General features: G+C 34.2%; 8 protein-coding genes and 2 long non-coding RNA genes across 22 annotated transcripts; 6 read left to right on the top strand and 4 right to left on the bottom strand.

The window, feature by feature from the left end:
* Positions 1-8,514: 8,514 nt before the first annotated feature.
* LOC108209964 (DNA repair protein RAD5A) lies at positions 8,515-21,674 on the top strand. 4 transcript variants are annotated; one of them, XM_064087386.1, is made up of 20 exons: positions 8,515-9,265; positions 9,960-10,093; positions 10,189-10,324; positions 10,465-10,518; positions 10,595-10,741; positions 10,842-10,993; positions 11,070-11,154; positions 11,249-11,506; positions 11,618-11,764; positions 11,897-11,926; positions 12,003-12,052; positions 16,580-16,702; positions 16,828-16,927; positions 17,025-17,137; positions 17,904-18,182; positions 18,260-18,460; positions 19,731-19,824; positions 19,929-20,000; positions 20,495-20,593; positions 20,972-21,674. In XM_064087386.1, exons 1-20 carry the CDS (start codon positions 8,741-8,743, stop codon positions 21,092-21,094), a joined length of 2,922 nt encoding a protein of 973 aa, XP_063943456.1. In that variant the 5' UTR covers positions 8,515-8,740; the 3' UTR covers positions 21,095-21,674. The 4 variants fall into 4 exon arrangements, 2 of the variants coding, with proteins under 2 accessions (XP_063943456.1, XP_017236672.1); XM_017381183.2 differs by adding an exon at positions 14,492-14,559 and having other exon boundaries at positions 8,516-9,265; positions 11,897-12,052; XR_001804765.2 differs by lacking the exons at positions 20,495-20,593; positions 20,972-21,674 and adding an exon at positions 14,492-14,559 and having other exon boundaries at positions 11,897-12,052; positions 18,260-18,582; positions 19,929-19,948.
* A 19,661-nt stretch (positions 21,675-41,335) lies between these two features.
* Positions 41,336-45,927, top strand: LOC108206149 (putative phospholipid:diacylglycerol acyltransferase 2). Of its 4 annotated transcripts, none has more exons than XM_017376350.2 (7): positions 41,336-41,358; positions 41,875-42,432; positions 42,543-42,765; positions 43,242-43,525; positions 44,007-44,343; positions 44,808-45,073; positions 45,234-45,927. In XM_017376350.2, the coding sequence occupies exons 1-7, from the start codon at positions 41,351-41,353 to the stop codon at positions 45,715-45,717; spliced, it is 2,160 nt and encodes a 719-aa protein (XP_017231839.1). In that variant the 5' UTR covers positions 41,336-41,350; the 3' UTR covers positions 45,718-45,927. The 4 variants fall into 4 exon arrangements, with proteins under 4 accessions (XP_017231839.1, XP_017231842.1, XP_017231841.1 ...); XM_017376353.2 differs by lacking the exon at positions 41,336-41,358 and adding an exon at positions 41,416-41,556; XM_017376352.2 differs by lacking the exon at positions 41,336-41,358 and adding an exon at positions 41,563-41,658.
* Positions 45,928-50,508: 4,581 nt separating this feature from the next.
* Positions 50,509-52,283, top strand: LOC108206988 (GDSL esterase/lipase At5g22810). Its single transcript, XM_017377445.2, has 5 exons — positions 50,509-50,895; positions 50,990-51,120; positions 51,234-51,467; positions 51,559-51,814; positions 51,893-52,283. The coding sequence occupies exons 1-5, from the start codon at positions 50,637-50,639 to the stop codon at positions 52,084-52,086; spliced, it is 1,074 nt and encodes a 357-aa protein (XP_017232934.1). The 5' UTR covers positions 50,509-50,636; the 3' UTR covers positions 52,087-52,283.
* A 1,191-nt stretch (positions 52,284-53,474) lies between these two features.
* On the bottom strand, positions 53,475-75,877 carry LOC108209597 (vacuolar protein sorting-associated protein 41 homolog). 2 transcript variants are annotated; one of them, XR_001804671.2, is made up of 20 exons: positions 75,532-75,877; positions 70,191-70,460; positions 69,928-70,107; positions 69,399-69,656; positions 67,701-67,833; positions 67,531-67,621; positions 60,932-61,034; positions 59,707-59,810; positions 59,520-59,613; positions 58,936-59,091; positions 58,789-58,851; positions 58,546-58,611; positions 58,148-58,348; positions 56,276-56,353; positions 56,070-56,189; positions 55,919-55,999; positions 55,726-55,811; positions 54,628-54,779; positions 54,355-54,436; positions 54,184-54,242 (listed from the first exon to the last, which is right to left on the bottom strand). XR_001804671.2 is itself a non-coding variant. In XM_017380584.2 (19 exons), exons 1-19 carry the CDS (start codon positions 75,724-75,726, stop codon positions 53,805-53,807), a joined length of 2,799 nt encoding a protein of 932 aa, XP_017236073.1. In that variant the 5' UTR covers positions 75,727-75,875; the 3' UTR covers positions 53,475-53,804. The 2 variants fall into 2 exon arrangements, 1 of the variants encoding a protein (XP_017236073.1); XM_017380584.2 differs by lacking the exon at positions 54,628-54,779 and having other exon boundaries at positions 53,475-54,242; positions 75,532-75,875.
* A 1,091-nt stretch (positions 75,878-76,968) lies between these two features.
* On the bottom strand, positions 76,969-85,081 carry LOC108210283 (mitochondrial aspartate-glutamate transporter AGC1). 4 transcript variants are annotated; one of them, XM_017381602.2, is made up of 6 exons: positions 84,793-85,081; positions 84,093-84,319; positions 82,451-82,546; positions 81,712-82,228; positions 79,933-80,068; positions 76,969-77,418 (listed from the first exon to the last, which is right to left on the bottom strand). In XM_017381602.2, exons 2-6 carry the CDS (start codon positions 84,292-84,294, stop codon positions 77,227-77,229), a joined length of 1,143 nt encoding a protein of 380 aa, XP_017237091.1. In that variant the 5' UTR covers positions 84,295-84,319; positions 84,793-85,081; the 3' UTR covers positions 76,969-77,226. The 4 variants fall into 4 exon arrangements, with proteins under 4 accessions (XP_017237091.1, XP_017237089.1, XP_017237090.1 ...); XM_017381600.2 differs by having other exon boundaries at positions 84,798-85,081; XM_017381601.2 differs by lacking the exon at positions 84,793-85,081 and adding an exon at positions 84,415-84,769.
* Positions 85,082-86,548: 1,467 nt separating this feature from the next.
* LOC108206565 (uncharacterized) lies at positions 86,549-90,426 on the bottom strand. 2 transcript variants are annotated; one of them, XR_001804150.2, is made up of 6 exons: positions 90,076-90,426; positions 89,628-89,752; positions 89,043-89,110; positions 88,506-88,592; positions 87,240-87,398; positions 86,549-87,065 (listed from the first exon to the last, which is right to left on the bottom strand). It is a non-coding gene; the product is annotated as an uncharacterized LOC108206565 (long non-coding RNA). The 2 variants fall into 2 exon arrangements; XR_010288881.1 differs by lacking the exon at positions 88,506-88,592.
* A 1,260-nt stretch (positions 90,427-91,686) lies between these two features.
* On the top strand, positions 91,687-93,581 carry LOC108208728 (disease resistance protein RLM3). Its single transcript, XM_017379249.2, has 2 exons — positions 91,687-92,460; positions 92,563-93,581. The coding sequence occupies exons 1-2, from the start codon at positions 92,012-92,014 to the stop codon at positions 93,215-93,217; spliced, it is 1,104 nt and encodes a 367-aa protein (XP_017234738.1). The 5' UTR covers positions 91,687-92,011; the 3' UTR covers positions 93,218-93,581.
* Positions 93,582-95,717: 2,136 nt separating this feature from the next.
* Positions 95,718-97,913, top strand: LOC108207505 (protein PHLOEM PROTEIN 2-LIKE A5-like). The gene is made up of 2 exons (XM_064087381.1): positions 95,718-96,429; positions 96,541-97,913. The coding sequence occupies exons 1-2, from the start codon at positions 95,981-95,983 to the stop codon at positions 97,133-97,135; spliced, it is 1,044 nt and encodes a 347-aa protein (XP_063943451.1). The 5' UTR covers positions 95,718-95,980; the 3' UTR covers positions 97,136-97,913.
* A 1,220-nt stretch (positions 97,914-99,133) lies between these two features.
* On the top strand, positions 99,134-103,075 carry LOC108208686 (serine carboxypeptidase-like 51). The gene is made up of 13 exons (XM_017379210.2): positions 99,134-99,658; positions 99,759-99,853; positions 99,976-100,083; positions 100,194-100,434; positions 100,510-100,553; positions 100,628-100,695; positions 100,810-100,915; positions 101,010-101,209; positions 101,305-101,374; positions 101,557-101,607; positions 101,762-101,814; positions 101,919-102,051; positions 102,898-103,075. The coding sequence occupies exons 1-13, from the start codon at positions 99,532-99,534 to the stop codon at positions 102,955-102,957; spliced, it is 1,356 nt and encodes a 451-aa protein (XP_017234699.2). The 5' UTR covers positions 99,134-99,531; the 3' UTR covers positions 102,958-103,075.
* A 1,015-nt stretch (positions 103,076-104,090) lies between these two features.
* Positions 104,091-107,816, bottom strand: LOC135150656 (uncharacterized). Of its 2 annotated transcripts, XR_010288879.1 has the most exons (3): positions 107,297-107,816; positions 105,301-105,495; positions 104,091-104,427 (listed from the first exon to the last, which is right to left on the bottom strand). It is a non-coding gene; the product is annotated as an uncharacterized LOC135150656 (long non-coding RNA). The 2 variants fall into 2 exon arrangements; XR_010288878.1 differs by lacking the exon at positions 105,301-105,495.
* Positions 107,817-108,885: the final 1,069 nt, after the last annotated feature.

Below are 108,885 nucleotides of genomic sequence, written 5' to 3'. Positions count from 1 at the left end.
GGCGGGATTAAGCGTTTATTAAACTGATAAATGATTTGCAGTCATGTAACAGCGGAACAAAATTGCATGGATGATATCTGTTTTATTACATTGTTCGCGCGCGAAATGTAAAATTACTAGATTTGTGTTTTTTCTTACAAAAATTTGTAGGGTTGATTTATCGGTCAAGGCAGATTGACGGCGGGATTAAGCGGTTATTAAACTGATAAATGATTTCAGTCATGTAACAGCGGAACAAATTGCATGCACGATATCTGTTTTATTACATTGTTCGCCGCGCGAAATGTAAAATTACTATATATGTGTATATCGGAAAAATATGAAATCGGGAAAAGAATTATCACTAAATATGACGAAGATATCATATGCAGAAAAAATTTATCGGCGCTAAATACTAGGTTTGCAGAATGTTTTATATAATATAAAGGTTGAAATTTTTGTCCATAATTTAAATTAACTTTCATCTTAATTTTATATATTCACACATATCTTTAATTTACTCATTTGGAAGAGCATGATACTACTTTATAATTCACACATATGTGAACATAATTTGTATTTTGTGGTCCCCTAGTGCGGAGCTAGCAGAAGCCATAGGAATACGGGAAGTTTTAAGTTGGGTGAAGAACGAAGATCCCGGCAATGTGGTAACTTGAATCTGAGTGCTTGCAGATAGCACAAGCAATTCGCAACTCTTTTATATGCTTCTCGCTTTTAGGAAGAGTAGTTAAAGAATTTCGTGTTCTTCTTGCAAGCTGGAAAAACGAAAAACATTAAGTTTAGATTTGTTAAACGGTATACGAATAGGGTTGCTCACTTTTTTAGCGAGAAACACTTGTTCTGTAGCAGATCGTGTATGAAGAGTGGGAGATGTCCATTCCGGTTAGGGCTGTAATTCGAGTCGGGCGGCTCGCGAGCTCGCCCGGCTCGAACTCGTTTAAGTGGGCTCGGCTCGGCTCGACTCGTTAAACGAGCCGAGTTCGGGTAAAGGTTTCGGCTCGTTTAATTAAACGAGCCGGCTCGACTCGACTCGTGAAATTAAACGAGCCGAGTTCGGGTAGAGGTTTGGGCTCGATTAAGTGTAAAATTATACGAGCTGGCTCGCTCGGCTCGTTAAAACCGGCTCGTTTAGCTAAACGAGCCGGCTCGACTCGACTCGTGAAATTAACCGAGTCGAGTTCGGGCAAAGATTTAGGCTCGATTAGTTAATTGAGCCGGCTCGGCTCGGCTCGATTAAAGTTGGCTCGAATTAGGCTCGGCTCGAAACTCGCCCGGCTCGGCTCGAATTACAGCCCTAATTCCGGTTTCCATTATATTTTGTCGAATGATTTAAATCATTAATAAAATCGACCTTTATGACAAAAAAAAAGAAATTAATAATGATTGAAATTTATGTGTGTTCAACAATATTTGTTGTAACTTGATCTTTTGTCGCAAAATTTGTCATACCCATTTTAGAAGATATAAGCCCGTGTAAGGCACATGTCTTATAATTTGACACATTATTTTACAAATGTTTATATGTTCATAAGCATGCTCAGAAAACGAGTTCATATATGTATAATGTTGAAATTTAAACTGAATATATTTATATAAAAGACACCAATTTTATGTATTGATAATAAAAGTAATTTAATGAAATCACATGTGATCGCATACAAAATCATCAAAGCTACAACTACAAGTTTCTTATAAAAAAACCTATCAATATACATCGCCGAAAACAAGATTATAAGATTCCACAAAATAAATGCATGCATGACCTATGTTAGTAATAAACACGAAGGAGAATTATACGCAGTTTAGTCGAATCTGATTCTCTTTTCTTCGACCTACTTTATAAAAAGAGAAAATAACTAAACTAAGATTAAGGGATTCCTAAAATAATCAAGCTATCGTTAAAATCTTCACAACAAGCTTAATGGTCATGGTGCACATGATTATCCTTGAAATAAAGATGTGTAAAAGAATTAATATATAAGATGATATAGTAACATGTGAAACAAAATGTATCAACGTAGTTATATATTGAAAATTTGAAATCTTACCGAAACTCCTATAAAACAACATACGGGGTTTTAGATTATTGGTTAGTGATCAAATACAAACTAGCCCTTAAATAAAAACTAAAAACCAGTTTAGTTTAGTGATATTTACAATACAATTTAGTTATATTCTTTTTAGAATTTAGAGATTTGTGTTGCAAAATTGGTAAAAACTTCCTGAAATTGTTGAAAATTTACGGATATGTTCTTGTACTCGATTCTGATGGTGGTGACGTTGGTGGAGATTGTGGAGGTGGGGTGGAGATGAAGGTGTTGGACATGGAAGGAGCTAATGGAGCAACAGTTTCAGTAGATTCAGCAGGAGGTTAGTTCATGTTGATAAATAGATATAATCGATCTTTTAAAATTGGCAGTAAATAGGAAAAATCGCGAATGTGAGGACGACGGATCGAGGTGGATGAGGTGATGCAAGTGGATGAGGAAAAGGTGGATGGTGGCAGTGAAGGTGGGATGAATTTGTTGGTGGTAGAGACGAACACGGAAGAGCGGCGGACGTGGAGGGGGTGGGGGGTTGAAGTTGCCGGAAGTGGGGGTGGGGGCAGTGGCAGAAAGGCTGGGCTGGAGAAAGAGGTGGGGTTGTTGTAGAGGTAGAGAGGCTGGGCTGGAGAAGGCAAAAGTGGGATTGTTGGAGAATTTAATGATACTCTCTTTAGAATTTAGTGATAGTTTTTAGTTTGTAGAATAAGTAGGTTTGTAGTTGAATAAAACCCTTAAAATATATATATGTACACATACTGTAATTGGAATATAGAATGTATATACATGACTTCATTTTTTTTTATGAAGGATCTTTCTAGTGTGTGTCACACTAACTACTTTTTACTTAGATGGATGATTTGTATCGGTGAAGATTTTTGTGTATGCAATGAGGCCATCATTATTAATAAGATTGGAACCAATAGAAATCGATCACCTAACTAAAAAGTGGTTATTAGCGTACCATGGCTACATACTAGAAAATCCGTTTTACGGAATTTGGTTAATAAGATAACATATGCAATTCTTGAAAATCTATAACATGGTATTTACCACCGAAACCATGTTGACTTCATTAATTTGGCAAAGTCATTAAGTTACATTATTAAAATTCCTCCAAAAATTTATAACACATCTAGGTGTTCCCTGGTTCAAACTGCATAACAATTTCACCTGAATAATATGTACCATACTACTCCCTCCGTCCCCTTTTACATGTCCATTTTGAATTTTGACCGGTCAAATTGACTATATTTTGACTGAACTTTACATGTATCAAATAATTGAGAAAAATAATAAAAAGTATATCATTAGAAAGTATATTTAGTCTATTTTAATACGTAACTTTCAGATTTTCGAAATAATGAGTAGATAATTTGTAATGTTTAGTCAAAAATTGGTCAATTTGACTCCTCGAAAAGCAAAATGGACATGTAAAAGGGGACGGAGGGAGTATATTATAAGTTTAGGCTACATGAATTCATTAGATTACGTGCTTAAATGAAACTGAATTGAGTCTTCCTTTGGAACACTAAAATTAGTATGCAGGCGCTTATAGATGATTGTAATTTGTAATAGATGATAAACTTCTAACTCAGGACTTTAGTTCTACTTACTTATAAATGATTGTAATAGAAGATACTAAGTATTCTATAGGAAAAGTTGACGTTGGCAATGTCTACAAAGCCTTACATTCATTAACAGATAAAGAAACAGATAAACAGAATCAGCTGGTGAATGATTGTATGATGAAAGCTCGAGTTCATGCTTGTTCCACTTGATCTTCTTTTATAAGTTAGATTTTAATATTTTAATTTAATTTGAGTCTTGGAATCTGACAACATCACAGTCATTTATGTAGCTAGCTATATTCAGAGTTCGAAATCTGTATCGATCCATTTTCAACCAAATCAGTTACTATAGAATTATCCAAACCAACAGAGGAATAGTAATGAAGCGATGAATTTTTTTAAAATAAGGCTCTTTAAAAGTGTTATTTAATTACATAGTCTGCCAACTCAAGCAATATGTTTAGCCTTGTTGATAACTTCTCGCAGAAACTTGATCTTAGTATATATAGTAAATATTGCAAGATATTTCTAATTCCCACCCACCCCCCCAAATATCTCTAATTGGCATATTAGGTCTTTAGAATAAAAATCTCACCAGCCCTTCCAAAACAGATTACACAATACTTTACATACATTCCCCTCTTATGAAACATTTCTTGTGAAAGATGTAAGAAACTTATCTTTTACACCTGTCAAAGAAATCTAGAGAGCAATCTGTAGAGTTTCTACATAGTTAGCTTTTAAGATCATTTAAAAGTGTATAAGATATATTAGAAACTGTAGGGAGCTCGCTCCATTCCGTTTCTTTAGTACAATCTCTTTTGGTTTTCAGACAAACTGGTTCCGGAAACTTTTTTATTGTATGCTAGTGCTCCTAGTCACAAATCATATCACATCTAATATATTATTCATTCAATGTCCAATATCTCTTCAAGTCCATTTGATATTTTCTAAAATCGCATAATATATCATTTCAATTGCACAATACTTAAGGGTCTAAATGAAAAAAAAAATAACAGAAGACGCTTTAACTTACCATCTCAAGACTTCATTCAGTTTCCTTCGTAAGCTCGATATTCATCCTATTAGCAATTTCTGTAATTTTTTCGTGCGGTGTGAGACTTGCTTCTTTTGTAGCCTGAATTCTAGCTTTGTTGAGAAGTTCTATCATCTCCTCAAGATTTGTTGAATTGATTGTTCCCTAATTTTCACATTAAATTTAAAGTCAGTTAGGTGAAATCTAAAATCGATGAGTTTTAAGAGTAAAATAAAATCTTACCAGCTCAGTCAGGTAAGTTACAACATGGTTTAGGCAGAGTTGGATCCTGATAGGGGCGCCCCCTTAAATTTTTAAGCTTAGTTTTACATAATTACATAATGTCGTGAAACGGTAAAAAACTCACATAATATGAATATTAAAATTTTGTTTTCTATGTTATCATTTTGGTATCCACCAATCTAATCAAGGTGGACATGACTTATTTATGTTATGAAACGGTAAAGAATTAGATAATATTAATATTTTTTTTATGTTCATCCGATTAATTATCGTTACAAAATATTATATACGACCTCCATTACTTTCGGAGCTGGATCCGTCACTGGATTTAGGTGTTTAGTATGAGTTAGACGAAAGTCCTCATTGAAGGAGTGTGTTTCTTCCTCCAATTCTTAAATTGAGTTTTAGCCTCCTTCGCTTATCCTGTTGCGAAAAGCGGCTTCAATTCGGTGTTTCTGAATTCAAGGTTTCTACAGAAATAACGTGTGAAAATAGAGTAGATATAACAATTGCATTATAAATAAATCTGTCGATATGAATCACAAAGAACATATATCAAGTTCAATCATCCTTTCAGTGCTTGTTGTCGGCTATCATCTCTGTTAAAGATCCACAATCGTTTCATCAAGATGTTATAACCAACATTGGATAGACGCTATAAATTTTGAATTAGAAGCTCTAGAAGCCAACGACACTTGGGACATTATTGAATTGCCTCCTCACAAAAAGGCAATTGGATACAAATGGTTGTATAAAACAAAATTTAAAGCAGATGGAAGCATAGAAAGATTCAAGGCACGATTAGTTGTTTTGGGATGCAAACAAGTGTATGGAGTGGATTATGAAAACACATCTGCTCCAGTTGCCAAAATGGCAACCGCTCAAGCACTTTTGGTTGTAAGTGCTATAAATGATTGGATGGTGGTGCAAATGGACGTTACAAACGCCTTCTTACGTGGAGACTTGGCAGAAATTGTATACATGAAACTTCTGCTGGGATATACTCGCTTGGAATGTCGAATTTCAAAGACAAAGGGGGAGTTTGCAACTCACAGAACACCCATGTTAGTGTGTAGACTTAAAAAGTCATTATACGGTTTGAAACAGGCGCCAAGAAACTTTAGCCAATTTTTCAGAAGCATCAACATATCATAGGGTCAATAATCTGAAATAGAAACATTACATGATCAATGCTAGATCCTAGTACAAAATTATAGGAAAATAGACAAATTAAGAATAAAAAATGAATTAGTACTAGAAAATATATAAACAAATAGCATGTACCAGTTCTTAATTATAGTAAATGATAGTACAGTTTGATTTAATGGTTTGCCATCATGTTATGTTACTAATAATAATAAATCTTTTTAGCAAAATTTCTACATCTTAAGGTGAGTTCGAAGCTAAGCCTTTTATAGAATTTTATTAAAATTCAGTTAAATCCTCTACATTATGAAAAACATATTTCACAAAAATGTATCGGCACAACTATACTTTCCTATGAAGTTTTAAATCAAAATATGTTGTGGCACAAATTCTTTTGATTTATCACAGAGTGAGACTTAATTTGGTAGATTTGAAATTTATTATAGATCCTTACCCCGCTACCTTGTAAGGTTAATTTACCTACATGTTTAATCACAAGAAGATGCACCAATCATAATGGATGCTATATTAAAATCTACACATGTTCCATCTGTTCTTAATTTACTAAATCTTCCTTTACGTGACATCTTAATATCTTTGTGGATCTTTTCAAAATTATGATCTAGGTTGCATGATTCTAGAATTAAATTATAATAGTTTGTTGCAAGCATCGAATGTTGAGATTCACAATTTTTTGCATATATGTTTGTGTTTTTGCACATGACAATTAAATAACACTCCAATGCACCATGTACCCGCACATAAGAGTGTTCTCCTCACTTAAAAGTTTACAATATTAATTTCCTAAAATGCTTAGTTATTAATGACAGTTAATCTACATTGTAAAATATTGTTTAGAGCAAAAAATTAGAACATGTTATGATTTGTGGATAGCCTAGTATCAATTGTTTTGCAATTTCCTCCACCTTGACGACCATGACTTTTGATTCCTTAGATTTTCCATGTATTTACGTAATAAAGAATTATGCTACGTTCAGACTCTAATTAATTAGCTAATTTAATCAAAGAGAAATGTTAATTATTAATAATACTTTCGAAACTATGTTGGCTTATACTTGAGGATAAAAATTGTTATTTCTCACACCTTCTTAGTACATTAATCTAGGTACTATTGTTATTAGTTTGGCACTCAAACTCTCAACTGGTACATCGTGTCTTACATCATATTTGTGTACAACCTTTCTTAGCTTTGTCATGGTAGTCTTTTCAATCTCTTGTTCATTCATTTCAGCAAACATATACAAAATTCGACAACAAACCCCCATCAAATAAAAAAACTTATATAATTACGACATTCCGCTTAATTTATTCAAATCCAAATATTGTGTACTTCAAATAGTATGCTATAAATCACTATACACCTAGCAAATTTGAGAGAAACTAACCTAACAAAATTATATAAAGGTAGTGTATTCAAGTATTATATAAAAGGTTTGACAATAGCTCTATCGCAACATCAAAAATGTAGAAGGCAAATACAAAATCATACAAAATATTAATAAATGATTGTATGTTTTCAACTAATCACACACATATAACTCCATTATTATCGTCTTCTCTCAATATTAAAATTCTTCAACCTTAACCACCATCGAATTCAGAATTGATTCCAAATTTTAAGGACAACTATGTTCGAATCACCTCATATTCATCCTCTCTTTCCCCCTTTTTTATAATCGAATAGACAATTTTTTTATCAAGTTACATCATATATGGTGACAATTTTGTGATTCGCAACCAGATAGGATTATAGTGGTGATTTTATGTGTCTTTTAAGTCTCAATTTACTTCTAGTTAGGCTATAATATATGTTATCTAACATTGTCATTAATATATGGCAGTTCCATCTAAGCCAACTTAGAAACATAAGTTTCATAAATAAATTAAGATAAATTCAATGCATATATGTTCCTGGGAGTACCCTAAAAAACGATATCAAAATCAAGCCTATAATTTTCTATGATTTTTAATTTTATCATTTATGAGATAGCTGTAAAATTAGCATACGACTAAGTTACACGAAACACCAAAATATACAACACAAAAGTAAACAACATGTACAATTTACCAAGTTTGTATTTTTTGATATAATAATATTAAAAATAATCATAACTTATAATAACTTATTATGTATTTTAAATTAATATCAAAACACAATCATCCATTCAAATTCGTGTTTTTTATAATATAAATAGAAAATAGTAACAAAAATACGCTATGATTTAGTAAAATATACTAAAAATGTAATCATTATTTTCTTTTAATACCAATTAATTTATTACGACATAAATAAATATTAAATAATTGATATTAAAAGATATCAATATTAATATTTATACTTTCTTTCCCTTTGAAAAAATAATAAAAGTTCTCGTGCGCCCCCGCCCCCTCCATTTTAAAATTTTAAAACAACCAAAAATTTTAAATTAAAATTACATTTTTCAAGTTGATTCAGGACAAATTCCCAAATTCAATTTGTGCATAAAAATTCAGCGGGAAGATTGACGTTTCCGATACATTTCCCGCACTCAAGACTCACCGAGAATTCACATCTATACTTACATATACGTACATCTCATCTTCACTCAAATTTCAGATTACCAGTATTACATATTTAAATTGCTTTAGTGTTTTGATTTATTACTGGGGTTTATCAATCACAAGTTCACAACAGTATTCAAATGGGCAACAAAGTTACCGACGAATTATTACCCATGATTAGGTCAATTGTTGGCCAGGATTACTCCGACATGGACATCATTCGAGCTCTTCATATGTCAAACAATGATTGTACTGCTGCAATTAACATCATTTTAGACACACCCAAGTTGAGAAAACCTGAAATTACGGCTCGTAAATCCAAGGCATTTGATCAAACATGTGGTGGGCATTTGAAGGAAGAGGGGAATTGTGTGGTGAAAGAGAGTGCACTGGTGTCGAATGGTGGGAGTAAAGGTGTGGAGGTGATGAGTAAGTGTTCGAGTTCGATGAGTAGTGATGAGTGGTGGTTTGTGGGGTGTAGTGATGTTTCGGGCTTGTCTACGTGTAAAGGGAGGACCTTGAAATGCGGGGAGGAAGTGAATTTCACCTTTGCTCCAGAGAGGAAGGGGAGTTTGGTTACGCCAAGAAAGTTTGGCGGGGGAAGAGGGCGTGGGGGTAATGCTTCGTCGGAAATTGTGAGGTTTTCTAGTAAAGCTTGTGGGGAGGTATATCAATTTTACATTTTATTTATGCTTCTAATGCTCTTTCAATATCTATATTGAAATGACTAATAGTCCTTGGAGATCGATTGTTTGAAACTGAAGTAATGAAAGGTCACGATGCATCAATATCATGATAAAGAGCCCACATATCTGCATTCTTGATTTAACCAGGCATGATTAGTTTAAAAGCAAAGCATTCGTTTCATGTCTTGTATAGTTTCACGGTATCTAGACCTATTATATTATCAAACTATCCTTTATCCAGTAAGACTTATTTGGAGGAGTGCTATGTTATTTTTAGGAATGTAATGTCATGTTTAAATTGGATATCTAAATCTGTATTTTAAGATGAGTTGCTTTAATAATTGGTTGATGAAAGGATCACTATTTTGTATGTGTTTTTTTCGCAACTCAATAATTTTTTATCCACATCTACTCTATATTTAAATACTTCACTTTTTCTGGGTCAGTGTCTGCACATGCACAATAGCAGATTCTTTTGTACATCATTCCTGCTCTATTTAGAGGTGGATGTATTATGTATCACATTTAAGGAATATTTTTGACACCAATGCAATTCCTTTGTTAGTAGGAGAAAAGAATGGTTATTTTTAATTATGCTTGTGAAGCTGGTAACAGTTATGATGTATGCTTATATCTGTTAATGATTTACTGCGCTATGGTGCAACTTGGGCAGATTGGTCGCATTCCGAATGAGTGGGCTAGATGTCTTTTGCCACTGGTCAGAGATAAGAAGATACGGATAGAGGGTTCTTGCAAATCTGCACCTGCCGTGATGAGCTTAATGGATACTGTTATCCTGTCTGTAAGGTATGCTCATATGAAGTTAAATAAGTTTAAAAATTGGCGTCTGTCAGGTATGCATGAGCATAAACTGTTTGGTTAACAGGATATGTTTTGTGCAGTGTATACATAAATAGTTCCATGTTTCACCAAAGCCACCAAACTTCACTCAAGGCAACAGGGAGTGCGACTGACGACTCAGTTATCCACCCTTTACCAACTTTGCTCAGATTACTAGGATTAACTCCCTTTAAGAAGGTTTTGAATTGCTCTTAGTTACCAGGACTTTTATGTATGCATCACAGTGTTAAATTATCTTCCGAAAATATATACCATATATTAACGTCTTAATTCAAGGTTCTAACAATTTCATTTTGGCTTTTAATTAATGTAAATAGGCGGAATTTACTCCAGGTGATTTGTGTACTAAGAGCGATCCTCTGCACTCAAAGGTGACATACCTTTTTGCCACTAATGCTTTTTATATGTAGTATTGTAGTGTATTATCTTATAATCTGTATCTTACAGGAAAAGTCTGACATTCCTGCCACACTCTTGCATCTCAATAAGTTTAAGAACCCATCTCCTGATGGAGAGACAGTTGAAAATGAGGAGTCTATTTCAGATGCAGATCTGGATAATATTGTCGGGGTCGGTGACAGCTCTGAATTGGAGGTATGGCTATTTGTAGTTTGCCCTGCATTAAGGTATATTTGTGAGTGTAAGATGAATGTAAAGAATATCATTCCTGATTTTGAAGTCTTGGTACATTTAGGAAATGGATCCTCCTAGTACCCTTCAATGCGAACTTCGGCCGTATCAGAAGCAGGCTCTTTATTGGATGCTTCAGCTAGAGAAGGGACAATATCTGGACGATGCAGCAACAACACTTCATCCATGTTGGGATGCATATTGGCTTGCAGACAAGTAAGTGGATTTTTACTATATCATGTATGGCATCCTTCAATCTTTTTGGTATTCAAACAGCCATTGGTGTGTCTAGGAGGGATTTGATTGTCTACGTGAATTCCTTTTCCGGCGATGCTACAGTAGAATTGCCGAGCACCCTTCAGATGGCTAGAGGAGGAGTATGTGTTTTGTCCTGCTATATGGCTTTTTTGCTGCAAATTATATATAAAAAGGCTTGGCTTTTCAAATCTTTGAATTTTGAATGCCTTGAAGATTTTGGCAGATGCTATGGGGCTTGGTAAGACCATCATGACAATATCCCTTCTTCTTGCTCACTCAGAAAAAGGTGGACGACTGGGTAATGAGTCCACAAGTCGTTCCTTAACTGATAATATCGAAGCCGATCGATCTCCACCAGTTAAGAGAGCAAAGAAGTTTCCTGGATTTGATAAGCTTGGGAACAAACAGTCGGCTCTCATAGGTGGAGGAAATCTCATTGTATGTCCTATGACTCTTCTGGGACAATGGAAGGTGCGAATAGTAGTAGAGATTAATTTGGTATCGATGCTGTTAACAAGTAAATGTATTATTTAATTTGTTTCGGAGTAACACAATTTGTAATTAATTATTTCTTATTGGCAGGGAGAAATTGAAAGTCACTCACAACCTGGGTCTGTGTCTATATATCTTCATTATGGACAGACTAGATCAAAGGATGCAAAGCTTTTGGCACGGAATGATGTTGTACTTACTACTTATGGAGTATTAGCATCAGAGTTTACAGCAGAGGTAGTTTGAGGATCTCTCAGTTTTTTTTCCCTCTAAATAGGGGCATGGGCTCATTCTGCCCCATAACACAAATTTAGATAAGCTTGTATATGTTTACATATCATTATCTCATTATATGGCTCTATTATGTAGAATGCTGAAGATAATGGGGGACTTTACTCGGTGAGATGGTTTAGAGTTGTGCTTGATGAAGCTCATACTATTAAAAATTCTAAGAGCCAAATTTCTACTGCTGCAGCTGCCCTTATTGCTGATCGTCGTTGGTGTCTTACCGGTACTCCAATACAGGTATATCTATGCTTTTGCTTCCTCATCAAGATGTTTAATTTTTAACAATTTTTATGTGCTTTTTATTTGCATGTGAAAGCACCTTGCTCCTTTAATGCCAAACTCGCTTAAATCCCTTATAATATATATCTATAAATTTAGGTGTCTAGCACATAATATTTCTAATTACTCCATACATAATCATGATATAATTATAAGAGTAATTATTATGACCAACATTAATCTATTATGGCTATGTGATTCCATTAAAAGATTTGCATGAGTAAAAATCAACAGAGGGACTAAAAGTTTTAGGAAATTGTAAGCGTTGTTCAGACCCTTACAGTTCCATCATTTGTAGGATTTTCATCTTCAGCTTGGCCCATTTGTGATGTTTTCATGCCAGACAGCTATAAGATTAATGTAGTTATAAAATATCCAGGCTACTTATAGTTCTTCTAAGTCTATTAAGGGGTTTGTTAACCATAATGATACAATTACGTCAAAGCAGAAAATTGACGATAGTAATTTTCGACCTACTATAAATGTTAGGATTAAATATCTGATACTTTTAGGCTGTGTTCACTTGGATGGAATAGAATGAGGGGAGAATGGAATGGAAAATTATATAGAAGTTTTAGGGCGAAAGAAGAAAGTATGAGATAATAGTAACTAAAAATGAATGTGTTAAAATTTTTGTGATAAAGATTGTTAGGAAACATGATGTAGAAATGGAATGAGCATTCCTTCCAAAACATGTGGGTTGGAATTCTAATTAAAATAGTAGGAATGGAATGATTGAAGGAATGAAAATTATAGACATTTTTTTAGATCAACATCATTTTAGAGTACAAAATTCATTCCATTCCACCTTCATTCCCCCTTCATTCCATTCCATCCAAGTGAACACAACCTCATTCTTAATAGAGTTGCTGGAATTTTAAGATTTGAAATTGCAATCCTTTATAGGCTCTATTACGTTTCATACTATATATTTACTTATTCTGTGAAGTTTACACTTTCTTCTATCATTTCGTTTTGGACTGTTATACATTGTTCTCACAACCTATTCTTTTACGCTTGAATTTTTACAATGTCTAACCCATGTTGCAGATTCCATCTGTCCCAAATATATGTCTCTTTGTGTCCAAAAGTTGCAACACATGATAGTGCACTTGCATGTTCTTAAAATATGAGTAAATAATGTTATTATGATTTTGTCTTTCATTTGAGTATTTATTTTCTAGGGGTTGAATGGCTGTATCATAATCAAACTCGTCCTCACCTTGCAACCAGATCACTGAACTCAAGAACTTTGCAGTCAACTCACTAAACTAATAAAAACTTGCATTCAGATAACATCAGTTAACTTTTTTTAGCAGAATGGATGGAACTTCAATGGGTTATGCTGATGTGTTATGTCTATCCCTAATTTGAATAACCTGACTGTATCCAACTATCCATTGTAATAATTTGCTACCCGACCCGTATAGCTATACTAAAATCACATATTGAACTATATCCTATTCCTCTTTGTTCAAATTAAAATTGATGGTCAATCCCTTACAAATACATACTATATTCCCTGGGAATCAACTCAAAATTGTGATGCTATTATACTATCAAGTTGGATTCATCAATATCATAAAATATTTGAAAAATGAAACTCTGATATTTCGAGAGGTTGGCGACGGTATTCTTGGGCACTATGGCTATTCATGTTAAGGGTGAGGTTTTGAATGTGGGATGTATGGCGATACTTTACTTGTTTCTTTTCTTGAGATATTTGAAGAGAAACTTAGTTGATTATAACTGGATGAAGAAAAAAGGAGCTTAATTCATTTTTTAAATTGGAACTAATTGTGATGCAAGAAGAGAGTTCGGTGCAGAATTAAATTGTTTGAGATATTAATTGTGCTTAGGGATTACATACGTTCGTGTGTATGTACTTGTATCTGGAAACACCATTGATGAATTTACATATGAACTGGGTTTTTCTTTTTGAAGATGGAGAATGAAAAGTTTGGAGACTGAATATATGAAATTGGGTCTTTGTATGGGTTGGGTTGGTTTGATTTTAATTCATCAATTAAATTCTTAGGTGGCAGTTGAATTTCTTACCTGTGGCTGACGTGTTGGAGGCTACATGTTAAAAGTTAACAGAACTCTTTTAGAAGTCAAACTTAATTTAATAGGCGTGTAACTTTTTTTGAGTATTCTTACCAGATTGCAAGTTTTAATTAGTCTAGTTAGTTGACTGCAAGTTTTTGAGTTCAGTGACCCAGTTGCAAGGTGAGTGCAAGTGTAATTACGATTAAACCATTCAACCCCTATTTTTAGAGACCAGTGTGCACAACCTAATTGGGCTTAGTATCTTCTTTATGATGTACAAATGTCGCGAGTGTTGCATATGTTATTTAATATTGTATCATATTTTCTGATTAAGTTGTTTCTTTGTAGAACAACTTAGAGGATATCTACAGTCTTCTTCGCTTTTTGAGAGTCGAACCTTGGGGAAGCTGGGCCTGGTAATTTTTTCCCCCACAAATCTTCAATTTTGGAAATTGATAAGTTTTCCTGGACATGTTATGAAATCAGTGGACAATATGGATGTACATGCTGTGGAACATTGCAACCTTGTATGTATCTGTATTTGCACTGAATAAAGTTGTGCTTGCATCTGTCACTGCAAAAGCTTGCTTTTATTTGATACGCCCCGGCAAAATGTCCAGTGGGAACACTTTCTATACAGCACACCTTTCCCTTCTTTGCAACTTTAAGGGTGACCATGTACCAGTGGTTCATGGGTCAGCCTATGGAACCGCGATCGAGTTTCCTCATTCTGAAACACAATTCCTCTTCGACCCGGATCACCAGGGATCACGCTCCAATTCGCTGACTTCAGCGGTCCACCTAAAACTTAGGTGATATAAGAAAGGAAGATAACTTGACACTATCTTGATTAAAATTATTTTTGAAAACGTACTTTAGTAAAAGAAATAAGAAAAGGAAGGAGTTGAGAAGATGATGATAAAAAGACACACAGACATGCCTTGGTTAAAAAATAGATTTAAATATAAATATGTATTGAAGGTCCTCAGTAATGAATTTTCATTTTCTGATTAACTTACTTCTGTATTTTCAGGTAAAATAAATACTTTAATTATAAAAACCACACCAAGACTATATATTGTTTATTAAAAATCACTAAATAGGGATCCTCATATTGACCCGTGAATCGGATTCACGGGTCATCGTACCGGATTCATAAAAACTAACATTTTAAGTACCCGATCCCGTACCACGTACACAAACGACATGTGAACCATGCAACAGTGACATGTACACCATTCCAAATTTTTTCTGATAAACAGTATTAGTATTATTGTTAACTAATACTGAGATACAGAAAAGATCGAACAGAAGCATATGCTGTACAACTTTGAAATATACTCCTGGTTACAGATATCCCTGATCCAAGTCGAGCCAGGCTTCTCAAAGAAGATTAGACTCAGATAGGTATTTTCATACCTCCAACTAACGTATCTTAATTTATTTATACCCCTGCCCAGCTGTCCCGCATACTCCTGCCTACCAATCATTCTTTTACCCTCTCCAGCTAGTTCTCACTCATTTACTTTCATGTTGACTGTCCTCTGCAACTCCTTTTTTTTTACCTTACGTCCTATGGTAGGTCAAAACTACTTCTGGACTGGTTAAATTTCTTGCAGACACATAGTGATATGTATAGACAATGTTTATAACATTAGACCATTGTTATACTGTCTCAGTTCTCACATATAATTGATGCATTTTCTTTTCCTTCTAAAATGGTTGTTCAACTTTGTAACCAAATATTGCTTTGGTAAAAATGTGAAATGTCGTTGTGGAGTGATCTTTGAAGGGAACCCTTTAGTGTATGGTGATACGGTCTAGAACTTGAATTGCTGAAGTACCAAGTGGCAAGCTTACTGATGGAAGATTACCAAGCAAAAGGAAAAAAAAAAAACTTGAATAGAAGAACAATTATAGGCTTTGTGAATATATAGGAAGTTATCATTGGAGTTTGATTTTTATCAGGCAAGGTTGTTAAGCTATACTATAAAGAGGGAAGGAGTAGTCTCTTTACTGCCAGGGGTATGGGTAAGGCCTGCGTGCATTTTACAGTTCTAGATATTCTGGATGTCCTTGGTTTTCTTTTAAGGAGGAAACTTTGTTTAGTCATTTATTCAGATTATTATTACTGGTATTAATATATGGAAGATGTCTCGATTTTTTTTTACACGCCCTTGCTGATGCCTGCCATATTGGAACCTTTATTGTTAGTATTGAAATTGAGTATGTCAATAGTTCGAAATGTGAAAGAAAAATTGAGACGCTATCAGGACACTGGACACATATGAGTAGAAATTAGGCCAAAAGTACCTGTTTGCATTAGTATGTAAATGTATTATGTAGTAATATTTTTTGCATAGTTTATTGAATTTGTCTTGATTTTGTTATTATGGTTTGTATGATATCATTTATCTATCTTTTTGTATAACCAAGGTGGAATAAGCTTGTTCAGAAACCTTTTGAAGGAGGTGATGAAAGAGGGTTAAAATTGGTCCAATCTATCTTACGCCCAATTATGTTGAGAAGAACAAAATTTAGCACTGACCGAGAAGGCAGGTGAGAAATAGGTCAGCTAATGTAATAGCGAATTTCATTTAATCTCCTTCATTTTCATTAGAAAACTTTCAATTTTAGTAATTTGCAACCGGTACGTATATAAATATATGTAATTTGGGTTGCAGGCCAATTTTAATCCTTCCGCCGGCAGATATGAAGGTTATCTATTGTGAATTAACAGAAGCTGAAAAGGACTTCTACGAAGCTTTGTTCAAACGGTCAAAGGTAATATTGTAATAATTACATTGTTTGTTCTTTATAAGGTTATATGTGCTGTTTTCAAAATTGCATTTGAATTATAATCTGGTTAAAATTTCTTCAGGTGAAGTTTGATCAATTTGTTGAGCAAGGGCGGGTTCTTCATAACTATGCTTCAATTTTGGAGCTACTCTTGCGTCTACGTCAATGCTGCGACCATCCATTTCTTGTAATGAGGTAGGACATACAATTAAGATTTTTTTTTTGTGGCTTATATTTCTATTAGGACTTTTTCTTATGTATAGGCGTTGGACTGTATCTTATTTTAATTCAATGTGCAACAGTGTATTCTGCCTGCATCTTCTAATAACTCTTTACTTATAAAAGTTTACCAACATCATTTTACATTTCACATTATCTATGTGTTCGTAAAAAAGTAATTAGTAAAAGATAAATGGCAAACTTCGGCAGATATACATTAGAAAAGTAGACAGTAGCTCAATGGCTGAGTATCTCATAGCTTCCATTTAATTCGGTAGATATTGCATATTCTTCTGTGGACATGCACCATAGCCATATAAAACAATTATAAAGCTCTTCTATTTATTTAATTCAAAATTACTGCATTTTCTTGTACAACTCAATTGTTATTTCAAGCAGACACCTTCTTCATTGATTTTAGCCAACCTGATCAAATTTGAATTGTGGTACATGATTATTTTCTTAAAAATCGACAATTTAGTATATTGGACTTTTATGTGTGATTAATGCTGATTATTTACCCACCTGTAACTTTATGGGAAGTAGATATTGATCAGCATTTCTTCAAGTGATAACCACAATTGGTATTCAGTCAGTGCAAAGTACTTGTTCAAGGATACAGTACACATAATTTTGTTGGTTAGCATCTGTAGTGTGTGTTTTTTAAGAAACATGTATTTATGCATTGTGTAAATGTGTTTATATAATATGGTTGATTTGAGATAATTTTTGATGTATTCAGCCGAGGTGATACTCAAGAATATTCTGACCTGAATAAGCTTGCGAAACGCTTCCTTAAGGGTGGTTCAAGCCTGATGGAAGGGGAAGCAAAAGACATGCCTTCACGGGCTTATGTTCAGGAAGTTGTAGAAGAGATACGCAAGGGGGAAGAGGGAGAATGTCCTATATGCCTTGAAGTTTTTGAGGATGCAGTGTTGACACCCTGTGCTCATCGTTTATGCCGAGAATGTTTGTTGGCGAGTTGGCAATCTCATACATCTGGTCTTTGTCCTGTTTGTAGGTATATTTTTATTTTATCTCGAGCATATAAGAGAAGTCACTATTCATTATTATAATTCCATCTTCTCAACTTCACAGAAAGACTGTCAGCAAGCATGATCTTATAACGGCACCAACTACGAGCCGGTTCCAGATTGATATTGAGAAAAATTGGGTGGAGTCTTCGAAAGTTTCTATTCTGTTAAGTGAACTAGAAAATCTCCGCTCATCAGGCTCTAAAAGCATTATTTTCAGTCAGTGGACAGCCTTTCTAGATCTTTTGCAGATTCCTCTTTCTCGGTAAACACCCCCCTGGTTTCTTAGAGATTACAAATCTTTCGTTGAGTTTTGATGTCAAAGCATGCTGCTTTTCATCACTATAGAAGGCTTATTGGAGTATCAGCAGGTTTTATATTCTTCATGTCCGTATCTTATTCTTCAGTCTCAATTGCTCAGTAACAACTTAAATGAGATTATTAGGTTTTTGTGCATATATGTATTGTTAATATTATTTTTTCCTCTGTCCTGATCTCCTGATATCAGTAATTTAATGCGAATCATTTTTGTTTTCCACGTCTAAAATCTCATGCTCAATCCTGTCCTTGCCTCTTATTCCACACTAGGTAAAAGAGTCATATTATGGAATTAGTTAATGATTTATTTAAGTTATTAGCATTCAGCTCGAGGCTTGGTAGGAAACAAGAAAGTTGTTGCTTGCAGCTTTCTTATGCAATATTCTTAGTTGTTTATAGATGTTGCTTGCTTCTGCTTTTTCTTCCTGTTTAGGTGTTTACTGTGTACTGTGTAGCATTTAGTTCCTATACAGCTGGCGATAAAATCTTTATTGTGATTTTAGCTTAGATGATTTGAGAAGTCCTATTGCATTTCAGTTTTCGTTCTTCATCGTCTTTTTGTTCCCTTTTCCTTGGGATTCCTTTCCCTTATGTGTTTTGTTTTCCAGATTTGTAGTTTCATTTTCAGTCATATATTTACCTCTCATTCCACGCTGTTCAGATACGTAGTCATTACATGAAATCTGTTTATAAATTTGGTCGAGGCTTTTGAGTAAAAAAGAAGGCTGTCATCATTGCATACAGCTTTCCTATGCAATATATTTGGTTATTTCGACTTACACTGATTCCAAGTTTAATAGATTTTGCCTGCCTCTGCTTTTTCTTTCTGTGTGGTGTTTACTATGCATATGTAGTTCCTTTGCAGCCGGTACTTTCATAGAATCTCTAGTGTGGTTTTGTAGCTTAGATGATTTGAAGTCTGTTGCTTTTCATTCGTCAGCATCTTTTTGTTTCTTTCTCCATGGGATTTCTTGCCCCCACATATTTGCCTACTTAGTCAATCTGATCAGCACCTGGAAAATTTTATAAATGTTTAGATGGTTTTTTAATTTTATAAATCAAGAATGTTTTTGTAATTGATATTTTTCTGGGTTTCTTCTTTTGTCAAATGTTTTTGGCTACGCTGTTGCAAATTATGCTATGCATTTTGATCAAACATTAATGTGATTCCAGCAGTTGGAATAATATTATTATTTTGTGCTTTATTCAATGCCCAGGAGCAAATTTGCATTTCTTCGTTTGGATGGGACGCTTAACCAGCATCAGCGAGAGAAAGTCTTGAAGCAGTTTTCAGAAGATAGCAATATTCTGGTTTGTTATACTAATTTGGATGCCAGTTAAATGAATAGGAGTTGTACTTGGTATGGCACATTATATTATATGACAACCCAGTTAATATTTTGGTTAATATGTAGGTGCTTCTTATGTCATTGAAGGCTGGCGGAGTTGGAATAAACCTGACAGCAGCATCTAATGCATTTGTCATGGTATGTTCTATGTGTTGGTCTAGGTTCCAGATATGTTCTGCTATAGCCATACTCATTTTGTACTTTGTTCAACCTAGAGCTTAAAGATGCATAGTTTCAAATTGTTGATCTTCTGTACCGCTGATTAATATATGTTGTATACAATATTAAAAGTTTGACCTGAATATTTTGATGATACTCTTAGTTTGTATGTGAATTTTAGTTGAATAGAAGGCCATATTTTGATCTGTTACATGGTGCACATGGTTTGAAGTATAGAATTAGATGTAGCAAATAGAAAATAAACATCATAAGAAGATATCCTAATTTACTAAATAAATCTTTGACTGTCAAATTTCCCTAGGAAATATTAATCCTGATACTTGATAAGCGGTAATATAGCATTGGCAAGGGTTGGAAACCATGTTTGAGATCTGATTTTAATGTAGTGCGTAAATCTACCTAGTATCTTTGTTAACAGTTATCTTCCACATACCATTTTTTATTTCCTGTAGGATCCATGGTGGAATCCAGCCGTGGAAGAACAAGCTGTGATGCGAATTCATCGGATTGGACAAACAAATAGTGTTAATATCAGACGATTCATAGTTAAGGTATCCATATATTCTTTTTAAATTTGTATATCTTGTTGAGTGATTTAACAGTATTTTTTTTCTTCTAATTTTCTTAAATTTTGATATTGTTTTTTGTGTTTTATATACTTCCGAGTTCCGATATTCGTCTTTGATTGCCAAGTGGTTTGGTTTGGTTGCCATCAAATTTTTACTTTTTTTTTGTTAACGAGTGTTGGTCTATTCAATTTTTGGTGTTCTGTTTGGTTTTTTTTTGCATGGTGCTTCAGTATTTTGTTTGACATAATCTTCAAATATAGTCTCGTGAGTGTACAGGGTTGCGTGTATAGATCCAGGCCTACAAAATTTATATATATTTGAAGTATGCAAAGACTTGAAGTTGAATTTTTGAGATGGCAGGGAACAGTTGAGGAAAGAATGGAAGCAGTGCAAGCGCGTAAGCAGCGAATGATATCCGGAGCCTTAACTGATCAGGAAGTTCGATCTGCACGCTTAGAAGAGCTCAAAATGCTTTTCACTTAGACCAGCAAGATGGTAACTATTATTCCACTTGAGGCACAAAGCAACTGGTTCCAGCTTTTACTATTGTTTGGTTCATTGCTATGAGACTCCAAAACAGTGACATGACCGCCAACAAGTTATCTAGACACAACCAATCGATCTCAGTGACATCATTCACTCTTATCGAGTAACCCAAGCATATGAAGTTGAAGGGTTGGTAAAAGTTGCACATAGAAGCCATCTTCCTTTTCTGATAACCAAATATTTGGAGGAGTGAAGTCGCAAGTGTATCAATATCAAAACAAAGCCTACATGAAGGTCAGTTCTGGCACAATACCAATTTATTCGCAAGGGATTTGGTTTTCACCTTTATAAGGATGGGAAGCCATGTCTATAATTTTGTATTCAAACTGTAATATTTATGTACAGACTAAAGAATTTTCTTTATCAATACAAATAGCACAACTATGCTTCATATCAAGAAGTTCGAGTTTAGGATATTATATTTTCATAGAAGACATAAATGTAAATGATTTAATATTTCAGCTACCAAATGATGCTGACATGATTTTTAATGTCACCGTCAACACGAATTGTATTATTTTCTTTTCTACAATGAGTCTTTGCTTAAGATCGAGTCATGAAGTCTTATCTTATGAGTGTGCTCTGCATCTTTTGGTGCTTCAGAGTACAATCACATATTCATATCTCAATCATGAAGTACTTGGTGAAAGTGAAGTAACTAAATGCAACTCTTTGGGGAGTATAGGTTTAAGCGGAACAAGTAACTTATAATAGAGTTGAAAAGTTAAAGCGGTTTAGAGCAACTCTAGCAGCTTCCATATTTCATGTCCTAAGTCCAATTATAAGGAATGTGATATAAATTAATGCTCCTCTTAGAGGTGCCTTAAATCACTAGGATCCTCCTTCCATGCCCTATTAATAAAGCACCACTAGCCATGCCTTATTTGATTTCTATAATAAAAAAATCATTTCTCTCTCTTATTGTAACTTATTTTCTCTCTCTTCCTTCCATCTTTTATCAATTTCTTTCCAAATTTATTATTATAATAATAATAAGGAATGAATTATAAGGATCATTGTTGGAGTTGAAATACAAAGTCTTGTCCTAAATCACTAGTATTCAATATTTTATAATATTTATAAGGAAGACACTAATACACTGCTGGAGATGCTCTCAGTGAAGCTCTTTATCATGTCTCCAAATGTAATTGTTCTTTCGACCTACTTGCGTCCTTGTCTTCTTTATTTGGTGCTTTTGGTAGTCATTGGCTCTTCAAAATAATGATCATTTGCACTATACGAGCACAATCATTGCATTTCAACGTCGCAACTCACTGGTAGGATTCATAATTCAAGTCTTTTGTAGAAACCTTTATGTCAATTGTCACACGTCTTTCCTTTAGCACAACCATTATTTACAAAACTGATGTCATGTATATTTCCGGTCTATCACAAGTAGAGCCGGCCAGTTGGACAGTTTGGGCTAATATTTAGTTATTTCTTTCTAAAAGTACATTTGAAATAGTTAACAAAAACCAAGTCAAATAGCTAATGAATGAAGTGGAGCTGTCGTCCAGAAATTTAGACCATGTTCTCCCCTGATTATTTCACAGTATGTGCAGAAGTTTGAATAGATAAATCAAAAGAATTTGTAAGCACCGTTCCGACCGTTGATTCCAACTCCCATTCAGTGGCACTGCTTGTCAGCTACTCAGCTGCTGCTACCTCAGTCCTGTACTATTCATATCGACAATTTACAAAGTAGTCTATATTAAAGAATGTCACTGTGCCATTCATCACCCACTGCTTTCTAATAAGTGTGACTAAGACTAAAATATCGATCATGAATATTCCTGATTAAATATTAATGTTATTAAAATACCCATGTAGATGACAGTTTCAACTGAACTTTTCAAAGGAATCTCAACTCCATTTTAAAGGGGTGATCCTTTTTTCTTTCTATTTCCCGTGTTTTGGAGATCAACGGAATTTTACTTCTGGGTTTATGAAACCTTAAAAAAAGTACAGGTGAGTGAGTATAGCTATGTGTACTGATCAGCGTTCTTATGTTTTTGGTTTTTCTTGATTTTGCATTGAGATTCTGGTCCACCTCTCCACTAGTTCACTTGGGTTTCTGTGTTTTTCGTAGTGTGTGCTAGTTTCTCCCAGAATTATTGACATGCTGAGTGTAGAATGTAAGTTTACACATTTGTGGAATGACCCATGTGGGCAATTTGAACATTAACTCCATAATTCTCTGTAACATTTTCAGAAAAAAAAATCCAGATAGTGAAAGGTCCCAAAAAAAAAAAAAGAACGTATAAGAAATTGACCTCTCTCTGCCTTACGCCAGAGATATCCATTTTTTAAGCCTTGCTCCCGAGTTTTTTTAGGAGAGAAAGCAAGTGAATGCAAGTGAAAGTAAGTGTGCTTTCACTTTCATCCCACTTTTGGAATGAAAGTTTTGGAGTGAAAGTATGTTATATTTTCACTCACTTTCACTCGCTTTCCTCTCTTTAAAAAACTCGGGAGCACGAGTAGGAGTGAAAGTTGGATAACTTTACTTCCTTTTCACTTGCTTTCCTCCCTTTTTAAAACTCGGGAGCAGGGTGTTAATCTATACAGGGAGTTGTTAGGTCCAGATATGATTGTAGAAGGGGGGGGGGGTGAATACAATCAGTACCAAATCGTCGCGGAAGTGAATCTGATTGAATATGATTTGTTAATCAGATTATAATTAATTAATATAACAATGTTTGACGTCGTTATATAATTAAAATGGTTCAGTTTTAATGTCCACTAAAGTTCGTAGAATAAATTTGACAGGGTATATTCTAGATTTAGTGATTAAAACAACCGGGTTATCAAAGCACAGAAAACTGTGGATATAACGATCAAGCAAGTTACGAACAACTTGAAAGCTTTACAAATGCTTTGATTTACAAAGTGAATGAACACTAAAAATGAAGGATGCAATGCCATATTTATAGGCAAAGCATTTGTACTTGTAAGACAATTGAAAGACAAGACAATTGTAAGTAGCAAAGACAAAGTGGAAGGGGCAAGACAATTTCAGATTGCCTTGCAAGCACAAGACACAGCAGAAAGACAATTTTAGAGCTCGTAAGACAATCTTCATTCGGTCAGACAATCAAGAACTTCGGTAAGACAATTGCAATTGTCTTGCAGAAGCCATTCGGCCAGACAATCTTGGATTGTCTTGGCAGAATGCATTCGGCCAGACAAATTAAGATTGTCTTGCAAGCATTCAGTCGGTCAGACAATCTAATTGTCTTGGCAGATCTTCATTCGGTCAGACAATCAACAATTGTCTTGCTGCCACTAGAATCTTCGGTAGGACAATCTCTTTGAGATTGTCTTGCTGCTATACTCATGCATTTGGTAAGACAACCGAGTTGTCTTGGCAGAAAATGATGCACTCGGCAAGACAATTTTAATTGTCTTGCTGCCACTCATTTCCTTTAGCAGGAAATCGGTAAGACAATACAGATTGTCTTGCTGAGCTTGAGTAGGTGATTGAATGTAATATGTAGATTATATTTAAATAGAAAATTATCCACTTAATTAATTTAATCATATAAATTCATAAATTAAATTAATTCGAAAGTGAATTAATTTAACAAATAAATTACATAATTAATTTAATTATTTGAGAAGTGAAATAATAATCTATTAAATATTAAATCACCCTTTCTTCAGAAGAATAGCTTCCCGTCTTCTTTAAACATAAATAACTCCTTCTTGATCAGTCGAACGAACGAACCACCAACTCTGCTTGACTTCAAATATCTAATTTGAATAACTGATACACAGATGTACTGTCTGGTTCATCTGTATCTAGTTAAATCAAATATTCTTTGTCAAATAAACATTAGGAAATTGATTTGTTCGTCGAGTCTTCGTCTTGTAAGTACTTCTTCATTAAATGGAATCTTCTGATAAAATAAAGTATAGAAACTTTATATCTTCTGAACTCCTGGACGTGCCACAAAAGATTATTTGTGCACTGAGGCTTGAACATATTAATGAACTTCTTTCAGTGGTGTGTAGCAGCATCCTGGAATTTATCTGACATATAATTCCCATAAATCATTTGACGTTCTTCGTACGGATTCCGTTGACTTGCTATTTACTGAGCTTTCTTATCTGAGTTGAGTTGTATCTCTTTAAATACAAATAGGCTGAACATATGCCTTTCAATCTCCCCCTATTTGTTTGTTAACATAACATGCAAATTTCCTAGAGGATAACTCAACTAACAGATAAGACAAAGATTTAAACAATGGAATGTAAATAGCAAAAGTTTATGGCTTGCATTAAACATTAAACCATGATCATAAATAGATTACAAAAGGATGTTCCTTGAACATATCTAACAAAATATCCTAATCAATCTATTCACTCAGAACGAGTGACTTCTCCTTCTTCAGCATCAGAATAGTGAATAATTGGAGTAGAAGGCTCATTCTGAGAAGGCTCTTCAGCTGCAGTGGATTCTCCACGCTTCTTTCTTTCACGAGCCAGAGCTAGCTGGTGAAGAACTTCCAGATCCACAGGGTCTTCATGAAAGTCAGATGGCTGAGATTTTGTTACACCCTTCATCCTCCGAAAGTATTGAGAAATGTTTCTTCGAGTGCAGTAGGATGAGATTACATCATCAGCATCAGACTTGGCTTTAGATGCGAAGCCCTTGGTCCTTAGTAATGTGGATGCTAGAGCCAGACGTTTGGCTGGGTACTTTGGCAAAGCCTCTTCATTTAGATAGACAGTGCAGAGGATTTCCAAGTGAACAAACTTGACACAGTATGGGTTCTTAACAACCTGAGGACTGTTGAAAACAGCACAATCCAGCAGTTTGTCACGAAGAAGTTCATTCAAGTTTGAGCAACGCTTGACTTTGTTGCGAAGTACCCAGAGCTCAGATACAGAGAATGATTTGAGAAATTCGACAGATAGTCTGAATGAACCATTCCTCTGTGTGTAGACAATCAGCTCCCATTCTTCTAGCAGTCCCCTAACAGCAACAGTTACATATTCCAGTTCTAAGGCAAAGGCATGCATAAAAACATCCTCATCAGGGTTCACCTCTCGAAGATCATAGATCAAAGATAAGAACTTCTTATTATCGAAAGTTTCCCTTTGAGGTCCATTGAATATTCTCCTAGCAATGTCCCAGCCTTTTCCTTCTTTTCTTTTAATCTCAAGATTTTTCTGCTTGATCGCAGCATCATAGATTTTCTGCTTTTCAATCTTGATTTGTTGCTCTGTGATCAACTTGTCTTCCAGAAGTTTCTGATAATCACGAAGCTTACGCTTCCTCGCTTCATTTTCTGCTTTGAACTTCCGGACATTCTCCTCGTGTTCAGGATCAACAGGTTCTTCCTGAAACAAATAGCTTTCATCAAATTTACCTTCTTCTTCAGCCTGACGATAGGTAGCATCGAATACGTCATCATCATCCATGTCTTTGGGATAATCATCATAATTGTCAGTGTTGAAGACATTTTCAGATTGATGTAGTGGTTCTTTGCCTTTAGACCTTTTATAGCTTTTATCAGCTTCAGAAGATTCTTTGCCACTTGCTCTTTCTCCACCCTTGTCACTCCTGTCAGCATCATCCTTATTACTCCTATCACCAGCATCAACATTGCTGTGATCATCTTTGTCCTTATCTCCCTTATCCTTCTCCCCCTTAGTTGAGGGATCCTCCGGAGTAGACTGAGCTGTTGACGGATTAAGCTTAAAGTGATGAATAACTTGAGCCAGAGTGTGCTCCAAGTTTCCAAGCTTTGTCAGACAGAGCTCCTGAGATTGATCAAACTTGTCCATCCTGGAGTGAATACCCTGGACATGAACATCTAATTCCTGTTTGAGAGAAGAATATGAAGGATCAACAACCTTTTCCTGTAGAGACACCAACTCTCCACTTTTGAATCTGGCATTCTCAGCATTCAACCTTTCTATCTCAGCTTTCAGAGCAGCCATTTGTTCCTGTAACAGATCTGTGTTGGTGTGTGCACTCATCTCACGAACACTCAAAGATTTTTCACTATCCTCTCGTGCATGTGTTTCGCTCGGTGTTTGCCTGAGTTCACTCGTGTTTGTCACACCGTCACCAGTACCTGTATAGACAACCATAGTTCCCTGAGATGGAACTGTAGGTTGTGAAGGAACAAATTGTCCTTCAGATGCCTGTGAAGGCTGATGTACTTGCAGGTTGCCAAGTAGATCCTGATCCAAAAAGAAAGAGTGATCAGAAAGTTTTTCATATGACAATTTTTGAATATCTGTGCTCTCTCTAAGTGAAGAATTAAAAGACAAAGGTTCAACTAGCGTGAGTGCTAGTTGTGTGCTTGACTCTTTACAGGATACCGCGGTCGGACGGCCAATTTCAATAAATGCATTCTGTGAAGAGAATGAATCTAGAGACTGTATATTTACCATGTCAGAGTCCAAATCCTTTTGGGAGGAAATGGATGTGGCTGCAGTTGTCTCCGGTCCTGCCACCCTTTGCTTCTTATGAGACAGAGCTGCGGGTTCTCTCAGAATTGCACTCCCACTCCGTTTCCGGGCTACCTTTCTAACAACTGGTGTATGAGTAGTGTCGGTTGATGTGTTTGACGAAGAATCAGTTGTTGAAACGGAAACATCAGCTTGGATATGAACCTGGGTGTTTACAGGTTCAATGCTGGGAGTCTGGAAATCAAATCCAATATCACAATCAAAATCTGCAATATCAATATTAAAGGTATCAGTAAGATTAGAAAGTACCTGAGCTACCTGTAAATCTGTCCTGAAGTCCTGTAGCTCAGGATTGATAGCAGAATCAGCAGGCAGTGGCTGAGAGGTTGATTGTGGTTGAGGAATGGTATGTGTATGTGTAGGTGAAGGTGTTGGTTCAGATTGAGAGGGAAGAATGGAGGCTTGTTGGTCTGGGAAGAAGTTGTATTGTGGAGGGGATTGGTGTTGAGATTGGTGAGGAGAATTGTATGATGATTGATGAGGTGATTGTTGTGGTGAATTGTAAGGAGGGTTGTAAGGAGAGTAATGTGAGGATTGGCTGGATGATTGGTAGTCTTGGAGTAGTTGAAGTGGTTGATAGTTTTGAGGAGGTGATGGTTGTTGCGGTTGGTCTTGTTGTTGAGCTTGTTGTTGTTGTTGTGGTTGATATTGTTGCTGTTGTAGTGGCTCTGGAACTTGTACTGGCTGAAAAGGAACACTGAATTGCTCGAGCATGAATGGAGTCACCACAAGTGGTACATTGTCATGCTTTTTCTTGTTAACCAGCCTAGTTTGGATCTTGGCACAAGTCCTCTGAATAGGAACAACAGGAGAGTCGACGTACATATGCCTATCATCAGCATTCATCTTATCATTCATAAACAACATCAGGAATCTGGGGTAGAAGCATTCAACTTTGTCATTCTTTTGAATTGATCTCTGTGCAACAGACCCCATCTTCCTGATAATCTCCCTCAGCAATATCTTCCCAAAATTGATTCGACGGTTGTAAGCTATGCTGAATCCAAAGATCTGCAGCATTGAAGATATATTGCCAAAATTCTTTCTATTTGTGGGAGCAAACACCTTGGCAAGGGTGTCAAAGAACACATCCCATTCAGCTTTCAGATTTCCCTTTGACATTTTCGGGAGAAAAATCTGACCCTGATAGTGAATATCCTGAAAGAACTGTCTCAATTCATCCTCTGAGGGATCTGGCTCAAAATTGTCCCTAGGAAGTCCTAAGATCCGGTTCACATCATCGACAGTGATTACAATACGTTTCCTATTAGGCAGATCCCCTATAATCTTGTAATTCTCCAGAGTTGTAGAATTGACAGCATTTGAGTAGAAGTCAAAAAGAGGTTGCAGCTTAATCGGAATATCTGCAGTCATTGCCGTACTGACTAAACTCTGTCGCGAAAGAAATCTAACCCAAGTGCGGAATCTATCAGAACAGTCATCGGGGTTAAGACTGGCACAGTAGTTAGTCTCAGCAACCACGAATTCTCCGGCCATTTTTAATAATTAAAAATTGAATTAAGCGAGAATTTTTCAAATTAAATGTGAATTCTCAAATGTCTCGCAAATTTCAACTATTAATTAAAGCTTAATTAATTAATTAATAATTCGAAATATTTGGATAATATCGAATTAAAAGTTAATTAACTTAAATGGCACTAATCAATTAAACTCCACAAACTAGACTTCCAAACACGACCTTAAGTTGAAAATCCCCAATTAATCAAAACAATTCAATCCAAACAGCCCCTTAAATCACAAACCCTCGATTCTCCAATATTAACAACAAAGGCAGCACACGACTAATTCCAGATGAAAACCGATCGATTCGAGTAAGAAAACGGCAACGAGCAAATCCAGTTCGAAAATCGGGCAGAGGTTCGAGAGGAGTGGATCAAATGATTCAAACCAGCAAGCAATCAGAGCTTGAAAAACGAAACCGAGCAAGTTTGAGAAACTTGAAAACGATGGTGAAGTGAATCGGTGTGTGTATACAATCGAGTGTGTGTATAAGTCGATGGAGAAGATGAAGCTTTGGGCAAGACAATCTAAATTGTCTTGCTCAATTGTCTAAGAGGGAAATATATACAAGCACAGCAAGACACAAACGAGTATAGTCTCGGTAAGACAATTCAAAATTGTCTTGCCGAGATTGAATAATGCAGACAAATGATGTGTCAGTAAGACAATTAGATTGTCTTACTGATACATAAAGCGGCAAAAGGCATACTCGGTAAGACAATGTAATTGTCTTGCCGAGTTGTTTGAGGAACAGCGAAAAACCAGTTCAGCAAGACAATTAGATTGTCTTGCCGAGGCAACCGGTAGACAATTTAATTGTCCAGCAGAAAATCAATAAAAATAATATGATTTTTGATTAATTTAAAAGATAAAACATTTTGCAATTAAAATCAAAAATCTATAATAAAAACCATACTATATATTAAACAAATATTTTGTAAATTTCAACTTTAATTAAATATAAATACTTAGATTTTAACTTTAATTCAAAAAGATGAATTAACTTAGAATCAAATATTTATGCTTAATTAATTTTGAAAAATACAAAATAATTACAAATAATTATCTAAATGCTTAGGGAATAGTACAGGGGAGTGTATGAGCACTTAGAAAATTACAGACTAATATACAAACATGCATAATTACTCAGAATATTATCAGACAACATACAGAAAATCATATAAATTCTAATAAAATAGATATAATTATACAGAAAATTCACAAAAAATATATAAAAACATATAATGCATATGAAAATTATATACCAGAGAACTATGTCATATTTAACATCCCTAACTCACAAACCAGCTTAGAGAAAGTGGATTCATCCAGTGGTTTAGTGAAGATGTCAGCAATTTGCTCAGTCGTGGGTACAAAATGTAACACCACTGTACCATTCATGACATGTTCTCGTATGAAATGATACCTGATATCAATGTGCTTGGTTCTTGAATGTTGAACCGGATTGTTGGAAATGGCTATGGCACTTGTATTATCACAAAATATGGGAATTTTGTTTACTACAACACCATAATCATTCAGTTGGTTCTTGATCCACAAGATCTGAGCACAGCAGCTACCAGCAGCTATATACTCAGCTTCAGCAGTAGAAGTAGACACGGAGTGCTGCTTCTTGCTATACCAGGAAACCAACCGACGTCCTAGAAATTGACAGCTTCCAGACGTACTCTTCCTATCAATCCTGCATCCTGCATAATCAGAATCTGTATAGCCGGTTAAGTCAAAACCAGTATTCTTAGGGTACCAAATACCTAAACCAGGTGTACCCTTAAGATATCTAAAGATTCTTTTGACGGCTATAAGATGTGATTCCTTAGGATCAGCTTGGAACCTAGCACACAAACATGTTGCAAACATGATATCTGGTCTACTTGCAGTAAGATAAAGTAGAGAGCCAATCATACCTCGATAGCTTGTGATATCAACTTTCTTACCAGATTTATCCTGGTCAAGCTTTGTGGCAGTGGCCATGGGTGTCTTTGCCGGTGAAGAGTCTTCTAGATTGAACTTTCGAAGGAGATCTCTGACATACTTGGATTGGCAAATGAATATTCCATCTTCCTTTTGGCTTACTTGAAGACCAAGGAAGTAGGACAGCTCACCCATCATACTCATCTCATAATTACTCTGCATTAACTTAGCAAATCTTTTGCACAAGTTATCGTTAGTAGAACCAAATATAATATCATCAACATAAATTTGTACAAATATCATATCCTTATCATGCAATTTGTAAAAGAGAGTTTTGTCTATGACACCTCTGGTAAAGTTGTTTTCTATTAAAAACTCAGAGAGAGTGTCATACCATGTCCTTGGTGACTGCTTGAGTCCATAGACAGCTTTGAATAGAAAGTATACAAAATCAGCAAACTCTGGATTTTCAAAGCCAGGGGGCTGTTCCAGATATACTTCTTCTTCTAGCTTTCCATTCAGAAATGCACTTTTCACATCCATTTGATATACTTTGAAGTTGGAGTGTGCAGCAAATGCAAGAAATATTCTGATGGCTTCAAGACGAGCAACTGGAGCATAGGTTTCATCGTAATCAATTCCTTCTTCCTGAGAATAACCTTTTGCAACCAGTCTGGCTTTGTTTCTTACAACAATGCCATCACCATCTAACTTGTTACGGAAGACCCATCTAGCTCCAATTGTAGATTTTCCTTTTGGTCTTGGAACCAGGGCCCAGACTTCTTGTCTCTCAAATTGATTGAGTTCTTCTTGCATGGCAAGAACCCAATCAGGATCAGCAAGTGCTTCTTCTATTTTCTTTGGTTCTAGTTGAGATAGAAACCCAGAGAATAGACATTCATTTGTCGTAGCACTTCTAGTCCTTACACCAACATCAGGATCACCAATAATCAAATCAAAGGGATGATCTCTGCTCCAAATCCTTTCCCTTGGAAGTTGTGTCCTTGATGATTCAGCAGTATTATCATTAAGCTGAAATGTGTGACTAGTTGATCCATCAGCTCCCCCTGAGTTGTTGCCAGGTTGACTTGATGATCCACCACTGGCATTAGTGGAATCTCCAGCATTATTGCCATTTCCTCCACCATTGCCTGGATCATCATCATTGTTGTCATCTCCTGTTGCAACCTCAGGTGGAACATCATCATCTGAATCAGAATCTGAATAGTTGTCTAACTTCAGAGATTCAGATGGATCAGTAGATTGTATACTTGGAAGTTTAGTGTCATCAAATGTAACATTGACACTAACTTTTACTGACAGAGTATCAATTATAAAAACTCTATAAGCATTATTTGTATAACCAACAAAAATTGCTTCAGAAGCCTTTGGCTCAAACTTGTTCAAGTTCTCTTCACCATCCTTGAGAACATAACACTTGGCTCCAAAGACATGAAGATGTTTGACATAAGGTTTCTTGTTGTTATACAGATGAAATGGAGTTTTCATATGATCCTTGTTGATCAAAGTTCTATTCTGGGTATAGCAGGCAGTAGACACAGCTTCAGCCCAAAAGTACAGAGGAAGCTTTGCTTCAGCAATCATAGTCCTTGCAGCTTCGATCAGTGTACGATTCTTTCTTTCGACGACTCCATTCTGCTGAGGAGTTCTTGGTGCTGAATACTGCCTTCTAATACCCTTTTCAGAGTAAAAGTTGATTAGAGTTTGATTTTTAAACTCAGTTCCATTGTCTGATCTTACAGCTTTTACAGGAACACCTTTTTCCAACTCAACCAACTTGATATGATCAATTACTGTCAGGGGAGTTTCATCCTTAGAAGCCAGGAAGTAAACCCAAGTAAATTTTGAGAAGTCATCCACAATAACCAAGGCATATCTTCCTCCATCAATGGATGCAACATTCACAGGGCCAAACAAATCCATATGCAACAAATGAAGTGGATCTGTAATGGTATTGATGGTTTTGCCTTTGTGAGATGCTCTCTTCGCTTTTCCTTTCTGACAAGCTTCACAGAGATCATCAGATGAGAATTCCAGGGAAGGCAACCCTCTCACTAGATCTCTCTTGACTAGAGAGTTCATGGTTTTGAAGTTGAGGTGTGAGAGCTTCTTATGCCATAACCAACTATCTTCAGCTGACGCTTTGGCGTAGAAACAGTGAACTTCGTTTCCTGGGCCTGAAGACAAATCAGCTACGAATATATTGCCTTTCCTTATGCCACATAGTGAAGGACGCTTATCCTTGATATGTTTAATGATACATATCTCTTTTTCAAAATGAACATAATAACCTTTGTCACAGAATTGACTGACACTCAGGAGATTATGTTGAAGTCCTTCCACTATTGCAATATCTTCTATGATGATCCTTCCAATTTTGTACTTGCCATATCCCACAGTACGACCTTTGCTATTATCAGCAAAACTGACTGTAGGGCCAGCTCCTTCTCTTATGTCCTCTAGCAGGGATTTATTGCCAGTCATGTGCATTGACGCTCCACTGTCAAGCACCCAGGTAACACGAACAACTCCACTGGCACCCTGCAAAAGACAACTTGATTAGACAGTCTTTGGGACCCACACTTGATTGGGTCCGGCAGTCTTAAAGAACTGATTTCTATTAGGTAATACAACAGAGCCTCTTGGACTGATACTTGGTTCAGACTTGACTGAACTTACTTCCTTAACAACAGCCTTATAAACCTTAGTTTTAGACTTTGGAACATAAGTCTCCTTCCTAACATGAGTAGGACTAGCAGTCTTTGATCTAGCATGCTTGTTGTTTGTGTGTTGTCTAGGTGATGTGTTTTCATTTTTGGCATGCAAATTTTTAAAATAAGCAGACATCAAATTGAAAGCACAAGTCATACAATTATCAACACTACAAGATTTATGACATGCATCAAAAGCAGGAACATCAGAAGTATCAGTCATAGTAGTAGGAACATCAATAGATTCTACTCTAACCTTGTTATCAGATTTAAAGTTCTCAGTAGAATGACACCTATTGTTCTTGTTCTTACTAATAACAAAATTATTGGGCTTGTTGAATTTAGTTCTCTCAGAGTTGACACCCAAACCAGCTTTAGGCAACCTAACATTGCCTTTCACTTTAATTGGTTTCAGGTTTGTCAGAATCTCATCTCTCATCTCATTACTCTCTTTCCTTTTAAGGTCTTCCTGTTTTAGTTCATATCTAATGACAACAGGAGTCTCTAAAAGAGGTTCAGCTTCTGAGGTTTTAAACAAAGGTTTAAGGGAATCTTTCAAAACAAAAGGAATCCCTCTCTCTTCAGCACTCTTCTTAAAAGGAGTAATGTTGCTAGCCTTACCTACAGATTTGTTATAGTCAAAGCCTATTCCAACAGTTCTCTTGATCTCTTGTTTATCATTAAGTTCTTTGACTATCAAGGAGGCATCCTTAAAGGCTTTACATTTCACTTTCTCTTCGTCTAGCTGAAGTCTTAAGGCAATCTCACCTTTCTCTAGAACTTTGACTTTAGCACATTGTAATCCTAAGTCCATAGTCAATTGTTCTATTTTAGGTTTTAATACTTTCATCTCATTCATTTTAAAAGCATGAATTTCTAAGACTAAAGTATCAATTTTAAGATTAGCAGCTTTCATCCTTTTAATAGCATCATCTCTTTCAAGTCCTAATTGCATAAACAGTTTAGGGCATGTAGGATCTACCTGAAAGCTTCCAGCAGGAGGAGGTGAAGATGATCCAGTAGTAGCCATGAAAGCAACATTTCCTAGCTGCTCCTCTTCATCACTATCTGTATCATCCCAGCTTTTGCCTTCTGCCAGATAAGACTTGCTTTTGAAACTTTGACTTCCAGAAGTACCATGATGCTTTCTAACCAGTGCATCATACTTCTGCTTCAGCTCATCATACGAATCTTTTCTTTTTCCTTGAACCTTGGGCTGTTTGCATTCAGTTGCAAAGTGTCCAGGTTCACCACAATTGAAGCATTTGAACTTGCTTCTGTCCACCATCCCAGTCTTATATCCTCCTTTGCTTGTAGAAGATGAATAGCCTCCCTTCTGAAACTTACTAATAGTAGGTTTGTATTTATAGGAAGGGTTCTTCCGGAATCTCATGTTTCCAAACTTCTTGGCAAACAGTGATAGAGATTGATCTTCTAACTGTTCAAGCTCTTCCATTGTATAGAACTCTTCGTCACCACTGGTAGAAGCAGTCTGACCCATCTCAGGTACAACAAATTCCTGAGTAGTCTCAGAATGAACAACAACATCCTTCTTCTTTTCTTCCAGTACAGGTGACTCAACAACTAGAGCTCTCGAATGGTTCTGAGTTTTACCCCAGCCATATCTCTGTTTACTCTGAACTTGCTCCAGTTCATAAGTTTTCAAAACTCCGTAGAGTCTTTCCAGAGAAATCTCATTCAGGTCTCTGCTTTCCCTGATGGCAGTGATTCTGTGTTCCAGATGTTCAGGAAGGGTTAAGAGAAACTTCATGTTGACCTCTTTCTTGTCGTAGAATTTCCCATTCAGATTTAAATTATTTATCAAATTATTAAGTCTGATAAATACTTCTGAAATCCCTTCACCAGGATGGGAACCAAACTGTTCATACTGAGCCATCAGTATCTCTTTCTTGTTTTCCCTAACTTCCTCTGAGCCTTCATTGATAATCTCTAATGTATCCCAGATTTGCTTGGCGTTCGTACAGTTTACAACAGCATTGTACATCACTGGATTTAGAGATTCAACCAAGATTAGTTGAAGAGCATCATCTAAGTTCATCTGATCACTCTCTTCGTCTGTGTACTCAGAAAGTTCTTTCGGAATGACCTGATGAGGTATCAACACACCATCCTCTTCGTGTGCTAATATGACCTTCATCGGAGTAGTAACACCTTTGTCCAAAATCCCGATGTATTTTCTGTTCGCAGTGCGGAGGAATAGGAACATGTGCCTCTTCCATAGGCCAAAGTGTTCCTGGCTGAACGGTGGGATTTTGATGCTACTGATCTTTTGTGTACTCATGTTTAAGGATTTGAAATGAATAGTGTTTGGAGAGATTTAGATTTTTGAAAGAAAAATATTTTTAATCAAAATTAATTTTTGGAATAAAATTAATTCGAATAAAAAATATTTGGACGTTACAGAGTGTGTATAGGATCTGATACGGAAAAATGGTATCAACCGCTCTGATGCCAATTGTTAGGTCCAGATATGATTGTAGAAGGGGGGGGGGTTGAATACAATCAGTACCAAATCGTCGCGGAAGTGAATCTGATTGAATATGATTTGTTAATCAGATTATAATTAATTAATATAACAATGTTTGACGTCGTTATATAATTAAAATGGTTCAGTTTTAATGTCCACTAAAGTTCGTAGAATAAATTTGACAGGGTATATTCTAGATTTAGTGATTAAAACAACCGGGTTATCAAAGCACAGAAAACTGTGGATATAACGATCAAGCAAGTTACGAACAACTTGAAAGCTTTACAAATGCTTTGATTTACAAAGTGAATGAACACTAAAAATGAAGGATGCAATGCCATATTTATAGGCAAAGCATTTGTACTTGTAAGACAATTGAAAGACAAGACAATTGTAAGTAGCAAAGACAAAGTGGAAGGGGCAAGACAATTTCAGATTGCCTTGCAAGCACAAGACACAGCAGAAAGACAATTTTAGAGCTCGTAAGACAATCTTCATTCGGTCAGACAATCAAGAACTTCGGTAAGACAATTGCAATTGTCTTGCAGAAGCCATTCGGCCAGACAATCTTGGATTGTCTTGGCAGAATGCATTCGGCCAGACAAATTAAGATTGTCTTGCAAGCATTCAGTCGGTCAGACAATCTAATTGTCTTGGCAGATCTTCATTCGGTCAGACAATCAACAATTGTCTTGCTGCCACTAGAATCTTCGGTAGGACAATCTCTTTGAGATTGTCTTGCTGCTATACTCATGCATTCGGTAAGACAACCGAGTTGTCTTGGCAGAAAATGATGCACTCGGCAAGACAATTTTAATTGTCTTGCTGCCACTCATTTCCTTTAGCAGGAAATCGGTAAGACAATACAGATTGTCTTGCTGAGCTTGAGTAGGTGATTGAATGTAATATGTAGATTATATTTAAATAGAAAATTATCCACTTAATTAATTTAATCATATAAATTCATAAATTAAATTAATTCGAAAGTGAATTAATTTAACAAATAAATTACATAATTAATTTAATTATTTGAGAAGTGAAATAATAATCTATTAAATATTAAATCACCCTTTCTTCAGAAGAATAGCTTCCCGTCTTCTTTAAACATAAATAACTCCTTCTTGATCAGTCGAACGAACGAACCACCAACTCTGCTTGACTTCAAATATCTAATTTGAATAACTGATACACAGATGTACTGTCTGGTTCATCTGTATCTAGTTAAATCAAATATTCTTTGTCAAATAAACATTAGGAAATTGATTTGTTCGTCGAGTCTTCGTCTTGTAAGTACTTCTTCATTAAATGGAATCTTCTGATAAAATAAAGTATAGAAACTTTATATCTTCTGAACTCCTGGACGTGCCACAAAAGATTATTTGTGCACTGAGGCTTGAACATATTAATGAACTTCTTTCAGTGGTGTGTAGCAGCATCCTGGAATTTATCTGACATATAATTCCCATAAATCATTTGACGTTCTTCGTACGGATTCCGTTGACTTGCTATTTACTGAGCTTTCTTATCTGAGTTGAGTTGTATCTCTTTAAATACAAATAGGCTGAACATATGCCTTTCAGGAGTATTATTTTTTTAAGGTGTATTTTGTGTATCTACCCTCTAAGCGACACACCACCTAAAATATTGTACTTCTAAAATCATCATATGTCATCATACGCAATCTCACAGTTCATAACCCGATACAGTTTATGCAGTCCCATATATAATTCTTAACACCGTTAACAGACAAAAGGGTATTTGTGTAATATAATCTCTATAACGGCTCTTTTATATTTTTTTCGCTATTTAACGAAGCTGCAACCCCTCAAATCATTCTACAGCCTCACGCAACCCTAATTTTCTAATAATTCTCTCATATGCTACCTGAAAAATTACAGTCGCATGAGACTGTGGAATGATTTGGGGGGTTGCAGATTCATTAAATAGCAAAAGGAAGCATAAAAAAGCTGTTATAGAGATGAATTTACACAACTACCCCTTTGTCTGTTAGAATTATAGACGGGACTGCATAAACTGTATCGGGTTATGAATTGCGATATAGCACGAAACGGTTTTAGAAGTGTAGTATTGCAAATGATGTCTCGCTTAAAGTGCATGTACACATAATACCCTTTACTCTATAACTAAATACCATTGAAAATATAATGATCAGCAATAAGATTATCAATAAGATTTAGCAAAGGGCATCATGTGTACATGCACTTTAAGCGAGACATCACTTGCAATACTGCACTTCTAAAACCACCACATACTATATCACAGTTCGTAACCTGATACAGTTCACGCAATCCCGTGTATAATTCTAACAGATAAAGGAGTATTTGTGTAATTTCACCATTATAACGGCTCTTTTATGCTTCCTTTTGCTATTTAACGAAGCTGCAAAACCCCCCAAATCATTCCCTGATCTCACGCAACCCTAATTTCCCAAGTAGCATATGAGAGAATTATTGGAAAATTAGGGTTGCGTGAGGCTGTAGAATGATTTTTTTTTGGGGGGAGGGTGTTTGCAGCTTCGTTAAATAGAAAAAGAAGTATAAAAGAGCCGTCATAGAGGTGAAATTACACAAATACCTTTTTATCTGTTAACGACGCTAAAAATTATAGACGGGACAACATAAACTGTATCGGGTTATGAACTGTGATATTGCATTTGATGATTTTAAAAGTACAATATAGTATTTCCAGTGTTGTAAAAAGCAGGAATCAGACTTAATCGGTGAAGTCACGAAACATGGATTAATCGGTGATTAATTGAATTGATCGGGGATTAATCGGATTAATCAGTGATTAATTAGAGATTTAATCAGTTCGACGATCTATGGAACAGGGATTAATCGGTGACTAATCGTGATTAATCACCAACTTTTAGAGCAGAGAGTATTTCAAGTGTTGTCTCGCTTAAAGTGTTGGTACACAAAATAAATTTTATTTTTTGGTTATATTTTATAAGAGCATTGTTTGTTTAAATGTTTAAAGGGTGAATTACAATATCTTAACAATATCGCTTCATGGATAAGATTTTATATGTCATTCTAGTATGACATTTTTTTGTCCTATTTTGGATATTTTTGTAAAAAATTTAATTTTAATTTAAGAAATTAAATTTTTTATAAAAAATAAGATTAACATCTTTTTTAAAGAACTAATAACAAAACATATAAAATAAAAATTAAGAGAAAGATAAGACATTTAACTAAAACTATATGATAATTTGTGTATAATTTAGTTACACTTGACAAAATTATGAATGTAGTTGTCGGAACAAAGACATGTATACTTTGAAAACAACATTTGATCGTACGTGACTACGTGTTAGTTTTGCCAAGTCTTTGTATAACATTCCTATGCATGTACGACATTCCGACAAATGACTATTCGGGAATGCTGGATGTACGAAGAGATGACGTTATAGTCTGATTGATCTGGAGCTGATGTATTTCGAGCTGACGCATTTCTCGCAAAACTTTTCCAGGACAATATCAATACAAATGAGTGTTAATTATCTCGAGTCCGACCCCAATATTTGAGGAACAAAACGTCTGACGTGCTCGTGCATGTCTTGACATTTCTTGAGTATAAACGAGAGTAATTTCTTTATGCACAATTACTCACATGTATCTTTTTATATATATTATTTTATTTATACAATAAGCTTTATAGTTTAAAATTTTAATATATCAATCATTATATATTTTATAAAAAGAGTTGCGCTTATGCCCATCAAATATTACCTATAATATAATTTATTATCTAAAGGATTAAGAATTTCTCTTTAATCCTAAATACGACAATTCATTGGATGTTAATTTTAAAAATTATATTTCTAATACTTTTATACTCAGTACACTTTAATATTTATATCAAAAATATACGAAATATCATTTAATTTGTATGAAGAGGGTACCATGCTAAATTTGCCTATCTTTATACTTTTCTAAATAAAAAATATAAATTTATAGTATATTTTCCTATTTATGTTAAGATAATGCTCTATATGTATTTTAGTTAATATAAGAGTATACTAATACACCTTTTAGTTGATATATGAGCATGGGTAACCCAGTTCCTTTGCCACATTTTTTTTTTATTTATCAATCATTCTGCACTATAAATACAAAACTCAAAACTAGTTGACACATAAAAAATTTAAATATGATTAAGCTAATTAACATTCCGTTTTTCTTGTCAGCTCAAGTTCACCTTCTATTTGTTTATAATAAATAATTTCTATATCAAAATTCAGTATTATTATTTGCAAAAATTGACATATATAATATATACCTTTTAATATTAAATATATACGAACAATTTTTCAAAATCGGAGGACATTAATTACTGGGATCAAAATGAAAAATAGGTTAAAACATGTAAATGCAACTCTAAAATCTGAAAACATGTAACAACTTGATTATGCGCATGTTTGGCTATTGGCATTTTGCTTGGTCGCGTGTTCAACTTTTCTTGACCCGTTCGTCTAAAAAGTTTTAAACATTTGTGAAATGAGAATGTTAATTTTTGTTTGAAGACTTTTATTTTTTTCTCAAACAGTTTAATCACTTAAAAGTATTAATTTACATCTCATTTCTTGTTCGGTTCTTTATTTTATGCTATAAACAATTTTTTTAAGTTTACTCAAACAACCTCTAATATTGTAGTGTAGGCCAATTTACATAAAATTCTTAAATCGAAAGAATTTATGTTTGTTTTAATTTTTTTCCAGAATTTTGTATCATAAAAAATTACTAATTTTTTAATACCACTTTATAATTTCTTTGTACATAGATTTTCTTATAGTACCATAATAAAGGATAAAGATCACCTACAGCTCATTCGTTTTTTGGAAAGACACTCTTTTTCTAAAATCTTTGGTAATGCTTTAAATAATGCCAAAATTCTTTGTACCATATTTCCTTTCAATAAATGGTAAAAGGGCCCACACCCAAAAACGGATAAAAAAATGTGGTGATAACTGAGGAAGGTTTTGTGAAGACAGATGTCCTGCACACAGACAACATGCTGAGGTAACAGCTTTGATTTACTTCTACTATGTATAATGTATCTGTAGCTTAGAACAACTTTGTATTCCCTTTTTGCTGCTGTGTGCTTCAAGTACATTCATATATGCTACATACATATCATTGTTACAAGGTTTTTTTTAATATTTGTTAGTTTGGTTCTTGACCCACCAGGACACAACTCTCAGCTTTGTTCTTACCCACGTGAGTATTCATTTTACAATTCAGACCCTCATATATTCCAACCTCTTACCATCTTTTACTCACCTGTTTTATATCAGTTTCTTCTCTTTATCACTCAGGCTGGTGTGCTTCTTGTTTTTACTTTTATTTTTTAGCTGTCTGGTAACTTTTTTTTGTTTTTTTACTTTGATGTTGTGAATTAGTTGTGATATTGATTTTGTGTTATGGGTTGTTTTTGTTTTTGATTGCTAGTAGGAATTGTGTTGGAAGTTGCTGTTTTTGTTGAATTAATTGTTGTATGGTTTGTGGATAATTTTTTTTTCTTTCTGTGATGAATAGTTTTGAGTTGAAGGGTAAATTTGGTAGTGCAATGGGTTCATTGGCTTCAGTGATGAGATTCTTGAGATCATGTTTCATGGAGCATGTGAAGGTTTCATCTTTATTGAGGTTTAAATCAAATGAAGCCTCTGAAAAGAAAAAGGTTGTTAAAGCTACTGATAGTGATAGGAAAGATGATCATGATGGGGTTTTGTCAAGTGATGGGAAAGTGACTGAAAAGGTTGAAAAGGGGAGGCAGAACAAGAGGGAGAGGTCCAGGGCTTGCAAATGCATAAACAGTTGTTGTTGGTTGATTGGATGTATGTGTACTACTTCATGGCTTCTTCTGGTGTTTTTGGCGTACATTATTCATGCTAGTATGCCTGCAGTTCAATTACCTGAATTTCCCGGGGCTCGGATGAAGCGGGAAGGTGTGGTTGCCAACCATCCGGTTGTTCTGGTGCCTGGTATTATTACCGGAGGCCTTGAACTATGGGAGGGGAAACCTTGTGCTGCACCCTTGTTTCGCAAGCGCCTCTGGGGCGGTTGGGGTAGTGGATGTACGAATATCTTTAGAAGGTCAAGTTTTATACTTTATCCAATGCTATTTCAGTTTTTTATAGGATCAGATTAAGGTTTGCGTATATAATCCATGATCTGGATTAACTGATTTTTAATGTTGATTGCAGTCCATTGTGTTGGACAGAACATCTCTCTCTGGATTATGAGACCGGCCTTGATCCACCTGGAATCCGAGTGCGTCCTGTTCCAGGACTAATTGCAGCTGACTATTTTGCGCCTGGTTATTTTGTGTGGGCTGTCTTAATTGAGAATTTGGCGCAAATAGGTTATGAAGATAGAAATATGTATATGGCTGCATATGATTGGAGGCTGTCTTTTCAAAATACAGAGGTAAATTCTTGTTTCGTTATTAATATCTCATAAGCACATTATACCAGATACTTTATCATTTCTTGTTTCCTTACGCTTACTCTACCAGATGCAGCAATTCAGTGATTTAGGTTAATCAATTTATTCATCCCCCGGAACTACAAAGATATATAATGTATAAACCATACATTGAGTCATATTTACAACTTGCTAGCATGTGCTTTTTTAATCTTGCATCATTTCAAGTTTAGCCATGTTTTTCACAGATGAGATCTGTTTCTGCATTGTATACATAGAATAGTAATGCGTGCATAGTTAATCTAATTCTATCTTTTATATGATCTACTGTGATTGTGGTTGTGCAATGCCTCTAATCTTAGCTAGCCGAGCAGGTAATCTGCTACCCACACAAAAGTTTTTAATAGCTAAATAAAAATATATAAAGCGCTAGGATTGTGATGTATGCATCTGATTCAGTTTTTAACGGAATTGAGCAGGTCAGGGACCGATCTCTCAGCAGATTGAAGGCTCAAATTGAGATCATGTATGCAACAAATGGAGACAAGAAAGTGGTAGTGTTGCCCCACTCAATGGGCGCAGTTTATTTCTTGCACTTCCTTAAATGGGTCGAAGCACCTGCTCCAATGGGAGGAGGGGGAGGTCCTGGTTGGTGTGCAAAGCACATCAAAGCAGTAGTGAATATCGGACCTACATATCTTGGTGTTCCAAAGGCATTTAGTACACTTCTATCTGCTGAGGGGAAGGACATATCTATCATCAGGTTAGTGTCTATACTGTCTCTGCTTGAACTCGGGTTTTTCTACTTCAAATGGAAACTTAACTCATTTGTTAAAAGTTCATGTTAAGATATAATTATTAGTAGGTATTATGGATTTGTAGGAGCAATCACCATTTTCTGCATATGCACGTGGCTTTATACTAGTTAGAATTGGCATAATTTTCTTTCTGACGATGACTATGATACATATTGGCTTCCATAAGTTACCAGTTTTTGATAAAATCAAAATGATGATTTAAATGACATGATAATAAGAAGCCGACTCTACAATATAGAATAACCCTTTTCATATTGTAAAGCTTAGTTCTGAAAAATGTCAATTCCTGATGATTTCTTGTCTCAATTGATGGCTAAGCAGCCCCACCACAATCACAACTAAATTTCAAGGCAGAATACATTATTTTAACATTTTTTGAATTAAGATAACTATGATGTAATTTTAACATTTTTTTTGAGCTTGCAGAGCAATGGCTTCTGGTCTTTTGGAATCTGAATTATTTGGACTTCAGACTGTGGAACATGTTATGAGGGTATCTCGAACATGGGACTCTATAATCTCCTTGTTACCAAAAGGAGGAGAGGCCGTCTGGGGCAACTTGGATTGGTCTCCTGAAGAAGGTTATGAGTGTGGTTTAGAAAAGAAGAGACACTTTCAAGCAGATTCAAGAGAAAATAATAGTAAAAGCAGCGAAGAAAATAGCTCGTTACAAGTTAATCACCCAAAAAAATATGGAAGGGTAATTTCTTTCGGACAGGAAGCATCGCAAGTACATTCTTCAAAGCTTCCCACCTTTTCAAAGGCAAGCCTTTTACCTTTTTTTTGTCTCCATGAACAATGATATTATCTATCAACTGAGATACCCCATTGGGTTAATTGGCTCGATGTGGTTTTCCTTGTAAAAAACTTTTCTGTGAAATCAAGGAAGTATTTAAGCATACCTGGTGCAAGGTCAGTAAAGCATGTTAAGTGGTCTGGAGTATTTTAATACCAAGAACCATCCATGCTCGACTCTGCAAGTGCAACTGACAGTTTATCTGAGTGTCAGGGACGGAATTAGTAAGAGGCACGAGGAGACACGTGTCCTTCATAAAATATCTTATTAAGCGTATCCCGGATAATACATTGTTTAGTTATGCTGAAAAACATATTGTTCATTCAGCTCTTTAAAATTGTTCAATACTAGTACACAGTAAGCGATAGCGATACTGCTGCAAACATCTTCTAAATTATTGAAATTAATTGTGTATACCCTTTTGTTGACAGGACTTTATGCATACAAGTATCTCCACCAATTTGAATGCATCCCATGGAAAATTCAGGACAGAATTCGATGAAATGAGCCATGAAAGTTTTGATAAAATTGTCGAAAAGAAAGTCTACACAACCACAGATCTTGTTGATCTTCTTCGATATGTGGCTCCGAAAATGATGCGGCGTGCCGAGGCTCATTATTCGCATGGGATAGCGGAGAATCTTGAAGATCCAAAATATAACCATCACAAATATTGGTCAAATCCACTTGAGACCAAGTAAGTATTGCAGCCTGGTACAGTTGCACTTAACCTGAAGTCAAATGCATCATCTGATTAGCATTAATAAGCCTTAAAAAAAGTATTTGCCTCTTAAACTCACTCTTTCTGTGAATTCCAGCGAATATCTGACATGAATTATTGATATCTCTGTTTTCAGATTACCTGATGCTCCTGATATGGAGATTTATTGTTTGTATGGAGTTGGGCTTCCAACCGAAAGATCATATGTATACAAGATGTCACCTTCTTCTGATAAGCGTAAGGGCATTCCTTTCCGGATTGATAACTCTGTAGATGGAAGCGATGACTGCTTGAAGGCTGGAATATACTTTGTGGATGGTGATGAGACCGTCCCAGTTCTGAGTAGTGGATTCATGTGTGCCAAAGGGTGGAAAGGAAAAACCAGGTTCAATCCATCAGGGAGTGCTACGTATATAAGAGAATACCGGCACAAGCCCCCTGCAAGCTTGTTTGAGGGAAGGGGCCTGGAGAGTTCTGGCCATGTAGACATAATGGGAAATTTGGCGATGATTGAAGATGTGCTTCGTGTTGCTGCTGGAGCTACTGGTCCAGAGATGGGAGGAGATCAGATACATTCAGATCTTCTGAAAATGTGCGACAGAGTGAATGTTCCTCTGTAAATGCAATTGCAAGAAACGGAAGCCATGCATTGCACAAAACTGCACAGGCTTATCTTCTGAATTCACCAGTTCAAATCAGCTTTAGTTGGTAAAACCTTTACTTTTATTTAGCAAAAGAAAAAACCTTTTACTTTCAATAGATTCGACTTTGATCTTGAAATTTACCCAAAGATGCGGAGTTTGCTTAATCAAACGTTTCGTTACTCATAAGTTTTGTCCCAGAAATGCTATGCTCTTTCCCAGCAGATCGAAAAAGACCTGTGAAGTTATTCTATACCATCCAGTTCGAATTAAGCAAAACAAGACCAATAGTTTCAAAAATATTATGAAATTCCTTTTTAAGGAATAATAATTAGATTTGGATTATTCATGAATCTTTGAAGTTCCTGAATATGTCTGAATGCCCGCCAATTTTATCAACAACTTCCCCAGCCACATTGAAAACACCTATGACTACAATCAGAGCAGAAATAGAGCTTTTATCTTTAATAATATTACCCCAAAAGATCCTCCGGCTTCACAATTGTTCGACCCATAAACAAAGAAAGCATGCCATGGGCATCAAATGAGTGTGGTGTCATAACAAACGAGTCTAAATTTGTTGAAGCTTGTTCAAATTCTGTGATGGGTGTAAATGAGTCAGGTTGTTTATCGGCTATTCGTGTTCGACTCATAAAATATTTGGATTCGATTCGACAATAATCAATTGCTCGTTCGGTTCATAAAATATTTGAATTCGATTCGACAATAATCAAACCGAGTTCGAACAATTTGAATACTTTATAAGGCGAACTTCATATTACTTGGCTCAGTGGTTTTACGAGTCTCATCGAGCATTTATTTTCGGGTTTTGGGTACAGATTAGGTTTGAAAAGAATTTCGGATTTTGGGGCAGGTTTTAGTTCGATATACATAAGATTCAAATTCACACCCAAACTTTTCCACGTTTGAAAAAAAATCTGAATCCGGAACCAAAAAATCGAGTTTGGAAAAATTCAAACAAGTTGGCACGGATCGAGTATCCATTAAGTCGGATAAAATTGGCAGCCCTATTTCAAACACATACCTCCAACCCCCACTTTATGTGTTTTGATACCCAAAAGAGGAGGTGGATATGAGGTATGTGAATCAATTTTATTTTTGTTTTTTTTCTCTATTTAAGTAATTAAACATTACTAAATTTAATACAAGAATAATTGATAATACAAAAATATATAATAAAAATAATTTGATCAGTTTATTTAATTAATATAATTTAATGATTTAATTTTTCAAAATTGAATATATTAATTACAACACTCAACCAAATATATAATATCAGATATTTATAACCCTGTAACACTTCAACCTGATTCTCCACTTCAATCCCATGCCACTCTCCGAGTCAGACTCGTTAGTGTTTACGTATCTATCTACGTTGGTTGGACCTGCGTTTTCCTTTTGCATTTCAGACACTACATAGATGCATTGTAAGCATAAACAAGTCATGCACACGCGTTTCTTAAGCTACAACTCATAAAATTAAACAAGAAGAAATAAAACACGCCAGCGTGTTCATTAAACCATTTTTTTTAACTTCGTTTGTCTATCACATCATCGACCATTTTCTCAGGTTGGACATGTTGAACGATAAAGCTTAAGTTTTACTGCAAAGTGCCAACACCCTTTTTCTCTATGCTATCAATGTTGTTCTTTCAGCTTTAGTTTGTTTGCCGGGAAATATTTTATGGTTCATATTTTGAGAAACACGATGGAGGAGTAAAATTGTTTTAAAAAAGATATGATTTTCTGGAAATTTACTTCTCCAAAGAGATGAACAATTTTAAAATTGATCAATTTTTCACCTGTTTTTATAATTTTTTTCATGATAGTCAGATGATATAACATATTTCCCTTAAAATATGATTTTTCAAAAAGTAGTGAATATATATTTTCAAAATCAATTATTTTTATCAACAAATGATAAAATCAATTTACGACTCGAACTTTACAATAACCCTTACATTAATTGGAATTACGAAATAAAATACTACTATTAACAGTACAGTAGCGACAAACAAAACAATGATGCTCACGGTACAGAATAGTTTCATAATCTCCGACCTCCGTAGTTAAAGTCAAGATGATCATTATTTTGAATAACCTTTTTGTAAATTAGAATTTTGATTGAAAATTTTAAAAATTACAATTATAACGATGTCTGTGTGTTGTTCTGTGTGAGAGAGTCAAACCATCTACGTACAAAAATGAAGAGAGGAGCGATATTAGTATCGGATTTTCTATGTTGTGCTAACGAGTCATGGCACATGTTAAACACTAAAATTTATAAGTTTAAATGATTTTAATTGGCTTCTATTTCTTTATAATAATGAATCCCGTGTAAATTCACCAACCACACCGATCAAAACTCACCAAACTCATAAAATTTGGTACTTAGAGCAACTCCATAGCTTCCCTATTTGGAGTCTTAAACCAAAATATGAGGAATATGGGAAATTAATCTGCTCCAACAGTATCCAGGGGTGTACACGGGTTGGTGAAACCGACCGAACCAATCCAAACCGACCATATTTCACCCGAATCAATCCGAACTTTTTTGACCCGATTGATAATTGGATTAAAAAATGAGTAACCCGATTTAATTGGGTTGGACACGAGTTTCGGTAACGCCATAGCATGTTAGCCTAGTCCATTTAACTAATTGTTATACTTTGCTAATTGTTGATTTGTTGTGCTTTACTAATTGTTTCTGTTCAACTTAATTTTTAAATTTATTGCTGTAATTTTGAAGCTTCTGGTATCGAGTTTTAATTGTTTTGGTCAGTAGTGCAGGTTTTTTAAGATATTATAGTGCTCAACTCATTTTGTATATACTGACACTGTGTATTTCACCGGCTTACTGTAGTACATTCAGTTAAAATTTTATCATGGGTCGAAATTTGATTTTGCTAGATTATGAAAAAAAATTATTTTATATTTCATAATCCGATCAAACCGATCCGAACCGAAGTAAAACAAATTGGTTTGGGTTATGAATTTAATTTTTATGGTTTGGGTTGAGAATTTGAAAACCCGATTTAATTGGGTTGGGTCGTTAAATTTCTTTAACCCGCCCAACCCGAACCGTGTACACCCCTAACAGTATCCTAGTGATTCCCTAAATCACTAAGATCCATTAGTCATACCTTATCTTTAGCTAACCTCTCTCCTCTCCTAAATCTTATTTTATAATAAATTTTGAAAACAAACATGTTCTCTCTCTTCACCTATTGTAATAATGGTAACTTTTATTAATAAAATAGTATATACGGAATGAATATAAGGAATATTGTTGGAGGTGGGAATAGCTATTATTATCATAAGTCACTAGGATCCAATATTTTATATTATATTTAAAGAATGTGCTAAACTGCTGCTGGAGATGCTCTTAGCATGTGCTCATGGGCACATACTAGACAAACTCTATAGTATAAATTAGAGCAAGTCCAAAAGAAGCCTTATATCATGTCCAAAGTTCAAATTTAGGGCATTTGATAAAAAAGGTTGCTCCAACAATGTCCTAGTGATGCCTTCGAGCATCTCCAATAGTCTCTTAAATCACTCCTAAATATAATATAAAATATTGACTCTCAGTGATTTAATGTAGGTTCAACTCCAACAACATCTCTAATATTCACTCCTTATTTGTTTTTACTAAATATAATATAAAATATTGACTCTCGGTAATTTAATGTAGGTTCAACTCCAACAACATCTCTTATATTCACTCCTTATTTGTTTTTATATTATTAAAAGCAAGTCATGTGCATAAAAGTGCAAAAGAAAGTGGATGGAGAGAGAATGAGTGCTTACAAATTTATTATAAAATATTAGTTAAGAGTGACTAGTAGCTCTTACAATTGAGGAGAGAGTTGAGAAATTTAGGGAATTTAAGAATGACTAGGAGTCTATTGGAGGAAGCAAAATTACAATACTCTTCAAATTTCAATTTAAGAGCCACTATAAAGAGGCTATTGAAGATGCTCTTATATCACTGACACAACCCCTATTTTTGAGGCTCTCTCTCCTTGTCCTATCTCATATTTTATAATAAATTCCTATCAACACTGTCTTTTTATCTCTACTTTATATTATGTTTTAATGATGAAAGTGAACTTTTAATAATAAAATATAAAACATATAGTGAAAATAAGGCACATTGTTGGAGTTGAAGTTGGTAGAATATGTCATAAACTACTAAGACATAATTTTTTATATTATATTTAGGGCTACAATCAGGACACAGTTGAACTTTGCTCTTATGAATGGAATCAACAAATCTAGTTCATTACTGCATTTACCTGGGAATCACTTCAAGTGTTCATAAAAGAGGATACAGTGCATTTATACAAGGGCACACAGTACAATATGAAATTAGTTGAGGTCCTTCACGACACTGACTCTCCATATGTTGCATTGCAGCACCACTGCATTTACCTGGGCACTTGGCATGTCTAAATACCTGTGCCCACCAATTCTCATACATTACTTGAATGCTAAATTATCCCCTTCTGCATTCTATAGTGTGCTAGAAGCCACTACAGCTCACTCACATTTTCTTTTAGTAACAAAATATATATGAAGCTGGTAATTTCAGTGGTTAGAGAGCTACCATCCCTATTAATAATAATACTAAACTTTAGCATTAGTTAAAATCTTAAATCTTCTCTTTTACCCTTTACATAAATTATACTAATTTTATAAAAAAGACTTGGTATTTATTCAAAACCCAAAGTAGGCAAAGACAGATGTGTCTTGAGATGTGCCATCTCAACTATTTAGGCAACCTGTGGGCTGTGCACAACTTGTACTATCTCCCTATAAATCTTTGCCTCTGACTATCTTTTATTACAACACAAACAATTTCTAAACTTGTAAACATGCAGAAATATGCAGATATTCTGAAGCAAATCAGTTGCCTCATTTTTCTTCTTAGTGCTCTTGGAGATCTGCATGTGAGCCATGGTCAAGCACTTGTTCCTGCATTGTTCATTTTTGGTGACTCTGTTGTTGATGTTGGCAACAACAATGAAATCTACACTATTATAAAATCAAACTTTCCACCTTATGGAAGAGATTTTATCAGTCACATGCCAACTGGGAGGTTCTGTAATGGAAAGCTTGCTACTGATTTCACTGGTACATTTCAGTTCTCAACACACATCTATATCTTTTCTGTACTATGTTCTTGTCATGAATAGCTACTGTGAGTTGCTAAATATTTTCTCATCAGCTGAGAACCTGGGATTCACTACGTACCCACCCGCGTATTTGAGCAAGCAAGCCAGAGGGAAGAACCTTTTACTTGGAGCTAACTTTGCCTCTGGTTCTTCTGGCTACTATGAAGATACAGCTAAAATATATGTAAGCAAGCACCGACTTTGTACTATACAATTTTCCAGTTTGCAGGCTTAGTTTTTTGTTCAAGACATCTAAGTATATGACTAAGCATTGTTTGATCATTGATGCCTGTGCAGCATACAATTCCATTGAGCAAACAGGTGTTGTACTACAAGGATTACCAGACCAAACTGATTAGCATTGCAGGGATTTCCAATGCCTCATCAATAATATCCGGGTCGATTCACCTACTTAGCTCTGGTGCCAGTGATTTCGTACAGAACTACTATGTCAATCCAACTCTTTACAAGAACTACACACCTGATCAGTTCTCAGACATCCTTATGCAATACTATGCTACTGTTGTTCAGGTAATTTGTCCTTTCATATTATGTTCTTTACACTAAGTAGCATTTGCAATATATACAGTAACTATCTGCAGTTTCTGATATGATTGTACAGCAACTATACACTCTGGGGGCAAGGAAGATTGGTGTCACAACACTGCCACCACTCGGATGCCTTCCGGCATCCATCACACTTTTTGGGGATGGTAGTAACCAGTGTTTACCCAATATGAATGCCGTGGCATTATCATTTAACAATAAACTAAACGCGACATCCCTAAGGCTGCAGAGCAAGCTGACTGGCCTTAATCTAGTTGTATTAGATATCTACCAGTCTCTGTATGATCTGGTCACTAAACCTGCTAACTTCGGTATGTCAAGAACTGATCATTCTTTGTTTCCCTCGGTTTGAATGACAGAATAAAATAAAACTAAATCATATTATGCAGGGTTTTCCGAGGCAAGAAGGGCATGCTGTGGAACAGGACTGCTGGAAACATCGATATTATGCAATGCTAAATCAGTAGGAACATGTGCAAATGCATCACAATATGTGTTCTGGGATGGATTTCATCCTTCTGAGGCTGCAAATAAGATTTTAGCCGACAACTTGCTTGCCAGTGGCATTGCGCTTGTTGGTTAGCTGTAGTTTTTAATGCGATATCTATATGTATTCTGTCTGTGTTACTAAGAACCTTTGTTTGATAAGTCTTTGCTGTGTGGTAGGAAATTTGTGATCTCTTTGTTGAATAATGATGGTAAATCATGTTATGTAGCTTTTGAGCAGTTTTGGCTTGTAATTCTGTTATTAGCATATGGTAATGTAAGGTCATTCTATTAGTTTCTGTTCATTTTTTTTTTTTTTTGATAAATAAGTTTCTGTTCATTTCTGCTAAGAAGTTCTGCTGTCACTGCGACTCGATGATCATGTGTATTAAATAAACTGTCATTATATGCACCATTCTCTTCTAACGCCCCTTTAATATAGCGGGAACAAAATTTGTACTATTAATCTTTCCTTAACTCTAATCATGCAAAACTTAAACCATAATCTAAACTCTCTCTTTCACGTAAGCATGCTCATTTTTCTTCGCAAAGCTTCACAGAGAATATGCACTATGGGGGTGTTTGGCTCGGCTTATAAGCCCAGCTTCTAGCTTGTAAGTCAGAGCAACTTAGTCGTACCGTTTGTGTAACAAATTTATAAGGGAATTTCTAACATAAAATAAAAATTATTTCTCACGTATAATTAACTTTTCATATATAAACAATAAATACTTCTTTTAAGTTACGCCAAACAACCCCAATTATTTTTCACTCTCCTCATCCATATTCCTTTCCACTTTTAATTCTGTTTCCAGTTTATCATTCACTCGTACATCACTCTTTCCTATCTAACCAAACTGAGCATCACTATTACCAGGTCAATGGTCTTTACAACAGAAGTACCTATTTCCAAACATTATATTCCAATCAGACATCAATTATCACTGTACTTCTATCACCAACACCAAAACATCAAAAATTGTTTAATTTCAGAAACAAAATATGCACTATAATGATACAGACGCGTATATAATTACGTATATATATATGAACTGAGGTGCTACCAGGTAGTAATAGAGGAAAACCTACTTTGTGATTTATGTCAGTCCCGAGTTATGCAGCCTGACACAGCCAAGTACAAACACCGATTGTGGGTTTATGGTTCTCCTGCAAACGTATACTTTAGTAGTTTAGTTTAACTACTAGCAATAAAGAGTAAAAACATCTTACCTTGTTAATAAGTAGTTATGAGCACTTTTCAATATGGAGGCTGCTGTCAAATGCTCAATAACTGGACTAGTGGATGCGTTCTTAAATTTGATAATGCACGTTTACCTGACTAACAAGAAGATTGACATACCAACACCATCCGTTCCAAAATGCCACCCAATTCACGGCATTTGCTGATCTGAGAGTATAGTAAAGCTCTTGAACTTTCCAAATCAGTTATTATATGATATGTCGGCAGAAGGACAAGATTGCACATAGTTGTAACTTGAATATATATCCTTGCATAGAGTTCAAAAGGAAAAAAACATTGAGCAGAAAGCCCATTCACAAAGTTAACTCTCCATTCTCAGTTATCAATCTCAAAATTGTGATGAGGATTTCACTTGATCAAATTTTACAATATTACGCTCTAAAAGGAACCTTCACCAAATATGTTTTACCAAGACCTAGGATCTGTGTATACTTCTAAATGGGCAAATGTCAGTTAAAGTATATGCTTGAAGGTAAATTAGCACGTTACTGATACTGTAACTTATTATCTATAGATGTCAACCTAGAAAAATCTGTTCAGGTGCGCACATTTACTCAACCTGCAGCTGTAGTGCACAAAATACATCGCATCTGTGGAGCACCTGAAGATATATTGTCATTGTCACTTTCATCAGCATCACTATCATCATATTCATAATACGATACTGCCTCCTTAGAAGTGGCCTTCGATCTTTTATTGTCATTTGCAGAATTGGAAGACTCCATAAGGCAAGTCAGGTGATACGCATGACAACAGTAGAATACTATGATGGACACATTCTGTATAGAGAATGGATCGAAACACACACAACACCTCCCCCCTGCTCGAACTTTTGACTTGACTTCCATATTTTTCATGCTGAGAGATCTTTCTGTCAATTGGGACACATTGCTATCATCCCTTTTAACACGTACTTCATCCTCTTCATTGCTCAAGTAAACAGCACGTCTTGCTTCTTTATAGTATTTAATTAAGAGGTTGATGATATCAGCCTGCAAGGTGCAGGTATTACCGATTCGTTAAGAAATTAAGTAACTTTTTTTTCTCGGGAGGGGAGAAATGGGCAATGCAAAAGAAGTATCATTACTCAGACAATACCAGCACCTTTAGAATATCATTACAGCCATGTCTAAGAGAAGTTTCCGTCCTGTAGTCAGTAATAATTTTGACTAGGTGATCCCTTAGACTGAAAAGCATAATAAAAAATTGATTAGCACATACTTCTGTTATGCTTATAGAGGTTCTCTACTACTCTACTAATAACAAAAAAATATCGATGCTACAACTATAGATACACATATCACACTGATAGATTATTTCTTTACTTGCAAATAAAGAAGGCATATGTAGACAATATGAGACACAAATGAAGCTTACATTTTGCACAGTAGTCAGAGAAAATACAACATCAGCATGATACTCCTATACAAAGACGAGGGTAGAGCAGTGTTGCACAGAACACAAGTTACTTTGGTACGAGTATGGGCGAGCGTACCAAATGTTATCTCCCATATATTAGATACATGGACCTGTTAATCAAATATGATGGTGCATTGCAATGGCAATTTCCAACAATTTTAAAAAAAAATTACATTGTGTTCCTGAAGCATTTATTTGAAAGAAAAAAAAGTGAAAGATTTGATTTCTTTAACTTGGTCCTGACTCCTGAGTAATATTTTCTTAGAGAGAAAGGAAAAGAAGGCGAAAGAATGAGAAATATATTCTTTACCTAATTGTGTCCAAAAATTTCTTCCCACATTTGGGGAAGATTAGGAGAGGAGAATAACCAACTTTTTATTCTTTTCTTTTCTTTCCAATTTTCAGGGACACAGCGCAATACTATTAACTTATAAGAAATTTGTATGTATTGTATAAAAAATTGTACCCTACTAAATATAAAATGCAGTTTAATTTTCATTAATTGTGTCAAAAACTATACATCACTAATTAAGTAAAAAAAAAATTATGACAACTGTTGTAATTAAACACACACACACACATATATTTTTTAATCATATAATATTTTTAATTACCATTTTTTTTGCTAAATCTTAATTTAAAATTGAAGAATCAAATTTGTTTTGACAACCCTACTACACCTATTTATTATCTAATAAAACGTTTAACCTCAGAAAACTCTTGACGATATAAGTAAAGCAACTACTCAATTTATGTCGAATGCATTGAAAAGATTAAAGGACATCAAATGGAAAATTATGCAAAAGTACATTGCAATTGTGATTGGGAACGCAAAATTCATTTTAAATTGATGGATTTCAAATGAAAAGAATTGGGTTGTCATTACAAATTCTCCATTCTATGCTTATGCTGGAATCCTCTGGAAATCAAATAAAAATCCAATTTTTTGTTTATCTAGATATGTCATGTTTACCAAATACCGAATTTCAAATGAATTCCTAAGCTTTCGAACAAGCCATATGAGAAATTATAAGGATTCACTAGACAAACACTAACCGAGGGATCTCTAGACCATTTGGCACCATATTTACAATATAGAGTGGATCGAGGTTCCCAACTGTATGCTCCAACAACATACCAATCTGCAAGTTTAAAATATATGATTATTAAGACGAGCAAAAAGGCAGGGTCGCCTTGTACATCTACTATTATCCCATGCAATTTTATTGCAAAAAGGTTCACACGGTACCATTTCAGGTTTGTGAAGGCACTGCCTGATCAATTCGTCCCAAAGTTCATCGTCATGTTGCATACTCACAAAATCCACTGCCTGCAAAACAGATGCATTTTTTGATACTTAAAACTTCAAAAACAAGACAGATCATATCCAGAGAAGGTACCTCTTCTATATCTCCTAGTTTATTAATAATAACTGCGAGGGCTTGTTTGGCATTTCCCATCCTTCCAAGAATGAAAACTTGCTCCCTCAGCAGGTCTCTACTAAGACAGATCTCGTGTGCCTGAGATCAAATTCATGAACAATAATGTCAACAAAAATAACAGACATCATGAAGACATTACAAATTCTAGTGATGCAGTAACAAACCTTCTCAAGCTTATAATGCTGGCTACTGCGGAAAAAAGGAAGCAGCATCTTTGGATCATAGTCCGCATAGAGCTCAACCTATTACAGTCCATGAATGTACCGTGCATATTAGACAATGTGTGAAAGTAAAAGCAAATAGTAATGCAGGCTATATGCACTGGGTATGGCATCTCTTTATAAAATAAGAGTGATGCCAAAACTTGTATAAAAATTTTAAAAACACAAATGAATACAGAAGTACAGAAGGAAAGTAACAAAGGTTATCTCTTTATAATATAAGAATGATGCCAAAACTTGTATACAAATTTAAAAACATAGATGAAAACAGAAATACAGAAAGAAAGTAACAAAAATTACCCCCACCCCCGGTCTCCTCTTTGGTACAAGACCCTCACACACAGATTATTCTAGTAAAGAAGAGAACAAACTGGGTCTTAGTCAGATTCAAGGTCCTTCTACCTAGCAGTGAACACATACAGATAATAAAACTTGGCCATATAAGTGGTTGAACTCAACAAACCTTTCCCACCTGCCAACGTAAAGTTTAAAGTGAATTAAGTATGTCAATTGTCTCTCTCTCTCTCTCTCTCTCTCTTCCCCAGGCAACACTAATCAGCTTTTATATCAAAGAAAAACTAACGGTAAATTGCTTATAATTACATAGTATATTTCTGTCCTACAACATCTTATTCTCTCCTTCAAGTTGAGGGTACAAATTTCCCTCATACGCAACTACAATTGGTAATCACATCTTATCACCTAGATCTTTATTAGGATCAGTGTCCTCATATATTAAAAAAGTTAATGTTAATATGTGTTCACTTTTGACAAGCTTGGTTCTATCATGGTGAATTGGATGAGAAATGTCTACAGTCGCATTGTTGTAACAATACAACGTTTTATAGGACAGGCATGTCAAATCTCAACAATGTTATACCAATATCATCTACCCACTGCTTCAAAACAAGAACTAGCCACACTGCTTCTTTCTATACCAAGTATCATATCCTATAACTGACATTTTAGTACTAGTGCGTGTGTGTGAAGACATTGTTATTGTAGTTTTGTGAGCAGCAAATGTGCTAGAGGAGGTGGTGGACAGTGGTGACCAGAATTAATATGAGACTGGTACTTATGGATAGGTGAATAGAAGAAAATATAACTGGCAGATATTTAGAGTGGAGGAGCCTCTTGTGATTCCATGAATGTATTTTAGTCACCTGTAACTAATGAAAGAAGTAATACATTTATGGGTCCTTGTACAGCCACAAAAGAAAGCCAATACAGAACCTTAGATCAAGGGAAAAATATGTAATAACTTCTAGACTAATAAAGGTAAGGCTTGAAATAAACAACAAATCCACACAATACACATCAACTGACTATATTCCAGATCACTGATTTTTGATTGGTATGTGAAGATAAAAACTTAGTGATGGCCAGATCTCCAACAATGATACCTAGTTTTGATTTCTGAATTTTTAGATGGAAACTTTGTGTATGTCTCTATATTAAACATAAGTATGTTTCTGCTGGCTTGCACACACAATTATCACAGGAATCATACAACAGTATTTTTATAAATCTCAGATACAGTATGTGAAAGTTTTCAGAAAAAAATGCAGTGGTGATTGTAATTGATTACTGGATTTATAAAAATGGAATCTATTATCTACAGTTCCTAGTGATAGATGGTTACAACAATCACTGAGAAAATAACTTAACCACATTAAGAGTCAAACTTTTATACTATAGAAGCTTCCACTGATGATTAAATGAACGCAGACACAAAATTACTTCAACTTTGTAAACCAATTTATGAGATTTTTCACCAACCAGAACATATGTTTCACTTAATTTCGTTTTATTTACCTGCATATCATGAAACTCCTTTCCAGCATGAGGATTAGTTTCAAATAGTGAATGCAGATACATATGTAAGAAATATCTGGAGTCACAGTTGTTCTTTGCAGCTAAAATTTGGGAAACGACTTCAAACGGTGTAATAAAGTCTCTCTGCTGGACCAACAACGGAACTGCCAGCTTACAATCAATTGTCATCAGTTGCACAACCTGCCAAGAACAAAAGCGATAAATGGAAGAGCATGGAATCACGTGGCAAAGAAACTTCAAGCTATCCGGAAAAACCATAAGGTAACAATTTATATATAATACAGTGCTAAAAGAACTTTCAAGTTCTCTTGCATTTTTACTATTTTGTGAAAAGTTTTTTAACCCAGGCTATTATCGTATATTTTATGAAATCATACCTTTTCATGAACAGCATCATGCAAGTTATGCTTCTCGATGAAGTCAAATATATTTGGCTTCATAAGCTGAAGAAATAGAAAAAATTAATTAAAATAAACAACTTCAGCAAAGAAAAATAAGTCAACCGAAAAAGTAATGTACTTTGTTACACAACAGCAATTGCCTAACATCTCATATGGGTTTTGTATAATGCATACAATTGCTAAAGTGATGTATATTGTAAATATAAAGCACTTACTTACTTCAACATAAAGTGCAACGGCTTTGTCATATTGCTTGTCAATAACATACAACTCTGCCAATGCCTGTTAACACAGCTGAATAATATTATCAGAAGAAATGAGTAACAGCAATATCTATTATAATCTCTCATTATCAATCACAGTCACCTCTTTGAGCGCATCTGTCACAGATGAAGAGTCAATCTGTGGTTCAATAACTGCAATAACAGGCTTAACGGAATATATTACAGGAGGCCACGATTTAATAGTTGACAGTAGATCCTTGTGGAAGTCTGGAGTTGTCGCAAGAGCTACAAGAGCAACCTGTATGACATCGAAGAACCACTAAGGTCTTGTTGTGAGAAAAGAAACTCTACCAGTCTGGTTTTAGTCTTTAGAGTATTGTCTCCCCAACAAACCATCAGATTTGGCTGACGCAAACATGAATGACATTTAAACCTTCCTTACGAATAATAACCTGACGCAAACATGAATGACATTTAAACCTTCCTTACGAATTTCTTCTCCCTTTTGATCGAAGGAAAGATATAATAGTTTACTCACAAATTGTAAATTAGAACACGTGACCCAATTGTAAGTCAGGATTATCATATTGTGAAGAAAATTTTGTTTGGTGTCACTGTAATTTGTTTAACAAATGTCTCAACATTCAGGTGATTTGGGATGATATAGCTAATCTGCATATAAAGAACTAGCAAGGGTATAACATAATCAAATTTTAAGTAATTGACCTCATAAGCCGTATCACGCAGTCTAGGATTTTCTGTTGGTATATATGGAACCAAAACAGGAAGCTGTCTAAGATGAGCAAAGTGGAAAAGCCATCTGCAATAGGTAGCGTCTGTCAAATATTTTATTCAATTGCAATCAAAGTACATGATTCCATAATCCATATTGAAGACAAGTTCAATACATTACCTCTCCCACGCAGAAGTAGAACCCCGTAACAATTTGGGACATAAAGATGCAGCCTCGGCGTATTTTCTTTGAACAATTAGATGGTCAAGATATCTTGAACCAACCTATTGGATATCATTACGTATAAACAAAATTTTCCATAGTTTCAGAAATTGACTAGTTCAGTTATAGCAGCAAACAGCACACTACATAATACAAACTATGAGTTATATATACCACATACACGCTGTGAAAATATTCTTTTCTAGTAGTCCGCAATGGATACATAATTCGTAACAATTTAAAGCATGCAACTCCACATAATATTTGAACACATAAATGCACATATCATATCCATCTTGACACCGTAAGCCAACTAATCTGCCACAACTACACACATCGTAAAAAACTCTGGGAGGGGGTTATGACTGGGGTATGAACTGTATGAGAAAATCAGTTATGATGGATTGCTGAAGAACAATCTAACAACAAAAATAAATAAAAATGTACCAAGTACAATCTCAAGGTTGATCTAGGATAGAGTCTGCCAAACCAAAGAGCATTCTATTAAGTGCATTATAATTTCAATGTAAATGTCATTTCCTACTGATATATGATTGTCTTTGTTACCCAGAATCAGGGGTACTGGTGTTTGTGCAGATCCAAAAGTCATATTTTGACTTTGAAATATTTAGGATTCTTGGACATGGATCAATAATTAGAATGGGAGTGGGGAGTTGGCATGTAAGCTTAAACAAGTAAAACCAAATTTAGACTGATATTGTACATTCATAAAATAGTGTCTACTATAAAAGAAACACTTAATTATGTATCTTTTTTTTTTTTTTTGTCATAACTTAATTATGCATCTTAAAATATAGCATAAAATAAAATAACAAATAAATACAGAAACAAGTCACTGATGGACCATGATTGAAAAATACTTATACTGGAGGCTTCCTGCAAACATTTTGAACTATTAATAAATGTGCTTCTTTTTCTTTTTAGCTATCTGAACCGTTAGGGTTTACTTTCCAGAACCCATTACATGTTTAAACTTTAAACCATTATAATAAAATATGTAAACTATTTTACAATATGGAAGATAGTTTTATGTGTTTTCACACATAAACCTAACAATCTCAAAGATAAAGATACCATAATAGGTTTCCACTATGATGATATTGCCAATTCACTATACATACCAAAGAGGGGTTTGAATGTCATTAGCTCCTAAGAACTATACCTCATCAATAAGTTCACTCCGCCCCTTCCCAGCTTCAACTGCTGCCAAGGCCTTTTCGTGACATCCATGTTGAAGAAGCCAAGATATGTGATCTTCTGCATCCCTAATTATTAGTTACAAAAGTTTGCAGGTTTAATAAATAGTTGCAGCTTAAAAGTTGGAAGAGTGAACAAAAATATATGAAGAAACATATTCTCATAGTAAAAAAAATTGCCCACATTTCATGAATGCTTTTGAAACTAATAAAATAAAATTATCAACAATAGGCAATTCATAAGCAAATGCGCTTCTCCGCATTAAACTACAAATTCTTGTGTTAAAAGGACTTAAATATCATCATACATAACATATCAGCACTATCCCTAACTCAAAAAACCAAATTGGGTCAAAAGAAGCAATATTGATTCATCCAGTCAACGATCAAGAATTGAGAACATTTAGAGGTTGGGGCCCTCGAACTTGAGACCTCTTCTCTTTGGAACTGTAATACCATAGACATCTGAGGATTCTAGGATTAAGTTACTAGTTCTCCAAAAACCTCAAAGTAGGAGGACTAACATGATCTTATATTATATCTGAACAATCCGCCTTACTCGAAAACCATTTTTGTGGATCACTTTGTGTTCATCAAGTGTCTGAATTAAATAAGTATTAGTGGTTAGAGGAATTCAAACTTGAGACCACTCTCCATCAAACTTCATACCATGTTAAACTACCAATTATCCTAAAATGTTAAGCTATTAAGAGGATTTTATTGGTTTTTTTTTTTTTTGTATATCTTAGACCATCTCCAACCCATAACACCATTTTGGTGTGAAAAATACACCAATTTGGTGTGAAAACTACACCAAATCAAAATTTCACTCCAACCCATCAACACCATATCCTACACCAAAAAGAATCTTTTACACATTAAATGGAATATTCTCTCTTTTTAAGTTATTTATATCATTATTGAATTTGTACTTAAATTTTAACATGTTCAATAAACAAGGACCTAAAATAATTATAAATTCATTAATAATTTCAAGAGGACAACTTAATTATATGAATTCCCATGCTCTTCTCATATGTGCTCGATCAAGGCGTTGCGAAGTTCAAAATGAGCTTCCTTATCTTTAATTTGTCGATATCTACTAAGAAAATCTTGAAATTCGTCATCTCCATTTCTTTCCATTTCGACAGCAGCAGAAGATGTTTCCACGTTTATGTACATGCAAATTCAAGTCTCGTTCATCCTCAACTGTCAAGTTGTGCATGATAATACATATGTGAGGTAATTTTAATCATTGTGTATTTTATTTTTAATCAAATCTATTTAAAAAACATATCTTCTATATAAGAATATAAATTTATTGATATTTGGAAATAAATAAAAAACTTGAGTAAAATAGTAAAGAAAGAAAATTTAAAACAATTATGATTAAAGAATAAATAATGTAACATAAAACAACTTTAATGGGACATAGATGGAATAATTTTGTTTTCATTAACATATGTGAGGGTATAGTAGGTATTTTGGAAAACTCCAAATTTGGTGTAAAAGTTGCACCAAATCAATACTTGACACCAAATTTGGTGTCAACCAATTTATTTGGTGTCAACTTTACACCAATTTGGTGTTGGGTTGGAGTGAATTTGACACCAAATTTGACACCAAAATGGTGTTTTGGTGTTGGGTTGGAGTTGCCCTTACGCACCCCCAAACCCCCTCAAAAATAAAAAAGCAATTACAAGCTACTTAAATGTTAAATGAAAAAAAAATCAATTTTTGGCAATTTATACACACGGATGCCTAAAATGCTTAAAGTTCAAGGATTCAGAGATAGCCTAGTTGCAAAGGCTCATCCCTCTTAGGCTTCTCAACAGGGCGGGGAGAAATATGACCAACCCCTAGCCCACCTAAAATTAAGAATCCCACCCTTATATATTGGGATAAAGGCAGCTATGGTATATATATAAACCTAGTGTTTAAAGACCTATCCTGCCTTATATAATATTACATTACGAATAAATATAATGACGTAAAAAGTATAAATCATTTACATACTTACCTTTGATTTATTATAAAAAAAATTATCCACACATTTATTAATTAAATATAATATTACGATTTAGTAATATTTTAATGTCAATAGTTGATATAGTTTATTTTAGAATATTTAGACTTTAGAATGAGGCATTATAGATATGTAACTCATGCCTAACTTTGCGTAATAGGGCTACATGCCAGTTAAAATAGGATATAAAGCTGACGGGGAAGTTAACTTCTGCCAAATTTAAATATGAGGCATGGAGGGAATGGGATTAACAAGGTCACCAGCTCTAGGTTTCACTCTCTCCTCCCCTTTTTACTAAGGAAACAATGTAAACTATTCAATAGAATGCCTATATTTTGAATCCTAGCCTATGGTTACCAATTTCTTTACAAGAGTAAGACAAATTTCCTAGTCTGAACAGACATATTTTAGCAATCTCTTTTGAGCAAGAACTCAAAAGAAGGGCATACAACTTAGAATCATGAGAGTTGTAAGATAATCAGTTAATCACACGACTTGACATATTAACATTTTCCTTTGTTGTTCTACAAAAGGTACACAGTTGTGAAAATACAACACTAGAAAGACTTGAGCGGACTATGATTATAACAAAAGCACATCTCATTTAATTTATCAAAAACAAACACACAAACTTTTGGCTGGTGAAGTTACAGAAAGGATGTTAAATATATTTAAAAGTAGTGTTAATGATTGAACATGTGATGTGCATGTGCTAGAGGATGTCATGATGATTATAACATTTGCTTATTGTTTAATATATATATATATATATCTATACTATACTATTAAAGCCGAAACATTAAAAGTTTGGTCGGTCGGTACACGGGCTTTTATACGGACTTTTATAATTAGCGGACTTCAAACAAAATTAGTGGGCTTCAAACAAAATATCTATCTATACTATACTATTAAAGCCGAAACATTAAAAGTTTGGTCGGTCGGTACACGGGCTTTTATACGGACTTTTATAATTAGCGGACTTCAAACAAAATTAGTGGGCTTCAAACAAAATATAAACAAATCAAAACATAAAACAAATCTACGATCAAAACATAAAACAAATATAAAACATATTTACTATACTATTAAAGCCGAAGCATTAAAAGTTTGGTCGGTCGGTACACGGGCTTTTATATGAATTTTTGTAATTAATGGGCTTCAACCAAAATTAGTGGGTTTCAAATAAAATATCAACAAATCAAAACATAAAACTAATATACGATCAAAACGTAAAACAAATATAAAACCTATTTGACTATACCAAAACTAAAGTTAAACCTTAAAAAATACTATATCTATACTATCCGAAACATTGAAAATTCCGTCGGTCGGTACTTGGGCCGAAATATGGGCCCATCTATATAATCAATTATCCTTTTAACTAAAATATATCATCTTTTTATATTTTCTAACTAAAAAATCTCAATCTTCTAGAATAATATCGAACAATATGGTAATTCAATTAAAACATATTATCTTTTTCAGAAAAATACTACACTATTAAAGCCGAAACATTAAAAATTTGATTGGTCGGTACGCGGGCTATTATACGGACTTTTATAATTAGCGGGCTTCAAACAAAATATAAACAAATCAAAACATAAAACAAATATAAGATCAAAACATAAAACAAATATAAGACCTATTTGACTATATCAAAAACTAAAGTCAAACCTTAAAAAATACATAGGCATCTATACTATCTATACTATCTATACTATACTATTAAAGCCGAAACATTGAAAGTTTGGTCAGTCGGTAATTAGGTCAAAATACGGGCCTATCTATATACCAATTATTCTTTTTAACTAAAATATGTTATCTTTTTTTTATATTTTTTAACTAAAAAAACTCCATTATCTAAAATATCATCAAAAAATATAGTAATTACCTTTTTAACTAAAACACATCATCTTTTTTATATATTCTAACAAAAAAACAGATCTTCTACAATTAACACGGGCTACATATATCATGATTTTGTTCTCACAATAATATTAGTTTACTATATTATTAAAACCGGAACATTAAAAGTTTGGTCGGTCAGTACTTGGGCCAAATTATGGGCCTACTTATATAATCAATTATCTTTTTAACTAAAAAATCTATTATCTTTTTTTATATGTTCTAACTAAAAAAACTCAATTTTATAAAAATAATATTGGACAACATAGCAACTACTCTTTTTAACTAAAACACATTATCTTTTTCAGAATCCTAACTAAAAAATCGATTTTCTAAAAATAACACATGCAACATTCATATAAAAAAGATATTATATATCTATATTATACTATTAAAGCCGAAAGCCGAAACATTGAAAGTTTGGTCAATCGGTACCTGGGCCAAAATACGGGCTTATCTATGTACCAATTATTCTTTTTAATTAAAATATGTTATCATTTTTTATATTTTCTAACTAAAAAAACTCCATCATTTAAAATAATATCGAGAAACATAGTAATTACCTTTTTAACTAAAACACATTATCTTTTTTAAATTTTCTAACTAAAAAACGGATCTTCTACAATTAACAAGAGCTACATATATAAAAATATATTATTCTATATAATTTAATAAATAACCTGTGATATTTTTCAAACCAAAATACATTAACATTATTTTTAAATACACTAATGGACTCACTTTAAAAGTAATATTATAAATCTATGATATACTATTATACTGTTAAATTCGAAACTTGAAAAGTTCAGTTAGTCGGTAGGTCAGTCGAGTTCGGTGAGCCGGTTGGTATTCGACCCACGAACCTCCTTAATTTATAACATGTTATAATATATTTTTTTATTATCTATTAAACCAAAACATTTAGGTTAGTATGATGGGTCGGTATTTGGTTTTACGCGTCTTTTCAACTTAATATTTAACATACTATATTATTAATTATCAATAACGAAATATTAAAAGATTGATTGATTGATTTATATCTAATTTTATAAATCTCCTTAAACTATAACATGAAAAAAAAACGTATTTTAACATTCTGAGTAAAATATATATGTTCGACCTAATTTTTTATTAGCCATTTGACGAAATTAGCTATTAAGAATTTATCATCTGTTAAATAAAATTTTTTATTTAATCATATTATTCTATCATAATTTTATTCCCACAATAATATTATTTTGAATTAAAATATATACGATAAAATAGCAAATATTATAACCGCCCGTGCATTGCACGGGTTATAAGCTAGTATATATATATAGGCAAGTGCTCAAATGAGAACCCCAACCAATGTGAGATATGAGATCTAATCTCAGCCATGCATTTTTATCCCTTAATTAAATCACAACCACACATTTAAATTTCTATTTTATCCTTCATCTCTTTCATCCACCACTCTACCCCACCCCTACCACCACCCATCCACCACCAACACCACCTACCACCATCACACACCAACCGCCCCCGTCGTTGCTTCACCTCCGGCAGTCACCTCGCCGGAACACCACCACTAGTCTCTCTCTCTCCTTCTCCTTACCGCCCCCCTCTCTCAGCACGTCGCCGTTACCGGTACGGCCTGAGTTCCGGCCATCCCTTCTCCTCACGCCTTCATCTCTCTTCGTTGCCATCGCGATCTTTGTTAATTTGTATTGATTTTTGATCAGTTTGACTTTCACTCGGTGATTATGTGGCGGTGGTTGTGTTTAGATAGCAGTGGTGGTGTGAAGATGGTGGTGGTGGCGGAGGAGGCAGGTGTGATGATTAATGGTGGTTGTGGTGGAGGATTTTGTTTGATTATGGTGATTTTTATTGAGATCTGGTGATTTCTGCATGGATATGGTGATTTTCAGGCGGTGGTTGGTGGTAGTGGGCAGTGTGGTGACCTGAGGAGATTGTGGTGTGGTGGTTTGCTTCTGGTGATTTACTTTTGCAGCGGTGAGTTTTTACTTCCGGTGGCCGGAGTTGGCGGTTGCCGGAGGTGATGGTCGAAATATGAAGAAGATGAAGGTAGGTGATGAGGATGTGGGTAAAATTAATGAGTGATAATGGATGTTGATGGGATTTTTGAATGAGTGGTTAGGATTAGATCTCATATCTCACATTAATATTGGTTCTCACTAGAGCATGACTCTATATATATATATATATATATATATATATATATATATATATATATATATATATATATATATATATATGGAATTTATAAATTTTTCATGAATTGTCCCAAAGTTTAATTCTAATTTTGAAAGGGTCCAGGAAGATTGATTTTTGATATTTGGAGCTACCAACTTTCAAACTTATCTAGATGTTCTTACCTATTTTGTTTTTGTATTAGTAGAAGATCATAGGAATTTTATATATTCTAGAAATTTGGTTCGGATTAGTTTGTTATGGTGATTGGTGATATTCAGTTGGTCATCAAACAATATTTTAGTATCAAACAGATATAAGCGCTAAATGATAAATGCACTAAATTACCTTGTGGTGGTTAATTAATTTGAAGATGTCATACTGTTTGATTGAAAACCACCTAAATAGGAAAGTGTGTAGAAGGTGAGAAAATATGGTTACCTAGGCTTTGCGATAATCACATCCTTTGGGGATACAATATAATACGATGGTTCATCACCAGCTGCCCACTGACCCCCTGCATAACTGCTCCCTACATATAAATGCAATGCAATATTGTTATTGATGATTCAATGCATATAACATGTGTGTGAACTGTGAAGTTGTTATACCCGAGAATGGTGAATGAGCAAGGGAGTAGTCTTTTGTTTTATAATGCTCAAATCCATGCACAGGTAGTGCATCTGTTGCAAGCTCTTCATTATTCCATGTGACTACACGCACTTCTGGTCTCTGAGCATTTGCCTGTCATTAAAAAATCAGAATTTTCCAGTCTTAGTGGTAGTCTGGTTACATATAGGTATTTGCTTCCTATAGGGAGTTATACTTCCTTGGTATATTAAGTTCCTAGGAATTAGAAAAATTGTTTGGTTGAATATATAGGAAGTTAAATCAATGGGAAGTGCAAGTAACCAAGGGAGAGGTGGGTAAGTAACTTCCCATGTTTTGTGGGTATTCACACTTCCATGGAAGTTACACTTCCTTTCTTTTTGTCAAGCAAAAACCTTTATTTTGCATACTTCCTGAGAACTTCAACTTCCTGAATATTAACATGTCAACCAAACGACCTCTTATATTGTAAATAGATTATTTAGTCTTACATAACAGAACAGTTTTTTTGTAAGTTCTACATGCTGAGAAATATTTTTATCATCAGTCAGTGAGACCCATAAAAAGCAAAGTGGTATATCACATTTAAATGGTGAATTGTGGAAAGAACAGTACTACCAGTGGATAGCAAAAATGAAAAATAGAAAATGCTGGTCAAAATTGGAGATATTCATATACAAAAATCTTGAAAGAGTTTATAGAATGATACTAAGAAAGAGTCTCAAATCCTATACTTTTTGCTTAAAAGTTAGTTCCTATCTTTGTAAGGGGAAAAAAAGAACTCTCTACTATATGATGATTATGTATAAATATTTAATCTGCTAAATATCAGGTGAATTGTATAGAACACTGTCAAAGAATTTAGAAGCACTAAATAGACTGCTTTATAATGGTTCCATTTCTCAAAAAAAGAAGAAGAAGAACCCTCTACTATCTGATGATTACGTATAAATATTTAATCTGCTAATTTCAGGTGAATTGTATAGAACAGTGTCAAAGAATTTAGAAGCACTAAATAGACTGCTTTATAATGGTTCCATTTCTCAAAATGCACATAATGGAGTGTTGTATGTTGCATGCAACTTCAATTTTTAGGGCTGCTAGCTGTAAATGTTGTGCAGAAGAATGACTTTGGTGCAGGAAAGGAAGAGGAGTGATTTAGTTCGGTGTAACTTGTAGGGATCAATGAAACAACATTAGGGAGATTCTCTTCATCAAAACAATACTAACCAATCAAGCAGTAAATCATTTCTTAAGGGGCAAAAAAAAATGTTCCCTCTGTCACTCTCAATTCTTTACACTTTTTTGCATTGCCTGACACGCATTTTAAGGCGCATATAAAATATAATTCCACAACTTTTTTCTGAAAATTTTCTTTTTTGTATAAAAGTTTAGATAGTAAACTTTTATTCAAAAGAAAAAACAAGTTCAGAATAATTTACCAAACAATATTTTATGAGAGCATTAGAATGTGTGCCCAACCCCCGTCCCCCAAATGTAAACAATTGAGGGGGACGGAGGGAGTACTATTTTTGCTTATGGTTGGCATATTGCAGAAATTTAAATACAGGATATGTTTCATTTTAAGAAAAAATAGCAAGACAGCCTGGTTCCCTAGCATTTCAATGTGCTACCTTGGTATAATATTGGAAGAAGAATTTGTTGCCACTCAAGCTAAATCCAGACAGAAATATGAATACCTGGCGCAAAGGAACAGAGTTACTAAATTCCTTTTCTCTGTCTTCTTCTCCTGGTATATAAGCTAGAACAACCAAATTATCACCAAAAGGTGCAACTCCTGAAACGTAATAGCCGGTTTGAAAAGAAGCGACAATATCAACCTTGTTCATATTAGACATTATATGCCTATATGGCCCACTGGTGGTATTGTTTTGATTTGCTCTTATCAATGCAATTTTCACAGATGTCCCCCAACCAATTACCAGGAGGCTGTCATCCTGTATTTGATATGAACAAAGTGAGCAATAACAATAAAGAGACATGATTATGCAATATGGTTTGGAAAACACAAAAGTATAAATCTTAGATCCCTAAAAAAGCTTTAATCCTATAGTATAACGGCGGCAAACTCTAATCCTATATTATAACGGCAGCAAGCTCTAATCCTATATAATAAAGGGAGCAAGCTTTACTCCTATATTATAGCGGCAGCACTTTCCCCCTCCCAGCCAATACAGGTGACACCATTACATTAATCCTTCAACTCACCTGCCAAACTAAGTGAGGGAGAAGAATCTCAGGGAATGGGCTCCCGCGAGGTCTTTCAATAAAAGTTATACGCTGATTGTTAGCGCTATCATAAACCTTAACTCCTGCATCATTAGCCCAAGCAATCAAATTTGTTCTCCATTTCACTGCATGAATAGGACCTTCACCAGAGTGAAGAATCTGAAAAATAAACAACATTGTTTTCAGGAACCAGATCATTACAAAAAAGAGGTACGTGTTTACATTATTTAAGCAGGCCACACCTGGTCACCGTAGCCAATCCACTTTTTCGTGTTGATATATAAATGGCCAGCTAAACCACCAGCCACAAATCTTCTAGATGATTTTTTTGCAAAATATGGGTCTACAGCAATAGCCTTCATTGGGCGATAATAATCAAACTTCAGTTTCTCTTCTGTAAAGAGACTGTTTATGATTACTGATCCATCATCTGAACAGCTACCAATATATTCGCCCTCTACGTCAAAGCAAAGATCATTGACAGCACCTGTATGTGCAGGGTACTCCTTCACCTATAGATAAAAAATTAACTTGAAAGAACAACAAATGCAATGTATTCAATTACTCATTTTAACTCTAAAGTTTCACGTATCTGCCATTGGTGTCACCAGATAGATAACATAATTGTTAGTTTGCTACAGACAAGTGTTAGGTACAGAACTCTAATTAACAAAAAACATTAGATGGTGAAGCCGGAACTGTACTCGCACAGACAGTGGTGGATCTATCAGGGGGATGTGGCATCTAATCTTACTTATAACTAAAATAGAGGACAAGCTATACATGTGTCACTCTCTCATTTAACTTGGACACATGTCATTTTCTAAATTTTTGATGTACACATGGGATCTCTTCCTTTAAAGTTGATGCTCATGTGTCCTCATTTAATTAATTCATGGTTCCTTTCCACTAATTCTCTCTCCTCTTATTTATAAATTCCACTAATTCTCTCTCCTCTAAAACATTTTAGCTTACTTATAACTCAAACAAAAGACAAGATATACTTTGTGTCACTCTCTCGCTCAGCTTGGACTCATGTCATTTTCTCAATTTTCAATGTACACGTGGCATCTCATCCTTTAAAGTTAATGCTTATGTGTTCTTATTTAATTAATTCATCTCCTTTTTCACTAATTATCTCTCCTCTTTTTTTTTTCCAAACACCACTAATTGTATTTCCTCATTTTTTTTATAAAAAAATTCACTTATCTCTACTCTTCATTTCTCATTTTCTTATATTCTATAATCTTACTTATAACTAAAACAAAGGACAAGCTATACATGTGGCACATGACATCTCTTCCTTTAAAGTTAATGTTTATGTGTCCATATTATATCCTTATATATAATAAGCTTAAGGAGGATAAATTGGTTGTTTACTATAGTACCGCACAATAAATACAAACCATAAGATCTTATTCTTTAATAAATGGTTAAAATTACATAATAACAAAAAATATTTGTATATTTATACTTTTGAGTTTTGATGCTTTAAATCAAATAGAAGTAGGTTTGTAAATATGATACGTCTCCTATTCCTTTTATATTCTAAACAAAAGATAAGGAGGTTTTGTAAAAATCAAAAAAGTAGTTTTTGCAATTAGAATATGACTTTTATTCTTTATATGTTCTAAATACCACAGAATAAATACGAACCATTAGACTCTATTGTTCGATAAACTGTTAAGATTACATAATAATAGCATGTATATGTATAATATTTAAATAAAAATATAATTTATACTTTTGATATTCTAAATCATATAGATGTAGGTTTTGTAATAAACACGTCACTATACTTTTTATGTTCTAAATAAAATTAAAGGAGATTTTGTAAACAGAATATAATGATTCACATAAAATTTATAAGTCTTTTTGTCTTTCCTGTTTTTTGTTCTAATTGAAATATAATTGGTAAATCAACACCAAATCTTTTTTTTTCACTATAATGAAAATCTCGACTTTAATCGTATATACATTACGTATAACATATTAGTAAGATAATTAATAAAGTAAATCACATAATAATATATTATATTAGATATAATAAAAATATGTTTTTAAAAAATATTTGTAAATCATACAAATTATTAAAATAAATATTTTCAAAAACTATACTTGCAAGACACGGGTTAGAAGCTTTTTTCATTAGGTAATGCTCCTTTTCCACAAATATTCTCCTCCTTTACAAACATCACTAATCGTTTTTCCTCATTTTTTTTCAATTAAATAATCTCTACTCTTCATTTCTCATTTTATTATGTTCTTTTAATATATCGTATAAAAACACTCATTGATTTTTTTATATTCTTAAAGTAATATATTCGTTTTTTTATGTAAATTGGTGTTATACTATTTTGCTTATATATTATGTTTGTATGTTAGATCTATAATTTTATTAACCTATTCAAATTACTATGAAATATAAAATCAAATATGTAATTAAATGTCTAAATTATATCATGTTTCTCAAGAAATAATAATTAAGATTATAAATTTGATATATATTTAATATACAGATAAAAGTTATTTGGAGTCCCACTGTTTTTGGAGTTCCCGGAGTCCCAATCCTAACCCGCCATTTCATTCTCATCTAATGGTTGTAGTTTAATTAGAATTTTATAAAATTTAAATAATTAACTACTTTATCTTTCCAAATTAAGCGCTCACTCATCACTTCCACGATTGTGGCGTCAGTTATTTTGTTGCTGAGTTTGTGGGAGAGATATTATCCTGCCATTTGTTCTGCAACCTTTTCAGTGGTGCGTTATTTCTTTCTCTCTTTGTTCTGCAACGACATTCTCCATCGGACACGAACAACATGTCTAACAATGAAGAAGATGCAGTTATGGTGATCACTTGTGGATTATAAATCATCATACTTTCATTGGATGCGTGTCTCATGGTCAATTAAGTTATCTAAATTTGTGAAACATTTTGTTTGACAATGTTCCACCAGTTTTGATTATATGCTATGTGTTAAAATGCTGCCAATGAATGTGCAGTAACGGAGTTGTTATTCTGCATTTTGTGTTCATATACCGTCTCCATTATACTGTCGATGTCCTGCACACGCCGATGTCCTGCGAAACATTTTGTTTGACAATGTTCCACCAGTTTTGATTATATGCTATGTGTTAAAATGCTGCCAATGAATGTGCAGTAACGGAGTTGTTATTCTGCATTGTGTGTTCATATACCGTCGCCATTATACCGTCGATGTCCTGCACACGCTGATGTCCTACGTCTGGAACTAAGACCGAAGAACGCTTTTATAGTGTACAGTCGAGCAAGGATCTGCAGAATAGCAGGCCCAGTTTATTTGAAAATCAAAACTGCTGAGCCAACTCAATCCCTTGTTATTAGTAGTTGGGCATCCAAGGATGTTTCGCAACTTATGTGTCGGGATATTAAAGAGTTCTTAAAAATCAAAATAGATAACTGCTTGTGTCCTGCAAACGTAGGATGGTGATATGTCCAACGGTGTTAAGATGGGACTCCAAGGACTCTAAAGAGAGTGGGTTTCTGAGGAACCCAACTCTTAATATACATATACATATATAGGGCATTTGTAATAAGAGATCATGAAGGGAAGATAATCGAAGCAAGATCAAGTTGCATGAGAGGACAGCCCAACCTGGATTTAGCAGAAGCGCTTGGTATTAAGGAGGTATTAAGTTGGGTTCAGGAAAATGATTACAGAGACACAACTATTGAATCTGATTGCTTGCAGGTGGTTCAGCCAATACACAGCTCTCTTTCTTGTTGTTCATACTTGGGGAGAGTTATTAAAGAATGTTGAGACATACTTGTAAGTTTGAGTCATAAAAACATATGTTTTAGAATTGTTAAACGGTCAGCGAATAGAGTAGCTCACTACTTAGCGAGATACAGTTGTTCCATTACTGATCATGTTTGGAGAATGGGAGATGTCCATTCTGAATTTTATCATGTACTCTTGACTGATTTACGTGAATAAAATCTGATCATTCCTCGGCAAAAAAAAAAAGAAAGAAAGAAAGAAAAAACAAAAAAGAACACTTTAGAATCGCATATAGAATCTCATTTAAAACTTGAATTAAATTCAAATTTTAAGCTAATTAACCTTTTATTATGAATAATAATAGTATCTAACATGTTTAACAATAAATATGAATTAAAAATAACATGATTCTATGTAATATTAATCGTGCAAAATATATATACATGATTCTATTCTGGATTATATAATTTTTCATATTAATAATTTGGATGAGTTTGGATGTTAAATTTCATATATTATGTTTAATTGGTCTTTAGTTATGAAATTATAATCTTAACAAATCATTTTTTATGAAAAATAAAATTTTATGAAAGTGTTCTTTGTTATTTATCTTGAAATAAATAAATAAATATATTATAACCGAGCATCCGTCCGGGAACTAATCTAGTACAAATTAACATGGTTTCCTATTGTCCAAAATAGTATAGCCGCCCTCTGGTTAATATAATTCTTCAAATATTAAGGTATTGAAATTGTTTATCATTGAAATTTATATGATAGGGGTGAGAAAAAATTGAAATAAAAATCCGACAAACCAATCCAAAACAAGAAAAAGAAAAACCACAAAAATCCCAAAAAAAAGAAAAAAGAAATAACGGCTGGTTTCAGATTTAGGTGAAAGCCCCACTAAGTTTAACTTGACTGCTATAAAATCTAGTTTCGTATATAATATATTAAATCCTATGCTAACTTTATAATTATTAATATTTGTTTTACATAAATATTAGTACTATAAGATAAGATATTAACTTCAACTATATATTATATGGATTGTATTACTATTATATAAAATAGGTAAACATTCTCTTTGCATTTTTTATCTCTTCTCAAGGTCATTTTTTTAAGAATTGTAGATTTATGAATTTAACTTGTGACTATTTATTTTATGTCTAGAATCACTAATAAACACATCATCCTTAAAAAATATAAAAAATAATACAAAAAATAGTAAAAACCTGAAACCGAAAAAAAGGTAACCAAATTTGCAAAACCTGTTATGAACAGTTCTGTAATGGTTAATGACCGATAACAATCCAAACCGCATGTGTTGGTTTGGTAATGGTTAATCTTATAAACTACCACATGCCCACCCCTTTATATGTAGCTAATATTATTCCAAAAATCATGAAAACATCATTCAAAATGAATAGTACATTCTAATACTCCTTACAACCTCAACCTCTATTTTAAACTCAAATACTCCTTATTCTTATAAACAAACTAACAAGCCGAAAAGAAGACATGTGGACTAAATTCTTTAGACAACAAAACTGGTGGAAATTTTTATGTGTACGGGGAGATTAACAACTACCTCTAGCAACAAATTGTATAATATAAGATTGGCCACATTATCGACAACGAAATTTACGAAATAACCATTACGTTTTTCCGATTTCTGATACTGTATTTATTACTTGCACTATAACAATTCACAACAGAACCTAACCACTAACCGACAATTCTACTAATATTCAACCACGCATACAAATAATTGTATAAATTATTATGAATTAATAAAGGAAGATATAATAAATAAATACCTGATTACCGAGAAAATCGAGAATGTGAACGGTACCATTCCGAGTGCCGAGGGCGATCATGCGGTCGGCAACGGCGAGACACGTGGCGGCATCGTTTGATAGAAGTGAGGGCACGCTACCGCCCATCCTCTGATACTTGAGCCTCGGCTCGTCCTCTTCTTCTCCTTCTTCGTAATCTGAGTTTTCTTGGGACATCGTGTGTGTGATTTGAGTGACCGGAGAGCGAGAGCGCGAGAGAGAGAGAGATCTGTTGTGTTGTATTCGGAAGTATTTTTTGAAAAAATATATATATTTCTTTATAGTCTCTCCATTTTACCGTATAAAATTACAAATTGCATTTCAACCATTCAAACGCAAAATTGAAATTTGAGTTATTCCAAAAAAATGAGTACACTTTCTTATTGAATTCAAATATAGGAAATACAACATGAAATATAAGGGTTTTTTTTTCCAATTATTAGGACATTCTTAAAATGATTAGTCATGTTGGTCTTATTCGTAGATAACACTAATTATTTTTTATTTTTTATTTTAAAAGAAAATTTTGATTTCTCTCCCATTCTACATTTTTTATTTTAATCATATTAATAATTGTTTTCCATGAATCTTTAATTAAAATCACCATTTTCAATCACCGCCACCATCGCTGATCGTTATTACTAAATTCGATCATCAGCGATATATATCAATGAGGATTATATATATTAATGACTATATTCGCTTTCGGTCACTTTTTCCGTTATGATATCTAACGGTACCATGATATTAATATTTTACATAATTAAGTATTTAACTGAAATTTTTTGGTCCAGTATTTCAAATAAAATTTGATATATTAATACTAATGATTTTACTCAATTAACTTACAAAATAATGTACAATAACAATTTTGTTGGAGGAAAATTGACGAGATATCTTAAAATACACAAAATTAGTGTCATCGACTATTTGTGAAAATCTAGAATTAAGAATCTTATCTATTGTAAAGCGATAAAGCGATAGATAGCAGTTGATTGTGTTAGGCCTTGCTCCCGAGTTTTTTTAGAAAAGAAAGTAAGTGAATGCAAGTGAAAGCAAAGATGCTTTCACTTTCATCCCACTTTTGGAGCGAAAGTTTTGGAATGAAACCATGCTATATTTGCACTCACTTTCACTTGTTTTCGTCCCTTTAAATAATTCGGGAGCATGAATTGGAGTGAAAGTTAGATAATTTTCCTTCCTCTTTAAAACTCAACTCAGGAACAGGGTCTTAGTCTCTAAATAATCCACAAGGATTTATAAGAGTTGAATACGTCGCTACCAGATTATCGAATTTGTTTCGTTCTCGCCTTATCAGTTTTACATTATCCATCTTCACACATTTCCTAATCAAACAGAAACATATACAAGTTTTCACAAAATTATACCTAGTTCATTCTTGTAGAAAGCATACAGTCATAAGAAATTAAGAATCACATTTTATCCACAGTAAGATTGTTGTTATAAAAGGCAACCATATACCATTATCTGTGTGTTCGCCCCTCTGGCGTTTAAATTAAACAAAAATTGATGACTTGATCTAAGTACGAAGTTTTAATGCAGGAACCTGGCACAAGGTCTTTGTTAAAAAAATCTGTCTACATGAGGTAGTACCTTTCTAACTTGTACCTCACATAAATCTTTATGCACTTTTACTACTTGACAGTCAGATATTCATCACGAAACCAGTTGATCAACAGCAAAATAATAGCTTCCCACCAATAAAAATGATGCTACTCCACTACGAGCCATCCTTAGCCAAATGCCACGAAACAGTATGTTCCTATCTCTAGGGTGGATCCCTGTAAAACTCTCGAATCTATTCCCGGGTCTTGACCACTTCAGCAACCTCCTCTCCATGGATATAAACTGCAATGAGATGGTCAGATAAATAATGCAAACCATATGCATATGATCACCTTTTTGGCTTTTACCATCCCATATTGCGTCGGAGTCAAAAAGAAGATGAGAAAGGAGAAGAGATAAAGAGAAAATACATGTGCACAAAAGATGATAACAAAAATGTTTCCACTATTATAACTGGATGTAAAGAAATCTTTTGTTAGTGGCACTATCACTCAAATTCTAGTAACTTTGCTTGATCATGATTTTATCCTCAAATAAAGCCAAATAATGAAAACTGAGTGCTAAAGTATTGGCAGAAAACAATTCGAAAATCATTTTTCAACAAAGTCATAGAAGTTAATGATATTAGAAAATAATTTGCTATTCTATCTTTATTATCAAGTGAAATATAAGTATAGTAACAAACACTACTGCTCGTATGTTGAATTTAAGATTCCCGGAAGCTAATTTCTGTAGTCACTTAAGATGACAACTCTGCATTTAAATGAGATAAGAAAGGGAATTGGATTCACAGAGATGAGCTGTACCAGACAAGTTAAATTTCTCGATACAACAAAAATAACCTTTCTTGTTTCAATGACTAAAGGCAGCTTAAGTTTCGCTAAGAGACTGTTTTCAGGAGACAATGATAGCTATAAACTATCTGAGTTGCTAATGTACTCTTAAATGTTTCTATTAGAATTCACATAGGAAGCTACTGCTTTACACCTTATATCGCAACGCTTGCTAACTGATTAGATAAGTCTTTAGTCCTTATCTTGACAGATAAGCAAAAGAAAAACGGAGGACAAGAACGAGATTGTGAAGATTGATGAAGTAAAGTTGCCTGGTTGGTTTCACCCTACGGATGAGGAGTTTATAGGGTTTTAGTGAAGGAAGATTCAGCAGAAACCACTTCATACTGAACTAATGTAAGCAAGTTTATATTTACAAGTACGATCGATAGGATCTTCCTTTAACATAGTATTTTCTCACGCACACTCAGGGTGTTCTGATCCTTACTAACGTATACAATACCAGTAACTACCAGGTCTAGCATCTACTCCAAGGGACCAGAAATACAGGAATAAAGACCAACTCAGTGGAGCTGGATTCTTGAAAGCCACTGGTACTAACAGGCCAAGATACTCTTCTGATGGCAGCATTAATTGTAATCATCTAAAGACATTATTAGTCTTCTATGGGTCAGAGCTGCTAATGCTATAAAAACTGACTGAATGATGCATGAGTTTAGATTACCGCCTAACCCTGAGGTGGGAGCGCTGAAGACATTCCTAGACAAAAGCTTCTGCCAGATGTACGAACCAGACTATGTTTCAAAGCATTAACTTACTTCTTTGTCCAAAATACACCAATAAATTAATTTTTTAATTTTTTCAATCATGCAGGACTCTAGGGGAATATGTTAAGATATTCGGAAAGGAAAAGTCTATGGCACAACAAGCTCTTGCACACACATGGGTATCTCCCTTATCCGTGACTACAACACCATATATGTTTTCAAACTCTACACTGTCCAGTCCGCAACTTTTCTTGCATGACACAAAATGGCTCATTGCTCAGTCATCCAATTATGCAATGACCTGCAACAAAATTTGACAGCTAATTTATCAACCATTGATATTCTGTCATACAGACCAATCACTCATCAAGCTTCTTCTGACAAAAAAGTCATCAAGCTCCTGATACACTCCGCCAAGCACTGAATCTACAGATGACGTTACTGCCAGGGTGTTCAAAATTTCTCCTACTATAAGGTGTGGATGCTCATAGGAGCACAGAAGGTATACACTTTGGAGGACCACAACAGTGGTTTAACAACTTCGAAATTAAGTTCACTAGAAGATATGCAGGGGAACATTAGAATCCCTGGGCTTGTTAATTCTAGAGTAAATTAGCTAGGAATCAATGATGCATTGGCAAGGATCAAAGATGAGTTTTAAGAGAAAGATACTGTATTAGAATGATTCATTTAATATTCAAGACATTAGAAGATACAGTGCATATTTTGGTATGTAATTACATTCAGACTACAAATTTGCAACTAATCAATTTCAGTTAGCACGCAGTACTAGAAAATTTAAATCCTATACTTGCTTGCCTAGACTACTACAGAGAAAGAGACTTCTATTCCAGGCTTGATAGTGTAAGATTTGGTGCAGGTCCTCCCCTCAAAGCAGAAAATAGTAACTTACCCCCGGCCCACACAAAATATATAATTACAATATATATTTTAAAATTTAAAAGTTAGCAAATGAAAATATATTACCTGACTTTTCAAAAACACCCTAGAGTCCACCTTAAATAAAAAAAAATTAATTTGTGTGCTACAGTGCTACTAAATTTAGTTGATCTAGTGGTCAGAATGCCCACAAATTTATTATAAATCGTACACATAAAAGGAACCAATAAATTGAAACTTGGAAGGTCATATTATAGCAAAAACAAATTAAACTTCCATAATGCAGGCTAAGAGGCCAATATTGTTTTTAAACCAACTTAAAATATGTAGCATACCTTTGGGACCACTATACATTGTGAGCGGCTTTTAGCAGTGTCAAAACAATGAGAGGCAGCAGCAGCAACTGAGCCTGAAATCCCGGCAGCAAAACTTACGGACAAAGGAGATAATGGGCCAATTTCTTCATCATATCTATAAAATGGTAACAGTAAAATTAAAATGAAAACTATGAAGAGAAATAAAACTAAAATAAGAATATAAATAAGGAAACCATAGGTCCCTAGCAGTAAAATTGTAAAAAGATTGGTCAATCACCATCTTGTAATTAAACCGCAGCTTGTATTGGTATAAAATAAAAATGATGGGTCAAATCACCATCTTGTAATTAAACTGCAGCTTATTGTCTGAGATAATTAGTAAATTTATACTTAATAGCATATAACCAAAAAATAATATTTAGTACCCAACAAAATAGTATAATAAAAAATAAAGTACCTAGAAAGGTAACTGAAACAGTAAAAGATACTTTCAGCACTTGTAAGCAACCTTTAGCTTGCAGGCTCTACGGCATGATTACAAATTGCTACATCAACATAAGCAACAACAAATAGATATATAGCTATTACCTATTAGATAAATCCACTTATGATATATATTTATATACAGTCTGATTCTCTATATCTCATTGCCCAAACTAACATAATTTACACTATCGCTAAGTTCCTAAACAGACCAAGAGTGACTTACAAGTCCGTTGCCAAACATGCACATAATAATCTTACCAAATTGGTAATCCACAAATCAACCAAAACTATGCCATGATTCAAGGGAATTAAAAAAAATAAAATTGTCCACGATTTCAGAATCCAAAAATATGCCGACTAAATAGAAATCGCAACAATAAAAACATCATAATTTAAAAATGATACCGTAATCATCCTTGTAGCTCTTATGGTACAAATAGAAATATGTTTTGTTTTCTTTTACGAGTGAACGCGGCAGTCTTCTCTGTAATTGGGGTTCAGGAATTTAGGTAAATCCTTTAAAATAAACTAAATAGATAAATACATATGTTGATTAATATATTGATGTCACATGGTCTTTTAACATATATTTTTAATACAGTAGTTACATAAATCAGAGGAAGATATTGGTAAAAGGGGATTTTAAGATTCAAATGTGAAATATTATATAAATGTCTTTCTTCAACTTTGATATCTTTCTGCTTTATTCTTTAACATTATTAAACATATTTTTTTAGGTTAATTTATTTTTATTTGTGTTTAAAACAAAGATAATCTGTTTATATACTTCAATTGGTAATTGTTGAGTCTTGATTCAAATTTATATAATATATATTTAAAATTTCTACAATTATGTGCCTAGCTTCATGAATTGCACTCCTTAGCCCCTTGGAGCTCCTTGGTCCTTCAAAACAATATGATCAACTAATACATATAACAAGATGAGCTCCTAATTCAAGGACATACAGTGACCTAAAAAATTGTTCTATGAGCGCAATGAGTGGGTACCTCGCTTTTTTATTGAACTTTTCCATTAAAAAAATTACAAGATTTACAACTAAATCCTCCAAACCAAACATTGACAAATCATGTAAGAATAAAAAAAGCAGCATATGGTAATGAAAAAGACAAAAAGTTATTAAGATCAATCACAAATGATGAACAATCACTTCTTGGGGTAAAATCTTGACAAACAACAGCTAAGCAAATTTCATGTTAATAAGAGGAGTGAATTTACTAACAAAGGGAGAAAACAGATAAATGTAATAATGTAGCATGTACTGGGCTGATTAATGAAGAATGATTCAGAACCTGGGTGGAGGATCCATCGAAACTGCCTTCCAATCAAGCATTGCTTGGTGAAGAACTTGCCAGCTTGAAAAAAATACGCCGCAAAAAATAGAATCTCGGAAGATTCCTGACCGCAGACCTCTCCATAGAGCACCCCACCCTTCTAAAGTGACGATGTCCCGGGGATTTCTAACATTGTACACAGCTGGTGGTCTCCCTGATCCAGTCATCATCCACGGGTAATCTTTCAAGGCACTGATCATGTTGGGATATTTTGTATTAAGAGTGGATAAAAGACCGACAGACTTGTTCAGGGATTTCATGTCCATACAATGTCCTCGAAGTAATCTTGCAATTGAAGGGGAGACATTATTTGTTGCTACAGCTGAAGTGGTGCTTGGAACAAGGGAAGCGGAAGTGACCTGTGAACGGATTTTGAGAAGTTCAAATGGAGTGTTAATGACCGACACCACAGCACCTGTTGCTACTCCTGCCATGAGGGCCTCGGAGGCATAGACATAGTTGTCTTCTCGACCATCTGTAAGCACCACAAGGTGTAGTAAAGTAATTAAAACATTTTCTCTAAGAGTTTAAGAAAATGAATATGGTAATTAAGGTGCTACGGAAACAAATTCTATTCTTCAAATAATTTATTTTACGACAAGCAACAAATAGCAAAGAGTATAAGACTAGTCTATACGAAAGCCATTCTGTAAAGGTTTTCACTGTTGAATATATATATTTATATATATAAATATACCTTTATAAAAAGCTGTTAGTATTTCATAAGTACCAAACCGAGCCGCAAGACCTGGCATTCTCCCCAAAGCCAACCAACCAAAACCATTGTACAAACCTGAAAGCATCAAGAGAGCGATAGTCAATTTGTTTATATACATATTATATATGTATACTACACACACATATTACTAATGAAATGTCAGCTAAGTTGAGATATCTGCTTAAAATACTGGTTGGTAATAGTACTCAAATGCAGAGAATAAACCAAAACAAAAAAGCAAATGACGATATGTACTTGATTAATTTGGCGTGGAATAATTGGACTCAGGATTGCCAGATGACAATTTAAAGCTTGCTCATGTCATTGCTTATCTCCTTTTTGCAGCTTCTTTAAGTCAAAATGTCAATATACCATTATATAGCAGTAATACAAATCATGTTTTACATCACTGGCAAGGGCCAAGGGGTTCGAGGATGCCATGGTGATAAGCAATTTGTATGGAAATCTGACATGCAGCATAGATATATACATACATACACATAGACACACGTATATATCCTCTTTTCCTTCTTTTACAGCTTCTGTTTCTCCTTATAGCAACTCCAGTGCAATGATATATACTTGGTTCTATTTCTATAATTTGGCACCAAATGTATAATCACATACAGACATTATATATACAAACACACACACACACACACTGCACGATTGATACATAGCTGAGTCTTACTTTCAAATTTTGGCTTAAGTCTTATCATCATTCTAGTAGTAAACACATGTATCACTAGCGTTAAAAGATCCTATTATTCTTCAGAAAAGTCACATATCACAATGCTTAAATAGTTAAATGTACCTTTAACTGTTATATAGTTATTATACATATACACAGGGGGGTGGGCCGCGTGGCCAATGTATCAGCAGTGAGGCGCAATTGACACCACTGAGACTAAAAAAAATATTATGTTTAAACTTTTGGCAAAGTCACTTTAATAAGTCACCGCTAGGTTAACACATTACAGTTTACACATATTTTGGGACTAGTTAGTTTAACAGACAAGAACAGCTTATCTAAATCATGTCAACACATATCTTGTCCTAAAAACAGAGGTCAACACATATCTTGTCCTAAAAACAGAGGGGTATATATATAATATTAGTTTGAGACATGGCAACTAAGACACTTGCATTTTCCATCCAGGACACCGTGTACTCTTCTTAGTGACACGTGATGTCATAATATCAGATAATTGCATATAAACAACCTTCCTTTGTTGCACACTGAAGAAAATTTTCGGACAAATTTATCTAAATACCACCACAGAAAAGATAAGTTTCAGTCACGGAATCAAACTAGATGTTACCCACAATTACTTGAGTATGTACAAAAAAAGATTAAGCACTTTCCAGTTTCCAGTGACTGAGTGACATATATTTCCATGATTTAAAGTATAGTCACTTTTACTCTTTCCTTGACAGCATACTCTTTCCTTGACAGCATACATATAACACATGGAGCTTAACTAAATCTACTTCAAATGCACAGTCCTACATTTATCTAAAGCATTGAGAAATCTTAGTGACCTTACTAAATGAGTATCATCCACCTTAACTTGAATCAACAGCACAATTTAAAGCTTAGATGTATGCAATGATGAATCACCTGCATTTCCTGATAAAGTACGAACCCGGTGAAGAACCTGAGCTGGAGTCAACTGTTTACTAGAGTCTGATCCAACCTGTATCAGGGTTTTTAAAGTATCAATGGGGTAAGTTAGGGCAACACTTAATCCGATGGACCCTACGGCAGCACTTGTGTGGGCTGCAAATGTCATGTTCTTGAATAAGTCCTCCATCAGAAACATAACACAAATGTCCTTATAATTTTACCTGAAAATAACCAGCAGAACCAAGAAACTAGTTAACAGGGGATCAGCTATTTGTCATTTATAACTCATAAGTAGTTATTATTAGACCGGTATTACATATTAGCTTGTATAATCGGCCTACACTGTTCTGGCTTTAGAGATTGGTGCAGTTGGGGTTTTCACTTTTGCGCTATCATTTTACATCCTCAATGTAATCACAATTTAACAAACAAAATGTTGCTCGAAAGCTTTTTGGGAAGGCATAACACACTAGAAGCTAAGTGTTGAGGCTACAATTTAGGCATGATCTCACTGAAATTAATAACATAAGAGTAAGAGCAGAAAGTGGTAGAGGCTTCTAAGGGGACTCTTATCAAACAGATGACGTGCAAAATCAAAACACGAAATCTTTGGAACAAGAAGAATTCACATGAGTAGAAATTATGAAAGACGCATACAAAAATAGTTACATACATATATTAGCAAAAAAAAAACCTTACAGCAAAGAGATGAGAAGAAATCAAGGGTAGAAAATGAAATGAACTCGGGGGTTTTGGCTGGGTTTATACTAGCAGGACTTGAGGCTCTATAGAACGTTTTTAATTATATTTCCGCGGGAGAAGTGGAAGTAGGTAGCAATTTGAGTTGGAAACTAAAGGATCAGTTTCTTAGCAACTCCCCCGGAGGCAGCAATTGGTTCAGGTCCCGTTTCTTTTCCGATTCAAATCCGACCGGTATCGGATCAATCCGAAAATTATTAAATTGATATGAAGTTTGTTCATACTCTCTCCGTTTTTTAATATACGACGTTTGACATTTTAGCATACACTTTTAAGTGCTTTGACCGGGTAGTTAAGCGTATTATTTTTGAAAAAATAATTCTGAATAAAAATATACTCCCTCCATCCCAAATTAGATGAACTAGTTGACTTTGGGCATGTAAGTTAAGGCGCATTGACCGACTAGTTTCGAAATTTATTTTTTAAAAATTTCTTTTGTAAACGAAAATTTCATATTTAAATTTTTATTTGCAAAAATAAAATTTTAAAAATAAGTAATGTAGCTATACAGTCAATGGACTTTAAAGTGCGTGCCTGAAGTCAACGAGCTCATCTAATTTGGGATGGAGGGAGTATAATTAAAAATTTTACTAGCCGGTCAACCCACCTAAAGATACGTGCCCAAATCAAAAGTGACATATAAAAAAAACAGAGAGAGTAACAAATTAAAATTAGCTGGATCAAATTTGAATTAGGATTTTTGACATAAAACCGGATATAATTTTGTTGGGATCTCCTAATCTTTCCGCGATTAGATTTTTCTTAATTTATATTCCTTCCGTTTCTTTTTACTTTGCTCGTTTGAAATGTCAGGACTGTTCATAACATTAGACAAATGATTACTTTACGTCAAATCTATAAGACCAAATATAGTCATGAGTGATCTTTTTGGATTCGTATTTATGAGTATTTTAATATTATAAAGTTTTTATATTTAATACTAACATGAAACTAAAGATATTAACGATATTTTTGAAAATGTGCGTTGGCAAATGTGTTCAAGGGAAACAGGAAAAGTAATAAGAGACGGAGTGAGTATAAATTTTCAATTAGCGTCTTCTTTTATATCCTAAATGATATATTTTGACATAAATATCAATATAAATTAACATGATAAATAATATCTTGTTAAATGTATATAAGATGATATATAACAATCAATATGAAAAATATATTTTCAGGATTAATAAACTTATGCCAAAGTTTTTACAGAAGTGAAGGTAATAAACATATTTTTATTGTCATTATCAATTTTAAGAGCAATACACCAATTTTTTTACTGAGTAACGCAGAATCACTCGGAAGTATACATAAAACTAGTATGCTTGCCCGCTACGCACGGGCAGGCAATATTCTTTCGGAAAAAAATTCTTTTATAAATTTAATGTTTTAAAATTAATATTTAAGTGTATATATAATATATGTAGTGATGTTTATTTTTCCTATTTACATACATCTACAATAATCTCTTTATTTACTAAATATAACCCTTTCTCTCTCAATTTCGGCTCTTCTCTCTAATTTTCGGATGACTTTACCGACTCCCGTGCCTATATAAGCATGGCATCATTTGTAAATAAATATGAAGTCTTAGGCTACCCCATTGAAAAAAAAATAGAATCATATATCCTGTTAAAATTTTCCTAATAACTTGCATTACATTAATAATATTATCTCATATTGCCAAAATATGCTCCAAAAACATAAGAATGTAAATAAAATGTCAGTAGTGTGAAGCCCAGAGCTATAAACTGTCAAGGGCTGTTCAACCCTCAAACAAATGCCAACACAAAAAATTAATTATACACAGAGTCGACTCCCTTCCTAACACCGAAAAGGCGAAAAAGAGAGGAAGAGCTAAGCACTATGATACCAATCAATGGATTTTTATGTTTTTTGCCAGTCAAGAAGTATAACCCCCCTTTCCAAACCCAACATTTTTGCGCTATGCTACCATAGACGCCATGGAATCCACCATGCAAATGTCATGTGTTTGGCCTATGCAGAACTTGTAGTATGCATCTTCTCCTCAGCTTTCACCCCATGAATTCTTAATGATCCGTAAAGCTTTTCTTGAAACGAATGGGAGCATATTCACAACTCCGTAACCCACCAGAAACACCCCATTATCCAAACGGTTCTTGGAAAAGATGTATGGGCACAAAACTCCCTTAACGTAAGTCTGCATCCATGCTGCATTGATGCCACCTGCACAAATAATAATTTGGACACGTGACTCGTCTATAAATACATATAGCTTACATAACTCCCAAATATCGGGAAAAAGCAACAATTTGCATATGCAGTTAGCAGACCCAATAACAAAGTCATTGGCTATAAGGTAGATGAATACATTATTAATAACTGATATTATATGCTCACCACAAATGCAGAAATGATAGTTGTAAAAGATGCTCCAATAAAACCTTCCCATGTCTTCTTTGGAGATAACTCGATCAAAGTGGTTTTACCAAAGAAGAATCCAAATATATAAGTCGCAATATCATTTTGATTACAATAAGCTCTCCTTGAATAAGAAACCTGCAATATAGTAATGTGCTTAAATTCTGGTACTCTGTGTTTTGACCTCAAATTGCATACCTCACAATTTTACTGAGCTATAACATATAAAATAAAAATGTATGCGAATGCTAAAAAATTATTATAAATCATTTAAAAGCCTGAATGGAAAATACAATTCAATAAGTCTGCCTACAAATCTAATAAAACTACAATCTTGTGTTTCTCATGAAATTGTTCTCTTGTCAAGTCTTCATAAGGCCTGTTCTTGTTTACTTGGTGGATGGGATGAGCCATTATATGTTTTCTTTCTGGTAAGCTACAAAAGTAGTAATATGGTTCTTCAAGCTACAAATCATTTTTGAATTAAATGATCATGTATATATAGACATGTCTAGCCACAGTTGATGAAATATGAACTATGTGTATCTAAACAGAGTATAATTATGATTAGTTGGAAGGTCAGAGGTTTTGCAGATGCTGCGAAAATGATCTTAAAACAGCCAGTAGACCGTTTTTGACAAAATACCCAAATTTCTTATCACTGTCTACCGCATTCAGGTCTACTGCCTGAAAGATTCACTAAAAAAACAAAAATAGCATGATATGTCTTAAATACCAGAATTTCTTATCACTGTTCTCATTGAAGTGGTGTGTGCGAGACTTTGATTGTTGAGATGCAGACACCTCAATAATCATATAAATAGCTATAAATTTCAAATTTGCATGAGTAAAGAGAAATTTGATTTTTATAAATTTTTTGAAGGAAAAGAAATTAGTCCAAAATATGATATATAATTTGTAAATTAAACTATACATGAATAAATAGTTATATATTAAGTATGCTTTCCCGCTACTTAATAGGTTCCATGAGTTTCAAAAGGCAAAGGTTCCATGAATATTGAGGAAGTCTAAAATATTGTTTAGAAGTTTAATGAAGATCGAGGGTCTCAAGTGCATGAAATCTGACACTGGACCCTGTATTAGGCCACAGGCTGGCAAATGCAACAGTTATGACAAACTTACAGTTAGAAGGTCGTGACATACATTCAGCGGAAAGAAAAACATTGGACAATTTAATCCTAAAAATTAATCTGGAGATGAGAAGAGAAGTCCAGGAATACATACTTGACTTGTTTACGACCTATCAATGATTGTGAATTTGTTAAAATTATCGAGAATCAACATGGCTACACCCGTGTGAACATCCACACTCTGAAAATGAAAACTGAAGATTAGAAAGTGGATATTCTCGCATCAGTTTCAGATATGCTCTGTTTTATTAGAAAGAAGAGAAACAAATCTATAGATCAAATCGCAAGACAGAAGCCTGTGGTGAATACTATAATCACAACCGTTATAATTGCAAAAAATAATTTTAACGTAAATTTTGATCTTGATAGGCATACCAGGAAAAACAAATTCAAAAAATCCAATCTTTACGTGCCAAGTAAACAAATTCATCAAACCCACAAGGCCAATCAATCACTCAACCTCTATTATTAACTAACAATACTCAAAAGTCAAATCACAAAAACCCAAAAATCACATACAACCAAAAACAATCACAAAACAAACTATTTTTTTTTGTTAAATTACAAAAGACCCTTGTTATTCGGCATATAATCTATGGCAGTTGCATGAGCAAGAAGATGTATTTTCTACCTTGTATGTTTTCTGTAAATATCCATGGCAGACCAACTATGTAAGGTTCTGTCGCAGAGTTTCCAGCCCTGCAGAATAAGTGAAGAAGGAGGCCAAAATCATACTCTTGTGTTAAAAAAGTGTGTGGCTCTAGGTCAACAAATATAGATATGGTCTTAGGCAGCTAGAATTTGGATTACTTTACTAACAAAATCCTATTTCAAATTGGTTGGAGTTCGAATATTGAATATTTTATTTTAATTGCAAAATGTTAGACTTGCAGAATCCAGATCTTATTCATTAGTCTCATGGATATTTAATACAGTATTCAAAAAGTTAACTACTAAATGAAACATAGAACAAAAAGTAATATATAGTATCTACAGTACATGAGGTTCCAATATATAGTAATGAAAAACAAAAATAGGTTCAAAAAGACGTGCTCATATAGGATTATGAGGGGCAGAGAGAAACCTTCTGGATGGGTAGAGGATGAGCTACAAATACAAAAAAAATAAGACAATAACAATAAATATCTAAAGAGATTGTTAGATAGAACAATATCTAAAGAGATTGTTAAAAACACATAAAAAATGAGAGGGATACCAGTTCATGTTGGAGAGTGTGTGCTGGTACAAAGAGGCAGGTTTGCACAATTATGGTGTTCTGGGATCACATGGACCTGGCCTTGCTTCAATATTTGCTAGTATAAACAAACACAATCACACAACCTGCTCCAAAAAGACACAGAATCATACAACTTTACATATGCTCTCATTGTCAGTCATATCCAACAAATATACAAAACAAATTACAGAACTAACTAAAAGATTCAAACCACTAAAGAACAGTTGATCAATTATAACACAGCCTTTTGATTATATTCATCGAAAAGCACATAATAAAGCTGTATTTACCACCTCGTCTAATAGTGAAAAGCACAAATCGGATAATAAGAGCATTAGATCCGACAGTGAAAAACAACTATAAGACCCTAATTAAACGTAATTAAAGTAAATTGAATTAAAAAACGAAGAGAGGTTACAGAGATTACCAGCTCCGGCAAGAAAGATAGATTTAATAGGATATTTGATTTTCCAGCGGCGAAGCAGCGCTTGGAACCCTAGAGAAAGGGGCACACAACAGAGAGAATCGTCAGTCAACAGCTTAGTCATAAATCTATACTCTTCGAAATACCCTAGAATCAAGCTTTTGCAAGAACAATCGATCATTAATGGCTATATTTTAAAATATGTGGGAGAGAAAATATGAGAGTAAGAAGGAGACATAGAGATACACAGCGGGATTCAAATTTGAAAATAAAATCAAGAAACTAAAGAGAGGAGCGGAAGAAGTGACACGCGGCTGCTGCTTTTGAAATCAACGGATGAAATGGATTGAGTGTATAAAGTTGAAGGTGAAAGAGTGGCATATGGATGTGAATACGGAAAATGTAGAGGGACAATTTAGTCTTTTAGTAGCAAAAAACGCAACAGGATTTATAATATAGAGAGATGCGGCTGAGAAAGACAGAGTAGTTGGCACAGGCGCCACATGGCACCAATCGAGTGGTACGTGTATAGAAATTAGAAAGTAATGATTTGTTTCTAAATTTGCAAATTTGCAAATTTGTGTCCAGAATACTGCGATCATAAAACTTGTTGATGGTGTTATTTAAAAATGATTTGTCTAGTGTTTGCCATATGCATATGCTAAGCGCGAAAATTTTTATATTTGGAAGATTTTGATTGCTACGGTTGGTGTATTTGTAGGGGGTCCACCATTATCAAGAGAGAGGAGTCAATCAAAATCTCTTAAGCACAAAATTTTCCGCGCTTAGCATGTGCCCATGGGTATACTATAGAAAAACCGATTTAAAAATACTATCTACTGCACGTATTTTTAGATGAGTTGACCGACTTGTAAAAATTATTATTTTTAATTGATTTTTTTTTGTGAATTAAATTTTTGAATTAAAAAGTCTGGAACAAGGTGTGGAAATCCTTAATGCACAAAATTTATAGTTACCTTGAATTTTACTCAACCTGTAAAAGAGCTTCCGTTTGCAAGAGCCAACACAATTTTGTATATTCTAGCTGTTTATTCAAGTTCCATTTTGTATACTACATGTTTTCGAAAACATGTTAGGAGGGGTGTATTGGATTGAGATTTTAAAGATTTTTTTGTATTCATAAAATCCGAGGGTATTCGATTGAGATTGTTTTAAATCTATTAAAATCTTGAGGTATTCAATTGAGATTTTAAATTATGCTACAAAATCTGGTGGTATTCAATTGAGATTTTAAATTATGCTTTAAAATGTGATGGTATTCAACTGGGATTCTTTAAAATCCATTAAAATCTGATGGTATTCAAATGCTGATGGATTTTTTTGCATTTCATAAAATGATGGATTTTGTGGTATTTTTCGGTGTATTATAAGTTTTTTGAAATCCCACCAAAATCAATGGGATTTTGAAGTATTTTACTTAAATCCTATAAAATCTGTGACATTTTATCAAGAATCCGCCCAAAATCAAAATCACACACAATCCATTAAAATCCATAGACTAAAAACAATTCATAAAAATCCCAATCGAATACACTCCGGTAGTATTCATTTTACCTCTGCAAGACCGCAACAAATATGTGAAGTCCAGAAAAAAAAAATGTCTTCTCATTAGTACTAATTATCCTCCGAGAGGTTGAAGAATATCACCGGAAGAGATCTTTAACCTCAAGCGTCACGATTTTCGCTTTGAGCAAGGCATCATTGCAAATGAGACACTAATTTGGACATTTATGCAATCCTGATTCCTACAGATCTGATTATTATAGTTTCCATCGACCAAGTCACTTATTCTTAGATGTGCTGGCGGAGATTATGTACCAGTTTGTGTTGAACATCTTTCGATGGAAGTTGATTATAAAGAGGAAACTTATTCTTCAACCTCTACTTGATATTAATTTAGAGAAGAAGTTGGATCTTCATGGCTAAAGAAGCTTCATTTTGTCATGTCTTCTTGAGCTTCAAAGGGGAAACACGAAACAACTTCACATGCTTCTTATATGAGGCATTAAAAGCCGATGGATTCATAGCCTTCATGGACAAAAGTGATATATGTGTTGGAGATGAACTAAATTCAACAATTATGGAGGGGATTAGATCCTCCATGAGCGCCATCATTGTATTCTCCCAAACATATGCAGAATCTACGTGGTGCCTTGATGAACTTGTCCTCATCCTTGAACGCTACAAGGTCTCTAGGTATTTTATCCTACCAATTTTTTATGAGGTTGAAATCCATGATATTAAACACCAGCTGGGTAATTATGGTATCGCGCTTGAGAAGCATAGGGCAAGGCACAACCACAAAGTGGAGAAGTGGAGAGAAGCTCTGGTAGAAGTCGGAAATATATTTGGAGAGCAGGTAGAGGGGTAAATTTTCCTTCCCATTTTTCAAATTTTAGTTTACATTTTCCATTTCTAATTAGTTTAGAGACTATAAATTAAAATATGTTATATGTGTGGTACTGTCAGACTACAAAGCACTTTCATCCAAAACACTGTCAAATTGTTTCGAGAAAGATTGGCAGTCAGGTTCCCTGAATGTCATCACCCAGTGCCAAAAGGTCAAGTTTTACAAGGCATGTCTGCATCTCCCTCTTTGAGGCACGAGTCATCTGCTGACAAGATACTTTTTTACACAACTACCAGGGCCAACAATGGCGGAGGTGTTTATAAGTCGTTAAGGAAGATACTTGAAAGTGGAAATGTGGTGTATGAGGTGAGAAATTGCTCAGATGAGCCCATGTATGTGAGTGAGCTAAAAGAGCTGCTTGGTAAAAAGAAGGTAAGACTTCCTACCGTGATTGTGAATGGGAAGGACTTGTGTGGAGAAGAAGAGGTAGAGGGTTTTTATGATATTGAAATGAAGCAAGAGCTCAAGGGAATACTAAAGGCCATATATTGGAACCAATACTTGGGAAAAAAAATAATGAAAAAGGAAAGAAAAAGATACATTTTTAAGATGCAATTCGAATGGATTATTAGTGCATTATGTACCTTCAAGACACAGTGTAAATGTAATGTCTCAGGTGACGCAGAACAGAGGCCGAGGTTCACTGCTGTCGGAGAAGATTTCTTATTTACTTTTGTCCCTCCTGTGTCTAACAGGTTTTTAAGTGATGTGTAAAGAAAGGTCCTAAACTCTTACTTCATATACATTCTTAGCCGAGCATTAAAAACATTATTTTTGTAATTGATGCTTCTTCCTCATGATTTAATTTGTAATGGGTCGATTTGGGTGATTAACTGATTATGAAGTAAGTTATTTTCACACATAAGTGATCTACAAGTGAAACAAAGTTTCTCTGTTTAAAAGTTACTTGGAGTTTTTGGCAAATGACTTCTAACATTTGTTCACTATTATTTTGTTCACATGCAGCTGTCTGAATTTGTTAACTATCAATCTTTTCTCAGAAAATTTTCTTTCAATTGTAGAGCTCATACTCAGACAGAACTGCCATAATACATCACCTTAAGACATCAAGGGACCTGATATCTTGACTTCATGCATTTAATTTGTAGATGCTCCTTTCGTTTCAAATTCTTTGAATATATGGTATATTGTGTGAAAATTTCAAATGAAATACAGATTTAGTATGAACCCCATAGTTACATGAGTAGATAATAAAACTACGGATTTTCTATTGATTCCGGTCTTATTAATAATGATGGTCCTCCTTTATGCACAAAAATCTCCGATTAAAATCTTCTATCCAAGTAAAAAGTGCTCCTGTGCCCACCCACAAAACTATCATGCTCTTAACTGGCAAACCGTCACTTTTAGTCAGTAGTACCAAACTACTATGAATTTGTAGCTTGTGATTTTTATTTTGCTTCCCCAAATGAATGATTTGAAATGGATGGAAAATGTATTCAGTGCAAGAAATTTTTAAATGTAGCAAAAAAAAAGATAGGAGCATAATATCTGATTTGTACAGATGTGTTGAATTCCGTAGTTTTACTTCTTATTGAGTAGTATCTTGTATCATGGGTCTTAACCATTCTTCAAGCTTGTTCTAGTTGTTCTGTAGAAGAAGAAAAATTGTTTATCAAAAAATAAATAAATTGAATGTGGTTTAATATTTGGTTGCTTCATCATATATGGCTCTTTCTAGTTGCTATGGAGTTTTATTTTATGGTACATTAAGTATTGATGGAAGTGTAATTAAAACACCACTGACAATTTGAATGACCTTTCGGTCTTGGACAGAAAAGAGACTCAGCCTCTTTTAAGTGGATAATCAAATTCAGATTCCAGATTTATTACTGGAGCGTGGATTGAGTAAGTTGCTGAAACTCTTACTGAAGGGATCTCAAGTGAATAGTTGCAGTGATCAGGTATTTCAGCAAGTCCGAATGCTTTCTAGATTCGGTCCAGGTGTTATTCTATGCCCTTCATCACTTTGTCTCCGTAAATGTAAAATCCAAATTGCAACTAGTATAAACTTTTTAATGGTAGTGCAAGTAGTATATATTAGCCGTCATCTGCGTAATTAGCTTTCAGAGCCTTCTTTTGCAACTTAAGTTGAAATTAGTACAGATCTTCATTTTTTTTTGTTCTGTTCAAACAGGCTTGATACCTTCCGGGAACTAATGTCCATAAGAACATGTACTTCTAGTGCCTTCGTTGAACCATATCAACAATTACTGGATTCTTAAATCTTGTTGCTGCAAGAAGAAGGAGCTACATGTTTTAATAAATTCAAAAATAAAAAATAATCTGATCTGTTATCGAAATGGGGATCAGTATTAGGTCATGAATCAAACTCCTGGGTTAAGTAATGCCTAGTGAATATCTAGTTCATTTTCCGACTGAAGACATGAAGTAGTTCATATTCATCTTATTGAAGAAAGGAGAACATTTATTATTATATTTACGATTCCTTTTCCACCACCCATGTATCTTTCAAACAAGGCCCCCTATGTAACAATCACTGCACCTTGCACACGTTTCTCGCTTTCTTTTCACAAGATTATCAATACAAAACGAGTAAGCTTTGTACCAGACTGGTCACATATTGATGTTTATATCCCAATCTCATCATACAAAATTTGCATTCACTTTCCATTCCATTCACCCCAACTAAACACGACATAAGGGTATAGTATGGAACGACTAAATAGTAGAGGCGTAATTTGCTAGTTTATATATGTCTTGCATCTTTTTTTATCATAATTTATACCTGGGCGGCAGAGAAACAAAAGATTACAAAGAAAACTAATTTCTTTTCCTGGAGTCAGGACATGGAAACCGTCCTGGGAATATTTGACATTCTTTGCTAAATATACAATCTTAAACACATGCTTTTAGTTGTAAACCTAAAATACCTCTTGAAATTTGCACAATTAACAGGCATATTCTTCCTCTATATTATCCTCGATCACACATTACATATACTCTTAGAGCATGCTATTAGGTCTGAAGCTGCTCCCCCAGCAGTCAATATATCAAAGAAGCATATATTTAACCTCAAGCTGTCACCATTTCCGCTTTGAGCAAGGATTGATCCCTTACAAATGACTCAGAGTCGGACATTTATGCAATTCTGATTCCTACAAATCTAAGTACTTTCTCTGTTTTTTATATGATGTTTTGACTTTGACACACATTTTTACCAGAATTAATCGAACAGTAAAAATTATTATTTTTAATTTATTTTTCGTGAATTAGTATTTTGATTACATATTTTTATCCAAAAAAAGAAAATTTTAAAAATAATATTTTTAGTAGTTTCCATTGACCAAGTCACTTCGTTTTAGATGTGTTGCCGGAGATTATATGCCAATTTGGCAATTTTTTTTGAACATCTTTCGATGGAAGTTGGTTATAAAGAATAAACTAAATCTTTAACCTCTGCTAAATATCAATTGAGGGGGAAGTTGGATCTCCATGGCTAAAGAAGCTTCATTTTGTCATGTCTTCTTGAGCTTCAAAGGGGAAACAAGAAACAAGTTTACATGCTTCGTATACGAGGCATTAAAAGCCGAAGGATTCATAGCCTTCATGGACAAAAGTGATATATGTGTTGGAGATGAACTAAATTCAACAATTAAGGAAGGTATTAGATCCTCCATGAGCGCCATCATTATATTCTCCCAATATTATGCAGAATCTACGTGGTGCCTTGATGAACTTGTCCTCATCCTTGAACGCTACAAGGTCTCTAGGTATTTTATCCTACCAATTTTTTACGAGGTTGAAATCCATGATATTAAACACCAGCTGGGTAATTATAGTATTGCGCTTGAGAAGCATAGGGCAAGGCACAACCACAAAGTGGACAAGTGGAGAGAAGCTCTGGTAGAAGTTGGTAACATTTTTGGAGAGCATGTAGAGGGGTGATTTTTCTTCTCATTTTCCAAATTAAATGTATATGTGTACATTTTCTATTTCTAATTAGTTTAGAAACAGTTTTATTTAAAAAAATGTATATGTGTGACTACTGTCAGACTACAAAGCACTTTCATCCAAAACACTGTCAAATTGTTTCGAGAAAGATTGGCAGCCAGGTTCCCTGAATGTCGTCAGCCAGTGCCAAAAGGTCAAGTTTTACAAGGCACGTCTTCATCTCCCTCTTTGAGCCATGAGTCGTCTGCTGCCAAGATAATTCTTTACACAACTACCAGGGCTAATAATGGCGAGTCAGTAAGGAAGATACTTGAAAGTGCAAATGTTGTGTATGAGGTGAGAAATTGCTCAGATGAGCCCATGTATGTGAGTGAGCTAAAAGAGCTGCTTGGTAAAAAGAAAGTAAGATTTCCTACTGTGATTGTGAATGGAAAGGACTTGTGTGGAGAAGAAGAGGAAGAGGGTTTTCATAATATTGAAATCAGGCAAAAGCTGAAGAAAAGACTGATGTCACTCTACCGGAAGCAATACTTGGCAAAAGCAAGAAGAAGAATGAAGAAAAGAAGAAAAAAAAACATCTTCAAGATACAATGTCAATGGATTGTTAATGTATTAGTATGTACTTTCAAGACACAATGTAAATGTAACGTATCAGGGGACAGGAGCCACAGAACGGAAGCCCAGGAGCACTGCTAGAAAATTTGTAAGGCCGATGTTTGAGAACTGACGCGTAACGAAAGGTCTTAGACTTTTTCATCAATTTATAACTGATGTATTAGGGCAAGTCAAATGGAGGTGCTAAAAATAATGTTATATTTATAATATAGCACCCATCAAAAATGCACACTTGAATAAGATGCTAAACTTGATTTCAATATAGTAAAATGTTATACTTGGTAATAAATATAGAACCAAGTATAGATATTGTTATAATTATCACATAGACATGCAAGTGGGAAAGTGAGAGAAATAACAAGTTTGATATTTTTTATTTCGTTTCATTTACAAAGGTGGTTGACAAATTAGTTAAATATAGATTATTTGGTGCAATTTTAAATCTATGCATTGGAGTAGAATTTTTGTTTTAACATCACAAAACACTTCTTGGTGTAAAAATATAGCAATAGTTATATGAATTCTAGTACTACTGGTGGCCATGTTGAAAATTTTAAATGAAATACAGATTTATTATGAACCCTTTAGTCACATGAGTATATGATAGAACAGTCATGCTTTTACAAGTTCAGCATTTAAGTTTCAACAAGTGTCCTATATTAACTGGCAAACTGTCACTTTCAGTTAGTAGTACCAAACTACTATGAATTTGTAGCTTGTGATTTTTATTTGCTTTCCCGAATGAATGTGGTTTGAAATGAAAGGGAAAATTCAATCAATCGCAAGCAATTTTTAAATGCAGCTAAAAAAGATAGGAGCATAATTTCTCATTTGTACTGTTGTGTTGAATTCTGTAGATTTGCTTTTTAGTTGGGTAGGATCTTGTATCATGGGTCTTAACCATTCTTCAAGCTTGTTCTATTTTCTGTGGAAGAAAAAAAAATTGTTTATCAGAAAATAAATAAATCAAATTCATCATATATGTCTCTTTCTAGTTGCTATGGAGTTTTATTTTACGGTACAGTAAGTATTGATGGGAGTGTAATTGAACACTACTGACAGTTTAAATGACCTTTCAGTCTTGGACAGAAAAGAGACTAAGCCTCTTGTAAGTGAATAATCAAATGCAGTTCCAAATTTATTACTGCAGTGTGGATTGAGTAAGTTGCTGAAACTCTTACTGGAGGCATCTTGAGTGAATAGTTGCACTGATCAGGGTCAAGCTGTTATGTTCTTTGATATTCAGGTATTTCAATTGTGTGTAGAGGCTCTATGAATTACAATGCCAGCATGCTCCGTATCTCTTTTAGGTCAAGTAAGTCCGAATGCTTTCTAGATGCGATCCAGGTGTTATTCTATGCCCTTCATCACATTGTCTCCGTAAATGTGTAAACCAAATTGTAACTTGCTTAAACTTTTTAAAGGTAGTGCATGTATATATTATCCGTCATCTGCATAATTAGCTTTCAGAGCCTTCTTTGCAACTTAACTTTGAAATTAGTACAGATCTTCATTTTTTTTTTGTTCTGTTCAAACAGGCTTGATACCTTCCGGGAACTAATGTCCATAAGAACATGTACTTCTAGTGCCTTCGTTGAACCATATCAACAGTCACTGGATTCATAAATCTTGTTGCTGAAAGATGAAGGAGCTAAATTTTTAATAAATTCAAATATAAAAAATAATCTGATTTGTTATTGAAAATGGGGACCAGTTTAGGTATAAACCTTCCTCATCTGTTTTGATGATTGTTGTTCTATACCCTCCTATTCTAAATATAAAAACAATAGATGTTCTTATGTCTGGTCGATCCAAAGGCATGTATTCACTCTTCTGCAACTCATGAATCAAACTCCTGGGTTAAGTAATGCCTAGTGAATATCTAGTTCATTTTCCAGCTAAAGACATGAAGTAGTTCATATTTTTCTTATTGAAGAAAGAAGAACATTTATTATTATATTTACGATTCCTTTTCCACCACACATGTATCTTTCAAACAAGGCCCCCTATGTAACAATCACTGCACCTTGCACATGTTTCTCACTTTCCCTTATGTTTCTCACTTTCTTTTCACAAGATTATCAATACAAAATGAGAAAGGACATGATTGGCTTCTTATTCATCTCTTACTAATAAATTAAACATGAAAAATAATGTTTGTTAAAGATATCTCTCACTGTTTGCATTTTAGCAATATGTGTTATTGTGTTTGAAATTAATCTAGGGGCTGGATTGATAAGTTTTTGCCATAGATATTCTGTTTCGTTCGCGGAGAAGACAGACTTTGTATCAAATGTCTGTTTCGATGAATTTTGTCACGTGAGCATTAATTTTTCACCATTATATGATGGTAATTTCTGTTGAATAAACTCCCATATCAAAAGTTACAGTATGGGAGCAAGTCTACTTAAATATGTGTATGGGTGTACTTAAAAATCATCTCTGAGCTGGTTCTTGGTATCTTTGCATACTGGAAAATGGGAAGGTACCACTTTGCTCTGTTTTTATTTTTCATGTTTCTCATACCACTTATCAGCAATGGAGCCATGGCTGCTGGGACTGTAGATGGATCAGAACAGTGGGGATATGTGGAAGTCAGGCCCAGTAAGTAACCCAAAAGACTACACTAGATCCACAATGCAGAATTCAGATTAATATTTGTTCTGATCATGGATTGTTGTGTTTGGAAATGTGTGAAAAACAGAAGCTCACATGTTCTGGTGGTATTACAAAAGTCCACAGAGGACTGAAGATCCAAACAACCCATGGCCCATAATTTTGTGGTTGCAGGGTGGACCTGTAAGTAATCATCTTTCATAATTTGTTTAGACACCAAAATGTTCTAGTTCATTTCAAATTAAATGATAAGTAGTGATCATATATACAAAAGTTAAGTCTTTATGCTTTGTCCCTATGAATAGGGGGCGTCGGGAGTTGGAATTGGAAATTTTCAGGAGGTTGGGCCATTGGATACTTTTCTCAAGCCAAGAAACTCAACATGGTTGCAAAAGGCTGATCTCTTGTTTGTGGTATGTGATGATATTAAACTGCATAAATTTTGTGATATTCGGTACTTCAATATATTTTTGGTTTAAGTTCTTTTCTTTATATTTATATCTTCCAATCTGAGAAAATGTAGGATAATCCAGTAGGGACTGGATACAGTTTTGTTGAGGATGATGCTTCATTCGCGAAGACTGATGAAGAGGCTGCAGCAGATTTGATCACATTGTTGATTTCACTTTTCAACAGCGATGAAGTCCTCCAAAAGAGCCCTTTGTATGTAGTAGCTGAGTCTTATGGAGGAAAATGGGCAGTCCTGCTTGGATTATCAGCATTAAAGGCTATTGAAGCAGAAACATTGAAGCTCAATCTTGGAGGTAATTTCGAAGAAAATAAATGTGATCCTAGATTTTATGGGTGGAATGTGTTCATAATTTAGTTTTGATCTCTAGGAATTGTATTGGGAGATACTTGGCTCTCTCCAGAAGATTTCGTGGTCGGTACATTTTCTTGAATGATCTGTTCTTATTATTGCATTGAACTCTTACTCAGTCAATTTGGTACTTGCAGTTTTCATGGGCTCCTCTTCTTAAAGATGTTTCGAGGCTTGACAATAAAGGCGTAGAGAAAGCTAACAAGTGAGAATAAATGTCTACTTGAACTTCATTAATTTCTGTTTATTCTGTTGATGTTTTCTGCAATATCTTATAGAGTGAGTTATATGTTCTGCACTGAAATATTTTGGACACCAGTCTTACTCAGAATATCAAGCAGCAAATCGATCAAGGAGAGTATGAAGCTGCAACTAATTCATATTTTGAACTTGAGGAAGTTATTGATGCGTACAGTAATTCTGTGGTACGTTATTATCCTCTGCACTGCTTATTCTTATGCTTCTGTAGCGGTCTAATATATTACTTCTATAAACTTCACTGATTATGTTGGATTTTAGGATTTCTACAATTTCCTCTTGGATTCTGCATTTGATCCTCTCTCCACAACAACTGTTGAACTATCTCAAAAAGTCAAGTCGAAAAGAAACTCAAGATATTTGGCTTCTTTGAGGTCTGTGCCAGGCGGTGAAGCTGATCTAAACACTTTAATGAATGGCGTTCTTAAAGAAAAACTTAAGATAATCCCAGAAGATGTGCAGTAAGTTCTTTTTCTCCCCTTTATATGTAACTAGCGAAACACACATTTTTTTTTTGCTGCAAGTAAAAAAAGGGGTTTCCCCTCCTTTTTCACAGATGGGGAGGGCAGGCAGGGTCTGTTTTCATGGCTCTTGCAGAAGAATTCATGAAGCCAAGGATCAATGAGGTATGCCAATATCTTCAAAGATTCTATAGTTTTATTTGGATTTCTCACAATTAGAACTATACGCGCACATATGTTCTTGAACTGAATTTTCATATCTTCTGGCATTTTAAGTTTGCCAATCCTACATCAAGGCAATTTACCTATTCAACCATCACTCAATTTATTCGTTTATTCGCATACAGGTCGATGAGCTTTTGGCAAAAGGAGTCAATGTGACAATTTACAGCGGACAAGTAAGGTTTTTCCTGCAAACATTCCCAGTCCCCCCCCCCCCCCCCCCCCCCCCCCCCCCCAAATTAGCTTAAAATTTGTCCGTAATTGTGGACACCATGTCCTTAATTTTGTCCGCGGCTTATGATGACAATATGATTTGGTTGGATATTGTAGGTTGATCTCATCTGTTCGACCAAAGGAACTGAAGCATGGGTTGCAAAGCTAAAGTAAGAGGCACTAGTTTCTGATAAACAGTACCTACATGTACAAGTCATCTCTATTAGGATGCACTCATTTTGTCATTTGTTCCTTTACCACTCTGAACTTTCAGGTGGGAAGGCATACAGACTTTTTTAAGCATGAACAGAAGTCCATTGTACTGTGGGGGTGAGAAAGGTACAAAGGGATTCACCAAGTCCTTGAGGAATTTACACTTCTACTGGATCCTTAATGCTGGCCACTATGTAAGTCAAACACCAATTCACAGACACAGAGTCATGTTCTGATATAGAAAACACTAATAATGTTAGTAAAACTGAACGAAATTTGCATGACAAAAACTGATTTAAACAATGGGTTAATAATCAAGTGAGTCACAAGAGTGGGCTCAAAATATCAAGTCGGTCACTGAACTCAAAACGGTGTCAAATTGATCACTCAAGTCAAGTTATATGTATCTGTAAATATAAGTTGAAGGGGTAAATATATTATTTATAGAGGTTTACATATTATTTTTGAATGTTACCAGAACTAAGTATAAGATCATGACTTCTGATATTTATGGTAATATATTCAGATTTATCAAGTTTATTTATTATATATTTATAATTAAAATAAAGAAAATAACTATATAATAAAAAATAAATAGTAAATAAACTTGACAAAATCTAAATATATTTTCATAAATACGAGAAGTCATAATCTTGTATTTAGTTGTGGTAACATTCAAAAATAATATTTAAACCTCTATAAATAATATCTTTACTCTTTGAATTCATATTTACAGATACATATAACTAACTTGAGTGACCAATTTGAGACCGTTTTGAGTTCGGTGACCAACTTGATATATCAAGCCCAATTTGGTGACTCACTTGATTATTAACCCTTTAAACAATATTATCATGATCAACAAGGTTAACTAGCACCAAAATTATTTTTTTACTACCAAATTATAGATAATTAATTCAAATATGATATGATATTAAGTAAGCGGGTACTATGTTTAATGAAAATTAGTGAATTCGTATTATGATAATAATTATATTTTTATATTAGTTGATAGAGCATTTGTTTCTGGTGGCTGATAGGTACCATTGGATCAACCATGTGTTTCGCTGGACATGTTGGATAACATTATGCACTATTGATGAGAAACAATAATAATATGGTGATTGTGAGTTTCTAAAATAATTGGATGTAAGCTGAGAAGCTGAGAGAATCTTATTATTCAAATTTTAAATAAAATAAAAATCAATATTTCAGATATATTACTTTTCAATATAAGAACATATATTTTCGAAAATTATTGAATTTCTTTTTCTTGCCATTGTCATCTAGCAAATTTTAATTAAGAAGTTTATATTGACATTTTTCTTAAATACATAGTTAGAGATAACAAACTACGATAATTCTGATTTAATGGATATTGTTCCCAAGTAGGGGGTGTACACGGTTCGGGTTGGGCGGGTTAAAGAAATTTAACGACCCAACCCAATTAAATCGGGTTTCAAATTCTCAACCCAAACCATAAAAATTAAATTCATAACCCAAACCAATTTGTATTACTTCAGTTCGGATTGGTTTGATCGGGTTATGAAATATAAAATAATTTCATTTTCATAATCTAGCAAAATCAAATTTCAATGCATCAAAAGATAAAACTTTAAGGGGTCATTTGGTTCGAGGAGTGGTATCGGGTTGGAATGAGGAATCGGGTTAAGTTGGTATGAGTTTGAGGTATCATATCTGATATCATGTGTTTGGTTGAGTGCTGGAATCATTATATACATTTTTTATAAAACAATAAGTTAATAATATATATTAATTAAAAATATTAATAAAATTATTATTGTCATATATTTTTGCATCATTGATTTAATTTTGTATCAAACATTAATATTTCATTACTTAAAGAGAGACAAAAAATAAAAAATAAATGTATCTCATACCTCCATCTCATACCCACCTCCCCACTCGGGTATCAAAAACCCATACTTTGGGGGTTTAAGGTATGGGTTTCAGATTTTGTTTTTCTCAACCAAACACCAGGTATGGGTTTGGAATCGACAAACCCCATACCTGATTCCGGAAACATACGAACCAAACGACCCCTAACTGAATGTACTACAGCAAGTGTGACGGTCCAGTAATCCGGGGGTCTGGATTCTGACGTCACCACATAAAACCCATATTTAAACACTTTTGGAAACCTGTATTTTTTTAATTATTTTTTTAAAAGATAATTAAAACCAAAAGAATTTAAAACGTGAAATTCAAAGAATTTAAAACCTGAAAACTTTAATAAGTGATTTGAAAGAGAACATTTTAACCCCCTAAAACAACAGGATCGCATCCAGGTTACAGCATTGAAATTAGAATCAACCACTATTATTACACAACTTCTCTTACCAAATCAGATCATCTTCGATAAGAAGAATCACTGTCAACTATTCCAGCTATGACTTACATCTGAATCTCAATAGCACAACTCGAGCTAGCATCAACCTTATCAATCTTCCTGGACACTTCTCGACCACTGGATCCTTAACACCTCTGACTCCTCGCCTAGCCTTAACTTTACTCGCAATCATAGACTAGCCATTCATCTTTAATCCTTTCTGAAATGATTAAGAAAGGAATAGCAAGAGTGAGCAACAATGCTCAGCAAGTAATAATAAACAATGAAAGTTCTGAAGTGATATAACAGAAATTCTCGAGTTCAAGATATAAAAAGATTCAACCTGAGTTCACAAATTCAGGTATTGTATAAAAGAATCACAATACCTTGCAGCAATAGAAACCTGAGGAATTCAATCCTTCACAAGAGAATTATTGAATTGGACTATCACATTTTAATTAAAAACCAAGGTTAGGATGCTGATCAGTCATACCTAACCCCGAGCAGGCCCCGCCATGCTCTATCACTGGATCCAAGGCACTCATTGGCCTAACATGACCATTCATCTGGTCTGACCACTCATCTGGTCCACATGTTTATATAAAAACAATAATCCAATTCTCTAATTCAACTCAAGAAGCCAATGTAAATCAACAGAACATCATCATAAATATCATCAACAACAGAATAATTCCAAATCAAACTTTGATAATAATCTATTCATAAATTATGATCCATCATTTCATAAATCACGGTTCAAGAAATCCTCAACTATTCAGTATCTACCATTATCGGCTAAGCAACTGAATTTAGCCTGCTAAACCAGCATGACAATGGCGGGTTGAATAATCAAGAAGATCCCAATTCATTCAAAGCTCTAACTATCACTGAGCAACACATGCTTCAATGACAATCTGAACTTCGAATTAATTTGTAAAACGGAAATTTTCTAGAAAGTGAAGATTTGAAAGAATGGGCAGAATACTCACACTTTTAAACATAGAAAAGAAAGGCATGAATACTTGAAACATATACCAAAGGAATGGATCAGAATATTTGCAATATAACAAAGAGAAGGGTTTAGGATTCTTGCCTTAAATCCAATTCCCAACTCATAGCTCAATCTCATCTTTCCACTTTCACAATCTATGCATAACATAATATCTAGACCATCTCTGGCTATACTCTATTCGCAATATAGCTTCACTTCCTCGATTCGTGCCTTATTCGCTTTGCAATATCACTTGACTTTCTGAACGTCTTCAAGCGTACACGTCTCGTCCAAATCCTTTACGAGAATAAAATAATACTATAATCACTAATCAATTTATCGCATATACATATCACGTATATCGATACCCACTTATATATCCCTTTACCTATCAAATATCACTTAACACATAATCATGCTTTGTCTTTATCATATAGTCAAGTCATCTTCCACATAACATATCACAAATCAATTATCATATAAATCCTATTGATAATTTGACAGCGTCTCGTCTACTTATAAGACTATCCACCTGTCAACCTATTTTCAATCAACCAGTCAATCCACTTGAATTCCTATAATCCATATACTCCTATCCAATATCAATCATTACCCAAAACTATGTCATTCAAATCATTTATCACATGTGTATAATATCATGAATAAACACGTATATCACGTAATCATCACTTAATAGCAATTAGATCACATATTATCACATTCTATATATTTAACAACACATCATCACATTCTTGACTCCACCATATTATCATGTCATATTGAAATAGGCTTTATAAGCTTTTATCTCTCTTTCGTTTCACTCGATTCCGACTTACAGATCAAAAGTTATGATCTAAGCTGTTTTCTGATTCCACTATCAACATATAACACATCACACACAAAGCAGATAACACATTACATATGAAGTTTCTCTCCCCACTTGATGTCAAATCAAGTTTTGGGTTCAAAATGATTTTTCGGGGATTTTCTAGAATTTTTTAAACATTTTTCGGAATTAAAATGATAAAAGAATCACTTTTCGGATAAATAATCAAGTCCGGATACTCAACATGGGACTTGAAATCATTCAGAAACAATTGACGAGCCTTGAAAATAATTTAGAGAAATATTTCAAAGCTCGAAACTATTTTTCAGAATTTTTAAATCAAAAAGAATAATTAAATCCCATTAATTAATCAATTAAAATCAATTAATAATTAATTAAAATAATTGACCAATTAATATTTAAATTAATTGACCAATTAAAATAATTAATTACTAATTAAAATTAATTAATAAACTAATTTAGATTTATTTTTGAATAAACAAATATTTAAAAAGCATTTTTGAATTTAAAATCAATAATTTTTGAAATTTAAAATAAATAAATAAAACAATTTCTGAAAATAATATGAAAAGGTTTAAAGTGTCACTGTTTAAAAGTTTGAACTTGGGGTGCAGAGTGCAAACTTTGGAAAGTTTGGTGTCTACAACGACAGAAATAAAACCATGGTACTAAACCTTCATCACTCCCGAAACATGGGGGACCTAACTGCAATTTTACCCCGGCCGACTCTTCCCTCGCCGGAGACAGAGTTATAATGCCCATAACCTGGCCAAAACGTGCAGATATATAGAATAAAACTCCAGGAACTCAACCATGCCGTTATAACCGTCAAAGGATCCGGAATATAGCCGGAAAAGCTCGGAGAAAACTTGCCGCCGGCGAGCTTCTCCAGACTCCGGCAGAGCTCCTCTCGAATTTAACACTTATTTTGACCACATAATTCGACTTCCTGCCTCAAGACAAACATACTGGTGGCTTCCAATTAAGCCCAGACTCAACAGATCAAAAACCCGGCCAAAAGATTAAAGTTTCCGGCGAGTTTGCTCAAGAACATCAAAAACAGCAAACCAAGAATCAAACCACTTTTTCAGCATGTTATTGAACTCCGTTTTTGACGTATAATATACCAAATCGACGAGAAAAACACGTACTACAACATGGCATCATCAAAACAATCAAAAACAATCATCTACGAAAATTCATCATTTAAAAACAAATAATTCGAATTTTATAAAATTAATAGTAATTTACCCGTTGAATCTGCACCGAAACTAATGATTGTAATAGATTCTACGCGTCGAGAGCTTCGTTTTGACTATTCATACGCCTCCATCGGATTCCAATAACACCTTCAAATCCTCGTTTGATTACGAAGAACACGAAGAACAAAGTTTGGTTTCTCTCGATATTCGTGCAGAGAAACTGGTGAAAATGATTTACGGTTGAAAATAAGGTGTAGGAAGGACTATTTATATTTACAAATAATTGGTACCCCTTTGGATCGTTTATGACATGAAAATACGATATTTAATAGCTTTAGATTGATAAAGCGGGGTCCAATCGGTACCGGTTTTCGAGATAATCATCAAAACGGGGCTTTTTAAATCAATGATTGGTCTGCGGGTCCCATTTGCACGTATTTCGATAAAAAGTAATATAATAATCAAAATATCTGGCTTTCACGTATATCGAGACAAACCAGATAATTATCAACAATTAAAATACCCGCAAAACTCCGCCGGACCGACTCCGGGGAAAACCGTACCCCGGATCGAAAAAGTCAAAACACGAAAAATGTCCGGAATATTCAAATTAGGCTAAAGGTGAGTTTTCTCGAAACTTCCGGGAAATTAAACCGTTACGAGTTGACGGTTTCACGAATAATCAAATAATTAATAAATAATTACAAATATACGAAATTTAATCCGTAAATCGATCAGAAAATCATATAACAATCCATAAATCGATATGAAAATATCCAAATAAACTATATTTCATTCTGAGCATATAGAAATTGAAATCTCTCAAATACGAACACATATGAGCAGTCAACCCAATAAACCAGATAATACAGAATTCACAAAAATTCATATATTAATCATATAATATTAATAATTAATCATAACTAATTAACAAACAAATTCACCAATACCACTTAATCACATAACACATATATTCACATAATATTCATACAGAATTTTCAAAACATAAATGAAAATCAGTTTTGAAAATATAATCATTTATCCATAACACAATAACCCGGGGGTTAAATATAAAACTTTGAAAACTCATTAAACTGGAATAAAATATTAAATCTTATTCCTCTCTTTTTAAGAAAATCATTTATAATATTAATAAAAATATTTTTAAAATCCGGGTCATTACAGCAAGCAGGTGAAATACCTAGTATATATACAAAACGAGGTAAGCACTATAACATCTTAAAAAACCTGCACTACTGAACAAAACAATTAAACCTCGATACCGGAAACTTCAGAATTATAGCAATAAATTTAAAATTTAGCTCAACAGAAACTATTAGTAAAGCACAATAAATCAACAATTAGTTAAATGGACTAGGCTAACATATTATGGGTTACTGGGGTGGGGTGGATAATTTTTATATGCAATTTAATATTTTATAATCGGATTGGGTTGGATCGGTTAAAAAAAACTGAAACCCGTGTCCAACCCAATTAAATCGGGCTACTTGTTTTTTAATCCAATTATCAATCGGGTAAAAAAAGTTCGGATTGGTTCGGGTGAAATATGGGCGGTTTGGGTTGGTTCGGCCGGTTTCATCGACACTGTACACCCCTATTCCCAAGAGAAATTAGTGC

This window comes from Daucus carota, chromosome 2, assembly GCF_001625215.2.
Source record: "Daucus carota subsp. sativus chromosome 2, DH1 v3.0, whole genome shotgun sequence".
Lineage (NCBI taxonomy): Eukaryota > Viridiplantae > Streptophyta > Magnoliopsida > Apiales > Apiaceae > Daucus > Daucus carota.
This window is presented reverse-complemented; position numbering and strand designations above follow the sequence as displayed.

Bases quoted from the DNA above. Each gene is read 5' to 3' on its own strand.
- LOC108207505 (XM_064087381.1), top strand. From the start codon at position 95,981: ATGGCTAAAGAAGCTTCATTTTGTCATGTCTTCTTGAGCTTCAAAGGG. The intron at 96,430-96,540 runs GTGATTTTTCTT...GACTACTGTCAG, and splicing joins TTTGGAGAGCATGTAGAGGG to ACTACAAAGCACTTTCATCC.
- LOC108206988 (XM_017377445.2), top strand. From the start codon at position 50,637: ATGCAGAAATATGCAGATATTCTGAAGCAAATCAGTTGCCTCATTTTT. The intron at 51,468-51,558 runs GTAATTTGTCCT...ATGATTGTACAG, and splicing joins ACTATGCTACTGTTGTTCAG to CAACTATACACTCTGGGGGC. The intron at 51,815-51,892 runs GTATGTCAAGAA...CATATTATGCAG, and splicing joins CACTAAACCTGCTAACTTCG to GGTTTTCCGAGGCAAGAAGG.
- LOC108206149 (XM_017376350.2), top strand. The intron at 43,526-44,006 runs GTTAGTGTCTAT...TTGAGCTTGCAG, and splicing joins AAGGACATATCTATCATCAG to AGCAATGGCTTCTGGTCTTT. The intron at 45,074-45,233 runs GTAAGTATTGCA...CTCTGTTTTCAG, and splicing joins TCAAATCCACTTGAGACCAA to ATTACCTGATGCTCCTGATA.
- LOC108208686 (XM_017379210.2), top strand. From the start codon at position 99,532: ATGGGAAGGTACCACTTTGCTCTGTTTTTATTTTTCATGTTTCTCATA. The intron at 100,084-100,193 runs GTATGTGATGAT...GAGAAAATGTAG, and splicing joins AGGCTGATCTCTTGTTTGTG to GATAATCCAGTAGGGACTGG. The intron at 100,554-100,627 runs GTCGGTACATTT...TGGTACTTGCAG, and splicing joins TCTCTCCAGAAGATTTCGTG to TTTTCATGGGCTCCTCTTCT.
- LOC108208728 (XM_017379249.2), top strand. From the start codon at position 92,012: ATGGCTAAAGAAGCTTCATTTTGTCATGTCTTCTTGAGCTTCAAAGGG. The intron at 92,461-92,562 runs GTAAATTTTCCT...TGGTACTGTCAG, and splicing joins TTTGGAGAGCAGGTAGAGGG to ACTACAAAGCACTTTCATCC.
- LOC108209597 (XM_017380584.2), bottom strand. From the start codon at position 75,726: ATGTCCCAAGAAAACTCAGATTACGAAGAAGGAGAAGAAGAGGACGAG. The intron at 56,000-56,069 runs GTACCTTCTCTG...TCTGTTTTGCAG, and splicing joins AACTAGGAGATATAGAAGAG to GCAGTGGATTTTGTGAGTAT. The intron at 55,812-55,918 runs GTACCGTGTGAA...TTAAACTTGCAG, and splicing joins GCCTTCACAAACCTGAAATG to ATTGGTATGTTGTTGGAGCA.
- LOC108209964 (XM_017381183.2), top strand. From the start codon at position 8,741: ATGGGCAACAAAGTTACCGACGAATTATTACCCATGATTAGGTCAATT. The intron at 10,742-10,841 runs GTATGGCTATTT...TGGTACATTTAG, and splicing joins GTGACAGCTCTGAATTGGAG to GAAATGGATCCTCCTAGTAC. The intron at 16,928-17,024 runs GTAATATTGTAA...AAATTTCTTCAG, and splicing joins CTTTGTTCAAACGGTCAAAG to GTGAAGTTTGATCAATTTGT.
- LOC108210283 (XM_017381602.2), bottom strand. From the start codon at position 84,294: ATGTTTCTGATGGAGGACTTATTCAAGAACATGACATTTGCAGCCCAC. The intron at 82,229-82,450 runs GTATATTTATAT...TGGTGCTTACAG, and splicing joins ACTAACAGCTTTTTATAAAG to ATGGTCGAGAAGACAACTAT. The intron at 80,069-81,711 runs GTTCTGAATCAT...ACCATTTTATAG, and splicing joins TCGATGGATCCTCCACCCAG to ATATGATGAAGAAATTGGCC.